Consider the following 112,885-nt stretch of genomic DNA (forward strand, 5'->3'; position numbering starts at 1 on the left):
GCTGTGTTGGCTGTTGGTTGTCCATTTTTTTCAGTCCGATTGGGGGTCCATCATGAGTTGCCGTTCGCCGATGTCCAAATATCCGGGTTCGTTTGAGACATGGGCTCAGAAGAGGGTCAGTGTCAGCTGCTCTCAGTGGGGAAAGAGCAACTGACGAAAATGCCGGGGCTGGGATCGAACCCATGACCATCTGCTTATGAAGCAAACGTGTAGCTACTACGCCACGGGCCCCGGTATTATAAGAAGTTATACTGGATAACGTGCCTCTGGAGCCGGCCTTCTGATATACTGTTTCTCACAAAGGTCTTATAATTTTCCAAATAAGTTTCTTGTAGAATTCATTTGGCATTGACATCAATAGAATAGTTCGTTACAAAGTAATAGCAGACAATTTTCATGTGTTATACAAAGTACAACAACGCGATTAACAGAAGGTTGAAGCGGGTTTGGTTATTAGAGGGGTAGCACTACACTAAGGCGAATCAGATGGCCAAGCATCGAAAACCGACTTTATTCAATTTGGAATTTAGGGTCAGTAGTTGATAGTCTTCTTTAGACCAGCAAATCCCTAGAGTATTAGTTTGTTAATCTTTGTGCTTATCGAGATACTGGTATAATTAATGACTTGTTCTACTTTAGAACTTTTAAAGAACTTTCTAACACCAATATGCACTACTAAACTTATAGCCTGATTGAAAAAATCTACGTGATCAACAATACATATTGGTTCTAGGGGTCTTAAAAGACTTAAAAGACAAAATGTGCTTTCTTGCGTTTATTCGTAGACCTTCACATACCTGACTTGACCTCGCATATATTTGAAGCCCTCAAAAGACCTTGAATAATCTTAAATGACCATTATAGAACTTTGTGGACCTCCACATTCCTTCGGCGGATCATAACAGATCTCTACAGACTTGCACGAGCACTGGTTAGGGAACGTTCAAAAATTACGTCCAACATGTGGGGGAGGGGGGGGGTGTCTAGAAAAGTGTGACAGTACGTGTATTAGGTATAGGAAAATAGCGTGACAGAGGGAGGAGGGGGGGGGTCTAGAAATCCCAAAAAATGATGGACGTAATATTTGAATCTTCGCTTGTAGATATAAAGACGCCATGGAATACATGAAGTTCTTAGAAGATCTGTACCATCCGTACAGCTCAATAGAATACTTCTTTTACTTGTTAGAATCGATCTGTGACCTATAGAGAAACCATTCATAGAACACTACCCAAGTAACCACAAGCATTATATCTTAACATTATTTCAATCGTATTATAGTTTAGCTAATGCAAGATAACTTTTTTTCTACATCTGTTAAGTAATGAAGCGTTTAATCTACATTATGAAAGCATTGAAACATTATGGGATTTTGACAGTTCGGTATAGTTCGATAGGGCCGTTGTTTAATGCTTCATTACATCACCATGTTAAAAGCTTTATGACAATCAATAATGCAAGCATTTATTACTTTATATATTGCGGCGCTCATATTAAATCCACATTGGGCGGCGGCGATATGCCCGCGAGGAGATTCCCGCGATACAGACGCAATGTCAAAACCGAACAGATACTGTCACCCACCCAGCAGCATCGCAGCAGCCTTCAGGCCGTTCATATCAAAACAAAAGTTAACACAATGGCAACTCAGGTGGTCAGAAATCGTAATAATATTTATCGCGACATTGATTCACTATACGCATACGCATCACCTCGTCGGCTTTGTGTTTAATAATCGGGATGTTATTTAGTGATACTGCAGGGGGATGCGGCTTCATCTTTTCCATTTCCACATTGCGTCTATATCGCGTGCATCTCCTCGCGGCTATATCGCCGCAGCCTCATGTGGATTTGATATAAGCGCCGCATGCAGAATTTCTGACCATCAGGTCGCTCATAGTGATGCGGTCATATTTTTGCAACTTGATGGAAAAGAAGAAGACAAACGCGTTTCGCGGATTTATCTTGCAAGGCACAATATTGCGTTTGTCTTGTTGAAGCAATCGACGAATCGTAGTATACCATGACTATTATGAAGTGACAGCTTAAATAAAATTTGTTCATTCGTTACTGAACCTCCAACTACAATGGACGTGTTTCATAAACTACAAGTTTATCAGGTTATGTGGCCCAGTCACTAACCAAACCGTAACTAAGAATTTTGAAGCTGATCGGAAGTTCTGGAAGCAGTCTGGAGAGAAGTTTTCATCTGAACGGAAATTCCAAGATGGACGGTGAAGATAAGAAGTGGCTGTTCAACGGAGCCAACATCGACAACTGGATGTTTCGGGTGAAGATTTTGCTGGAAGAGCGGAACTTGATAGACTGCGTGGAACAACCAATTGAGGAAGAAGCGTTTGCAAGAGTTTTGGCGACCGATACCGAAGAAGTCCGCAGAGAGAAGGCCGTTAAACGAGAAGAATGGCTCCAGAGGGATCGGAAGTGCAAGTCGGCCATCGTGCATCGAATCGCTGAGAGTCATTTGGAGTACGTGAAGGATAAGGCCACCGCACGCTATGTCTGAACCAGAAGATTATAACAAATGAATGTACATCGGGTTTCTCTCCACCAAACATCAGTATTCAAGCTATATTTTCATTTGCAGAAGGTTTCAAAATATTTTATCGGTGAGGGGTGAGGGTTCGATTCCCGCTCCGGTCGATGAAACTTTTCGTGAGAATAGTTTCTTCTCCGTATCCACTGGTGCATGCTCCGTGTGTCCTTTGTCTAGTGTTAAGTTTTATATTCAGTCTGTGCAGCCTTTGGCTGAAGACGGTGTCCGCGTCTTTTTTTTTTTTTTTTAAATTTTTCCATACATTTTCTATGGGAGAGAAATTGGCCGAAAATGTGAATTTCATGCAAATTTGTATGAAAAACAGCTAAAAAGATGAAAAAGTCAAAATTTCCCCGATGAAATATTTTAAAAGTTTCTGCATATGATAATATAGCACGTATTCTGATATTCTGTGGAAAGAAACCCGATGTACACTCATTTTTTATAATCTGCTAGTTCAGACATAGCGTGCACCGCTAAGGACATGTGGGACACGCTACGGGAGGTGTTTCAACGGAAAGGTTTCGGCAGCCAGATTTTCTTGCGACGGAAGCTGTTGATGATGAAGATGAGTGAAGGCGTTGGAATACAAAACCATTTCCTGGATTTTGACAAGCTGCTACGTGATCTGAAGGCCAGCGGAGCGAGGATAGATGAGCAAGACGCAATTTGTTACCTCCTGTTGACGTTACCTTCATCGTACGACGCGCTTGTTACGGCATTGGACACTGTGGAACCGGATCGATTGACGCTGGAATTTGTGCGAACACGACTGCTGGATGAGGAAACGAGGCGAGCGAACAAGAATGTGGATGAAGCATCCGGAAGCTCGGAATCGGCGTTTGTGAGCAAGAAATGGAATTTCAAGTGCTACAACTGCGGAAAGATAGGCCATAAACGATCGGAATGCAAGGAGAAACCAATGGACGAAAGGAAAAGCAATCAAGTAAGTAGACCAAACAATCGGTGACCCAAGTTCGAAACCAGAGGCAAGGCGAATATCGGTGTGGAAGCGGACATTGCGTTTTTGGCCACGTGTGGTGAAGAAGCACTGGCTGTTGGAAGCTCTGAAGACGGAATGCAGATCGACTGGTACGTAGACTCCGGTACGTCGAACCATATGCTGAACTCGGAAGCGTATTTTGAAGAGAAGCAGCATAAACTACCGGAAACCGTTCGAATTGCTGTAGCCAAAAGTGGAGAATCGATGGAAACGAATCTGGCCGGAACCGTGAGAGCTGAAATGCTGGTTGACGGAAAGCGATTGAGAGCTGTTATGGATAATGTGCTGTATGTTCCCAAGCTGAGCTGCAATCTATTTTCTGTGAGAAGAGTGGAGCAAGAAGGAATGAAAGTTACTTTCGTCAACGGAAAGGTCCTGATCGAGAGGAATGATCAAGTTGTTGCGACGGGCACGAGAGGAAGATCGTTGTACAAGCTGGACGTCCATTTGCGGAATCGTGAGCAGAATGCAATGGTGGCGAAAACTGATGACTTCGAACTCTGGCACAGGCGCTTTGGACACGTCGGTGAAGCAAATCTCCGTAAGCTGTGGATGCACGATATGGTAAAGACCAAGGTGAGTCAACTGAGTAGTACTGATAACAGAATTTGCGAAGTTTGTATCGCGGGAAAGCAGACAAAGAAAGCCTTTGAGGAGGTACAAGAGCCGAAATCCCGGAGGCCCCTCGAGCTAATTCATACGGATGTGTGTGGACCGTTCGTCCCGCATACGTGGAATCAGAAGCGGTACTTCGTAACGTTTACGGATGACTACTGTGGTCTATCTGTTGAATTCGAAGGACGAGGTGCTGGAACATTTCATCGACTATGAAGCCAAGGTTACTGCATATTTTGGAAGCAAGATTGCCAGACTGAGATGCGACAACGAAGGAGAATATAGCAGTGCCGAATTTCAAGAATTTTGCCGCAAGAGAGGAATTTTGTTGGAGTATACCGTTCCGTACAATCCACAACAAAATTGAGTTGCCGAAAGGATGAATAGGACGTTGTTGGACAAATCAAGATCTCTAATCCTGGATGCGGGCCTACCGAAGATGATGTGGGGAGAAGCAGTGCTTACGGCAGCGTACCTTGGAAATCGTCGCCCAACGGCTGCATTGCGAGAATCGAAGACGCCCTACGAGATGTGGTATCATCGGAAACCGGATGTCGACAATGTACGTGTTTTTGGTTCGGTTGCTTATACGTATATACCGAAACAACAGCGAGGAAAACTGGACGCAAGATCTCAAAAGAATGTGATGATTGGATACGCAAACAACGGTTATCGCATTTGGAATGTCGAAAAGAGGAAGCTGTTCATATCTCGGGACGTGATTTTTGATGAGAAGTCTGCATTGTCCAAACCGACGCGTTGCGTGGAGACAATTGAAGATGACAGTTGTGTGAATAATTATGAAGAACGTACACCTGATCAAGAAGCGAGAGACGATAGACTACCCGTAGCTGTACCGCAATTTGCAGCTGTACCAAAGTCCATTTGGACTTTGGCTGTACCGGATCCAGTACCGGTGGAAGAAGAGGAACTCGAAAGAACGTTAGTGGAAGAACAGGCTGATGATGTTGCTGAGCCGGAAGCTCGACCAAGGCGTGCCGTTTCGATTCCCTCTTGACATAAGGACTACCAGATGTCGATGCAAGCTGAAGAAGAAGTTGCTCTGAGCGCTGAAGCTTTCGTGGAAGACCTGCCGAGGAATGTTGATGATTTGAGCAATCGTGATGACAAACAGTTCTGGAAAGAGGCGATGGACGACGAGATGAAATCATTGAAGAAATCCGGAACATGGGAACTGGTTCCACGACCGACTGGTAAAAACATTGTGGACTGCAAATGGGTATTTCGGATTAAGCGTGATGAGAACGGAAACATCGATCGTTATAAGGCGCGTTTAGTAGCAAAAGGCTATTCACAGCGAAAAGATTTTGACTACAGCGAGACGTTCGCCCCGGTAGCGCGGATTACAACTACACGGATTCTCCTGGCTGTTGCGACCCAAAAGGACTACCACATCCACCAAATGGATGGCAAAACAGCTTTCCTGAATGGCCAGGAAGAAATTTTTATGAAACAACCCGAGGGATATGATGCCGATCGGAACCTTGTATGTCGCTTGAAGAAATCGCTGTATGGGTTAAAGCAAGCACCGAGGATCTGGAAGGAAGCCTTCAATTCCCATGTGATGAAGCTAGGATTCCACCGTTCAAACTATGACAGCTGCTTGTATTTGAAGAAGACAGGAGATGACGTATTCTACCTGTTACTATATGTGGATGATATGCTACTAGTATCAAGCAATCTCGGACTCATCCAACAAGTCAAGAAAAATATGTTCAATCGCTTTGAAATGACAGATATGGGTGTAGTGAAGCAATTCCTTGGACTAAAGATAGAACGAGATATGGGCGCTTGACAAATGAAAATCAGTCAACCCAAAAATGTGAAGAATATGCTGACGAGATTCGGAATGGCTTCGTGTAATCCTGTTTCAACTCCACTTGAAGCAAACTTGAAATTGGACAGGAACGAAACAGAAGAAGTGACAAAATCTCCGTTCAAGGAACTGTTAGGTTGCCTCACATACCTGGCAATTTCGTCAAGACCAGATATTTCCCAACAAACAGAACTAGCCGAATAGCAGTTTCTTAAGCCAAAGTTTGCTTAAGAGTGGTTTGTTACACTCTTTTACAGCAAAAATGTTTGTTGGGTTGTGCCGCCGTCAATTTCTTCAGTCGTTTTCAAGCGAAACCATTGGACATTCATTGGAACCATTTGAAGAGAATCCTGAGATACCTCAAAGGAACTCAAGATTTTGGATTACTCTACCGAAAGGATCATTCTACGTCACCCCTGACAGAATACGCTGATGCTGATTGGGGAAGCAGTGAAGATGACCGGCGTTCCATTTCTGGATATATCTTCCAAGTTCACGTTTCGACGGTCTACGAAGAAACAGAACTCTATCGCCCTGTCTTCGACAGAAGCTGAATATGTGTTTTTAGTGAAGCAGCCTGCGAAGCTATATGGTTACGGAACTTGCTGACGGAGTTTGACCTTGACATGACAGAACCAACCGTTTTGTATGAAGACAACCAATCTTGTATTCGTGTGGCAGAAGAACCTCGAAATCATAAACGATTGAAGCACATCGATATAAGGTACAACTTTATCCATGAATGCGTTCAAAAGGAAGTACTCCGCCCAGTTTATGTTTGTACCAAGGACCAAGTAGCTGGTATTTTCACCAAAGGTTTAACCAAGACCCCTTTCCAACATTTGCGTGAGAAGCTTGGATTATTCGATTGAGGGGGATGTTGAAACAATTGACGAATCGTAGTATACCATGATTATTATGAAGTGACAGCTTAAATAAAATTTGTTCATTCGTTACTGAACTTCCAACTACAAAGGACGTATTTCCATGCGTGTTTCATTTCAACTCCAAGTTTATCAATAATGAATGCCAGAAGGTTTACATATCGGAGAGTTTTGTTTACTCTTAAAATCAGGATTTATGGATATCTTCAAGTATACTAAAAAACATTTTATCAATGGTTTTCATACAAGTAGTCATAAAACTGTGAGTTTTAATTATTGCTGTAATAAAACCCTAATAAAAATCAAACAAAACCAATCAGCAATGGAATTGTTACTAGGGTGTGGTGGTGTGGTGCATAATTGATCGGACAAACGCCGATTTTCATACAAAATGGTCAAGTTTGAGATGCTGTAACTATGGTTTGACTTGATGGATTGAGCTCAATTTTTGACACGGAACTACCAATATGCTGAATTTTACGTATACGAAGCTTAGAATGTTTTCGTTCTCAGGTCTGGGCATGACAAGGCGTTTAAAATGTGCAAAAGTGATCGGACAGCGGCAAGCGTGTAAATCAGAGGAGTACCGCTATCCGATCACTTTTACACATTTTGAACGCCTTGTCATGCCCAGACCTGTGATCGAACTAAATCCATCAAAGCAAACCAAAGATTTGTAAGAAAATAAGCGTTTGTCCGATCAATTACACTAGTTTACAGCATTTTTGAACTCGGTAAGCGGTGCCCTGAGTTCGAAATCGCGAAGGAAAAAAAATACAGGAGAGCGGAAATTGTTTCGACTTTCCATACAAGGTTGATGATTTGAAATCGATTTTTGTTCTATTTTTAAGCAAAGTCGCTCACTTCACACATCTCATTCTCCGTAATCAATGCTCCGATTTAGCTGATTTTTTGACTGTAACTCGCCTACATATGATATGTCATATAAACAATGAGAAAGAATTTTTAAATTGTTATTTTCCTATTGAAAAAATACATTTCTTCATATATTTTTGGAAATTTTGCTAAAATTTAAGAAAATCGTCCCAAAACTCGCCAATATCTTCCGGTTCCGGCAGAAAATCTTCACAACAATCACTGTTAACATAAAGTTCACGCAATATGGTATCTGATTCAGATGAAAGAAGTGAACGATAACGGTCGTTTCGTTGTTAGGTAATGCACAATTTTGTTTCCCTGTGGTGCCGGGAATAAGGTCAAAAACCCTATTTTAGACAAACAGCCTACGAATAGGTGCAAAAGATTATTAACCCTGGTAGGATGTTGGGGTCAATATGAACCAGATAGGCACGATGACCGTGCAATACACCGTCGTAGTGCAAAAAACCTAACATCTTAGGATGTTAGGTTAAATTGAAGCGAAATTATTTTTGGCCACCTTCTTGTATTAAGCGCCCTCTTAATGCACTGATGTAGAAAACCGTTTCTTCTCAAAGATTTCAGTTTTAGTTCGATTTCATTGTATGTCAACACGTAGGAAACTGTCTGACTGCGTAAAGACTGCTAGTAAGATTATATTTTACTAACTTTCTACCCCAAATATAATCCACTGCCTTGATACTGGTTTGGGAGATCCCAACGACACGCTTCCATCGTTTTCACGTGATAGATGGTGCGGTGCAGATTTGGTGACGTCAATGCGTCTGGTAGCGACGAACCCTCAGTCGGATCTTTTCGGTTGCTCGACGAAACGTTCGTAGAAGGAATTTTAGAAGTCGGATTCCGCCAAAATAAAAGTATCTGCAGAGAATATGCAAAGTTTATCCCGTGCATGTGTTTTGCGTCATTTTCGAAACGGTTCAATATCCATTCATTCGGGTCGGGAGATAAAGAAACAAATTCTCCAGATCGGGAAATCGTCCGGAACCAGTTTGCGCATATACCGCGGCACGACAACAACGGCACTTATGATCGATTTTTATTTACACCACAAATCAACATGTTCCGGATTGTCGAATCATCGCTGTAAGTGGCGGTGGCGAGAGCAGAATTCCCCGAACTACACTAGAACCTGGAGGTGTAAATCATTCATTCCTCAATCGCTTTCATAGATAGGCAAATCGATGAAGCTCTCGGATAAGCAAGGTAAATAACTACCCTTTTCATCACGATACCAAATTGGTTTGTCCAGGCGATTAACCTTCTGCGACGACTCCGAGCGGAGACGAATATCAAATTCATAACAACAGAATCGCATAGCCTGTTTTTATATCATAATTTGTTATTATTAACTTTTCAAAGTATTCCTTTTTTATCATGTTTTGTTGGGCAATCTTATTTTGTTATGATCAAGTTATTGAGATTCATCTACTAAATAACATTTCAATAATATACTTTGTTGTAGACCAAGTTTTGTTATTATTCTACTATTGAAAATGTACAAATATGTGATGAACTATAACATAACAATAACAAGTTTCAAACACACAGCGAGATTAATTGTTATTAAAATATGTTATTTCATCTAACAAAACATGTTATTAAATTGGTCTTCCAGGAACATTTTTATGTAACGATATTTGTTATTTTGCCACTTATGACAGACAAATTTATAACAAAATAAGGTATGTTAATAACATAAAAACTACTGATTCCATTATACAGTTATTATGCCAAAATAACATATTTTCTCATGCTGTTGATATTTTCTTCTGCTCGGGCGACGTCGTCGTCGAATGGGGTGAATTCCCGTGGGGACCTTTTGCCACTGCGGTTGTTTTGAATTTGATTGACGAAGGAAGAGTGATTAGTGTATGACCACTGATTGAATGGGAGCAATTTGTCGTCCAGGTTCTACGACGCACATCGTCGCAGTCTCTCTGCGCTTCGAAACAATCGGAAGCCAAAGATCAACCTTCTTATGTGTAGGTTTATCGCGGGATGACGGAGTACCTCTATGCAATAATTATTGCACACGTTGTTGGTCTCTCGATCCCATTCAGATGCTTGGCTCCGTAAATATCTACACGTAACATTGGAACTAATTAGAAGCGGTTGGAACTGGTCGGAATAAAACTGGCTCGAGAAAGGTATGCTCCACATGGTGTGAAATTCACAATATCTATAGGTATGCTTCCGATAGCAGAGCTATCGAGCCAGTAGAAAAGATAAACTGAATGTAAATAGGGGAACGGTACCCATGTTTAGCACAATGTCCCCGTTTTCATTCAGCTTAAAACAAAGGTATTGAGCACTATTTATTTTGTTTCTCATCTTTGTGTTTTTCTGTTATTTGTTATATGTTGTTTCTTATTGTTTCATCTTTTGTAAAAAGTGATCACACTTTTTCTTCTTCTTTATGGCTCGACGTCCTCACTGGAACTTGGCCTGCCTCGCTTCAACTTAGTGTTCTTTGAGCACTTCCCCAGTTATTAATTGAAGGGCTTTCTTTGTCTGCCATTGCATGAATTTGTATATTGCGAGGCAAGTACAATGATACACAATGCCCAGGGAGTCGAGAAAATTTTCTCCACTGGAACGGGAATCGAACCCGCCGTCTCCGGATTGGCGATTCAGAACCTTAACCACTAGGCTAACTAGAGAAGTGATCACACATGATAATAAAATTAACGGAAACAAGCGGTGCCTCAATCGTCTTTTTCCGAATAGAATGAACAAAGGGGCATATGTAGGACTGAGAATGGTACTCTTACCTTACATAGTGGAGAAGAAAATGCTGGGATGTCAAAGCAACGCGCGTGCTTACGGTTTTTTTTTCATATACATATTCAGAATCACTTTGAGAAGATTCTCAGTGACGTTGAAGTTCAAAGTGAACGAAACGGGTTTGGCGAGAATGAGATCTGAGTTTGTTTTGTTTTTCTCTTGTGAATTTGGGTTTTGCGAATGAAAATATTATTTTCGGTGGATGCGTTTTTAGTTCAAGGACAAACAACAAATAAAACCATGGTTATGATTTAATTTTAGAGATGAACAGGGAAATCTTAGTAGATTATGCTTGTCACATACACGCAGAAAAATAACGCTTGTGGGGATTTTTTTAAATTATCGTACAAAATGCTGAGAAGGTTCTTAGAATTTGATGAAATTTTTCATAGTTAGGGTACATACATATATATATGAACAAAAACTAAATCGATGAAAAAATCAGGGTCGCCTAATTTTACGGAAAACTCCAGTAAAAAAACAAACTTTGTCTACAATTTGACTCTTTTAACGTTTATTTCCCTAAAACTACAATCAAACAGAAAAAAAAGAAATATGAAATGTTACGCCAAATTTAATGGATTTTCTGAAAAAAATATAAAATCACCCCGGGACCCCTTTGGTCCCGAGACCATGAAAACGTGAAAAAAAACTATAATAATTGCAATTTTTTCACCTGAACACAATTTGACCCCTTCAAATGTATTTTTCCCTAAAACTCAATAGCTTTCAAACAAAAAAAAAAGAATTTTAAAATCTGGATGCTCCCGTTAGCCTAGTGGTTAAGGCTATGGATCGCCAATCCGGAGACGATGGGATCGATTCCGACGGCCGGGAAAAAATTGTCGACTCCCTGGGCATAGTGTATCATTGTATTTGCCTCACAGTATACAAATTCATGCAATGGTAGACAAAGAAAGCCCTACAAATAATAATTGTGGAAATGCTCATAAGACACTAAGGGGTCGTACACAAATCACGTCACGCTTTTAGGGGGGAGGGGGGGTTTTGCAGAACGTGACGACCTTTACAAAAAAGATTGAGGTCCCATACAAAAAATGTGACATAGGGGGGAGGGGGGGTTTAAAAAGGTCGATTTTTGCGTGACATAATTTGTGTATCACCCCTAAGTTGAAGCGAGGCAGGCCAAGTTCCAGCGAGAATGTCGACCCATATAGAAGAAGAAGAAGAAGAAGAACTCCTTTGGTTCCGCTACTATGAAAACGTGAAAAAAATGAAACAATTGCAAATGTTTTGCGCCTCGACAAAAGTTGGATCCTTTAACTTATGTTTTCCAAAACTACAATTCAATAGCTTTCAAACAAAAAAATCGGTCAACTGATTCAAAAGTTATGATTTTTGAAAAAAAAAATGTTTTCAAAAATCTTGATTTCTTGATCCTATACCCTATCTGAAAATTGATCGATCTGCTCGTTACAAGTTTTTTTCGCGTTCGTTTCTTTTTGGCGATTTCACCAACGGTTCGATCGGCACTACGCCATCCGGATGGTTCTTCCGCGGGTGTTATGGGTAGTAACCCTTGGTAAAGTAGTTACCCTTGGTAAAGTGAGGATAAACTTTATTGTTGTTTTTCCAATACATGTAAAAGAATAATATCAATAATGAAATCTCACTACTTTGCCTCACTTTGCCTAGGGTATAACTTTTTTCACAGGCGTCGGATCACTTTGCGGTCTTCGACAAAGTTGTTTGGCATATAGTCACCTACAATAATACCAAAGGGTTTGATTATTGAACGCTTACAGCGCCACCTAGCGGCAAAATTAGAAAACTTAAAATTTCTACATACATTTGGCCAAGTTTTCCCATATAAACTTCAAGCGTTTTGAGCGCCCCCTTAGGCTCAACCGATTTTACTCAAATTTTGAACGTAGCTTCTGGGAGTCCAAAACAACTTATTTAGGAGGTAAGACTTAGCATTTTTCGAAATTTTTGTTTTTCATATAAGTGTGGGCCACCCTAATGTACAGATTACAATTTAACCAATAATTTACCCATCTGTACATATGTACGTTGAGTTATTTGAATTTCATAATTTGACCACACGGATTGGTATTACCGAAAATTTGCACTTCGAGCATCTACCTCTACGTAGTTACCCGTCGTATCAAATAGAATGCGAACGACGCGTTTGATCGCCTTCCAGGTAGCATTGTTCTTCCTCTACAAGTGGTTGAGGAAGCGTTGCCTGTACGATAGGCAAACAGTTTCAAACAATAAACAAATCGCTTTCGCTCTTCGTACATATGTACAACAGAGATGGTTATTAGTATGGGACAAATATCAAATTCTCGCTCCAGTCGACTTTTTTGATTCCATTTAGGTCCTATATGAACTGTGCAAAATTTCAGCGCAATCGGTGAAACTATAATTTAGCGCAAGCGGTTCAAAGTTTCCATAGGATTTACTATGGGAAAAGACCCACTTTCAGATAAAAAATCCCAGAGGTCGCCCCTTGTCTCCTTAATTCAAATCGATCAACGCTTCTTGTAGAAAAATCATTTATGAAACTTTCCTTCGAAGACCGCAAAACGATTGGATGCTTGTGGAAAAAGTTATGAATTTATTACACTAAGGTCTTTTTTTACACGGTTTTTTTACACGGTTTTTTTTACACGGCTTTTTTTACACGGTTTCGCGAATTAACACGGTTTTTTTTTTACACGGATTCGCGAATTAACACGGTTTTTTCAACTTTCTCGCGCTAAGTGTCTAGAAGGGAACTCTTACTAAAAGGAAGAAATGGGATTTATGGGAAAAGGTTGCAGAGTTGAAAAGTGGTATGAGGTGAAGGCGGATGATGATGTAAGAGGTCTGCAGGAAAGGGATGTGTGTGGGGGGGGGGGGGAGGTCTGTTTCTTGAAGGGGGTGGGGGGGGGGGGGGGTGCTGGGGGTTAATATATTCCGCGAATAAAGGCCTTAAGATTTACAAGCGTAATCGATGGATTGTAGTCACATTACTGAAACGGTGCAACATCATACAGGTCTTTTAGACCACAGTTCTGTAGAGACGTAGTTTTCAAAGATATTGTAGGACCTCCAAGAACTTCCGAGAGTACAGGCCTGAAAATCTATGAACGTAATCAATTAATTGTTGCTATATTATTGTTGCAGTGTACCATCCTACAGATCCATGGAGCATGGTTCTGTAAAAAACTACTTCCTAAATATGCTCTAGGTCATCCAAGAATGTCCGCGAATAAAGAATTCAACATCTACAAGCGTAGCAAATGGTTTTTTGTTACATTACTGATACGGTGTAACATCCTACAGGTCCATGGAGCATAGTTCTGAAGAGATGTTATTTTCAAGGATATTCTTGGGAATTCAAGAACTTCCGCGAGCAGTGGCCTTAAGATCTACAAGCGTAATCGATGGATTGTAGTTACATTACTGATACGGTGCAACATCCTACAGGTCCTTAGAGCATAGTTCTGTAGAGACTTACGTTTCCAAGATATTCTAGGACCACTAAGAACTTCCGCGAGTACAGGCCTGAAAATCTACGAGCGTCAATCAATTAATTGTTGCTATATTACTGATGCAGTGTAACATCGTGCAGGTCCATGAAGCATAGTTCTGAAGAGAAGTTATTTTAAGGATATTTTAAGACATCCAAGAACTTTCGCGAACAAAGGTCTTACGATCTACAAGCGTAATCGATGGATTGTAGTCACATTACTAATACGGTGCAACATCCTACAGGTCCTTACAGCATAGTTCTGTAAAGACGTAGTTTTCAAAGATATTCTAAGATCTCCAATAACTTCCGAGAGGACAGGCCTGAAAATCTACGAGCGTAATCAATTAATTGTTTCTATATTATTGATACGGTGTAACATCCTACAGGTCCATGGAGCATAGTTCTGAAGAGATGTTGTTTTCAAAGATATTCTTGGGCATCCAAGAACTTCCGCGAATAAAGGCCTTAAGATCTATAAGCGTAATGGATGAATTGTAGTCACATTACTGATACGGTGCAACATCCTAAAGGTCCTTAGAGCATAGTTCTGTAGAGACGTAGTTTTTAATGATATTCTAAGACCTCCTAGAACTTCCGAGAGTTCAGGCCTGAAAATCTACGAGCGTAATCAATTAATTGTTTCTATATTATTGATACGGTGTAACATCCTACAGGTCCATGGAGTATAGTTCTGAAAAGAAGTAATTTTCAAGAATAATCTAGGGCATCCAAGAACTTCCGCGAGTAGTGGCCTTAAAATCTACAAGTGTTATCGATGGATTGTAGTTACATTACTGATACGGTGTTACATCCTACATGTCCATGGAGCATAGTTTTGAAGAGACGTAGCTTTTAAAGATATTCTAGTTCATCCAAGAACTTCCGCGAATAAAGGCCTTAAGATCTATAAGCGAATGTATGGATTGTAGTCACATTACTGATACGGTGCAACATCCTAAAGGTCCTTAGAGCATAGATCTGTAGAGACGTAGTTTTTAAAGATATTCTAGGACCTCCTCGAACTTCCGGGAGTTCAGGCCTGAAAATCTACGAGCGTAATCAATGAATTCTTTCTACATTATTGATGCGGTGTAACACTCTACAGGTCCATGGAGCATAGTTCTGAAGATAAATTATTTTCAAGAATATTCTAGGGCATCCAAGAACTTCCGCGAGTAGTGGCCTTAAAATCTACAAGTGTAATCGATGGATTGTAGTTACATTACTGATACGGTGTTACATCCTACATGCTCATGGAGCATAGTTCTGAAGAGATGTTGTTTTTAAGGATGTTCTAGGGCATCCAAGAACTTACGCGAATAAAGGCCTTAAAATCTACAAGTGTAATGGATGGATTGTAGTTACATTACTGATACGGTGCAACATCATACAGGTCTTTAGAGCATAGTTCTGTAGAGACGTAGTTTTTAAAGATATTGTAGGACCTCCAAGAACTTCCGAGAGTTCAGGCCTGAAAATCTACGAGCGTAATCAATCAATTTTGGCTATATTATTGATGCGGTGTACCATCCTACAGATCAATGGAGCATAGTTCTGTAGAAAAGAAATTTCCCAAATATGCTCTAGGTCATCCAAGAATTTCCGCGAATAAAGAATTCAAGATCTACAAGCGTAATAAATGGATTTTTGTCACATTACTTATATGGTGTAACATCCTACAGGTTCATGAAGCATAGTTCTGAACAGAAGTTATTTTCAAGGATATTCTAGGAAAACCAAGAACTTCCGCGAGTAGTGGCCTTAAGATCTACAAGCGTAATCGATGGATTGTAGTTACATTACTGATATGATGTAACATCCTACAGGTCTTCCGAGCATAGTTCTGTAGAGACGTACTTTTCCAAGATATTCAGGACCTCCAAGAACTTCCGCGAGTATATGCCTGAAGATCGTCTAGCGTATTCAATCAATTGTTGTTACATTACTGATACGGTGTAAAGTCATACAGATTTATTGAACACGCAGATGTCATTTGCAAAGATGTTCTAGGTCATCCAAGAACTTCCGCGAGATAAGGTCTTAAGATCAGAATCAAGCATAATCAATAGATTATTGTAATTTTACTGATAAGGTACAACATCCCACAAGTTCATGGAGCATGGTTCTGTAGAGAACTTTTTTCCAAAGATATTCTAGGTCATCCAGAATTTCCACGAGTGCAGAATTTAATATCTACAAGCGTAATTGATGGATTTTTTTCTACATTTTAAATATGGTGTAACATTTTACAGGTCCATGGAGCATGGTTCTGCAGAGAAGTTATTTTCAAAGATGATCTAGTGCATCCAAGAACTTCTACGAGTCAAGGCCTCAAGATCTATAAACAAAATCGATCGGTAATTGTTGCATTACTGATGCCATGTAACATCCTATAGGTCTATGAAGCATGGTTCTATAGAGATCTACTATCCAAAAACAATCTAGATCATCCTAGAACTTCTGCAAGTAAAAGCCGTATGGTCTTCAAGTATTAAAATGAAATGTTGTTAAATAACTGATGCGGTGAAACATCCTAAAGGTCCTTGGCGCAAGATTCCGTTAACGTATTCTAGGTCATCCAGATCTTCCGCAAGTAAAGGCCTAAATCTACTAGGGGGCCGTCCATATACCACGTGGACAACTTAGAGAGGGGAGGGGGTTTGAGAAAAGTCCACGCTTGTCCACGGAGAGGGAGGTGGGGGTTTGTCAAATGTCCACGTGGACAATATTGATTTAGGAAAAAAAAGAGATTCATCAGTGTAACAAATTATGTTGTATTATTGATGTTTTTTTTTTTTTTTTTAATTTCTTTGTATTTGTGAATTTTAACTTATTGCTAATTCTTCACACTATTATTGATGTGATTCTACTACATGACAGTTATCTATTATATTATATTTTTTAATAACTTGTTTTTATTTCGCGACGGCTACTCAAAGGATAAAATCATAACTTTTAAAACCAATTTTGAAATTATAATGGCCACATTCTTGAAAAATTATCAGGATTTCGAACTGTCTAGTGTCTAAAATTTTCATTAAAATTCAATATAAAATATTTTATAGAACATTAAGTACAAAATCATATCACTATGAGTGAGTTTTGAAACTATATTGTGCAATTTCAAAGTGTTGCTGTAATAAATGTTTTTCGGCAATGATCAAAAAAATAAAATCTTTGATAGGTAGTATATAAAAGCATGAAAGTCATCTAAAAATATGAGAAAATCATGGGTTGAACATTCAGAGAGCCATGGTAGCCTATGTAGATAATTTGTAATACGAAAATATTCGTAATATATAAAATTAAGAAAAATATTTTATCCATTACACAGCGTAACAAAAATTAACTTTTTGTCTGTCTCAAGAGCAAACTTATGTGTCTCCGAAGGATTTTGGGCCGCTGAATCCGAATTCGGGCTCAGATTTGCTCTAACACGTCACAATTTTGAGCTATACCTCAATTTATAGGGCAAAATATACGATTTTGGGGTTTTTTGACTGCAAGCCATTAAGCAAGGAAATATTTTTTTTAAGCAATCAAAAGGTTAATTGGTCAAATAACATCTAAATTAACGACTCATGCAAAATATTTCGTTTTACCAAATCGAATTTGATAGTTTTAAGCGATTTATGTTAGGTACGATATTTCCCATATAAGTCACCCTCCAAAAGTTGCATGCAAGTTTTCGTGCTAACATAAAATACTTAAATCTATCAAATTTGATTAGGTAAAACGAAATATTTTGCATGAGTCGTTAATTTAGATGTTATTTGACCAATTAACCTTTTGATTGCTTAAAAAAAATATTTCCTTGCTTAATGGCTTGCAGTCAAAAAACCCCAAAATCGTATATTTTGCCCTATAAATTGAGGTATAGCTCAAAATTGTGACGTGTTAGAGCAAATCTGAGCCCGGATTCGGATTCAGCGGGCCAAAATCCTTCGGAGACACATAAGTTTGCTCTTGAGACAAAAAAATGTTGCGCTGTGTTATTGCATCATTTTCAAAAAATTACTTTTTTTTTCAAATAAAAAAAAATCGAAATATTTTTTTCTGAAGTCCACGTGGACATTAGGGGAGGGGGGTAGGGGTCAGTGAAAAGTCCACGCTTGTCCACGGGGAGGGGGAGGGGGTCAAAAATCACGATTTTTCTGTCCACGTGGTATATGGACGGCCCCTAGTGTAATTAATCAATTGCTTTTACATTACTTATACGGTGTAACATCATACAGATTTATGGAGCACGGTTCTATAGAGAAGTTATTTTCAAATATTTTCTAGGTAATCCAAGATCTTTCGCGAGTAAAGGCCTTAAGATCAATAAGCATAATCAATGGAGTTTTGTTGCATTACTGATCTTGTGTAACGTCCTACAGGTCCATGGAAGACAGTTCTGTAGAGTCTTGATTTCCAAGAAAGCTTTAGGTCTTCCAAGTACTCTTGCGTATATAGACCTTAACAAACAACTATCGACAGTAACATCACGCTTGTGATGTATGTAATAAACGTTATTTCATGTAATAAACGTCAAACATGGATTATCACTGCACGATATGCAGGCATTGGGATTAAAATTGCAAACATTTGCATTATGGTAAACAATTGGACCGCAATTCCAGATGTAGTATTGCAACAATGCATTTGAAAATTTATTATGCGGGAAACGTTATTTTCGGGCGAGTGATTTATTGGCCGAAAGAAATTCGAGCGTTTATTATTCAGGTATTTGGAATTCGGACGAATGATATTCGAGTTTTGTTTCCAAAGCATCTCTCTTTTGGAGAATAATGGGGTACTTATTGAGTATGTATAATCGATAAAACTAACTTATCAGTCAACAACATTTATGTTTCGTAGCGACCACACCCAAGCAGAAATTACCCAATATTCTCTCTTTTGAATTCTTTACCAATGCGCAAAAATAAGTCCGAAGTTGACCAAAGTTCATAACTACCGCAGTCGCAGTTGACAACCGGTAAACCTCAAGGATGTTGCATCGCATCAGTAATGAAACAACAATTCATTGATAACGCTTAGAGATCCTAAGAGTTTTTTTCACGGAAGTTCTTGGGAAACATAGAATATAATAAAAACCTACATATTACCCTTGTAGATTTTAAGGCCTCTACTCTACTAAGTTCTTGGAGGACTTGGAATATCTTTGGAGATTTGTTCTCTTCAGCTCTTTTATGATCTTGCACCGTATAAGTAGTGTAACAACAAGGCACCGAATACTCTAGCAAGATGCGATTCACCCCCGGATGAGCTGCAGTGAAATCTTTGGCCCAATCCTTACCCTGTCCATCCCTCAAAATGTGACCTTCTATCCTCGAGCTGCCACGAGTACCCTGGCTTCCACAGATATTAATAAAAAGTTATTACTCTGTATAATGTATACTATTAAGTACAAAGAAAGATCCTCGGCTCCGTAAAGCGTTATACGCGATTGAGCCCCAAATAAATGAACCAGATAAAAAAAAGTAGTGTAACAACAATCCATTGATTATGCTTGTAGATCTTCAGGCTGTTACTCATGGAAGTTCTTGGAGTACCTAGAAGATGTTCGGCAATTATTTCTCAACAGAGCTATGTTCTCTGGACCTTTAGGACGCTATACTGTATCAGTAATGTGATAACAAACCATTGATAACGCTTGTAGATCTTCAGGTCTATACTCACGGAAGTTCTTGAGAATTTCCATTGATTGCGCTTATAAATTTTAAGGCCTTTACTTGTTGAAGTTCTTGGAGGTCCTAGATCATCTTTGAAAATTATTTTTCTACAGAACTATGCTCCCTCGACCTGTAGGACACTACACTGTATCAGTAGTGTTGCAACAAACCATTGATAACGGTTGTCGGTCTTTACTCGTGGAAGTTCTTAGAGGACCTACAACATCTATGGAAATTATATCCTTACAAAAAAAAAATGTTCATGGACCTGTAGCATGTTACAACGTATTAGAAATGTAACAATAATCCATTGATTACGCTTGTAGATCTTAAGGCCTTTACTCGCGGAAGTTCTTGGAGGTCCTAGATCATCTTCGGAAATTATTTCTCTACAGAACTATGCTCCCTGGACCTGTAGGACGCTACACTATATCAGTAATGTGGCAAAACACCATTGATAACGTTTGTAGATCTTAAGGCCTTTACTCGCGGAAGTTCTTGGAGGTCCTAGATCATTTTTGGAAATTATTTCTCTAAAAACCTATGCTCCCTGGACCTGTAGGGCGCTACACTGTATTAGTAATGTGACAACAAACCATTGTTAACGCTGGTAGATGTTCAGGTCTTTACTCATGGAAGTTCTTGGAGGTACTAGATCATCTTTGGAAATTATTTCTCTACAGGACTATGCTCCCTGGACCTGTAGGACGCTACACTATATCAGTAATGTGGCAACACACCATTGATAACGTTTGTAGATCTTAAGGCCTTTACTCGCGGAAGTTCTTGGAGGTCCTAGATCATTTTTGGAAATTATTTCTCTAAAAACCTATGCTCCCTGGACCTGTAGGGCGCTACACTGTATTAGTAATGTGATAACAAACCATTGATAACGCTTGTTGATAATCAGGTCCTTACTCATGGAAGTTCTTGGAGGTCCTAGATCATCTTTGGAAATTATTTCTCTACAGAACTATGCTCCCTGGACCTGTAGGACGCTACACTGTATCAGTAATGTGACAACAAACCATTGATAACGCTCGTAGATCTTCAGGTCTTTACTCATGGAAGTTCTTGGAGGACCTAGAACATCTGTGGAAATAAGTTTCTTACAGAAAAATTGTTCATGAACCTGTAGCATGTTACAACATATTAGAAATGTAACAACAATCCATTGATTACGCTTGTAGATCTTAAGGCCTTAACTCGCGGAAGTTCATGGAAGACCAAGCATATCTTAAGAAATGAATACTCTTCAGTACAATGCTCAATGGACCTCTGTGATGTTACAACGTATCGGTAATGTAGCAAGAAACCGTTGGCTATGTTTGTAGTTCTTGTGGCCTTTACTCGCGGAAGTTCTTGGAGATCAAAATTGGAGGTCAAGTTTGAAAATTATTTATTCACAGAACAATGCTCCGTAGACCTGTAGGATGTTGAACAGTATCAATGATGTAACAACAATCAATCGATTACGCTCGTAGATATTAAAGCCTTTACTCGCGAAAGTTCCTGGGTGTCCTGGAACATCTTTCTCTACACCACCATGCTTCGTGGACCTGTAGGGTGTTGACAGTCTCCTTGATTCTTTATTTTGTCCGTCTAGACAGTCCTTAACACCCCAAAATATCCTTTGCGATCTTCCTTTGGAATAGTATGCACTCTGCCACCCATAACCCCTCCTCCCTTGTCCCCTTCCCCACTAACCCCTAGAAAAAAAAAACAATCATTTGAATGATTTTGAAAATGTGTAACTAGCACCGCCTAGTGACGAAATTTCAAAACAAGTGGACCATTAACTGTAAGCCCTTGACTAACTGAAAAACATTGAAGAAGACACCAACTTTCTAAGTGGTGAGAGTCCTGAGATATATGAAATTTAAAATTGGCTTGACCTCTGACGCCGGTTATTGGTGGAATTTCTAATCAAACGATCCATCACCATCCATCATGAAATCGTAAATAAAATTATTAGAAAGCAGATGTTTGAATCAGTTTAAGCAGATGAGCCACCTTAACATAACAATAATGGGGAATAGGGTCAACAATAAAAAACTTTCTCAAACACAATTTGTGTCTAAAAAGTTTAAGCTTAGACAGTTTTGTCTTCGTAAATACGACTCTGGGCCCATTGTGCAGTGTGGCGGCTGTATCATTTCCATCACCAAGCCACGTTTGTGTTGTTTATGATGGCTTTCAGCCTCTCGTCTATCCATGTGCAGTTGTAGACGTGCTGGTTAGGGCGCAGGGTACTGTGTATCGCCATGATAGTATCTCGGTCCGATTCTCGCCGCCGCCCGTATTTCTTTTTAAACATGTTTTGGTGATTGATGCCGCCGCTGCTGCTATGACCAGTCTAAAAATAAAAAAAAAGAGAAACCAGTGCGACAGAGCGCACGCACGCATGCGAAATTTTCCTTTTCCAGATTCTAGGAAGCCAATACAATTTTTGGTATACTGGCACCTACCGAATTTTGTATTTGCAAAGCCTTAATACAATATTTGTATATGTTTCAAACCGCATTGTATTAGAATCTGCCAATCTCTGGTTGCGTGTGCCGATATGCGGCTAACATCAAGATTTCGTACCGAGTCTCTGGAGCGAGAATTGTCAAAAGTGAGAAAAAGAAAAAAACATGTTGTTTATCTCCTGTTTTTTTTTCTAACTTCTTTTGCTTCCATTGAAGTTGTATTTTTGCTTCTTGATCCAGATTCTAGCTGTTGTCCTCCAGGTTCCTGATCGAAAACCCAAGTTGCATTTCCCATCTGCTCCAACGATGCACCATGGAATTAGTGTGAATAAACTAGTATTTATACCATACAAAGCAAAATAGTTAAAGCAACATCGAGAGCAACATGCTTCCATTGTGCAGAAACTGTCCCTTGGGGTATCTCGACGGATTGAAATGATATGGGAGGGTGATGACTTAGTGGTAACCTCAGTGGTGGCGATTGCAGGAAGAGATACAGGAGAAGCAATATTGATACAAATGGTCGGGAAACGTTGCAGAAGAGGAGGGAAATGAGCTGGAGTTTGTCTTAGAAATTTAATTCTTCCGGCAGGAATAGAAAGCCATACTTGTTTGCTACAAGTTCTCCTACCAACGTATGCCAATAAAATTTAAGAAAACATTTGTAATTATTACATTAGTAATCCGAAAAACTTTCAAAAGTTGAATTTTTGATATAATTTATTCTGGAACATCTTAATATACGTATTATAAGAACTTGTAGCAAACAAGTATATCTTTCAATTTGCGCTGAAAGAATTAATTTTTGATAAGTTTAAGTGCAGTTGTTATGATTTTTTGGAAGTTCGAAAATAGTCGAAAAATACAAAATTCATTTGATCCACCTCTTAATTTCAATGGGTTTGGCTGATGCCAATCAAAATATGGGGATTAGCCTGTGCATGCCGGCAGGATCGACATACGAATGACACTAATGAGTGGAGCTTTTTTGTCGACCATTTAAAGCTTTCAACAGTATTCGACATTCGATGAGACACTCTTATTGGAATCTTATTGGAATCGTATGTTGTTACGATTCCAATAAGATTCCAACAAGATTTTCCCATTGAACCCTCATTGACTGAAATTCAATTTAACCGTTATTTTGAAGTTAAAAATTTGATTTTTTGTCAGATCTGCTGTCCAGCGCATTACGTCCGACGTTATATTTCACATATTCATTTGAAGAAAAATGTATTGTTTCAACCGCGACGACAATAGATTTACTACTGAAGACGGGGAACCGGATGGCAAACAAAACACGCCGAATAAACTCAAATAAACTTTTATTGGTTGTCCTCGCGTTAACAATTTTTCTCGAACTGCTCGTCTCGCTGTTGGAGGGGTCCGCTCTCCAAGTCTCTACACCCAACTCTACCCAACTACAATTACACTCTAAAGCAAAACATCGCATTTCTTCATTAATTCAAGAAGTTTACACTACCTTCACGTAATACTTCAAAGGTTCATTCGTTAAATGAAAAAATAATTGAAGATCAAATTAGATTAGAACTAACCAAATTAATTAAAAACAGTTACTGCAAGTATAACAATAGCCGGAAATTCAATCCTTTTTTAATAATTTTTGTCGTTAAATGAATACAAAACTACAAAGTAGAAAGGTATTTTTTTCAACGTTTAAAAGTATAATTTAATTATTTATTTATTGTAACGAACTCCATCTAACAAAATATCTTTAATTAGTTAATTAATTAATTAGTTTTGTACTTTACATTTTAATTCCGCCCTCTAATGCTTATCCTTGTAATCTTCCTCAGTGTCTCCTCTAAGCAAAATAGGGTATTGGTTCCCTTCTTAAGCATGTGGCTTCCATTTTCATCCTACGAAAAACAAAGGATTGAAGCGCTGTATGTTTTGTTTCTTATTTTTGTATTTTTTGTTAGAAGTGAGCACCCATGAAAACAAAAAGAACGGAATCACCAAAATAAGCTCAAAAACGGATTTTTAATTACTGATTTTTTCTTTTTATTATTCGTGTAATACTGTTAGTTAGTTAGGTCACCACCTTACCCTCCAAAATTTGGGCAGTTAGTTATTGTGCGTTTAGCACTAAATTGATGTCCGAAAAAAATTCATTGACTTCCGCTGCCTTTCCTATGCGTTAAACATAACGTCGGAAGTAGTGCGCTGTATAGAAAACCAGATTTACTGTACAGCGCACTACTTCCGACGTTATGTTTAACGCATAGGAAAGGCAGCGGAAGTCAATGAATTTTTTTCGGAAATCAATTTAGTGCTAAACGCACAATAGTTAGTTAATTTGTTTTCGACACTTTACCCATTAGTGTGCATTCGTGTCGGTAAATTTTCGACAGCATGTTTGCCTACTGTTGATGTGTATTTGCTAAAAAAAATCAGGTTGCGATTTTTCGCGTTTTGTAAGATATATAATCTGAAAATTACGCCATTTTTTCGATATTTTTTATTTTTTTTTATTTATTTCTTCATTTCTTCTTCGTTTCTTGTAAAAACACCAAAATGAGCTCAAAAACTGATTTTTGGCCTCTGAATTTTTCTTTTTCCAATAACTCCACAACAAAACAGTATGCAGTGGAATTTTGAAGTCTAAGAAAGAGTTGTTTATTTTGTTAAAATGAACAATTTTGCCGAAGACGTCAAGTCTCCAGGACGTAAAACTAAAAAGTTAGATGGTGGCGCTACCTATGCGGATTAGTTTCGAACTACTAATTTCTTCACAATTAATGCTACTAATTATTACAAAAAAACTTTGTCGAATTCACCATGTGCCGGAAATACTTCTTTTCGGAGTAATTACTTTTGTCCCGCTAGATTGCTATCATGGCCCTCACACGGACAGAAATGTCTTCTGATTCATATAACCTTTTCCATAGTTATCTCAAGCTTCGATGATATTCTTGGAATAATTACTTCAAATGGTTGACTCACAATGATTTGATGTCTGCATCAAGCATATGTTTCGTTTAATTCAACATCATTGAACATCAACCATCAAATGCTTAAACTAAGCATATATGTCATTACTTTAACTCTTTGCTGACCGAGACGCCTGACGTCTGTCTACTCAGTCATTGTTCATCATGGCGGCGGCGCTATTCAAAGTGACGGAGCCGAAATTGTCTTCTTATCATGATTTAATATAATAAATCGTTTGTCCGCTATTGCGTGGATTTTTTCTACCTGTGGAATGAATCAATCTTCATGGAATTCACCACTTCAGCTTCAGGTAAGCTAGCCGCCTGTAATATAGTGTATGAATTCACAAACTTGTTTTCCATGTTTTCCAGGTGCAGCTTGTAACCGTGGAACCACCCGATTTGGGCAAGGGAACCCAGCCTCCGCTGTGCTAATGATGATCAACTCAAATCTTAACAAACTGGAGTGCAAATATAGATTCCTCCTGGACGGTTTTCCTTTGACGTTTGCGCAAGGTAATAAACTGGACGAGCTGCTGGAGAAACACAAGAACATTAGCAGTGTCTTCACAGTGGGACTGAATGATTCAGCGACGATCAAATTTCGGGTTGCAGGTCCATTTTTGTTGCGCGTTTGAGTTTGTAATCATTTGAATCACAAATAAATTATACTAACTGCTAACTATTTTTTTGCTAATTAATCGTTCTTGTAATGGTCGTATTTAATGCAATATGTTACAACAAGAACATATTGCATCAAATACGGACCATTATAGAAATGATCACGCTAAAATTAAAACTTTTCATTCTAGAAACGCAACATAACCTCATTTGAACGAATTTTTGTGTATGCTTACAACAATCATCCGATTCAGTTAGTTTAAGCCCTGAGTTTAGGGTTAAGAGCGGTTCAGCTAAGCAAAAACATGCTTAAAAATACCATGCTAATAAATGAGCTGTCAAACCATCAACAATAAATATTGTTGATGTATGCATAATATGATTGAGTCAACCATATGTCTTGCTCCAATCAATTCATCAATTTTGTCCATTTCAAGCTTCTGTTATGCTTCGTCCTATAATATTATGCATAATACAATCTCAAAAAGGGATTATATAAAAGTCAGTGCACAAATATGCTTGTTCGCGACCGTAATATGCTCGATATAACTTTACTTTTTTCTCCGTGCAGTGCATTGTGACAGCAGTCGAGTTATGTCAAACACACAAGGCTGCGGTGGCGCTATCTGTTCATTTTATAGCGACCTTTTAGTTATTTTAATGATTCATTAAAAGGTTCAAAATGGAATACACTCATTCGAAAAGGGTATTCTGCTTAGAGGAGACATTGAGGAAGATTACAAGTGGTAGTCGAAATACGCGTATCAGTCAAAGGATAAGCATTAGAGGGCGGAATTGAAATGGACAGTACAAAACTAGTTATTTAATTAATTAATTTAAGACATTTTGTTAGATGGAGGTCGATAAATAAATAAGGAGGTCAATAACTAAATAATTAAATTAAACTTCCGACCGTTGAAAAAATCACCTTTCTAGTTTGTAGTTTTGTATTATTTTAACGAAAAAATGTATTAATAAGGATTGAATTTCTAGCTATTGTTATACTTTCAGTAACTGTTTATAATAAATTTTGTTAGTTCTAATCTAATTTGATCTTCAACTATTTTTTCATTTAACGAATGATAATCTTTGAAGTATTACTTACCTTCACGTAAGTCTATTGTCGTCGCGGTTGAAACAATAATTTTTTCTTCAAATAAATATGTAAAACATAACGTCGGACGTAATGCGCTGGACAGCAGATCTGGCCCTCTATCCAGCGCAATATGTCCGAAGTACGTCCAACAAACGGTTTACGAAAAAATCGATTTTCGCGTGACAAAAAAAATCAAATTTTTAACTTCATAATAACGGTTGAATTGAATTTCAGTCAATGAGGGTTTAATGGGAAAATCTTATTGGAATCTTATTGGAACCGTGAACAACATATGATTCCAATAAGATTTTCTCATCGAATGTCGAACACTGTTGAAAGCTTTAAATGGTCAACAAAAAAGCTCCACTCATTAGTGTCATTCGTATGTCGATCCTGCCGGCATGCACAGGCTAATGGACTTGAGAATCAGAGAACATTTTCAAAAAGTGAACAGGCATACTATACAGGGAATTGTTTGTAAAAGCTACTACCATACCCTACACTGTTTTGCGAAAAATTTGTTCGAGAAAACGAGCGATTTTTTATGCTAACCTATCTGATTCGCGTTATTTGGCGGATTACCATAAAGGCCAGTAGTACACAGGGTCAAATATTTGACAAGAAAAAAACTCAAGAAACAACATCAGTTTGACACTAATGAAAATTCGATCGGATCAAACAAGATGTTCGAGCATTGGTTTCTTTTTGGACACATATTTGACCCTGTGTACTAACAGCTTAGGTTGCATGGTTTGCAATGAAATTGAAGCATAGCCTAGGAAATGCCGAAAAACTTTGCCGAAGACCGCAAAGGGATCCGACGCTTGTGAAAAAAGTTATAACATACAAGTTGCCCGCTGATGTTTAACATTCAACATGTAAAGTAACAACATCAATGATAACATCTCAGTTTTAGGCCTAGGTTACCAAGCGAATAACTTTTTTCACAAGCGTCGGATCACTTTGCGGTCTTTGGCAAAGTTTTTTGGCATTTCCTAGGCTATTCCTTAACGTCATTGATTACATGGTATTAGACAGAAGTATTCAACTTATGAGTAAAATGAAAAAAGTACGTTTTCCCATACCAACTTCCATACAAATTTCAATTGCAATGTGGAAAACGGGGACGGAACCAATCGCTTCCAAATTTTGCACAGTTGTTTTGGACACTAATATAGATTGAAAAAGCTTTGTTCCGGGTTGATGCGATCTAATATGAATTTCCTCCGTACAACGTTGATCTACTCTAATGGTTATCTTACTGTTATCTGATAGTAGGATAAGTGATAATTGGGTTCTTTAGGGGTATCCAGATTATTCCAAAATCGGAATCTCCGTCCAAAAATTAGTCAAAATCCAAAATTTCATCATTTTTGGTGCCCGGGAACTATTTTTAAAATGCATTTGAAGTTTGTAAGGAGAATTTTTTTTTTTTGTTCGGGGAGTGTGTGATAGGATTTCGTCCGGGTGCCGGTGTCGCGTGCTTTTGCTTCGGTCGTTCGATTTTTATTTTTCCCTATTCGGAAATGAGCATTTCGTTGTGTCGCGTTTTTTGTAGCAACACTGAATGATCACCTGACGTGGGTGATCAGTTGTTTGCTTCTCATATGAAGTGAACAATAGTGCATCAGCTTGCATGTTCGTTCGTGTCATTTGCAGTTAAATATTTGGCGACTAGCTTCCGCGGTTCGGTTCGAAATATTAGGTGACCACCTGACGTGGGTGATCGATTGTTTGCTTTCCGAGTGAAGCGAATAATAGTGTGTTAGATTGCATATTTTGTCGCGTCGTTTGCAGTAAATATTAAGCGACCACCTGATGCGGGTGGTCGATTGTTTGCTTTCCGCGTAAAGCAAACAATAGCGCGGCAACCAGCATGGCACGAAGGTCATATTACTTATCAAAGTGAATCCAGACCCAACGATACCTTTCCTACTAACAAACACTCCTTCCTGCAGCCTTTGGTGGAGTCGCAGCGGTAAACGCGGGCCTTCACTTAACAAAGGTTGTTACTAATATTCCTTCCCTCTTCCAACCTGACTGCAAGGACGTGGCCGGCGCCGTTATTGTACCATTAAAGAGAGTCTCTGAAGCGTGCACAGTGAGAATATTGACCACTCCCAGTCAATTATTCAGTTGATTCATTGTGCAACTGTCATTGGTTCGGGTCAATCACGGAATAGCAACCATAGATGTGTGCAGTCAGTCTAAGCTAAGCTAAGCTAAGCTAAGCTAAGATTTTTTTTTTTGTTCGGGATGAACTGTCATTTTATCGATTGCACTGTCAGAGGCCTTTTCATTTGACGTCTAAAATCAGCTGATTTTTCGGCCGTTGACAGTTCTCCTATGAGAATGACAGTTTAGCGTTTGCGCCTTTGTTCGGCGGTTGTAAACAGGGGCATACACGGACCTGTCAGCTGAAAAGGCCTATTCTATCCACAAAAATAAAAACTGTTTTGTTTATTTAACCATCAAAACAAAGTTATTGGAACGCAATAAAATCACGTTATACTCAGAAAAATGAGCTCTTTCTATACACGGAAAAAAATCCATTCCCAAGACCATGAATATGACTCATAGTTTCCCGATATTTTTATGATTTTATGTTATAAATATACACCATGATTAAATTTTATGATCTTATGATTGATTTCACCATAACGCTATGCACCCGTTATTGTTTTGGCTTTCGACGACCAAAAATGGAAAATATAATCATGAAGCTATGATTAAATAAGCTGGGATCATGAGTAGCATTCATGAAGCCAAGAATAATTTTCATAAACCTGGATGCAGATCCTGATGCTTTACCACCAGATTCATAAAATTATGGTTTTTTGAGGTAGAACCATGCATAGAATTCATGGAATCAAAAAATACTTTTATGATTCCGTCGTCGTCGGACCTATATGCTTCTCAGTCAAATTCATAAAATCATGGTTGAGGGAGATGGAACCATGCATAGAATTCATGGAATTAAGAATTACTTTTATGATTCCGTCGTCGTTGGACCTCAATGTTTCTCAGTCAAATTCATAAAATCATGGTTGAGTGAGATGGAACCATGCATAGAATTCATGGAATTAAGAATTACTTTTATGATTCCGTCGTCGTCGGTCCCAAATGCTTTTAATTAGATTAATAAAACGATGCAAGCTAAAACCTCAAGAAAATAAAATACGTGATATCAGAGCCCATTTCTATGATTTTGGGACCTATCCATCATCCTTTTTTTCTATGAGCAACCAGCACTTTTTAGTTGTCCTCTTGTTAGTGTAGATATGTAATGTTCAAATATAAAATTGAACAACAATGATCGAACTCACCGGATAATCATATTTAGCTGGTTTACTATTTTTGTCTTTGGCTACTACATCCAACAGGCTAAGGATGCCCTCCAAACCACATCAATTGTTCACTAGTTCACACCACTTGCTGAGTCTCCGAAGTCGTCGAACGATGGATAAGCCGGAAAAATAGAGAGAATTACCGAAAATTAACGCGCGATTCTCACTTTGCTTCACCCTCCCCGTACATAAACTCGGAACTACGACGGATGGCACAACGAAAACCCGAACTGGGCACTGTTTACTTTTTGCGCGTGTACTTTTTAGTCAATCAACTCCCAACAAACTGCCGAATCTTACGGGCACACTGTTTCGATATTCCATTTCCTCATATATGCACATTTATAACTCTAACCAAATAAAAACTTTGCAAAAATAGCAGGTTCAACTTTTTCCACATGTCTGTGCTGGACGACCGCCCGATTTATATAATTGCATATGGCAGATAAGTGTAACGCTAGGAAGCGACCATGAATATAATTTATGAAAATGCTTGTTTCTATTCATATTTCTGGTCAACTCATTCATGATATTATGAATTTTAATTATGATATTATGAGTTGGCAGACATCATAAGAACATGATTGTTTATTCATGATTAGGGGAATGGATTTTTTTCCGTGTATTAGGATATAGAAAATAGCAATATTTTGTTCACTAAACAACCCAATTGCCAATAGTCACCTACAGTATGGAAAACGTTACAGTTAGCGATTATGCGAGAACGCCGATAAAGGTTAAAATATGACGAAGCCACTGCTCGAATTTTCAAGAGCACAAATCTGAAGAACCCAATGTCGGTTTGCGCTGGATAGTTGACCGCTGGTGGTGACCTACCCCGTAACGTGGGTAGATCACCTTAGAATGGTGCGTTGCGGTGTAAGATCTACCAAATCAAATTTTGATCTTGATATTTACCGTATTTCCAAGATCAAAGTTTGATGCTCTTTTCCTTGTATTTTGTAGATTTGTGTTTCTATGTACTGCTAATTACCATTTTATTTCAGCAGGATTCAGGTAAATGTATCGTACGATATAAATAACAATTTAAAAATATGTAACTGTGGCGAGCGAATCACTAATAAGTAGCTTATTTGACGTACGATGTTAATATTATTTTATATTTCAGATTATCAACCGAAGAATCTAGTAATTCAACCAAATGCCAACAAGATGGCGAGGAAACCAGGATGAATTGGGCAGACAACTGATTCGAAGCAGTCTAACAATGGTGTGCCTGAACGTTAACCAAGCGTATCCTTTGGAGTTTACCCTTCCACTAACAACACCCAAATTCCCGTGACACCTAGGCCTGAGAGATCGTAGAGTTGTCTACATTTTTCATAGGTGTCCAAAACTAACCATCCTCAGCAGTCGCAAGGACGTGGCCAGGACAGTGCTCGACCATTGGAGGATTGCGTCAGTCTTGTCTAAGAGTCAGAGATTAGTCCCAAATATTTGTGCTTTGGTTCGGACGGGAAGGAGGCAACCTACGAATTTGTGCGACTCGCTTAATGCTAATGCTAATGTTAATGCTAATACACTGAAAAAATATTTTGTTGCATTGTACGAAATTGCTCGTCCGGTTTACGAATGACATTCGTTGTTTTCTGCAACGAAAAGATTCGTAGTGTGCCTGAGTTCGTTTCGTAAAAAATATCACTCCGACGCAATAACACAGATTTTTCTGTCTCTTTTTTGTCGGACCGACATAAATCATGTTGAAAAAAAAATAGCACTCGTATATCAGCTTGGTTTTCACAGGCTCCGAACACGTATCTTCTGGTTGATACCTACCAGTGCTAGACATCCATCTGTAGGCGCTTGTTGAAACCGTTCGGAAACAACCAGAACGCTTTCTACTCTGATTCAATTTATAAATAACTTTTACTTCCAACTGAGAGCATGCTTCCTTTCCTCTTCTCGCACACGCACCGTCATATGAAAACTAGAGTCCCTATAATTAGAGTCTGGCGGACTGTCACTTTCGACCGGAGCCAATCGAGCATGACGTCATAGTGTCCTCACTGATGAATGCTACACCGTGACGTCATGCTCGATTGGCTCCGATCGAAAGTGACAGTCCGCCAGACTCTAACTAGACTGACTCTAATGAAAACAGGTTGCTTTGTTGTCTCTGCGCTCCACTCAAACATCAGTGATGACTACAAAGCTTTGTTGCATTCTACGAAGCGAAATTTTCTTTTTACGCATGGTTAGTAAAAAACGATTGACATTTGTTTGTTTTGCTTCATTCTACAAAGCGAGAGCTAAAATCTACGAATGAGCAAGCTTAGCGTCTGTCGGATTCGTGATTTCGTACATGATACAACTCCATTTGTACTGTTTCAGCGTGGTGGCACGAATGGACCGTACATTTTACGCAAATTGCTTTCAATTTACGAAAATTGGTTTTACGAAGCATATTCGTTGAGCTTTTACGAAAGTATTTTATCAGTGTAGTTGACCGCTGGTGGTGACCAATCGATCAACTTTTCAATGCGAATCGACAATTGGTTTTTGCAATTCGAGCTGTGGCTTCGTCATATCTTCAAATTGAGGGAAGTTTCATATATTACGCCCATCGTTTTTCTGGACTTCTAGACCCACCTTTTTCTTCTGTTCTACTTTCCTGTACCTAATGCATGTACTGTCACATTTTTTTAGATATCCGCACCCCCGCCTACCCCAAATGTTCAACGTAATTAGTGAACGTTCCCTTTGAACGGAAACTTTGAACGATAACACTGTCAGCTGCAAATCTTGATTTTAATCAGTTTGATCGGTCTTTCTTTCGTATCACGGAGTTAGAAATCATGTGATAGCATCGCAAATACAGATACTCCACTCTTTCCCCTGCCGTACAAAACAACCACCGTATTAGCTGATGTGTGCAAACGGTGCAAACCATACCGGTGACTATCAATTTTCTGTGTCGACCACATCGTCACCACTACCATGCTTTCTAGGCAGAAGCAACTCGCGGTATTCACGTCGCGTCGACAGGTTACAACTTACATCCATGCACAGCAAGGCGCCCATCTCTCCTCCTTTGATCGTTGCTCTCTTTCCAATTCCGCGGGGTGCGATCCCGACCCGATCGGGAGGAGTCCGCGTGCGCTGTGACAGAAAACACCCGGACTGAACTGCACACTGACTGACTGGTTTGGTGAGGGGTGGCGGTAGGCGTTAGTAGGTAGGTGGTGAAAAGTATCATCGGGAGGAACTTATGATGCGCATCTTCTAATTCCGCGGGACTTGCGACGACAGTTGCTCGCGGGACCTCGTCGCGTTTGGGAGGATCTTCGTTTGGATCGGGTGGTGCGTGAAAATAGTACAACGGAAAATCGTGCCAAGTTCAAGTTGAAGTGTTGACAGTGTCGATCGTCGTGCGTTGGATAGTGGTGGGATAGGAATAGACGGAGTTTTTTAGCTGGGACAAGTGATTGATGCGAAAATTTGGAAATCGGAAGCAAACATGGGAAGAACTATGGATGTGAAAATAGTGCTAATTGTGCTGATTGGAGCGGCTCAAGTGAGCTGGGTTGCAGCCGGTGATTCGTTTATAGAATGTGAGTTCAACGATCTGGGAAAGGGAACAAGTTGTACAAGGCATTTATTCGAATCTCTGAATAATTTCATTCCATAGAGAAATGATATACTTTACCCGATATTTCGTATAAAGACGATTTCTTTGAGGGCATTTGTCATTTGGAACGTTAAGCATAATGAAAAATGTGTGCCTGTTTTGGAATTCTATCTTTTATGTTATGAAACTATGTGAAATGTACGTTACGATCTAATATTTAAAGTACAGAAAAAAAATATATAGTTTTTTTTTAAACAAATTCTATAATTTTTGAACGCAAATTCGAAAACTACACTTGTTTTGAGATTAATCAAGGATGCAATTACTTTACATGTAAAGACATGTTGACACAGTAGACATCTCATAGTTCAAACTCTACAGATCCTCCGTGTGCATTTTTGAAAAGCAGCAAGCGATTCTTGAAGCTATCATCCTCATCCATTATCGTGATGTGAGAAAACGATGCCCAGAGCTCGAGCAGCTTGCCAAATCCTGGAATTCCAAGCAGATTTATCCATGCACGCAAACTTAATCTTCCTCCGGGGACACTGCCTCATAACATAGTTAACAAAATCTGAGCCAATCACACATTTTTGGATATATAAACATTTTTTGCGACTGTCGTACTCATATTTCAACGCTAGAGGACTAGTTCATGATCTCAGACTGCTGTAAAAGAATGATGATTATGATCATTAAGAGCATCACAATTAACCTTGCGTCCGGATTCAAAACGCCATGTCTTAGTTCCTAAATCAGTTGTGTTTGACTCCCAGAAGCTACGTTCAAAATTTGAGCAAAATTGGTTGAGCCTAAGGGGGCGCTCAAAACGCTTGAAGTTTGTATGGGAAAACTTGGCCAAATGAATGCAGAAATTTTAAGTTTTCGAATTTTGCCGCTAGGTTAATAACTTGGTAGTCTAAACAGTTTTACCCATGATTTATCCCATTATCGGAACAAAGTTCCGAGTCAAACTATGACGGGTTGAAGGTGTTTATTCGACAAGTGAAAAACACATTGTACAGGTACATATATGCTTATCGATACATCAGCTTAATAAGATGCAGAAAAATGTTTTGTTAAACTCTTTCGTAAAGGAATCAATGCTTGTCGAATAAATTTCTTGTTAACCCTCTAATACCCAATCCCGCCTTTAGACGGGGTATAGTTTGAGCATTTTTGTAATTTTTGTTTCGTGGAAAATCATTTTTTTTATATTTTTTGCTGATATTTAGGACTGTTCTGTATATTTCAAAATGGTTTTTGGTGTATTTTAAAGCGTATTTACATTTTTTAAAAATCATTGAAATTGATGTTTTTGTCACCTTTTAAAAGTCATTGTATCCTTGTTTAATAGTTTAAGGGAATCGATTACACTCTAAAATTATTTTCCTTAAATTTACACGGAAAATAAAATTTTCTGTGAAAAAAAATTGAAATAATAATATTTCAACAATAATAATAAAATCTCAAAGTGTTTTCATCTCGAAAAATCCGTTCCCCAAATTGGCTTCCAGGAAAAATATAAAAGTGTGGGGATGTTCAAAAATAAAAATTAGAAAAATCAAAAACTGAAATTCATGAAATCGAGAATTAAAAAGAATCATCTTCCAAAACATGTTTGTTTCGATTTTAAATGACGAAAAATGATATTTAGATCAAAATCAAAAATTTGGGTATTAGAGGGTTAAACTTATTATATTATATTATTACATATCATTATTAATACCGATGAGGGAAATCGAACATTGACTACTTTCTCAATTGAAAAATCTTTTAAACAGTATTGTGTAGTGCACAATTTTAGTTCAGCTATCATTACCATTATCAAGCAATAATTCAGCAAGCTTGCTTGGTTGTGACTTGCAATTGTTAGTTGGGTATTTTTATTTAGCCTTTACCGGATGTGCTTTAAAGATTCCTCCACAATTTTTCTCTGGTGTTCTATAAGCAAATTAACCAAAGTTTATGCACAAAATATGTCTAAGTAATATGAATCGAAGCAATGATCATTGATCAAGTGACGGGTACTGAATTCTAGCTGAACTTGGAAAAGAGCTTTTCCGAAAACGTCCATTTTTGCGAGCGAAAATTTTAAATCGATGAAATTTAGACGTTCACTTTCACAGAACCACGCTGGAATAAATATCTCGTCTCGATAAAAGGCCCTGCCTAAACCGTTCCGGTCGTTGTTATATTTTTGCCTAGTCTGGAAAGCAATTTCCTCTAGGTGTCATCAATAGTCTACCCTAGTTTAATCTTGATATACACAACCATTCATTGAAAGAATCCGAGATCCAAAGAATTGATAAAACCGATTATTTCTTTTTTGTCATAATGAATGCTTGCAGCACATCGGAGATTTACCTATTACAAGCATTAAAGCGGGCGGGCAGAAACTATACTTGAGCGGTCGCCTTTCTATCTTTTCATACGATTCAAAGGAAAATGTTTTTTCAAACAAAAGTCACTAGAAATCTCCCCGAAGATTGCAGAACGAATCGAAGTCTATGGGAACAGTTATTAAGCCATACGTTCAATCAATAAAATGACGAAAGATTTTCTTGTTGATGGTATGTATATAGATTTATTCCTTACTAATTAAACAGCGTTGCCTGGCTACTCGGTTTTAAGTCAATAACTTTTTTCACAAGCGTACTTAGGATCCCTTTGGATAAAATAGGGCAAAACCCCATTTTCTCCTGGAGATTTGAAGTAAGCAGAGCTTTTTAGTGCCCTCTAAATCGATTCTATAGCTACAATCCTCAGGGCAGAAGCTAGAGATTCGTATGTATAGCTGGTTTATCCGAAGATATTTTGAACTTGAACAGATCAGAGTTCCATTCAGGAATACCTCTTGCGGTCCCCACAGACCGCAGAGGACAAGCTTCTTTCAAAGCAATAGTTATTGTATACCTCAATGGAGGGCGTTGTAGTAACAAAACCACAATGAAACTCTCTTGTAGTAGCAATGGAAGCGAGTTATCCATAAAATGTTGTCACTACCAATTAGTACAGGTTCCCTAGTTTGTTGATCAGGCACGCCTAAATACGCAAAGTTTGCGAATGAACACTCAAAAGTGCAAAGAAGGTCAAATGGAGATTCCTTATCTGACACATGCCAATCAGTCAACTCATGACAAATTCTGCTCATGCAGGGTTGGGCTAGGTGCAATTCTATGTTAAGTTATCCATGAACTGTACTTCCTAAGTATTCCATCAAACAGAAGCATCTCAAAATAATATTTGAGCTACTTCAGATGATATAATCATCGTAGCAAAACTGCCAAATATCAGCGAAAAGTTTCTGAAAATAATAACTTACTTGAAGGCGATGCTGGGTCATTAGGCCGAAGGCCATTAGGCCGAATGGTCATTAGGCCGAATGGTCATCAGGACGAATTGAAAGTTTGCCGTTGTTTTTACCTTTTCCAATAAGTTTTGCCAAAAACTAGTTTAACAATGCAACTAGAAAGAATAGCCTATATTTTAAAGAAGGAAAAATTTATGAATTGAATATCAGCAGTTTCAGCGCCAAAAACTATTTTAGCAATGATACTAGAAAGAACAGCCTATAATTAAAAGAAGGAAAAATTCATGGGTAAAATATCGGTAGATTCAGCATCAATAGAGTATCTTCGTGCCTGTCACACGATACACACATGCAAAATGGTCATTTGCAGAGGAAGCTCTCAGTTAATAACTGTGGAAGTGTTCATAGAACAATAAGCTGAGAAGCAGGCTTTGTCTCAGTGGGGACGTAACGGCAAGAAGAAGATCCAATGACCATTCGGCCTGATGACCATTCGGCCTAATGACCATTCGGCCTAATGACCATTCGGCCTAATGACCATTCGGCCGAATGGCCTTCGGTCTAATGACCTTCGGCCGAATGGCCTGACACCCTTGAAGGCATCCATAAGGAAATGTTGAAACATACTGTTAACGTTATTCTAAAATATAGCATGCTCTAGGCACGACACTTCATTTATAATGAAAGAAGCAAAACTGAGTTCTCAAGGTAACCTATACAAAAGTTACCCTACGAAAATGAACTTTTTGAAGAAGAGCCACTTGGGCTACATACGCTTTTTACGCTGAACGCCAATGGCGAAAACACATCAAGTGAAACCATATAGCTAGTAATGTAAGCTAATTTACAACATTTCAATAATCCCGCACTTATTTAGCCTCAAATTTTAGACTTAAGAAGAGCAACTAATTATCTCGGAGAAAGGCAACCCGAGCAAAGTCTGATAGAAAATTGAAAACTAATTTTGATGTTGTGATATTGCAAATTTTGATAACTCAGGTTGTTGTCATTTTGGTCGTTTTAACAATTAAAACATCAAAAATGAGAGCAGAAAAATGTGCCTGCGACAGCAAATTGAAAACAATTCCTGCCATCGATGATAGAAAATTGATAACTGTTTTAGTTATCAGTGCAAGAAAAATGAAAAACCGTTAAATGTAGAGTTTTTTGGTTGGTATCAAATCATAAATGCAATAATATAAAATCGATCAAATCATGTCAATGGTTGCTCCTCCGTGATTGATCTGAGCTGGTACCAATTGCACTGAGATCCAAATGAATAAGGGCTGGGCACTCCACTTGGGCTGCAAAACGGTGAGTCGATAAGGAGAGCGTCCAATATAGCTCTGGTCCTCACAAGTTCCTACCTCATGCTTCCACGGGTCAAACGATGACAAAGACCACCAGCTAAGAGTTGTGTGCTTAGCTGGTAGTGCAGCCTGGGCACTGTTGTCCTTCTGACTTCAGCTAGATTGAGGAGGTACGATCCGAGCGTCTGTTCACCAAGGAGGTGCGGCTCAAACAGCGTCTGTTCTGGCATCCAGCGGCTGAGTAAGAAACGCTGCACCACGCCCAGCTAGATCCAAGGTGGTAGCCCCATCAGCGTGGTCGTCCCAGTGTTGGTTGGGACGTTAAACAGAACTGGCACGATGGCCCTCCGGCGAGACAGGAGTGTTGGCGTAGGCCCAATAAGCCACCCGTAAAAATCCCCATTGCGAATAACATAGGAGAAAATACGACTCGATACAATCGGCAAAGACCCACGCGACGAAATAAGGACTACGATTGGAAACTTGGAACATGGAATTGCAAATCACTAGGTTTCGCAGGATGTGACAGGATAATCTACGACGAACTACATCCCCGCAACTTCGACATCGTGGCGTTGCAGGAACTTTGTTGGACTGGACAGAAAGTGTGGAAAAGCGGGCATCGAGCGGCTACCTTCTACCAAAGCTGTGGCACCACCAATGAACTGGGAACAGGATTTATAGTGTTGGGCAAGATGCGACAACGTGTGATCGGGTGGCAGCCGATCAACGCAAGGATGTGCATGTTGAGAGTTAAGGGCCGTTTCTTCAACTACAGCATCATCAACGTCCACTGCCCACACGAAGGGAGACCCGATGACGAGAAAGAAGCATTCTACGCGCAGTTAGAGCAAACATACGATGGTTGCTCGCCGCGTGACGTGAAAATCGTTGTCGGCGACATGAACGCGCAGGTAGGAAGGGAGGAAATGTACAGACCGGTAATCGGGCGAAACAGTCTGCACGCCGTATCGAATGATAACGGCCAGCGATGCGTAAACTTTGCAGCCTCCCGTGGTATGGTAGTCCGAAGCACCTTCTTCCCCCGCAAAGATATCCACAAAGCCACCTGGAGATCACCCGACCATCAAACAGAAAACCAAATCGACCACGTTCTAATCGACGGTAAATTCTTCTCAGATATAACCAACGTCCGCACATACCGCAGTGCGAATATAGATTCGGATCACTACTTAGTCGCTGTATGCATGCGCTCAAAACTTTCGACAGTTATCACCACGCGTCGAAGTCGAACGCCGCGGCTCAACATCGAGCAACTTCGTAACGTAGAAGTGGCTCAAGACTACGCGCAGCAGTTAGCAGTGGCCCTACCAACGGAAGAGCAGCTTGGCGCAGCTACACTTGAAGATGGCTGGAGGGACATCCGATCCGCCATAGGTAGTACCTCGGTTACAGCACTAGGCTTCGCGACTCCGAATCACAGAAACGACTGGTACGACGGCGAATGTGAACAGTTGAAAAACGAGAAGAATGCAGCATGGGCGAGAACGCTGCAACACCGTACGAGAGCGAATGAGGCACGTTACAAACAGGCGCGGAACAGGCAGAACTCAGTCTTCCGGATGAAGAAGCGCCAGCAGGAAGAACGAGATCGCGAAGCGATGGAAGAGCTGTACCGCGCTAAGGACACACGAAAGTTCTACGAGAAGCTGAACCGCTCGCGCAGAGGCTTTGTGCCACAAGCCGACATGTGCCGAGATAATCACGGGAATATTCTCACGAGCGAGCGTGAGGTGGTCGAGAGGTGGCGGCAGCATTACGATGAGCACCTCAATGGCGACGTTGCAAGTACCGAAGGTGGCGTGGTAACAGATCTTGGAGTATGTGCACAGGACGAAAGACTTCCGGCCCCTGACCTTCAAGAGATTGAGGAGGAGGTTGGCCGGTTGAAAAACAACAAAGCCGCTGGAGCAGATCAACTACCAAGCGAGCTTCTAAAATACGGTGGAGAAGCACTGGTGAGAGCACTACACTGGGTCATTACCAAGATTTGGGAGGAGGAAGTATTACCGGAGGAATGGATGGAAGGTATCGTGTGTCCCATCTACAAAAAGGGCGACAAGTTGGATTGCGGGAACTATCGCGCGATCACACTACTGAGCGCTGCCTACAAGATACTCTCTCAAATTTTATGCCGCCGTCTATCACCAATTGCAAGAGAGTTCGTGGGGCAATATCAGGCTGGATTTATGGGTGAACGCGCTACAACGGACCAGATGTTCGCCATCCGCCAGGTGTTGCAGAAATGCCGCGAATACAATGTGCCCACACATCACTTGTTCATCGATTTCAAATCGGCGTATGATACAATCGATCGAGAACAGCTATGGCAGATTATGCACGAATACGGATTCCCGGATAAACTGACACGAAATTGTAGTTCGAAAAGTGAAAATTCAAATTGTAGCAAAACCTGTGATTATGAAGAAAAATTGTGGAACCCGTTCAATGATGTCTGGTAGTGGAACCGAGCGAAAGAAGTTGTGGATTCCCCGGTATCGTTTTTCTGAAGACCTGGCCTGGCGAAAATGGAGAAAAGCATCGGTGGAGGTTATGCATAAAAGCAGCAGCGTCGACCGCTTCGACCCGTAGCCGAATTGGATTACCAACATTGAGAAGGCAGTAATCAGACGATTCCATGGATACATTTCCCGGGTGAGCGAATTCCAGTTGAAAGCTTAACTATTTTGGGTTTGGGTTGTGCTGCTTTTGTTTTATATTTGTAGTTCGGTGCGCGGAAATAGTTTAGGTGGAGCTACTTCGGATAGGAGTGCATTCTGGCGTGTTGTTTTTCTTCGTATAGCTCTTTGCGTGCGGACGGTATGGACTTATTCATTGATGAACGGAGATCACTCGGTCCTGGAGTTTTGGCACTGGAGTGGGGCCGTTTCCAATCGGAATCTTCCAATTCTGATAGGGGCCGTTCTAGTGTCGGAACTCTCGGGCCGGGTGAATTCTGTTCATCAAGGAATGTTGATGTGTTGTTGATGCTGTTGGCCATAGGGGAGCGCCCTTGGATGAACCAAGCGTCAAATCTGCTTTTTCTCCCCATAGCTTGTATGAAAAGAAAAAGTGGATTTGACGTTTTGTTCATCCTGGCCCTAGGTCAACCACTTCCCCTGGCCTATTTCGATCGGTATGCAACAAGAAAGGGTAGGGTGATGCATGGTTCATTGAAGAGTGGTGAATGTGTAATGAGTGGTACCGCTAATGTTTTGATTTACGAGTAATCGTCAGCGTCATAGACTCGCAGTTATGGTTCTAAGTAGTTTGTCGGTTAATACAGGGTATTTAATCCAGTCGGGGAAGGGATCGTTATATTTTCTTCTCGTTTCAGAGAGCGAGCAATGGCGCTTAAACCTAGGCTTCCGAGCCAGGACATGAGGGGTTAATACCATAAATACCTTTGTCCCATCCCAGGAAGAAGAGGAGCCCCAACGGAGTGACATTAACTTTCTTAGCAACGTCACTCCCAACGTTTTTGCTTTACATGTATTACACATACGATACGGAGCGGCTGACGAGATGTCGCCGTTCCATAGTTCTGTTCAATTGTATTCAATAACGCTGCACAGTAGGCCTGGCCGCTTCAATACTTGTAATACATCTCCGATGCCTTGCAAGTATTGATAATGACAAGAAAAATGGTAGAAGTAGTCGATTCTATCATTTTCCAGGATTCTTTCAATGAATGGCTGTGTATGTGTAGACTAGACTAGACTAGACTAGAATACGGATTCCCGGATAAACTGACACGGTTGATCAAGGCAACGATGGATCGAGTGATGTGCGTAGTTCGAGTATCAGGGACACTCTCGAGTCCCTTCGAATCTCGCAGAGGGTTACGGCAAGGTGATGGTCCTTCGTGCTTGCTTTCAACATTGCTTTGGAGGGTGTAATAAGAAGAGCGGGGATAAACACGAGTGGGACGATTTTCACGAAGTCCGTTCAGCTGCTTGGTTTCGCCGATGATATTGATATTATTGCTCGTAAATTTGAGACGATGGCGGAAACGTACATCCGACTAAAGAGTGAAGCCAAGCGAATCGGATTAGTCATTAATGTGTCGAAGACAAAGTACATGATGGCAGAGGGCTCCAGGGGGGAATCACCGCGCCCGCCACCCCGAACTCATATCGACGGTGATGAAATCGAGGCGGTTGAAGAATTCGTGTACTTGGGCTCACTGGTGACCGACGACAACGACACCAGCAGAGAAATTCAGAGGCGCATTGTGGCAGGAAATCGTGCCTACTTTGGACTCCGCAGAACTCTACGATCGAATAAAGTTCGCCGTAACACGAAGTTAACCATCTACAAAACGTTGATTAGACCGGTCGTCCTCTATGGGCACGAAACATGGACCCTACGTGCAGAGGACCAACGCGCCCTTGGAGTTTTCGAACGGAAGGTGTTGCGTACCATCTACGGCGGAGTGCAAATGGAAGACGGGACTTGGAGAAGGCGAATGAACCACGAGCTGCATCAGCTGCTGGGAGAACCAACCATCGTCCATACCGCGAAAATCGGGAGGCTACGGTGGGCGGGTCACGTCATCAGGATGTCGGATAGCAACCCGACTAAAATGGTTCTCGAGAGTCATCCGACCGGTACAAGACGACGTGGAGCGCAGCGAGCTAGGTGGGTCGACCAAGTGGAGGACGATCTGCGGACCCTACGCAGAGTGCGGAACTGGAGACAAACAGCCATGGACCGAGTGGAATGGAGGCGGCTACTATGTACAGCAGAGGCCACCCCGGCCTTAGCCTGACCGGTAAGTAAGGGCACTCCACTTATTCTCAAAGTGCAATTTAAGCAGCTCATACATTTAAGATCAATAACAGCGCCGGCCGCGTCCTTATACACTGGAACCTCTTTTTATGCACATGGCTGGGACTGCATAAATTAAAAATGTGCATAAATTAAAAAAGGCATAAAAAGAGGGAAATTAATGCATAAATTAAGTTTGGGCTTTAATTAGAACATCTAGTTTGTGAGAACAGATCTTGCTCCTGGGCAGATGAGGTGGGGCTAAGGGCGTTTCCAGAATGTCCCCAGAGAGCCCAAAAAGGGGGTTCAAAGGGGCTTCATGGGCGTTTTAAGGGGTTCTTTTGGGGGGTTTTAGGAGCCTTACAAGGGTGTTCTGTCAAGATTTTTTGGTGTTTGCATGGGATTACAGAGAATTCTGGGGTATTTCAATAGTATTAAGTGGGTTTCAGGGGCGTTCCAAGGGGCTATAGGGGCAATTCAAGGGATCTCAGGAGGCTTTAAAGGGCGTTGCATGAGGTTTGAGGACGATTTAAGGTACTTCAGAGTCTGTTCTGCAACTTCCTGAAATAGCATAGCATAGCATAGCATAGCATAGCCGACCGTACACATCCTGGGGTGGCTGTCGATAGAGACGTTCAATGCGCCAGAAAAGTTGCCTGGGACTTGACAAACCTTTCATTTAACGAACTCTCGACACCTGGCCAGGTCCTTACGATCAGCGGGGATGGGGAGGAAATGTTGATTAGATATCTACTCAGAATATGTCCAAGAACTTGGCCCACTTCATAGATATCTGGAGTTGGAAGTTGGATGGGGTTTTATGGGATGCTTTCCTTGGCGAAAAAGCGTATGACAAATAGGTATAAATTTAGTTTAATTTACCTGGTTACCGCTGAAAGAGTAAACATTAGTAGCAGATAAGATAATTCAACTTTTATAAAATAATAAGATAATTGAATTCAACTGAAAACTTTGAATACAGGTGATTATTGTGAGAACTCGGTCCGCAGCTTCTGATTGAGTGCTCCACAACAAATCGTTCGATCGCCAGCCACGTATGTTGCCCCCGGTGTCCAGCCAAAGAAAGAGCACCATGTGACCAGAACTGCATTTAGTACTGATAGTACGACCACTCAATACTACGGCGCAAAACTGAGATCGATCGCTATCCGACAATCGAGACAAAAAGCACTTATCACGGCCCGATACATACACACGCGAAACAACGACGACTGGCGCAATGCAACCGGGCAACCTCTTCTACCCGTTTGCGATCAGCATACTCGTGAAGACAATTAGACGAAACACTTGACATTACCACGGCTAACATCCTCCAAAACATTCAGCTTCATTTCAAATATCTGTAATCCGGGTGGCGTAGGGCCAGCCGAATCATCAGCCGAATAGCGAAAACTTTCACACGAAAAAATGCAGTCAAACGCGAAAACACTTCCACTCGCGGTCACTGTCTACTTCGATCAATCCTGTTCTGCAACTTCCTGAAATGCCTCAAAAATCCCCCTTGAACTCCCCGGGGACCCCATGTAACGCACCTGAGAGGCTTCGAAACCCCTGAGAACTTCTCCGTAACGCTACCGTAACGCCTCTGAATCCCCCAAAAATGGTCTGAAACGTCTTGAAATGCCTCCAAAATCCCTTTTAAATCCCCTCGAACCCCATGTAACGCACCTGAGAGGCCCCGAACCCCACGAAAACTCCTCGTAACGCTTAAGTAACGCCTCTGCATCCCGCCGAAAATGCTCTGAAACGTCTTGAGTGGAAGGCTCTGTGGGTAGTGGACGTATAGGTGGTTGTCTCCCTTCAGTGGGGATTTTTTTTTTCTGTGAAATGCTGGTGGTTTCATTTCATATTTGCATTCAATCGTTAATTTGAATGCCGTGCTTCGTGATTCGAGTGAAATCAGTTGTGAAGATCTCCGATTCTAGCCGGGAAAAATATTAATATTTTAAATATAATATTACACTGCAAATGGCGTTATTACGTAAAGTGTTGGCGAGTTGGTAGTATGCGTTCCTTTGCCACAGCTTGTGCAACAGTTTCAAAACAACCAACGATAAGTGATGTGATGTGCTGTGCATGTATGCCAATTGCTTTTAATTGGTTTTCTACCGTGAGTCTTGTCCTCATGAGGGTATTGGTACGTACATGGTGTCTGTTATGATCATTTTCAATGATCAATGTGAGCTAAGGTTTCCGCCGATGATCATCTAGTGCCGCTGCAAAGATTTTGCAGAGTCGATGGGATTACATTCCTGCTTGCCTCCTTACATGAGGTTTATTGAAGGCTTCTGCTTTACAGAAGAGCCTGAGTGTGTGTGGGAATTATTGATTCCTCGATGATGGGGGTTCTGGCAGAATAAATGTACGAGGAAGAATAATGATGTGCAATTTTGGTAACACTTTTGATGCGAAACCGAAGATGGTTCCTGTAGGATCGTTAATTCATAGTGCGAATCGACAACTGTAGGAATCATTCCGGTCATGCTTCGGGAGTGTTATCAAGAGTTTGAGATCGATGTCTTTCAGAGGTGCATTTTACTCTAGAGCACCCATATACCGCGAAGGCTTACGCTCACAATTGACTAATGTTCATTTGAAGTCGCAATCGTGTACACTTCATTGTGTATGTGATGTGCTCAACCGCACGCCTAAGAAATTATTCTTTTGAATGTACTTGTTCGACAAATTCATACTATCTAGTGTGGTATGGTAGAATACCATGAAAGTGGCGAAAACATTTGTATTATTGTACAGTATTCGTATGTGCTCACAATGATATTCTTTGTTTCGCTCATTTGTGATGGTTTCCTATCCGCATACAGTCCTTTTGTTCTTGCTGCAAGTCAGCTCTGGAAAGACAAACGAGTTATTCACTCGTTCTTTCTTCGTCGTGACTTCAACGAGTTAACATCGTAGTTCTTCAAGACGATCTCTGTGTCAGAAACAGCTGAAATTAGATTGGCTAAAATGGCAGCAATTGAAAGTAACAAGACAACTGCTGGTGAGATCGTGGATCCTGAGCCGCAAGCCGTAAGTACAGTGGATTCTTGTGAATTAGGAGCACACTCATCAGCATTGTCTTTCGCTACTACTGCTGGGTCTAGTGGTGATAAAGAGCCACGTTGTAAAGATGGTATCAACCATCCATTGGTCGCAGATACTCGCGGTTCTGAGGCTTTTGTTGCTGACATAAGTGATGGTGATGATAAGTGGCGTTTTCAACTTCGACTTGAAAATGGTCATTTCACTGATGCGTTGAAAGACGCCCTTTTCAGGGATTTGAATACCTGTTTGTACTCCTCTCCAAGCTCTACTTTCATACCAAGCTTTAGAGGTTCTGGGTTGAGATTCGGCATTGTTTGGTTTTCCCCAGACAATGAAGAAAGCTACAACTGGGTTGTTGATAAGCTAACAGCTATCAACGATAAGGCCGGGAAAAATAGGTTCATAATTGAACCTTATTCTGCGCACCAAAATAAGATTTGCATAAACCTTCCTTGGGATGCTCAAGAAGGATTACGTGGGGAAAATGTTCTGATTAGGTTAAAATTTCAGAACCCACGCATTCCAGTCGACCACTGGAGGGTAATCAAAATTCAGCCAACACATTCTGGAAATCAGTTGCTGATGTGTTGCATCGATGATGCATCTTTGAAGCTGTTGGAAAATCAAAAGTTTCGTTTGAACTACGGGTTCCAAAAAGTTCAGGTTGACGTTCTACCTCAGAAAAGAACAACAAAGAAAAATACGAAATAAATGATAACTTTTATTAATTATTTTCTGTTTTTCATTGTTTGATCTCTTCTTGAGGCCAGATCTTTCTTGTTTTGAACTTTAGGTTCTCTATTGCAGCGTGCCTGTCTTTTTCTTTCTGTTCGCGAAAGTGTGATCTTTGAGCTTTATGCTCCTTTGCGCTTCGGCGTTTATAAAATGAGTTGAACTTCGGGTTCCAATGGCAGCGTGTCTGTTTTTTTTTTTTGTCTACTTGTAGAACCTGTAGCCTAAATCATCTTATTTGAGCTTACACAAGCTTCTTTGCGCAATGCGTTGGTTTTTCTCCCTTTCCCTTCCTTTTCCCCTTTTTCCCATTCTTTCAAACGGGTAAATGATGACATAGGCTATAATTAGGCGAGGCACAAATCTCCCATCTGATGGAGAACGTGCCGCCTGAGCCGACGTTCTGATACCTGAAGGTACTTCAGAGTCTGTTCTGCAACTTCCTGAAATGCCTCAAAAATCCCCCTTGAACTCCCCGGGGACCCCATGTAACGCACCTGAGAGGCTTCGAAACCCCTGAGAACTTCTCCGTAACGCTACCGTAACGCCTCTGAATCCCCCAAAAATGGTCTGAAACGTCTTGAAATGCCTCCAAAATCCCTTTTAAATCCCCTCGAACCCCATGTAACGCACCTGAGAGGCCCCGAACCCCACGAAAACTCCTCGTAACGCTTAAGTAACGCCTCTGCATCCCGCCGAAAATGCTCTGAAACGTCTTGAAATGCCTCCAAAATCCCCCTTAAACCCCCTCGGACCCCATGTAACGCACCTGAGAGGCTCCAAACCGCACGAAAACTCCTCGTAACGCTTAAGTAACGCCTCTGCATCCCGCCGAAAATGCTCTGAAACGTCTTGAAATGTCTCCAAAATCCCCCTTAAACCCCCTCGGACCCCATGTAACGCACCTAAGATGCTCCGAACACCCCGAAAACTCCTCCGTAACGCTTCCGTAACGACTCTGAATCACGCCGATAATGCTCTGAAACATTTTGAAATGCCTCCGAAATCCCCCTTAAACCCCCTCGGACCCCATGTAAGGCACCTGAGAAGCTCCGAACACCCCAAAAACTCCTCCGTAACGCAGAAGTAACGCCTCTGCATCCCACCGAAAATGCTCTGAAACGTCTTGAAATGCCTCCAAAATCCCCCTTAAACCCCCTCGGACCCCATGTAACGCACCTGAGATGCTCCGAACACCCCGAAAACTCCTCCGTAACGCTTCCGTAACGACTCTGAATCACGCCGATAATGCTCTGAAACATTTTGAAATGCCTCCGAAATCCCCCTTAAACCCCCTCGGACCCCATGTAAGGCACCTGAGAAGCTCCGAACACCCCAAAAACTCCTCTGTAACGCAGAAGTAACGCCTCTGCATCCCACCGAAAATGCTCTGAAACGTCTTGAAATGCCTCCAAAATCCCCCTTAAACCCCCTCGGACCCCATGTAACGCACCTGAGATGCTCCGAACACCCCGAAAACTCCTCCGTAACGCTTCCGTAACGACTCTGAATCACGCCGATAATGCTCTGAAACATTTTGAAATGCCTCCGAAATCCCCCTTAAACCCCCTCGGACCCCATGTAACGCACCTGAGAGGCCCCGGACACCCCGAAAACTCCTCCATAACCTTTTCATAACGCCCCTTAGTTCCACAGAAAATGCTCTGAAACATCTTGAAATGCCTCCAAAATCCCCCTTAAACCCCCTCGGACTGCATGTAACGCACCTGAGAGGCTTCGAATACCACGAAAACTCCTCCGTAACGCTTCCGTTACGCCTCTGAATCACGCCGAAAATGATCTGAAACATTTAGAAATGCCTCCAATATCCCCCTTAAACCCCCTCGGACCCCATGTAAGGCACCTGAGAAGCTCCGAACACCCCAAAAACTCCTCCGTAACGCAGAAGTAACGCCTCTGCATCCCGCCGAAAATGCTCTGAAACGTCTTGAAATGCCTCCAAAATCCCCCTTAAACCCCCTCGGATCCCATGTAACGCACCTGAGAGGCTCCGAACACCCCGAAAACTCCTCCTTAACGCTTCCGTAACGCCTCTGAATCACGCCGAAAATGATCTGAAACATCTTGGAATGTCTAAAAAAAATCCTCCCTAACCAAAACTCCTAAAACGCCTCCGTAACGGCTTTGAAACCAGCCTAAAATGCTTTGAGACTTCTGAAATGACTCCGAAATCCCCTTAAGACCCACTCGGAGCCCATGTAACGCACATGAGACCTTCGGAAACACCCAAAAACGAACCTGTAACCTTCCTTTTGTGGAAGCTCGAATATTACTCGCAAGTGAGAACCACCCGGCGTCGCGGGTTGCTCGATGCGTCCGTGTCGTCCGATGGGCTATGATGCAAGAGGACGCAACACGATGCTGCTGCCTCACGACAACCGGCGCGCTGGATGGATGGATGAATGCCCGTTCATCCATCTGTCAGTTGGGGGGTAGAACTCGAGCACTTTACACACTTAAGGGGGAAATGGGATATAAGCCAACTAATACCACACATCCCACTTCTACTCAAATAAAAAAAATGAAAAAATCTTGTACATTACTCATTAAAATAACCATTCTCCTATTTAAACCTGAAATAGGAAGTAAGTAACATAAAACAGAGATACTATTTCATTTTTTATAAGTTGATGCCATTATTATCCGTGATAAAGGGGTATGGGCTCTGAGAAATTATGGATGCATGATACAATTTTAAGGGGAAGTAGTAAACTGCAAGCCTTATCCTCAAGACAGTGGTGCTCGCTGAATTCAGCGTATATTTAACTTTTTGTTCTTGTTTCAGCATCAGCCCACAACTAATTTGGGAATGGGTCTCACGAAAATGAGCTAGTCTCACACTGCATCCAACGTGATTTAAATTAAAACGGTGTATAAACTGAATCATACTGCGGTACATTCCCTATTCACTAACGCATTTTTTTTTGACAACTACGACTGCCGACATAACGCTCCTTTACCTAAAAAAAATGTCTGAAACGTGCACGTGCATGGTATCTTTTATATTTTAAAAATCTTCAAATATTTGAACCCATGACTATCCGCAAACGTGTTAGCCCTGCGGCATGGGTCCTGGAGATTTCCATGTCGTTGTGGCCTCCAATTCCTTTGAAATAAATTTTTTTTTTGCGTAAAATTATACTGTTTGAAGATTTATAAGTTGAATGAAAATAATACTTTATTAAAAAAAATACTTGTTGTTCATTTTCGTTCAATGTAAACATCACGTGTATGCGGGTAGAGCAATCTGGTCTGTATGTATGTAGTCTTCTCCAACAGCATTAAACCACCGACGAACCGACGTGACAGTGGTGATTCAAAACTGTCCCCCCCCAATTTAACGGTCGACCAGCGGAGCGAGCGAACGCTTCTGTCAAATCAGCGCAGACACGAACCTCTTCCTATATGAATACACGGGGGTTTGGAATCATGCTATCGAAACAACGCGAGCCGTTATAGAGGAGGCGGTAGCGTTCGGCTATTTTTCATCATGGCGTCGGGGACAACAAATTTGAATTTATTTGTTCTAGCTGTCACGTCGGTTCGTCGGTGATTAAACTCCCTCTCATGTGTGGAACATTCAATATGAAAATTCGGCAACATATAACATCCTTACATGCGTGTGTATTCAGAACTATACCCGAATAAATATTCATCTGAGGTAGAATTTCTAAAATGCATGGTCGTCCCGAATAACATGCAGCATCCCGTAAAGCTAGGTCGTCTTCCTTTGAAACAAAATTTCATAAATGCATTGTCGTCACGAACAACATGTAGCGCGCTTCCATGCGTAGTCCTCCCGAACAGCACACGAATTTGTTTTTCTCTGAAACAGAATTCCTTTAATGCATGGTCATCCCGAACAACATGCAACGTTTTTTTTTCATGCGTTGTTGTCCCGCTCAACACGCGAGTACATCTTCATCTGAGATATAATTTATAACATGCACGGTCGTCCCGAGCAACATGCAGCATCCTAGTGTAAAGCGTGGTCGTCCCGATCAGCACGCGAACTTGTCTTTCTATGAAACAAAATTTCTTCAATGCATATGGTCGTCCCGAACAACATGCAACGTCCTTTCGTGCGTGGTCGTCCCGAACAGCACGCGAACTTGTCTTTTTCTGAAACAATATTTCTTCAATGCATGGTCGTCCCGAACAACATGCAACGTCCTTTCTTGCGTGGTCGTCCCGAACAGCACGCGAATTCGTCTTCCTCTGAAACGAAATTTCTTCAATGCATGGTCGTCCCGAACAACATGCAACGTCCTTCCTTGCGTGGTCGTCCCGAACAGCACGCGAACTTGTCTTTTTCTGAAACAAAATGTCTTCAATGCATGGTCATCCCGAGCAACATGCAACGTACTTCTTTGCGTGGTCGTCCCGAACAGCACGCAAATTTGTCTTTTTCTGAGACAAATTTCAACGTCCAAAGAACATGCAATATGTATAATTCAAGAATATTTCAAGTTATTGCTTTTATTACTAAAAATTTGATTTTCGTCGCTGGATATAGTTACGTTTCTCTCCAGCGCATGCTTCGGTAACCTAGTTATTTGCCACTTTTCTCAAAAACACAACAAGAAATGACACTCGACACATGCATTTCCAGCGAAATGTTGTACACACATGGGGTGAGTGCATTACACAACCAATCGATGATAAAAAGTCACGATAGTTGAACATCAGGGCTACCAAGTGCCCCTGTGACTGTCGTCATTTTTCTTTGTCGCCGAGTCTGGCGCTGAGTCTCGGTACGGAAGCCGACAAGGTTGGAAAAAAAAGTTTTAGGTATGCGCGCAATATAAACGCTTCTAACTCGATTAATAAAGTCCTCAGAAGCAGTAATAATCAAAATACATTCTGAAAATAAGTGTAACAATCCGCATGCAATAAAACACTATCAAAATTCTGCACATATTTTAGTTTTTTTTGTAATAGTTGTCATACAACTAGCTGCTTATTTTGAGGTTCAGTTCCTTGAAGGAGAACTCTAAATTCAATTTCAAGTTTTTTCTGTATATTTTGCATTTCCGATCACGTTTCCCCTTGGCTTCACTTTCCCTCAGCAACACATCAGAGCCCTTCACGGATATAACAATTAAAATCCTAGCTAAATACACACACTATTATATTTTCTTTTATATAGATTCCGAATGGGTGGTTAAGCAAGTCTTATGGTTATCGTTTATGCGGATACCTTTTTTCTACGACTTTGAATGACTGTTCCTATGCGCATTTGCAAGAAAAAGTGCTTCGACAAAAATTATTACAAACCGACTTAATTGTTCGAAATCAAGTTGAAATTCAATAATTTCATACCGGTTGGTTCACCCTAGGAGTTTATCTAGGAACCTACATGGATTTCTTATAAGTACACATCTTAACAGGTTCTTAGTTTTTCAAAGACATTAAACCACAATTCCTCCAGCAAAAGAAAACAGCAATAAAGTTTTGCATGGAAAATTAATTTTGATTTGCTCACAGTGAGGAAAAAGTACGGCAACGAATGGGAATTAGAACAAATTACTGGAAACTATCAAAACCAGTGACATCTCGTAACCTCACTTTTTACCTGTTCTACGATCCAAGAATCAGTAACTCCGGCAAATTTATAAACAAAAACAGAGCGGAAACAACCATAATCATCATTTTATCTCATTATACACCGATTAGAAACTTAATAGTTTATAAACAATCGATATTTATACTTTTGGAATAGATAGATTTGTGGTAAGGGAATCGCCACTGATCAAATGTGGCAGGAAAGCCGAAGCTGCTCAAGTGGTAGCAGCAAATTAAACATTCAACGAAAATGTAATTTTCCTGCAGCACTTCATACCGTCACTCTTCTTTGACAATAAAAACGCCAACTTACCGAGCTTATCCATCACAACAAGGTGACTTGAATAGTACTGCAGAAACCCGATTCAGGTTGCACTCCAGTACTTTCACGCGATCAGAACAAATACAAACACCAGAACTTCTGTGCTGAATCACTAGAATCACTTGGAAAGAGAGCTGCACACAAATCACCATTGCCCAACACTGCCAGGCGTTATTTTCACTCCCGTCAGCACAACAGCGGTGCAACCGCATTTTTTTTCAATGCATACACACAATACTGGAACACACTGCTAGCTTTTTCTCCATTTTTCCAATCTCCTGCCGTACACCTTTTACTCACACTTTTCACAATTTAACCAAACTCTACCGGATGGTTCCCACTAGCCTTGTTGGTTCGTTTATTTGTTTTGCTGCTCCATCAAACAACAAAACCTGGCAGGATCGCCATTGTGGAAGCTCGAATATTACTCGCAAGTGAGAACCACCCGGCGTCGCGGGTTGCTCGATGCGTCCGTGTCGTCCGATGGGCTATGATGCAAGAGGACGCGACACGATGCTGCTGCCTCACGACAACCGGCGCGCTGGATGGATGGATGAATGCCCGTTCATCCATCTGTCAGTTGGGGGGTAGAACTCGAGCACTTTACACACTTAAGGGGGAAATGGGATATAAGCCAACTAATACCACACACCTTTGCTCTCATCTGTAAACACCCCTCGGTCGCCGTTGCAATAGTTCCTGTCATAATTAAATATTCTTATGCACAATATTGGTTCTGGGTAGCTTTCCCTCTTTTTATGCAGGGCATAAAAAAAGGTGCATAAATCAAATGTGCATAAAAAAAACATGCATAAAAAGAGGTTGTAGTCAGTTGGGAAGTGGCCCAGTGGTGAATTTTTCGTTTGACGAAAAGTTTCCACCGACTGGAGCGGGAATCGAACCCACACTCCCTGGTTTACGATACGCCTAGACGACTGCCGCCGCTAACCGCACGGCCACGAAGCCCACAGGGCTATATTTCCATGCTTAATGGCTTGCAGTCAAAAAAGCCCCAAATCGCATATTTTGCCCTATAAATTGAGGTATAGCTCAAAATTGTGACGTTCTGGAGCAAATCTGAGCCCGGATTCGGATTCAGTGGCCGGAAATCTGTCAGAGACACATAAGTTTGCTCTTGAGACAAAAAAATGTTGCGCTGTGTTACCCTACTCTTTTACAACTACATGTAACCAATAGACAAACAATTATAAATAAACTTTATGGGGTTTCGGTCACCGTTGAGTTTTATATTTCTTGTTTGTTGATTTTTTTCGGTAAGATCTCACCGAAAAAAATCAACAAATAAGAAATATAATTATAAATAAAGATTAGAAGTCTTCGTACCTCCGCCATGGCAGAACGGTTAGAAAACAACCATGTTTTATTTTACATAAAAATACCACAACGTAGCATCCTTTCCGCCGCGCGAACATACGCGGGCCGCGTAAAAAAATCGCGTGAAAAATAATTGCGTACACTTCAGTGTATATTGGAAAGCTGTTATCTTACCGAAACTGCAGTACACACTGAACGGCGGCTTGCGGTGAAAATTACTATTCTGAGGGTCAATTTAAATGCACAACGCCACTAAATTTGTGCAGACTGAGTTTCGTTTTAATTCAACAGAATTATGTTTTCAATTTTACCATGGACTCGATTTTCAATTAAAAAAACTTTCTGTTGGTAACCGGATTCGAACCAAGAACCTTGACATCACCAGGCTCGCACGCTACCACTCAGCTATCGAACCGGTTGATGTGAGAAGAAACAAAACGCACACAAGAAGCGTTAATGGGTCGATGATCATGTTTTGCCATGGTAAATTTAAAAACATTTTTATGCTTGTCATTACTGCAAGGCTCCTTTCAGTGCAGCGAGCACGATTCTCCCTCCAGGAAGGACTCGTAATCCAACCCGAATATGAAGAGACGCTGTCCTTCCCACGATTTCGCAGCCTTGAAGAGACGCCAACGGTTGATTGACAGAGCTGGGTTCAGACAGTCCAAGCGAGAAATCACTTGATGAGTCGAAGTTCGTTCGCTTTTGAGTCATGGAACAGACACAAGAAACCGATTGAGAGGTGGAACAGCTACCTAATCCGTGACGTCAAGAGTACCGCGATTCCAAGAATCGGTAATATTTATAACCCTCTAATACCCATTTTTTTTATTTTGATCTGAATATCATTTTTCGTCATCTAAAATCGATTTCAACATGTTTTGGAAGATGATTCTTTTTAATTCTCGATTTTGTAAATTTTGGTTTTTGATTTTTCTAATTTTTATTTTTGAACATCCCCACACTTTTATATTTTTCCTGCAAGCCTATTCGGAAGACGGATTTTTTGAGACGAAAACATTTTGGTATTTTATGGTTTTTGTTGAATTATTTTTATTTGAATTTTTTTCATTGGAAATTTTGTTTTTCGTGTAATTTTGAGAAAAATAATTTTAAAGTGTATTCGATTCCCCTAAACTACTTTACTATGATAGTATGATTTGGGAAAATTTAAAATATGTAAACAGAAGCGATTTAACACAAAATATACAATGACTTCTGAAAGGTGACTAAAACATCAATTTTTCAATGATTTTTAAAAAATGGTAATAAGCTTCAAAAGACACCAAAAACATTTTGAGATATACAGAATAGTCCTGAATATTGAGCATGAGCATGCATGAGCATAGATGACCGCACAATTCGTAGTTGCTACTCCGTGATTGACCAGAGCAATCGAAATTGCACAAGGAACCAATGAATAGGGCTTGGGACTAGCTTACTATTCTCAATGTACACAGTTCGAGAGCTCTCAACTTTAATAAGGTCAATAACGGCGCCGGCCACGTCCTTACGGTCATCGAGGATGGAAGGGAATGTTAGTAAGACAAACGTTGTTAAAAAGACCGCGAATCGCTGCATCTCCGCGTTTGTCTCAGGAAGGAATTTTTTGTTAGTAGGGTAAGGTACATTGTCAGTCCGGGAGTCACCTATGGTTGGTGATATGATTTGACAATGGATCAATATACACAAACCGCCGTTAACAACCGATCACTTTTCGACGCAAAAACTAGCCAAAAAGAAAATTCTATCGCGCGTCTCCACTCCACTAGGGAGCAGAAACCTTTAGTCTATTCCACACAGAAATACACTGAACGCGACTCACTTGTCGGCGCCCGGATTTTTTCCACGACCGGCGAGCCCGAACTAACATTTTTCACTCTTTTGTGTTAATGTAAAAAGAAAAATGTATATTATCAACTAAAAGTGTATTGGGAACTAGCACCGACGGGAAGCGAAAAATTCGGAACCGACTCGAGCCACGACGCGTCCACCGTACGCTTCGTCCCGCCGTCGGAGCCCCGCCGTGAGAAGAGAAAAAAAATCGCAAAAATCTAGCAAAACCTGCGCGCGAAGCTTTGCTGCTGCCGAACTACCGCACACTACTCTATACAGAATAGTCCTAAATATTAGCCAAAAATATAAAAAAATTGATTGTCCACGAAACAAAAATTACAAAAATGCTCAAACTGTATCCCGTCTAAAGGCGGGATTGGGTATTAGAGGGTTAACTTCCATTTACGACCTTCCACGTCGACATAGTCGAACCAAATTCTGCCTGTGATCGACAGCCGTTGAGGTAATTAAACCATTTTTTTAATTTGCTCAATGATTGTTGTGAACTGCAATTATTGTCTTCTAACATTTTTATCGCTTTAATATGAGGCCAGCACCAGAGCTACACGGTTAATTTGCAGATATGTATTACCAGACTCCAGGAGTCCTCATGAAAAAGTATTGGCGAAATTACCCCAGCTCCTAGGATGTAAAGAAAATAACGGAATGATCTCACCCAGTTCTATGTCGTCGGATGACCTTCAATTTTCTACAATACTGTTGGCTACCAAGTCTGCATCCATGTTTATCAATGGCAATGTGCACCTGCCCCAAACACGTGTCACTTTTCACTTTTTCCTTCGAACAATACAACGCGGCCGAGATCCCCATCGCAACTCCAAAATTTTGATTGGAGCTTTTGCAAAAAATAATAATAAATGGCTCTTTCGAACAAATTATTAAAAAATAACAATGTATGACAAAATTTTGATTGATAAAGAACCAATTTGTGGTACAAGTTTGTTTATTATGTACAACAGGTGCCGGAATGACCTTGCAGATTATCCAAATGGTAGCCGGAGTGACCTACGGCCTTGCCGTTTGATTTTGATAATTTCTTATTATTCATGCCAAAAGCACTCCTTTCGATTCTAGAATTGTATTCTTCCCATATATGAATTGGTATGTTTTTGTCATCATATGAAATTGGTGGCGTTGAAATTGAGTAAACAATTGCCATATGTAATTAAACCATATCACATAACTGTGCGTACAATATTTTCATAACACTTGGAGTCCAGGATTGCCCCCCCACCAAGCTGAGCGTCCAGCCGCGTAAGAATCACATTTCGTTTCAACAAATTATTTTTGCATGTCCTGAATCGGTAATTGTGTAGGAGCGTCTTTGGCTCTTTATCCGCGATTCGAATGCAAATCGAGCGAATGCTCGACTACCGTACTTCTGACTCGCAATCATGCCCGGCCGGGCGCCGTGCTGGCAGAGGAGGGGACCAGATCGACCAACTACTACTGTACGTTACAGTTCGCGCCTCCCCGCGGTATAAGCGGGGATGATTTTGAAATGGTAAATTCAGTCGGAAAGCTATTGGTATTCACCACTGGAGGAACCGCGTGGTGATTGATCAAGTCGTGATTGTGAGCACGCGGAGTTCGCCGCCTCTAATGGAGCTCGCCGTAACAATGTCAATGTCGCATTTGCTGAAATCTCATCAGTTGATAACAACGCCGAGAAACTAAACACACCGAGGTACCAGGTAGTGGAATTGGAGCACTGATTTGAAATTATGTGAACAGCTGTTACGCCATACACACAATCCACGCACGTTCATAAGGGGATAATTGAGGCTTGATATTCTACGTGAGAAGATGTGCCTGGACGTGCGCCATGCGTTTTCGCGTATGGGAATCTTGATAGGAATCGCAATCTATAATGAAATATGGCTAGTGAGTATTGACTAACAGTTTTGTGCACAGTACTGCATCCATTATTCGTTATATCGCCATCTTCAAGTAGTTTAAGATAATACAATTAGTGAGAAACGTATCATTAGTGTAGCACATTTCGTTCAAACATTTACGGCTGTCAATTCTAATCTCGTTTCCGATATCGGATATGTGCATAGCATTTGCATTGTGTTACGAGTTATCGGTAATGAAAGATTCCCACTTAGTTTAGACATAAAGACTAGCAGCACTCATGAATAGAAGTAATTGTATTTCAACTAGCATCTAAATATTTCTTTTTTTGCTAAATGAAAAACGACTCTAGCATTACGTTCCTACATGGTTTTGATTTGCACCCTTCAAGTAAATATTTTTCAAAGTATTACGTAATTGTTAGTTAGACTGATCAGAAGTGGATTGGGCTATCCATTTATTACACACCCTTACGTAATTAATGAACATTCCTGACCTGGGTAACTGGGTAAGCTGTCGTGAACTGGGTACATAGAATGTAAAACAGGGTAAAATACCAAAATCCAGTGCATATTGAGTTAATGTGTGGGTTTTCAGCATGACCATGCTGAGGGTGAAGGGTTGGATTCCTGGTGGGTCCAAGAACTTTTCGTAATGAAACATTCTTTGACCCCATTGGGTATACAGGGGATAGACAAAATGATCGGGACAGGCAAAATTTTCACTTTTCAAAATATGTTCAACTAGCTGTAACTTTTCAAAGAGTGCATCAAATGTTCTCAATTTTTTACTGTATGTTCATCAACTAGTTGTGTATCAGTGGTCTAATTTTGGAAAAGATCGGGCCTTTCTCCACGGAGTTATAAAGATTCTTGAAAAAGGTAAAATTATTCGATAGCCAACTTTGAGCTGTTATATCTCCGGATTCAATGAACCGAATGCAATGAAATTTTGACCATTAATGACTTGTATAATGAGCTATGAAAAGCCTTTGACTTAACTTAAAATTCTTAACACGGAAGAAAATTATAACGATTTGATTATTTTTCTAATAAAACACCAAATTTTCCAAAACTTCAACATCGTTTCAAAATTCAAGATGCAAATTATAGTTCATTTAATTTCCCTCTAATTGACTTATATATAAATGTGTTTTAAGCGAAAGTAACAGCATAGTCGCCAATAAATTGAAAAAGTAATGGAATGCATATTAAAAATAGACCAATTTTCTAAAAAAACGTGAAAAAAATAAAATGGCTATAACTTATTCTCTTGCTAAAAATTTCAAGTTAAGTCAAATGTTTTCCAGAGTTCATTATATAAGTCATGAATGATCAAAATTTCATTGTAATCGATTCATTGAATCCGGAGATATAACAGCTCAAAATTGGTCATCGGATAATCTCACCTTTTTTAAGAATCTTTATAACTTTGTGGAGAATGGCCCGATCTTTTCCAAATTTGAACCACTAATACACAACTAGTTGATGAACATACAGTAAAAATTTAAGAACATTTGATGCACTCTTCGAAAAGTTACAGCTAGTTGAACATTTTTTGAAAAGTGAAAATTTTGCCTGTCCCGATCATTTTGTCTATCCCCTGTAGAGTATCCTAGTGCCCGCCACGCCACACGATATACACATGCAAAATGGTCATTGGCAGAGAATGCTCTTAGTTAATAACTACGAAGTTGCTCATAGAACACAAACTGAGAAGCAGGTTTTTTTTTCAATTGGGACGTTACGACAAGAAAATATGGGACAATTATACGTAGAATGGCAGTGCAAGTGAGCACGGTAAAGACTGGGAATTTCGCGCGACTCAGATCGCATTGAGATTCATAGGCCTAGCCCAGCAACTCCTATCACTACCTCCGCGTGGCACGGCCGGGCTGCGAGCAATCCAGGGAGTAATATTAGGGAAAAGTGGATAACCAACCACGGTGGAAAGTTCGCTCGTAGGATGACAGGGAAGGAGGGATTGCTTCTGCGAACCTGAGCGTCTGTTCTCCAGGAGGCGTGGATCACAATAGCGTCTAATCACCATTTTAGAGGCGGCTGATCAACGTTCGAGTGCCAGGGTAGGTCTCTACACGGAGAAACTCAAGTACCTAAAATTGAGTATTTTTAAACTCACTTTTGTGTTCTTTTTTGTCTTCTCCCTCATCCACTCTCTTTTTTGTTGTCAGAAAGCGAAGAGCAAAACAACTCAACTTTTCTCGTCTCTGCTGGACTGCGTTGCGTTACAGCATGATATTGACATCTTCACCGAATGGTGTAACAATAACGGAATGCATGTGAACGTTAAAAAATGCAAAGTAATTAGTTTCAGTCGGGTACAATCGCCAATCTCTTTCGACTACGCATTGAATGGTTCTCCCCTTGAACAAGTGGAATGGATCAAAGACTTGGGTGTGATTTTAGACAAAAAATTGACGTTTGCTAAGCACATTTCGACGACGATAGCCAAAGCATTTGCCACATTAGGATTCATAAAACGCAACACGCAAGAGTTCAATAATATATATACCTTGAAGACCCTCTACTGTACGCTCGTCCGCAGTATTCTAGAGTACGCCGTTCAAGTTTGGTCACCATACCACGCAACGCACTCTGAACGCATCGAACGTGTTCAACGGTCGTTTCTAAGGTACGCCTTAAGGAAACTTCCTTGGAATGACCCTCTGAGGCTGCCTCCTTATGAAGACAGGTGCAAGCTCATTAATCTTCAACCATTGACAAGTCGCCGTGTAATGCTCCAAAGGTTGCTGATATACGACATTTTATCTGGTAAGACTGACTGCTCATCGTTGCTAGCCGACATTAACATCCATGCACCGTGTCGCCGGTTAAGAAACAGAGGTTTCATCGCTTTACCGTTTCGCAGAACACTATACGGGCAGAACAATCCTTTCAGCCGCTGCTGCCAACACTTCAATGAAGTTTTCGACGTGTATGACTTTGGGATGTCTAGGAATACATTTAAAATAGCTATTAAGGACCTGTGATAGTTTTTAAGAATCAGTCTGTGCAGCATTTGCTGGAGACGTAGTGAAATAAATAAATAAATAAATAAATAAATAAACTCAACTTTGACAGTTCGGTGCGGGAAGCCAAAATTGAGTAAACAGCATTGAACTCAAATTTGAGTATTTTGAACTAGCAGTTGGGTGAAGAAAACCTAGCCGGTAGGTACTTTGCCACACTGGATCAAACCCATTTCAACATCGCTTCCACGAACTCAAATATGGGTTCCCGCACGCAACCCCGAAGTTGGGTGAAATAAACTTATATTTGGTTACTTTGTTTTCTCCGTGTAAGCTCAACTGTGCACTATGCCATAGTATCAGGTGTCAGAAGGCCGGCTCCAGAGGCACGTTATCCTCCATTTAGGACATTTGTGGCATCGCCGCTTTTTTCATGGTGCGTGTATTCAGTACACGACGCGACCGCTCCTGGGTTAATACGGTTTGCAAAACCTCTTCGAAAGCGGTCCATTTAGCCGGGAGATGCTCTTAAAGAGGTGATCAAGAGGTTTTGATGTATGAATCAGTTTTATTGGAAGTTGGTTACGAAAATCTCTTATAGAGCACAATAAAGGTGTTCGTTGCTGATCCTTTTTGCCTTTCTCGTGCACCAAGGTGTACCGAAAGGCTATATGTTCACTCCAAAAACGAAAATTTGATAGTGCCTCCGGAGGGGTCAAGTCATATATACCAATCGACTCAGCTCGACGAATTGAGGTGATGTCTGTGTGTGTGTATGTATGTGTGTGTATGTATGTGTGTGTGTGCGTGTGTGTGCGTATGTGTGTATGTATACAAAAAAACTCACATCACTTTTTGGCAGTAAACCTCAACCGATTTTAATAACCGACGGTTCATTCGACGCGGAATCTGGTCCCATTGTTTCCTATTGAAAATGGTTCAGATCGGTCCAGCCGTTCCGGAGTTATGGCCATTTAGGTGTTCCGGACCGGTACCCCAGGAAGTGGCCAGATATGAAAACGCTACAAACCCATCCATGCGGCACATCAAACTACGGCATTTTCGATAACTTGATGAATGGTATGCAGAAAAATAGTCTCAGACTAGGTCTCAGACCACATCTGAACCGGTAGTGTCCCGGAACCGGTTCCAAATGTCCCGCCGGAGGTGGCCAAGTATAAAAGTTAACCAAACCCATACATGCAACATATCAAATAGTGACTTTTTTGATATCCTGATGTACAGTAAGCAGGATAATATTCTCAGACCATATCTGAACCGGTTGTGTTCCGAAACCGGTTCCGGGTGTCTCGTTGGAAGTGGCCAATATAAAATTGAACTAAAACCATGCATGCGACATATCAAACCGCAGCTTTTTCGGTAACCTGATGAACAGTAAGCAAGAAAGCATTCTCAGACCATATCGGAACCGGTTCCAGATGTCCCGCCGGAGGTTGAAAAGTATAAAAGTTAACCAAGCCCATGCGACATATCAATTAGTGGCTTTTTTTATCCTGATGAACAGTAAGGCATCGTACACAAATTACGTAACGCTGTAGGGGGAGAGGGGGGAGTCTAGCTTAGCGTTACGAGCCATACAAAATATTTTTGGTTTTCATACAAAAAGCGTTACATGGGGGAGGGGGGAGTCTGAAATCGCTGATTTTAGCGTTACGTAATTTGTGTACCATGCCTAAGCAGGGAAATATTTTCAGAACATATCTGAATCGGTAGTGATCCGGAACCGGTTCCGGGTTTCCCGTCGGAAATGGCCAAATATAAAAGTGAACGAAACCCATGCAAGCGACACATCAAATCGCGGATTTTAAGGTATTTTGATTTGGCAAAAAAAGTTTCCGGCCATATTGGGGACAACCGGTAGTATTCCACAACCGATTACGGTTGCCCCATTGCAAGTGGTCAAATGTAAAGGAGAACCAAACCCATAAATTCGACACATTAAATTACTTTTAGGTAACCTGATGAACGGTTAACAAGAAAAAAAAATCATAGGCCATACTTTGGGAAACCAATAGTGTGTTGAAACCGATTCCATGTGTCCCGACGGAAGTGGTCAAATGTAGAACGGAACCACACATTTAATAACGGCTTCTTCGATAACGCCGAGAACGATCAGCAAGAAAATAGTCTCAGGCCACATTTACCGGTAGTGTTCGGGAATCAGATTCGAGTGCCTCGCCGGAACTGGCGAAATGCACAAATGAATCAAACCCATACATGCATTACATCAATTTGCGACTTTTTAGGAAAACTGATCAACTATTTGCATGAAACTAGTCTAAGACCATATCAGGGACAATCAGTAAGTGGTAAAATGTGAACCGAAAGTGGTAAAATGTGAAATTCGACAATGATTGCTGTCAAATTACCTGCGTGAACTTTTAATTCGATAAACTAACTCTATTTTAGTTTTGTTTAGATTGTATGATTTGTTTTTGAACACAAATCTTACAGATACTGTGGTGGTACGAATTGATAGCTTGTTCATTTTACGATTGTTGGCTTCCGAGGTTCACTGCGGTTGATCACCAAACGGATCAGGTGTCGGAAAGCACCAAATTTGAACTTTCGGAAGTAGCAGCTGCACGAGGAGCCGATGCGGGTGTGAGTAACACCACAATATCGGAGCATTCGTATTTACAGTGTATGACACTGTGACATTTGATCATTTTTTTAATTCGACAAATGTCGAATGAGCGGCGTACAAATTAAAAAGTGTCGTATTAAAGAGTGACGAATACGCGGGGTTTGACAGTACATGAAACAGCAGCTTTTGTGATCATTTCTTCTTCTTTATGGCTCGACGTTCGCATTGGAACTTGGCCTGCTTCTCTTCAACCTAGTGTTCTTTAAAGCACTTCCACAGTTATTAATTGAAGGGTTTTCTTTGCCTGCCATTGCATGAATTTGTATATTGTGAAGCAAGTACAATGATACACTATGCCCAGGAAGTACAGAAAATTTTCCCGACCGGAACGGGAATCGAACCCGCCGTTTCCGGATTGGCGATCCATAACCTTAACCACTAGGCCAACTGGACTTGTTAGTATCGTGTTGATATTGATCAGCCCCCAGTATTAGTGAAGGTGCTTAAGCAGTCAACTGAGAAATCTGATATTATTCAGCTCTGCTTATACGTTGAACATAACGTCGGACTATGTGCCATAAATAGGTTTTAAGTCATTTCAATGATGGCTTTGATAAAATGTTTACTTTTCTTAAAAAATATCAGGATTCAGGAACACTTTGAATAACGTTGACGGAAAGGTCGTGAGAACATATACGACGAGAAAGGCATTATCACCACTAGGTGGATTAATTTGGGTTTTTTTTTTCAATCATAGTTATCTGTAGCATTGGGACAGAAAATTAGTTCGGCTGCGAACCATACTGTGCGTCGCTGCGGTCGGTAAAATGCGTTCGCCTGTTCAGAGCAAGAGTGGGATATATTCTAAATTTATTATAGAAGAAAATGATGGATGTGAAGGCGACAATTTTAAATATAATGCCAGTAAACTTGATGACTTCCCGAGCAAAGGCGGAAAACAAAATGATAACAAATGTTGTTACCTGATTATCATTCGTTTAAAGCTATGTTCACTTAGAATCCGGAATCATGTCACATTTTCTAGTGGCGCTCTCAATGAACATAATCATCATTCTTTTGTAGCACTCTGATCATACACTAATCCTCTTTAAATGGTGAAAATTTCATCGATTTTCTTGCAACGAGTGAAAAGTTATTTCAGATTCAAGACAAGAGGAGGAAAAAAATCTTGCACAAACACGTTGAAAATTTAGGGTGGTCAAGTACGACAGTCGCGAAAAATGTTAATATCGTCAAAACCATTATGTGTTATGTGCACAGATGTTGTTAACCATGGCATAAGGAAGTGTCCTCGGAAGAAAAAAGCTTGGGTTCATTGATAAATCTGCTTTGAATTTGAAGATTTGGCAAGAAGTTCGAACTCTGGGCATGGTTTTTTCGCAACAAGATGATGAGAACAAATTCATACAAGGATGACAGCCTCAAGAATCGCGTGCTGCTTTTCAAAAACGCACACAAGGGATGTGTAGAGGTTTTACCTATTTTGATGAGTTGTCATGACAGCCGGAGACGTTCAGTGGTATCGTCACAGATGGGTAGTGTTTATCAAAAAAAAGTTTGGCAATTTTTCTTCGGAATCCTAGTCAGACTAGTCAAGGCACTCAGGACACTGCATAGATGACCTGATTGTTGAACAAACGTGCGGAAGGGGTTGTTGCTAAAATTTACCACCGTTGTGCAGATTTTTAGAGAGGTCAACACTGAAAAAGTGAGAAAATGTGTGAAAAATAAAAATAAATAATTTCAATGATATTTTTCCATGAAAGTACAATAAATAACCTTTGTTTTGAGGGCTTCACCTTTGTTTGTTATTCCATCCCTAAGATATACGTGATTTTGTCATTCCGGATTCTAAATGAACATAGCTTTAGTAATCGAGATTGTTATTATTTAGGTTGAATTAAGAACCAACATAACAAAAATGATAGCTCAAATTTACTTCGCGAATACCAAAATAATAAGAAGGTAAGTTATCATTGTGTTCAAGTTGATAACTAATTGTGTTATACAATATTTTGTTCAACATTACAATTAGTTATCAACATGAAACAATACAGCTGATTGATAACTGGTTTTGTTATCAATTTGTAATCATTCAGAGCTATTTTATCGACTAAAATAGCAAAAAATCTACTTTACCGACATCGTTAGCAATTGAAAAAAGTTTCTTATAATTTTGCAGCCATGTTTTCAACTGTTGCGCTCAGCGGGTCTCGAACCCTGATCGAGTGACTGCCAGTCGCAGCCGGTAGAACCTATACCAATGGGACTCGGTGAGAGGGAGAGTCTTTGAGAGCTACGCTTTTGTACTACAGTCGCATTTAAGGTGGAAAGCGGAATCTATTTTTAGATTCGAGGTTCATCAGGATCTTAGTTTTGGGGAAGCTTTGAAATATGCGTTTGGAAACTGATAACATATTTTGTTATCATTTAGTATTTTTGTGTTATCGCGATAGACCAAAATTATCGATAACTAAATTTGTTATCATCTGGTTATCATCAATTGGAAAAGATGATAACAAAAATAACAGAATGATAACACCGATAGCACAGTTTATTATCAAAGTAATATCACTTTGTTATCCGCCTTTGCTCGGGAATTACTAGGTACTTGATACTTGATGGGTGAGTCTACGCCGAATGAAGCATTCGCCTCCACTGGTCTCGGTCCTGGGCCAATCGCTTCTAGTCATACTGAAAGTTTAGAGCCCTTAAGTCCTGGTTCTCTGCTGAATATGGTTTTAGCTTGTCGTTCCTCCGGCATACGATACTTGGTACAATTCGTGGTTCATGCGACGCCGCCAGATGCCGTCCTCCAGTTTACCGCCGAGTATTGTTCGCAGCACTTAACGTTCGAAGACTCCAAAGGCTCTCCGATCAGCTTCTCTCAACGTCCACGATTCATGGCCGTATAAAGCGACCGGAAGAATCAGAGTCTTGTACGACGCGAGTTTTGTGCGTTTGCAGCCTACGGGACTTCAGCTGGTTTCGCGGACCGAAAAAGGCCCGATTCACAGTTGCAATGCGTCTTTTCACCTCGCAGGTAACATCATTATCGCACGTTAGTAGAGTACCAAGATAAACAAATTCGACCACAACATCAAACTTTTCAGCACCTAGCACCACTTCGTCACCACTACCACGGACGGACCGACGTTGACCACCAGCAATCATGTACTTGGTCTTTGTGGTGTTAATCGTTAGTCCATTTCTCGCAGTCTCCCTTTTAAAAGGTATGAATGCCTCTTCCACGGCCCGACGATCGATCCCGAAGATGTCGATATCGTCCGCGAAGCCTAGGAGCATATGCGACCTCGTGACAATGGTTACGCTCCTTTGCACACCAGCTCGCTATATCGCTCCTTCCAGCGCGATGTTGAACAGTAAGTTCGAAAGAGCATCGCCCTGCCTCAGCCCGTCTAAGGTTACGAACGATGACAAAATTTTATCCGCAACCCGTACACTTGATTTCGAACCGTTGAAGCGTCGCACGAATCAGACTAATCAACTTCGCCGGAAAACCATGTTCGATCATAATCTGTCATAAGACGCTGTCCATAAACTACGTAGACTCATGTTTGGCCATCTCAGACACCACCCCCTCCCCCTCGTAGACTTTTGCCCATACAAAATTTTCAAAATTGATATGGAGCGTAGACTCTGGCCAGACCCCCCTTCTAAGAGTCTACGTATTTTTTGGACAGGCCCTAACTCGTTTCTCTTCACTGAATCGTACGCCGCCTTGAAATCAATAAAAGATGATTGATATGTAAGTTGTACTCCCGAAATTTATCGTGAATCTACCGCAGGGTGAACATCTGATCCGTCGTTGATCGGCCCTTACGAAAACCCGCCTGGTATTCGCCGACGAAGGACTTCTCAATCGACCTCAACCTGTTAAACAGTATTCCGGACAAAATTTTGTACGCTGAATTGAGAAGTGTTATTCCTCTGTAATTCGCGCACTCCAGTCGATGCCCTTTTTTGTTTAGAGGGCAAATGAGACCATCCAATCAACTAGCAGGCAGTTCTTCCTCTTCCCATATATTCAATATAATAAGGTGTAAGAGTTGAAGAGCTGCTTACTACCGTGCTTGAGAAGCTCGACCGGGAGTTCGTCCTTTGAAGCAGCCTAATTGTTCTTCAGCCCTCTGATGGCTGTCATGACCTCGTCTAGCGTTGGAGGATCCACAGCTTGTCCGTCGTCGTCGATTCGAATTCTGTCCGTCGCTCTTCCATTCCCACCGTTCAAAAACTCCTCAAAGTGCTCTTTCCACTGGCAGCAGCCACCATTGTTTTGTTTGTCAGCAAGTTTCCTTCACGGTCGTTGCACATGACGGGAGAAGGCGCTGTTTTTCTACCCACGCCATTGGCAGTTTCGTAAAACCTCCGCATATCATTCTGCTCCATACTTTCTTGTGTCAGAACAATCACATTTTCCTCATGGCACTTTTTCTTTCTGTGGTGGATTCGTTTTTCAGCTGCTCTGCCGGGTCCCAGACACCAGCATCCGGCTTCTGGTGACATTCTTTTCATCCGTTACCCTTTGACACTCCTCGTCAAATCACCCGTTCCAAGGTCGTCTTTGTGCAGTGTCTATCACCTCCCGCGTTGATAGACTTCCACTGAGTGTTGAGATTATCGCTTTCGCTGATTATCACTTATCCGCCCGTCTAGCTTCTGGTGATAGTCAGCTACCGTACCGTCTGCGGAAAAACGCTGGATGTTGAGCCGCATCGTCGGTTCTTAGAGTCCGACAGGGTTGATAACCTAGCTCAAATCTTATTAACTACGAGTAAGTGATCTGAGTCGATGTTGGGACACCTAAAAGCTGTAACATCAATGACGTCCGAGAAGTGTCGGCCATCTACCAGCACATGGTCGATTTGGTTGCAAACTTCGACATTTGGGTGTCTCCAGGTGTGCTTATGGATATTCTTGCGTGCAAAGTATGTGCCATCCTCCTGGCAGCAGCAAAGTAAACTAATCTCAGGCCGTTGACGTTTATGACGGAGTGAAGGCTCTCCGTATCGAATTGGATGGAAAAAGTCCCCTCTTCCACCGCGAGACAAATAAAGGTCTAACAACCCCTGATCTAGTAGACTCCAGGGTTTGCACCAAGAATTGTAATGAAGCTGGACTGCCTATCTAAGAATAATTATCCAATGATGGTCAATTTTATGAGACAGTTATGCGTAGATCGACCGTAGGGAACTTTACCTTCTTTCTGGCTCCACGTTTCTACTGAAGCGAGGACTGCTACTCTTCAACTTAGTGTTCTTTGAGCACCACTATAGTTGTTAATTGAAGGGCTTCCTAAATCAATAATTGTACTTTTCACTGCCCCTAAAAACACGCCATGTTTGTTTTTATAACTTTTGGCTAAATATACCTTCCATTCATCAAAATAGACGAGTCAGGTCCGGTATTTTAGTTAAATCAAGGAATTTACGTTTCAAATAGTTTTCAAGCATGCGCATATACCGTTGTACAGTGATTTCAGCTTAGATATCACTTTAGTCACAAACTGGTTCTTTGACGCAGCTCATCTCTCAATGATTAGCCAAACATATCGAGTTCTCCGTCTGGTCTGTGACGAGTGAGATGATTTTACCTACTATTAGAAATGGTAAACCACATTTGCGTTCTAGAATGGCTCTACCCAACAGTCTGATGTTACCGGTATATCACTAATCAAGCTATGAACATACGTCATAATTGGTAGGTTGCTCCCTCTACAGTAAAACTTATAGTTTGAATCATGTCTCTATTTATGTGAATCACAGTAGCTTCTTCATATGATCGTTTCCCTATGATTCATTTGAACATTTATTTCTATCAGAATCAATCAACTGGTCTTAAAACTCGTCATTAAAAAGCTATAAATTTACCTCATAAAACGTGGACGATTCCCTCTCGAACAAGTTCATGTTCGTTGATAAGCGGTCTGGTCAGTCATAACAGTTACAGCTTTTCGCGCGTGCCCCTACTAATGGCTGTCTGAAGAGCGTGAGAAAACCAGTTTATCTTCGAACGAAATTTGTGATTTTATTTTATCAGTTCATCGATCATCACATCATTACCGTGGGTCAAATCGTACGATGTTTAGCAAATTAGGCATTCAGAGACACCTAGTTATAGGAGCAAAATGCTGTTAACGATGGGTTTTAAAAAGGTTTCAATTTTTACAATCTTCCATCACGGGCTCTTTGGTTCAGTTCAGTTTTCTACAGTGTCCAAAGCATATCGTGAACAGGCTTCCGCCGGGTGCTTTATGTCCACTGTCCAGTTGGATCAAGTAGGTTTGTAATTGATCGTCGACCTGCTCACGATTCATTCATTCATAATTAGCAGATTGTTTTGTTTTGTACCCAGCGTATCGTGACTAACCATGTGCGAGAGCTTGATGGATGTCATCATATCTACAGAGTTGCTTGTACCTGTGAGAATTTCTAGGGCCTGGGGTGGCGGGGTTCCCCAAAACAGGCAGCTTGGAATGCCGTTGAAATGGGGATGATTGACGGAACGTGCATCTGTGCAATACCAGGATACAGACGGTTCGTACTGAACGGTGCAGTGCCCCCTTACCTACTGTTTTAATACGAACGTGCTCACAATTAAACAATTAATTTTGTCTACAATGCCTGTGGATGGATAATTGTCCCAAGTGCAAAAACAGACAATCGGGAAAATCGCGTCTAAGGTTGTGAAGCTCTTCGTCTGATCAATTATGGTTTGAACAACGCCATGACCGGACTTCATACCTTACCTTACCGGTCAGACTAAGGCCTTTCTTTTTTTCCTTCTAAACCATAGGGGGAAAATCTGCTCAACAAATACCCTAACATGAAGGTTAGGGTAGTGGGGGGTTAAGGCCGTCTTCTACAACAGTAGTAAAAGCCAGGACTACTCTCTTCTCGACCCACTAAAACACATTCCTATGGTCGCCAAACCTTTCGTCTTTCCGGAACCACCAAGAAGACATTGCTTCAGAGAGGGGCTAGTGCACATCGCACCCTCAAGGTTAGCTGCGTAGCCTGCAGCAACGAACATAGATGACTCGCTTTGGAGAGTCCATCCCGGCAGCATGCTGGCGCTTAGCCAGTTTCCCGAGTGGTCCTCACCACTCCCTTTGTCCTCGGAAGGCGGGCAGGGTCAACCCCGCCCGCGGCCAACTGCTTACCACACATCAAGAACTGATACCCACGTGCAACCCGATCTGACCTGCCCGCACTACCCTTCAGGCCCTATCAGATGCACCCGAAGATTGCAGACAGCAGGGTCTCCACCTGCCCCGACCCTTGCCGGGGACCCCTTTCCAACCGCGGGCTCGGATCCAACCCAGTAGACCGACGCCACGACAGCACCGCTACCGGGACTTCCTCTCCGCGGCCACTTAATCGCTTTAAGGGTCGATCTTGACCGCACGGCACCGGTATGGCCTACGAAGCCGACTCCGAACCCCTTGACCACCTCTTGCACTGCATCTGGACTAGCCATTCTCCGAGTCCACGCGCCACCTCCTCTGTAGCTACCAGACGATATGAGTGATAGCCGTTGAAACGGCGTTCCAGCCAAACTCATCCCTACACATCCTCTGGACCAAATTGTCCGGAGTTGTGTCCTCCCCGCATGTGGCAAGCATGCGGTCACGCATTGTGCGAAAACGCGGGCACACGAACGAAACGTGTTTCGTCGTTTCCTCTAAACCATTGCACACTGGGCATTCGGGAGAATCCGCATGCCCGAAACACTGTAGATACTGTCGGAAGCAACCATGGCCTGAAGGACCTGTGTCAGGTGGAATGTAACTTCTCCATGGCGTCTATTAATCCAACTATCTACCCTCGGTATCCACCTATGGGTCACCTTCCTTTGGTGGAACTGTCCCACGCGCGCTGCCATTTGACCATTTGGCCATCCTTGCAGTCCTGCGTATGCCTCTTGTGCCGCGCATTTCAAAGCACTCCGTGTCCTCACTGATAAGGATGCCGAAAGGCACCATACCAGTAATGACACAGAGAGCGTCGTGTGACACGGTACGGTACGCGCTCGCAACCCTCGGGCACATAAGCCTGTAAGTACTTTCCAGCTTCCGTCGGTAGCATTTAGTACTTAGCGCGGTGCCCCACGCCGGGCCGCCATACCTAAGTATGGACGTAGCAACACTAGCCAGAAGCTTGAGCTTACTGGCGTACACCGCAGAGCTATTGGACATCATCCGGGACAGTGCCGCAATAGCTGTGGAGGCTCTTTTACAGGCATACAGTATTTGACGGAGCGCTTTGACGGGATAGTGCACTCATCTACACTCTACACTGATCACCGCCTGCTTCTCCGACTTCCGGTTGTTAACAACCGTCACCTCAGTCTTGTGGTGAGCCAGCTCCAGTTTCAAATGTATGAGAGCCCTTACCTTAACTCCCACACCAAGGACCTCTTCTGCCAGCCTCTTATAGGCGGTGCCCTTGTGATCATTCTCGCGCTTCAGGTCCAGGATCATTTCGCCCGTTCGAGTACGTCTAATACTGCGTACGTCGGCTCCCAGACCATCAGGCTTGGCGTCGCTTCTCATCGCCTTCAAGACGTCCGAGTACTTGGACTGTTTCGTCTTGATGACGAGCGCGTCGCCTTTCTCGCGCTCGGCACGTACCCATGACGTCCTGTACTTCTACCGGCGGATTCGTCTTCCTCTTCTTCCGTTCAAGTTCAAGAAGGGTCCTCCCCTTGGTTCGCTCTACTCTGCGGCTACTGAGGGCCCACCAACGGTCGGAACTCCTTGTTCCCATCGTTCAGGGACGGGCCATCCTTTTAAGTCCCACCCTTCCCAGCTTTCCGGGAACCCTGGATGGGGCCCGACTTTCCGGCATTTTTGCCGACCTACGATCAAAAACGATCAACGATCAAATCTGACTATACATGTACATGTCAATAGTTGCTCCTCCGTGAGCTGGTACCAATTGCACTGAGATCCAAAAGGGCTAGGACACTCCACTTATTCTCAAAGTGCAATTTAAGCAGCTTATACATTTTTCATCAATAACGGCGCGGACCACGTCCTCATAGTCAGTTGGGAAAAGAAAGGAATGTTAGAGTGTACTGGTTGTTGCTACTAAAGACCAAGAGCACCTCGGCATCCCCACAACCAGCACGGACTGGGGTATTTGATAGACGGAAAGGATGGGAGATCTGGGAGTCGCCGTTGGGGCGGTGATGCGATTATGGATTGGGGATGTTCGTAAGGTGATAGATTGTGTGGTGATTACTATGAAGGATATGTGGCACAGTTCGCTTTGGTTGCATAACTTGTAGGCGTTATATACACTGTGCTGTAGAAGTTGGAAGAAAGGGAAACGAATTTTTGCAGTTCGTTTTTGGTTCTAGCGATGGCTATGGACATATGAATATACATGAGTTGTATATCTACTAGAGAGAGAGCGAGAGAAAGTGGATAAACAGTAGGATGAAAAGGACGGGCCAGGGAATAAACCCATGACCTTCTGCATACGAATCAGAAGCTGTAGCCACTAGACCACCCAGCCCGTCCTTCCGGCATTGTTACTGACCTTCGGGGTAACAATACGCCTGGCTTTGCGGGCGCCGCGGGACAGCTTCACGGGTCGCTTAACACCTTGAATTGGGGTTAGTAGTCTTATTCTTAGCCGGCGACTACGTGGCGGACTCGCAAGGGGGGGGGGGGGGTTCGTCAGGCCACGGTGCTAACCAGACCGTTATTATAAAATAAAAATCTTCATCAAATCGGTGCCCACCATTCGTTTTCTATGACCATCCTGCATGTCTGGGCAAAATTTGATAAAAATCGTAGGGCCCATTTTTTAGTTAGGCCCTTTTAAAGGCGTAAAGCCATATATTCAAGGTAAAAATGAAAATGTTTATGTGATCAGCCATTTTTTAACGATTTTGATGAAATATTTTCACGAAGAATCGTCTTGTATTGAGTACGAGTAGTGTCAAACATAGTTTTGACTGATTTCTACCAACATGTGAAAAGGGCGGAACAACCATTGCACGTCATAGTTTCTTCCGTCCCTTCTAAGCGTATTTCAATTTATTTATGACAACATATACCGTTATCAGATACAGGGGAGTCTGCTCTACCTGTTACTGGTCGAAGATTGCAGAAATTTGCAATGGTTGTTACGCCATTTTCAAATGATAGTCTAGATTTTCAGATGAAAATGTGATAATTTGAGTGTTGGAATATGGATAAGTGAGTACTATTACGTGGATATCACAATAAATACTGAACATCTAAGTTTGTTGCAACTAAGAATAAAACGCGGACAAAATTACAAGAAAAGGGAAATTTAAAGATATCCATGTACCTAGTACATGTTAAAAGTGATGAGAAAATTTAAATAGAATTTCAGAGGTTATAATAGAAATTGTAGAAAAAAAGTTAGATCCTGCCGAGGTGAACCAACCATTTGGTTGAAAGCCTCTTAAATAAAGACAAATAAATAAATAATAAATAAGTTAGAGCCTTGAAAGTTCGTATTCACACATGGATGAAACACAAAATAAATATCCAAGTATGAGGCAGAGCAGAGCTCAACAAAATATCTTATTCAAAGGATTGGGTTTAAAAATATTTAATACAAGTTATCAATCGTTTTTCCAGTATTTTATGTCTCTCGAGTCTAATAACATTTAATCCTTCTCAAGAGTTGATAAAGTGATATCCATCATAATGTTTGGACGAGATCTGGGGCCTGAGTCCTGAATGTAAAGGACAGGAAAGTAAGCCATTTCGACTAAAATCTAGTTAAAACAGATAAAAAGTTTCTTTCAATTCCGCCCTAATTAGGGCGGAATTAAAAGGTACGAAACTGATTACACTCATTCGAAGAGGGTATTCTGCTTAGAGGGTTCAAAAAGTCGGTACAAGAACAGATAAAAAGTTATTTTCAGAATAACATGTCAATACATCTGATACATTTATACAAAAAGTTTTTATATTTGTTAAAAAAAAATAGCATTTGAAGTTATTAATAATTCAATCATGTGAAGAAAAGAAGGTCAATATAAAGGTCCCTTAAATTTTGAAAATATTGTGTGGACAAAAGGGGAGGGGGGGTTAGGATGGCCACCGATTGATTCCTTTCTTGTTGTTATCATTTATTCTCGCTTCTTAAAAAAAAACAAACAAAAAACAAAAACAATACACAAAACAAACCAGAACAGATACCTTACGAAGATTATGAACAGCGCCAGTTGAAAGAGCTACGAAAATTATTGAAGAAAATATGCAGATGTTTCTGTAAAAAATAGATTATATACAGACTTGCTTCGGCTTTAGAGTCTTTTTATTTGCAATACATTTCCACATAGTGTCAGCAATTCTGCATTTATCATACTCATACGCTTAAAACCGCTTTCTATTCTGTGTAATTGAACCTACATAATACTCAACGCCATTGAATTTAAGGGGACTGCGTTTCGTTTCACCTCAATGAATTAATGTTCTCAATTTCATCATGGTATGGCATCTTTTCACAATTAAAATAAAGATTCTGCGGCCAATCAGTTTCGAACAAAGCACCTTGTGATTATCGAATTAGTTAATAAAAGAGAAGACAAATCGCTATCAGGAGGTGTGATGATCATGTTTTCTGTGGTCTTCACTGCAACGCGGCTTCCAGTGTAAGTATTATTATTTATAACACACTACATTCATATTCAAGATATTACTTTGTTAAATACAATATATACTTGATTAAATGTAATGAATGCCATTCGAAATTTAAAAATCATCACATATTGGTGTTCTTGATTTTATACAGAATTCATTCGATTTGTAATTCTTATGCAAATAAAGCTAGTATGTTAAGGACTTAAAACATTTCTCAAACTCTTCTTATATGTTAGCAAGATGCGATTCGTCCCCGGATGAGCTGCAGTGAAACCTTTGGTTCAATCCTTACCCTGTCCATCCCTCAAAATATGACCTTCTAACCACAAGCTGCCACGAGTACCGTGGCTTCCTCCCATTACTAACAGATATGATTAAAAAGTTATTATCGTGTGTATATTGTATATATTAAGTTCAAAAAAGATCTTCGGCTCCGTAAAGCGTTATACGCGATTGAGCCCCAAATAAATAAACTAGATAAAAAAAAACTCTTCTTCCTTTTATTCATACGCACATAATGTGTTTTCTCGTCATTTACTTTTTTGTTTATTTCCATTAACGTTTTTTTTTATCGTATTTGAACTTGAGTAGTTACAAACATTATTGAAATATTTTCATATAAATTCACATTTATTTATGTCAACTATCAAAAATGTTCATATTTGCTTCATAAAGTTCAACAAAAACTATGCTAAACATTAGCGTGGTTCAAAAAATCGTTTTTGCTCCACACCGCTTATTCGATTCCTAACCAGATTATATGCCTTCTCACAAAATTTGAGTTCATTTGGTTGAAAATTGAGACTGCACAAGCCCGTCAAAGTTTGTATGGGAATTACTATGGGAAAACGATGTTTTTCATTCAATCGACCGTAGCATTTCCACAAGTGCCCTATTGGGTTAGTCGACCCTTGGTAATACTAGGCTACTCCATCAGCTGCAACTTTGTCGAAGACCGCACTCAAATCGGACGCCTCATTAATTAGTTATCGATTTGTATCCAACTGGGCAAACTTTAGCTATGATCCTCCAGCTTCCCAGCAGGCAACATTGCTGCATATGGCGCCAAAGATAGCACACTGAAATCATGGCTACTATGTTCCACTGCAGAATGCAGTGATGCCCACCGAATAGTTTAACCATCATGAGTAAAGATTTCGATTCTGGATAAAAATTGGTAACTAATAAATGAGACGTCCGATTTGAATGCGGTCTTCGGCAAAGTTGTAGCTGATGGAGTAGCCTAGTATTACCAAGGGTCGACTAACCCAATAGGGCACTTGGGGGAAAGCTACGGTTGATTGAATGAAAAACATCGTTTTCCCATAGTAATTCCCATACAAACTTTGACGGGCTTGTGCAGTCTCAATTTTCAACCAAATGAACTCAAATTTTGTGAGAAGGCATATAATCTGGTTAGGAATCGAATAAGCGGTGTGGAGCAAAAACGATTTTTTGAACCACGCTACTAAACATATCTAATACTCAATGCAATACAATTCTTCTTGAAAATATTTCATCAAAATCATTTAAAAACTGTTGAGTTCATTAATATTTTGATTTTTTCTTTGAATATATGGCTTTACGCCCTTTAAAAGGGCCTTACTCAAATATGGGCCCTACGATTTTTATCAAATTTTGTCCAGACATGCAGGATAGTCATAGAAAACGAATGGTGCGCACCGATTTGATGGAGATTTTTATTTTATAATAGCGGTCTGTGGAGCACCGTGCAGGCCCCAGGACTATAGTCCCTGCTGCCCCTCATCACCAAATCAGTAACAAATTTTGAAAACGACGTATAATCAATGGTGTAGCATTGATTATACGTCGTTTTCAAAATTTGTTCCTGAAATGTCAGTTATCCGGAATGTATCACCATGCTTTTACCGAGATGCATCAATGAATTTATCTAAACTTTTTGGCTTCTTCATAATACCCACGCTGTTTCATAGCAGAAATGGTGAATTGATCATCTCACCATACAAAAATCCAGCTCACTACTTTCAATCTAGTACTCCACCGATTGCGTCCTATTCCCTACATATATGAATGAAAATTTGACAGAAGGTGGCGATCTAACCCGTGAAAATCAATATCATCATCAACAATGTTGTCACTTCGTAAAATGACTCATTTATATTTGTAGTAGTGAGATGGATGGATTGATTTCACTGTGGTGCAATACATGGTTCGATAAGCATAGGTTGTATCTCTTTTCTGCACATCTGATTATATTCTAACGATAATGTGACGTCAACAATATTGCTTGCGTATGAACCAGAAAGAACGAACAGGAAGAAAGATGTTGTGAGCGGTGCCTGTAAAAAATTTTCATGGTTGCGTTGTTTTCGTAGTTAAGTTAAGAAAGAATTTTAGTTTAATTAATTTATTCATAGTTTTGTTAAAGTTTGGCTCCGGAAGTTGAACCTGGAATAAAGTTTAGTGAACAAATAGTAATAGTGCTTCAGCAAATATGGTGGAAAATGAGAGAATAAGTGGTTTCAGAGCTCAAGAAGAAATTGGCCAACGTTGTATCCACTAATAGGCCAAGTTTTGTACCGTAGACCAACGTTGCATCCCATCGCATTGAATCTTTTTAAAGTAATTAGGTAAGTTCTTTAAGATGCTGGGTCATTAGGCCGAAGGTCATTAGGCCGAAGGCCATTAGGCCGAAGGTCATTAGGCCGAATGGTCATTAGGCCGAATGGTCACTAGGCCGAATGGTCATAAGGCCGAATGGTCATCAGGACGAATTGAAAATCAGCCGTTATGAGCCTGTAAAGAGATCTGTTGTTTTTACTTTTTCCAAAAATGTTTTGCCGAAAACTACTTTAACAATGAAACTAGAAAGAATAGCCTATGTTTTAAAGAAGGAAAAATTTATGAATTGAATATCAGCAGTTTCTGCGCCAAAAACTATTTTAGCAATGATACTAGAAAGAACAGCCTATGTTTAAAAGAAGGAAAAATTCATGGGTAAAATATCAGTAGATTCAGCATCAATAAAGTATCTTCGTGCCTGTCACACGATATACACATGCAAAATGGTCATTTGCCGAGGAAGCTCTCAGTTAATAACTGTGGAAGTGTTCATAGAACACTAAGCTGAGAAGCAGGCTTTGTCTCAGTGGGGACGTAACGGCAAGAAGAAGACCCAATGATCATTCGGCCTGATGACCGTTCGGCCTAATGACCATTCGGCCTAATGACCTTCGGCCTAATGACCTTCGGCCTAATGACCTTCGGCCGAATGGCCTGACACCGTTCTTTAATATATACTTAAACTTACTACCAATTGATGAAACATGCATTGCCTAGTACCGAAGACCACTTTATCAAGAAGACTTGCAGCACTGCTCAAAATCGGGAGTCACTGTTAGCAGCGCCACCACGGATTAAGGTGGATGCATTTATGGTAGTGTGTGTAAATCTTCATACTCGCACCAATACACTCTTATACTTTTATACAAAGGTACCACCTTAGCTCAACAGGCGGCGGTGCCGTCGGTGTCGCATGCCGTTAGTATGGGAAAACAACAGAGTTGCATGTCTTCTTGATAAAGTAGTCTTCGCTACTACGTGTGATAGGATCAAAATATCATTTCTAGTACTATCAATTCACGAGTTATGATCAAAATTGTAATAGACGCCTGGCATATTAGGCCAAGGAATGGTACACATACCCTACATAGATTTTAAATATTTTTCCTAATTATTCAATAAATTTTGCATTTCAATTATTGTTAGCAATTTAAAGTACAATTTAGAATTAGCACTACCACTATTAATGGGCTATCTATAAACCACGTGGCCATTGCACGTTGGGGGAGGGTTTGGCGAATGAAATTTTTGTATGGCGAATGAAAATTGTATAGGAAAAGGCCACGCGGGAAAATGGCTACGTGGTTTATGGACAGCCCCTAATGAAACACACCCTATATTTTGAGATTATAACCTCACTTTACACATCTGTTCGGATCCGGAACCAAATCTACACCTGGAAATCGTAAGAACAAGATACATGAAAACTCCTCAACTATTATGTTTTATTAGGAACCTTTATAGATTAAAAAACACATCTATTGTTGAAAAAGTATACCTGGAAAGTTTTAATTTCGCGGGGTTGGAATTCAATCACTTACCGTATTTTTTTCTTCTGCTGATGAAGCTGGCCAAAATTTTGTGCCGGAATTGTGCGTGAGCTTGATTGTTCTGCTGCTTGGAACTTATCATAAGCATAAGCTAGTATAAGCATCAAGTGAGTCGCACAAATTCGTAGGTATTACAGTCCTAGAATGCTGTTATAAGAGTTGCCTTCTTCCCGTCTGTTACCAAAGCACAAAGATTTAGGACTGATATCTGACTGTATGACAAGATCAAAGCAATCCGGAAGAGTTCTCCTACGAACTAAAAGTTTTCTTTTAAAAAAATTCCTAGATAAAAGTCCCGGAAAACAATCGAAAGATTTCCTGCAGAAAGTTCCATAAGAGTTCCAGCAAGAATTTTCGAAAAAAAAACTATTGAAGATTTTGAGGAGGATCTTCCAGAAAAATACGTGCAAAAAATTTAGACGAAACTTACGATGGTACTTTCGGAAACTTCCGGGAGAAACTCCTGACAGAATTCCCTGGGGAACTTCAGGAAGATTTTCCAGAAAAAAATACAGAAGAACTTCCGGGAAAGTTTCTGCCAGAATTTCCGGAAGAATTACCAGAATCTTCGGGGGTGCTTCTGAAAGAATACCCATAGAAATTTCGGGAAAACTCGCAGAGAAACTCCCAGAATTCCTTAATGAATTATTGAAAAAAAAAAAACAGTGAAACTTTGGAAAAAGGACTAACTTTGGCATAAATTTCCGCATGTAGAAATACCGCAGCATTTCTTGGTAGAATCCTCACGAAAACTTCCGATAGAATTCCTAATGGAGTTTCTGCAAGAATTCCACTCCTAGAGTAAATCTTAGTGGAAGTCGTAGAGGAACTTTCAGTAAAACTCCTAGAGAAATTCCAGGTAAAAATTCTGTAGTAGCACTCTTAGAAGAATACCTGGTGAACCCAATAGTACCTCTTAAAGGAATTCCCGGTGAAACTCTTAGAGGAATTCCCTACCAAACATCTGGATGAATTCCCACAGGAACTTATGACAAAGTTCCCGAAGCAACTCCCGGAAGATCTTTTGAAAGAATTCCCCGTAGTTGGAATTCTAGTGGGGTTTCAAGATAAATCACTAGTGGAACTTCTAAAGGAATTCCCGAAGGATCTCCTTCAGGAATTCACATTGGACTTCTGAAGGACTTATCAGTGGCACTCCTAGACGAATTTTCCGTGGTATTTGTCGAGGAATTCTAGGTGAGGAATCCCCATAAAAATTCACTATGAATTTCCAGTAAAACATCTAAAAGAATCTGCAGTGGAATTTCTGGAAGGTTCCACAATGGAAGACCTTTTGAAGAAATTTCTCAACAAATTATGACAATCTTGGATTGGAAAACATTCCGTTTAATTAAAAATGATGTTGTACATAATTCTTTTAGAAAGACTCACTCAAAAGGGGTTTCCCCTTGCAATTATTACGTTAAAAAACCAATATATTATAATTTTTACCTATTACGAGAACTTCGGAAAATTTATAATTCATTAAGCAATAAACTATATTTAAAACATTACTTACGAAAAAAAAAACATTTTCAAAAAAATTTCAAAATTGGAAAAGTTAAAAAAAATTTGTTATGTCCACGTGGACATAGGTGGAGGGGGGTAGGGGTCAACGTAAAATCCACGCTTGTCCACGGGGAGGGGGTCGAAAACCACGATTTTTCTGTCCACGTGGTATATGGACGGCCCCATACCATCTTAACGCCAAGAAGAAGAAAAAAGGAAAAGAAAGAAAAGAAAATGTAGAAATACAACCTAGTTCTACGTACCAGTAGGTGGCTCCAGAGGCACGTTCTCCTCCATTTGGGAAATTCGTGCCATTCTACGTAGTCGTTCACTTGTTGTAATGCAAGTTAGTCAATTGCAATGTTATCATTAGAAATTTTCAAGAAACATTGAAACAGTCTAACAAATTTTAATTGTCAGCATCATTTAGGGTAATAAAATAGATCAGTTAAGCCGCGAAAAACGTGACGTGGGATATTTATTGGAGAACACTCAGATTAATGAAAACTTTTGATCTGTACATCTGTTCAATACTTACTTAGAGTGCAACTACGTGATCATTGTAGGAACCTAATTGAATTGGCAGAGGCAGGTATGCAGATGAGAAACGATTCTAATTATATATTCCAGTTGGTTTTATTGATTGAACCGGAAAATGACTCCGACAGGCGTTGAAACTTCACTCACTTACAATTGATAGGGACAGCGCCCCTCGAGCATTTGCATTTTCAACCTGGCCGATGCGACTGCTTCACGTGCTTTGATTGGGCTGATGGTATCTAATTAACATAAAGCATCGTAAGATAATAAGAAATGAAGATGCCTTTTTTATGAATCACAGTCGTAACTATCACACATTTGTGGATTCTTATTACCAGCGATTATCTTGAGCAAGGCGCGACCTACCGCAATGCTATGGTCAACACTGCCCATCACACAATGATTTTTATTGCCTCGGACAAAGCCCACCTGTAGTTGTTACCCATTCCCATGAGGAAGTACTTCAACAACATGACGGTGCTCGCCGCCCAAAAGGCTGGAGAAAGAACCTAATGACACTTTGTCCCACTTGCAGAACTAGCTGGGCAAGTTCTGTCCCAGTCAGTGCAGTGTTTACGCTTCCAGCAACTTCCATGACCAAGTTAAACACAACATGCAAGCAGATGATTGCATTCCGTGCAGCAAACGGGTTCTATATCTTGGGCTTTCCCGTTGTGGTACCTCCAATGCATCTTCGCCTCACCTCCTCTCCTTTGAACGGAGGTGTCAGTTTTATCGTGCACATCCCTTTCTTCGTATGGGCGCTTTTTTCCGGGTCGTGTGCCAGCACCTAGGAACTCCCGAGCAGGTAGCAATGACCAATCGGGCACCAAAAACACGATATTTGCATAGATATTTTGATATGAAGGTCAAAAAGATAAAAAAAATAGTGATTTTGACTTGATTGATACAAGAGATAAAAATTCTTAACATGGTATCTGTTGGTAAAATATTTTTTCGGAGTGTAAGACTTGAAGTACACAGGGTCAACTATTTGACAAGAAAAGAACTCAAGAAATAACATCTGTTTGACACTAATAAAAATTCTATCGACTTAAACAAGATTCGCATAGGAGTTCCCCCAGTTCCACCCTGAATTTATGGATTAGTACCGTAGATTTCCGCAGGAGGTCCATCAAGGAATTCTCCAGTAGTTCCACCGAGGATTCCTCTAGAAGTTCCAACCAAGGTTCCAACGGAAATTCTTCTCGGAGTTCCACCAGAAATACCTCTAGAGGTTCCACCGGGAATTCTTCCGTCGGCAATTTCTTTGTAAGATCCACTAAGAATTGTACTCGAAGTTCCGGGAACGGGAACGCCTCTAGGAGTTACTCAAGGAAGTCTTTTAGCAGTTCCACCGGAAGTTGCTCAAGAAATTCCGTTAGGAATTCTCCAAAGATAATTTCACTAGGACTTCCACTGAATGTATTTTTTTACTGCGTTCCACGAATCATTTCTCTAGGAGATCCTTCGGGAATTCCGATCAGAGCTTTATTGGGAATTCTTCTCAAAGCTTGAACGGGAATTTTTCCAGTTACAGCAGAAGGTCCTCTCGAAGATCCTCTGTGAATACTTGCAGGACGTCCTCTGCTAATACACAGATATTGGCGTAGGAGATTCACCGTGAATCCCTCCAACAAATCCACCAATAATTACTCCAGAAATTCCTCTTAGAGTTCCAAAAAGAGTTTCTCTAAAAAGTTCTCAAATTATTTATGTATGTGTTCCTCAGGAAAATTCTTTAGGGATTCCATCGCGAATTTGTTCTAGAAGATCCACCGTTAATTCCTACAGAAGTTCCACCAGGAATTCCTATGAAAGCTTCACTGTGGATTCTTCTCGACTAAAATCATTTCGGAGTTTCACTGGCAATTCTTAACAGGAGTACCGCCGAGAGCACCTGTGGGAATTTTACTGGAAATTATTTTCATAGTAGCACCGGATATTCCTCTACAGTTCCACCAGAAATTCCTTCAGGAGTTCCAAATAGAATTTCTTCAACAGTTCCACAGATTATCCCTCTACAATTTGACCGGCAAATGTTGTATGAAATGCACAAAGATTGTTTTCAGAAGTTTCACTAGTTAATACTCTGAAAGTTCTATCGGGAATTTCACTATATGTTTCACCAAATACTGCTCTAAAATTTCCTCAGGAAATTCGGCAGTGAGTTTTATAGGAGTTCCAATGGTGTTGCAAATCTTATTCAGTATAATAATCTGTGCTCATATTTTGAAAGAAGGGGTTTTGGATAAGACTGAAAACTGTTAGTAAAAATTGAATTCAAATAAATAATTCCCTTGGAGATTTGTACCAGTTTTGGTGCGTTTAAAGATATCATTTTTTCAATAATGTATGATTTTATTTAATCCCGGAATTCAAGCAATCTTTTTTTTAAATTTTATGTTTGTTGTGTGACTTGTAGGCTGGATTTTTATCTAAAATAATATCCATCTCTTCAATATTCATGTTGCCTTTCTCGCCAGAAATTTTTCTGAATTTGAGATTATGAGCATCTTTTTGCCTTTCTCGTACACCAAGGTGTACCGAAAGGCTATATGTTCACTCCAAAAACGAAAATTTGATAGAGCCTCCGGAGGGGTGAAGTCTTATATACCAATCGACTCAGCTCGACGAATTGAGGTGATGTCTGTGTGTGTATGTGTGTGTGTGTGTGTGTGTATGTGTGTGTGTGTGTATGTGTGTGTACAAAAAAACTCACATCACTTTTTGGCAGTAAACCTCATCCGATTTCAATGACCGACGGTTCATTCGACGCGGAATCTGGTCCCATTGTTTCCTATTGAAAATGGTTCGGATCGGTTCAGCCGTTCCGGAGATATGGCCATTTAGGTGTTCCGGAACGGTACCCCAGGAAGGGACCAGATATGAAAATGCATCAAACCTATGCATGCGACACATCAAACCACGGCATTTTCGATAATCTGATGAGCGGTAAGCAGAAAAATAGTCTAAGACCATATCTGAACCGGTAGTGTTCCGGAACCGGTTCCGGGTGTGCCGCCGGAAGTGGCAAATATCAAAGTGAACCAAACCCATGCATGAGACACATCAAACCACGGCATTTTCGATAACCTGATGAGCGGTAAGCAGAAAAATAGTCTCAGACCATATCTGAACCGGTAGTGTTCCCGAACCGGTTCTGGGCGTCCCGCTGTAAGTGGCCAAATATACAATTGTACCAAACCCATGCAAGCGACACATCAAACCACGGCATTTTAGATGACCTGATGGACAATGAGCAAGAAAATCATCCCAGACCATATCTGAACCGGTAGTGTTCCGGAACCGGTTCTAGTCGTCCCGCTGGAAGTGGCCAAATATACAAGTGAACCAAACCCATGCATGCGACACATCAAACCACGGCATTTTCGATAACCTGATGAGCGGTAAGCAGAAAAATAGTCTCAGATCATATTTGAACCGGTAGTGTTCCGAAACCGGTTCTAGGCGTCCCGCTGGAAGTGGCCAAATATACAATTGAACCAAACCCATGCATGCGGCACATCAAACCACGGCATTATCGATGACCTGATGGATAATGAGCAGGAAAATCATCTCAGACCATACCTGAACCGGTAGTGTTCCGGAACCGGTTCTAGGCGTCCTGCTGGAAGTGGCCAAATATACAATTGAACCAAACCCATACATGCGACACATCAAACCACGGCATTTTCGATGACCTGATGGACAATGAGCACGAAAACCATCTCAGACCATATCTGAACCAGTAGTGTTCCGGAACCCGTTCCGGGGTTCCCGCCGAAGTGGTTAAATCTGAAAGAGAAACAAACCCGTATATGCGTCACATCAAATAGCGGCTTTTTAGATTACCTAATGAACGGTCAGCAAGTGTTTCGGAATCGGTTTTGAGTGGCCGGAAGAGGCCAAATGTAAAAGTGAACCAAATCCAGGCATGTGACACATCAAATCGTGGCTTTTGCGATAACCTGATGAACAGTTAGCTAGAAAATAGCCTTACGTCACTGGTAGTGGTCCGGAATTGGTTCCGAGAGTCCCGTCGAAATTGTCAAACCCTGCATGTGACACCTTCAATTTGCAGCGTTTTTGGTTAACCGATGAGCAGTTAACAAGACAATAATGTTAGACCATATTTGGTTCAGCCGGTAGTTACCCGGAATCAGATCCGGGTAGTAAAATGTAAAATTTAACCAAACCCATGGATGCGGTACATCAAATCACGACCAGTCTTGTAAACATTCGACACTTTTTACTACCTTCATTTCGTTGCCGCAGTCGGGTGTCAGTCGGCTTTGTTACATTCGTGCGCTATCGTTACCTCTTACCTACACACAACACGAGCAGTAGAACGAAGACTGATCACTGATCACGACTTATCGACAACCTGATGGAAAAATAGGGTCAGACCACATTAGATTCCCGGTAGTGTTGCGGGTTCAGCTGTGGCTTAGAAAGTGGTTAGAAGTAAAAGTGAAGCAAACCCATTCATGCGATATATCAAATCGCGGTGATTAGGTAAAGGTGAATAAATAGCAATAAAATATTCTCAGACCATAATTAGGACAACCGGTAGTGTCATGGTCCATGACTCATGGAATCAGATCCGGCTATCCCACCGGAAAGTACCAAGTATAAAAATGAACCAAACCCATACATACGACACATCAGATCGCAGATTTTTTGATAATCTAATGAACGGTTAACAAGAAAATAGCCTTAGATTACATTAGAGACTAGCTGTTGTGTAGCAGAACCAACGTTCATGTGAAAAATTAAATCGTTGCTTTGTTTAATGGCCTGATAAACATTAGGTATGAACAACAGTGACGAATAGGTCTAAGTTCTCATATATGAGAACAAAATATAGACAAAACTAAAGCGATCTCATCGAATCGTACCATTTCAGATTCCTAAGGTGTAAAGTTATAGCAGGATTGGTCAACGTTGAATGGAAAAATAAGAATTTGATCGCGTAAACAGAAGATGGTGGCTGTTTTAAGGAATTTTGAACTCTAAAACTATGTAAAATAAGTGTATTTGGTATGGGAAATTTGTTTGGAGTCCACTAGAGTATCCAAAATAGCGGTCCAAAGTCGAAGATAATGGCCCAGTATTCAAGTTAGTGCCTATTTTATAGGATTTTTAATTCTTGCATTATGGGCATATTTTGTATGAAAATATGTCCAGAATTCAAAATTTGTAATCAGAAAACCCAAGCTGTGCGCTGTTTCACAAGGTCTGCAATATGACTATAGTTTGAATGCGGAAGAATGCCGGTCTTCGTCCAAAACTGGTAACCAGAAAATCATAAACGACATGCCAAAATTCAATACGGCGAATATTTTATGTTTCGAGATTTGTTGATTTTTTTCGGTGAAAAAAGACTTTCCAAATCGTTTTGGCATAACGTTTCGGCCTACTTCATTCAGCCATCATCAGATACAAAACGTTTGTTCTCCACCACTGTGGCCTAGTTGATAGGCCACAGTGGTGGAGAACAAACGTTTTGTATCTGATGATGGCTGAATGAAGTAGGCCGAAACGTTATGCCAAAACGATTTGGAAACTCTTTTTTCACCGAAAAAAGTCAACAAATCTCGAAACATAAAATTCAACGGTGACGAAAAAACCCCACAAAAAGAATATTTTATGTAATTTTAGGTGCAGAGTCCAAAAATGAATACCAGAACATCCAAGATGGTGTCTCAATGTTCAAGATGGCGATTAGTTTAGTTGGGGTAGATATCCGGAGTCATAAAATGATGACCGGAAAATCTAAAATGACGTTTCAAAATTTTGCGGCTTCATGACACTTGTTTGGTTTGAGTTTTGGATCGTTGTCTTATATTTTCTGAATATTGGATGTTATGCTAATATAAAATGTATCCATATTGAGTAGATTTAGCAAGCAGTTTTCATTTTGTATTTATGTCAATGTCATCAACATGTCGCTCGAGTTTTGTTGAAAGGATATTTTAAAGCACGAGAAAGGCACCATCACCGCTAGGTGGATTAATTAGGGTTTTTAATAATTAGGTTTATTGAATAATTACATCCCTTGCATTTCCAACACATTTATAACGTAGTTGTCTTCTTTACAACTTCGCGTAGGTCAAGATTCTTGAATCCTGGTTATAGTAGAAGCTGTCGTCTAGCAGTCTGCGATAAGATTGCGCAAACTTTTTTCATAAACGTGTATTTTAACATCAGCTAATTCTATACTCAGTCACAACCTTTTAGTTACAAAGCATCAATCGTGTTCTAACCATCACACCAGGTCCGCTCCATATGAATATTTTGTTGGAAGCAGATTCTATGCACTTGAAGTAGACTGCGTATTTGTCAAAGTACATAATGAGCCCACTCTCCTTTTTGGCACTTCAAACAACAATTGTTGTATTTTAACATCCAACACCTTGCTTTTTCTATAACGAGGAACCTACAATATGGCAGTCCTGCACACCGCCTATTGTAATTGGTGAAACTTGGCAGCTCGACTACATTTCTTAAGATTTTTATCGGTATGATTTAGTTTTTACAAAAAGAAATAACTGTAGTGTTTCTATGATATCTGAGTTGAGTTATGACGTTTTCGTGTTTGACTCAGTTCCAACCTGGGTTGGAATTGGATCAGATCACAGTTGCAACATCAACCCGACACAGGTTCGCTTGTGCTGCAATTTGTTTGACGTTTGTTTGTTTACACTTTTTCCACCGATCCAGTTCCAACCCAGGTTCAAAAACGAACTCGACATTAGGTACAGTCAAAGCATCTTTGAAAAATCGTAACTACCCTTATCTAATCGGTAAAAGGTTATTTCGGCCATAATAATTACAAAATGCACCATAGGAAAATCAAAATGCACCATAAATAACTAAGCAATGTACCGACAAAATGCACAGCTTTCTCCATAAATAAATAGAAATGTTCCATAATAAATTAAAAATGTAGCGGTAAACCAAAAAATTTTCTAGTTAAAAATGAAACATAGTATCAATAAAAAAATAAATAAAACACCATAAACAAATAAGTTTGCTCAATAAAAAATAATAAAAATATCCATAAATAATGAACATTTGCTCCATAACTATACCATATTTGCTCCATAAAAAATTAAAATTGCACCATAAATATCATCAAAATGCACCATTAACAAACTATAAATTATACCTCAAAGAATGCAAAATCTACAAAAATTAATCAAATTCTGCATCATTAGCAGTATTTCAATGGCTAGTAGCACTGCAAATATGTAAATATATAGTAATATGTGAATTTAAAAGGCTATATTCTGCTCCTTCTGCCTTAATTAAAAAAAATCAAATCTGACTATACATGTCAATGGTTGCTCCTCCGTGATTGATCTGAGCTGGTACCAATTGCACTGGGATCCAAATGAATAAGGGCTGGGACACTCCACTTATTCTAAAAGTGCAATTTAAGCAGCTCATACATTCTTGATCAATAACGGCGCCGGCCACGTCCTTATAGTCAGTTAGGAAGGGAAAGGAATGTTCTAACATTCTAGTGTGCTGGTTGTTGCTACTAAAGACCGAGATCACCTCTGCATCCCCACAACCAGCACGGATGCGATCCATGGATAGGGGTTATTTGTATAGTGTTCGTGATAGATTGTGTGGTGAATAAGGTGAATAAGGTCAAGCGTCACAGCACGCTTTGGTTGCATAAATTGTAGGCGTTATATATACTGTGCTGTGAGAAGAAGTTGGAAGGGAGGGAAACGACTTTTTTTCCAATTCGTTTCTGGTTCTAGTGAAGACTATGAACATATGAATATACAATAGTTGTATATGTAGAGAAGAGAGAGCGAGAGAAAGTGGATAGAAAGATATAAAGTAGGATGAAAGGAACGGGCCAGGGATTGAACCCATGACCTTCTGCATACGAATCAGAAGCGGTAGCCACTAGACCACCAAGCCCGTTTTCTGCTCCTCCTGATAATCTAAAAAGAATCTAATAAAAAGAACGTCAGTTGTTATCAGGATACTTAGTTTATTTTATAATTATATAAAACATGGATTAATTTTTTGATAATTTTTTCGATCAAATTGAAATCATTAATAAATATAATATATTTACATTACATATTATGTAAACTCCAAGAATATGGTTAACCCTTCTTTCAAAATGCGGATTCTTTTAATACATGCGGCGTAGCCTGTGGATGCGTTGTAACTGTGTCGATTTGGTTCTAGGTAATCCACAAATTCAAGAATTTTCCCGGTATAATGCAAACAGAGATGTTATCCCGTGAGCGTTAGCGAGTTCGAACAGCAAGCGATTATCCGGTAAATTGCATTCATAGTGTTTCCATCTTTTAAGTCGTTCTTTCATAGATGCGTGTTTCGGTACATGGTTTCTGTTTATTTTCTTCTTACTTTTCATATTAACATTATCCCATCCACATCCTAAAACTATATGTCGTTGGACACTGCAGCAATGGTACAATAAGATTAAATTTATGTAGCTTTTACATTCTTTGTGGTAAAATTTACAATTTGTTTATGGTGCAATTTGATGATATTTATGGTGCAATTTTAATTTTTTATGGAGCAAATATGGTATAGTTATGGAGCAAATGTTCATTATTTATGGATATTTTTATTATTTTTTATGGAGCAAACTTATTTGTTTATGGTGTTTTATTTAATTTTTTATTGATACAATGTTTCATTTTTAACTAGAATTTTTTTTGGTTTACCGCTACATTTTTAATTTATTATGGAACATTTATAGTTATTTATGGAGAATGCTGTGCATTTCATCGGTACATTACTTAATTATTTATGGTGCATTTTTGTTTTTCTATGGTGCACTTTCGTTTATCTATGGGTGCATTAATAGGCTGCCTTATCTAATCTCATATATACGCGGAATCAACCTGGAAAGCAATCGTGTTACTTTTCTTGTCAATACTGATGCTTGCAGCATATCAGAGATATGACACATGCATCAAAGCGGCCTGGTCTACTGCGTTGTATTTACGCGCAAAGATGATTCTTCGAAATACTTGGAGTACAGAATATTTTATTTCGGCAAGGTACTTCTCGAATTTACAGGTGAGGAAGGATGCGTGGACGGTGAAGTTACCCATTTCGCACACTTTCTTCCTAATGTCTCGTTTATTTAATTTATGTTTTTAAATTTATATTTAACAAACCACCTACTGACGACCACCATTTTCAAAAACAGCAATCAAACCAAAACTATTTTGCCTTTTTGAAATATACACGACAAAACGAAACGCGAGGCACAGCTCTTTCAAAGCGGAGGATCTCAGCCCGGAAAGTGAAGAAAGAAAACCTTGTGGTCACTTATTACCGTCAAATAGTTTCTTTTCGGGTTAGAGAATACGCACATCTTCTCACCGGAATATGCGTCGGATTTTGAAACTTGTCGGAACGAACTTCACGAGTTATTTATTTGGGCATTTTTCTAAATGTGCGGAACTAAGCTTTACTTGCTGCGTAGAAAACCCGGCTCAAACATGTTCGTGTTAAAACAGCAAAACTCACTGAATCACTCTACATTTCTTCAAATATTAGTTTCGAAACGATCGTCCGAATCAAAAACTAAAGGTGCGATTATGAGCAATCGTAACAATTTTTAAGAGAAAATCAATACATTTTCGATATGCATGATCCTAAAATTGGCGAAGAAGCGAAAACTTTATTCATAACATACTTAAGCAAAGCTTGTCAATTTAAACCTATTATTTTTCTGCGTTTGTATTGTCACTCTATCACAATTCTATGTCAGACAATTTGTTGTGTTATTCGTGTAACGATCTATGATATTGATTGGTTGAAAATTTCAAATATTTGATGCAAACTAAAATAAATTCCTACCTATACAAACAACAACAAATCCATACTCATGTTCTTTCGTCTCCTCTTTACGCTACCCAGAGAGCTAAACGCGAGAGAGCGCACGAGCCTACGGATAGAGACCGTACTTTGCGTGTCTCTATATTCTAAGCCCTGCTACGAACCGTACGTAAACTTTTCGCTTTCGAGCCCTACTTAGCAGCGACCGGTGCGGTTCGCTTCTTTGTTCGGGGCTCTACTTAACGTTAAAACGCTTGATTGAGCCCATGAGTGGGCTTGGTCTTAGGCAGCATCCATTTCTACGAGAGTTTATGATTGGCACTTAATGCTGTGAACATTTGTGAAATAATAACTACACATAAATTTACCTAAATTCAGATTCGAACTCGAGACCCGTCGATTGCCAGCCGCATACCTTCCTATCTGCGCCATCCTAGAGATGATGAATTGCAGCGCTCAAATCAAAACATGAACTTCCTGTGGTTTAATAATGATCAGACTTCGACTTCTATTCAGCAGTGGTGAATTAGCACAACATAATGGTTAACGACTGAACAACAGATAAATTCAGCTGTTGTTCATTTTTTTTAGTTTTTATTAATGTGTATTTTATGTTCAGCTATAATTTTCTATTATAAAGCAACAATTCAGCAATTAGTTGGGATGGGTGCTTCAGGCTTACGTGGCGTTCCATGGTGTCTCAGTTTAAGAGGGTTATATCTGACATACTGAGTAACGTTTCATAATCAATCGCAGTGACTGGACCAATCTGAAGTTCACTATATATTATTACGGATCTTTGGGACATTGAGGGTCGTCCGAACTATCCTGAAGTTTAGCTCTTCATAGTAACAGTAGTTATTCTCACAATGAACTTTAAACTGTAATCTGTAATCCCCATGGCATATCATGAGTCATTTCAAGATAGTGTTGAGATATTGCAGATCAACAACACTATACTCCGAAGACCATAGCGTTAGGTCTACTTTTGTGATAATAGCTTTTGCCATTACGATAAGTTGTATTACATAATCCACTGTACTTGCCAAAGCAGTTAGAGGAACAATAAGCGTTGCTATACATTGTTGGGATATTATGGGCTTTTTTACTGTTATGAAGCATAAGGACTGTTCATTTTATAAAGAGGACACCTTATTTGTGTGATTTCTTTTTTATTTTTCAATAAAATCATTATCGGTTTTTTGCATAAATTTCCATAGCTATTCTACAGTGTAGGAAAAATATAACATTATACAAATTGTCCTTAGTTATGGAACTGAAGCGGTTTTCGTTAAAACTCAATAAAACCCCATTTCTCAAAATTCTACACAACTTTCCACATACATAAATTTAAAATTTTCATGAACTTTTCAATTTGTTGGGATCTAATACTATTCTTCTAAAGGTAGAGTGTAATAGTTGGTCAGTAATAATGCACCAAGCATTATACAGCTTGATATAGTGAGTTGCCTTGTTATCAATTAAATTGATAAAAAATACTTATTTAAGTCCAGTAATGCAATAACCCTACGGAATCAGTTCAAAATTTGTCCAGTATAGAAGACAATCGCATTCTAAATGATACCGAAGAAAAATATGCTTTAAAGTACATTCTTCATCATAAATTTAATACTTAATGATGGCCATAATGAAAAATTGCATACTTTTTGCTCCATAAATGCAAGTTTTTGATTCTAGAGAAGCTTATTATTATTTATTTTCAGCAAGGTCTGACCCTATGTAATTATATACCTTATTTGAAAATAACTACATGTTAATTTTTATTTTCGACCTCATCTTACGTTGTATTTGCAATAGAGTACATCGTTATTTAGAAGAACCTTCATAGAACGAAGCGGTTTTATCTCCGGTAACTGCCATGAAGCACAGTAACCAAGCCAACAATGCTATCAAGAAGCGGTTTTCTGCATTTGAATTTGCATCATTAGTACTTTCGACTAGATCCATTGAAAACATTCAAAATTTAATATTTTTATACATTTTTGTTTAACAAATAAATTTTATTCTGAAAATCGAGTCTAATTTGTAACTTTAATATCTCAACAATCATTATTCCGATTAGGTTTATATTTTGCCAGAATATGTATCACTCAAACTGCTGCAGCATGGCAAACACTTTTTTGCAATTAAAAACGATACACCGATGTTTTACAGAAATTTTGTGTTTATCTTTAGTTTTTGGGAATTGAAAAATTGATCTCTCGAAACACTTTGCCACATTTCTATGAATTTCAATAGTTTTAAACCAATTTATTTATGGTTATTATCTGCTAATATAATGTACTGAACAACTAACCAAGGCTGCTCAAATTTGAACTACGCGTTTTCTTTTTGTAGCCTTGCAAAGTTGTCCTCTTTATAAAATGAACAGTCCTTAGTTGGTGAAAACAACCACTGTAACTTTAAGAAGACTTACTGGACGTGATAGATTGAAAATCGTAGCTTTGTATAATAAAATAAGTTACCGTTACATTCATAAATTTTAGGATATAAACTGAAGAACAGTTTGGATGACCTAGGATATCCCGACTGATCTGATAATGTCTGTTGAACTTTCAGAAGACTTACTGGACATTATAGATTACAAATCGTGGCTTTTTATAATGAAAGAAGTTACCGTTGCACCCATAGACTAAAAGATCTAAATTCAAGAATAGTTTGGATGACCAAGGATATCCAGAAAAAATATTCTTCATAATATTCTGCCGTTTTTATGCTATTGACCACCAAAACTACAGAATAACGTAGAAAAAAAAACTCCAGAATAACGCTTGGAAAAATTCCGGCTTCAAAGGGTTAAGAAGAAAATAAATTTGATGAAATCCTCAAATGATTTCCAATATGACTTCAATAATTGGAGCTTGTATTTAGAAGTTATGTTGTAAACTCGGCAGAACTGCTGAAACAATTTGCCAGAACTTTTGAATTTATTCGTAGTGTTGCTGAAGAAACTCAGAATTTCTAAGAAGCATCTGGTAAATCTCGATAGCAGAAAGTCGAATTCTTAGTAGATTACCAAAATCTTCGCAGATATTTTTAGTAGAAATCCTGTTGATACAAGAATACAGATTTTCTTGATAAAGACTGGGTCAACTCCTTAGGGACCTACAGGTTTTTGTATTGTTGTTGGTAAAATGCCGATGAATCATAAAACAACTCTTTTCAATTTTTTGAAGAAATTTCTGGAAGAATTCTTGTTGAAACTTCTAATGCAACTGATAAATGAGCTCCTGGGGAAACCCCCTTAAACGGCATAGTGTGGCTAGAGGCGTTTCGTAAGGTTCGATTTCCGCGCCAGTCGGGGAAAACTTTTCGTCAAATGTAAAATTCTCCACTGGGCCGATGAGCGTAATGTGTGTTGTCCGTTGCCTAATGTTAGTGCTTGTTCGTCTTTGGTTGAAGAAGGTGTAGTGTCTTATTTAATTTGATTGACCGCCCGTAGATGCTTACTCCTGTATCACCGGACCAGCTACACTCACACAAGGAAACAATGTGAGATAGCTGCTTGAGTCGAGCAGGCATCTTCGGTGTGTAAGTTTGCAGGTCAATGTGGGATGTTGCCAACAGACCGCGTTGTTGGAAAGTTTATTTTTAGCATATGGATACACGCATTGGTGCGTGGATGCCAAGCGTAAAGTGATACGATTGTGTGAAGATTCCTGTGAAGCGACACAATCCGCTTCTTTCCATAAATTTTAGGCGTTATGTGATAGATTTACACTGTTTTTTATTCTTCAATCACTTAACCTAATTACAGCTCTCTAATTGTAAACTAGGGCACTGCGTGAGCGATTCCAATTGGAAGCTGTACATACACACACTTTGTGCAGCGCCTAAATGTATTCGATTTTAATTGTACTATATCGAGCTGGTTCCCGTTGCGCTGCTTTCACTTTCTACCCTATCATGGTAGAATGATGAGCACAAGGATGTTGATGTGTGGCTGTTCCTGTTTCCAGTCCGATTGGGGGTCCATTATGGGTTGCCGTTCGCCGATGTCCAAGTATCCGGGTTCATTTGAGCCATGGGGCTCAGAAGAGGGTCAGTGTCAGCTGACCTCAGGGGGAAAGAGCAACTGACGAAAGTGGTGGAGCTAGGTTCGAACCCATGACCATCTGCTTATGAAGCAAACGTGTAAGCGTAGTGGTTAGCGTAGTGTAAGCGTACGGGCCCCGGCTTTGATTTACACTGTTCCGTGGATTTTTTTCCAATCCGTTTCTATAGCTATGAACAATGAACATTCGTTTTATACATGATAAGTATGTATATGTAGAGAAGAGAGTATAGAGAAACATACAAAGTAGGAGGAAACGGACGAGTCAGGATTGAACCTAGGACCTTCTGCATATGAATCAGAAGCGGTAGCCACTAGACCACCAAGCTCGTCGCCAAGAGCTTCGGGTGAAGCCCCTGGTTGATTAACTAGATTTGAATTGCCTTCGGTATTGGAAACAAAAATAAGTATGATCAGAATTACATTCTTCTGCTCGGGATCGCAATTACAACTAGAAATGGGAAGATCAAGTAATTTCATGCGGTAATTAGCAGTAACAGACGCCTCGGCCATTATCACTTTGCATACGGTTGCTGTTGAGGCAGGTTCAGCAGATTGTTGTTCACGATTGATGCATCCGATAGTTAGCGATCGTAAACATTTATACCTAAAGTTTTATGCCATACTATAATACCGATGCTGAATGGACACTTTCGTTAACTGAGTGATTTTAATGTCTTTTCTTCTGTTTCCTCCTTCTTGTTTCATTTCAGTGGATCAGTACTACCGAATGCCTCGAATATATGCGTACGATGACTATGACGAGTGTTTCACCTCTTACGATTCGCCTGATCCGGCATACTGTGTGGCGCGATCGGTCATCAAACCGGACAACCGGTCCGAATTGTGGAGATTCATCCAGGTAGGTGCGATTTTTTCCCGGGGGTTGATGGCACGTGTTATTAATTAGGAATGGTGGGATAGACGAGTTACTAGTGATAATTAATCAGTCTCAAAATTTATCACATGATAATACTGAAGAAGTGTAACATTTTTTGGTAGCAACAGGGATTTTTATGCAAGTTGACATGTCAATATTATCTGTAGAGCCTTTTAACCACTGTGTCCATTATTTAGGAATATTGTGGTATGACCCATATTTAATTTGGTGCTAGTCAAGTATCCTGTCACAATTGAGCTGTGATGGACATGTCAATATTAACTCCTATCTACTTTCTTGCAGGATTTTTCCAACGATACTTATCGGCACTACCGACATGATCACCTTGATCGTGGGTTGTGTGTAGAACGATGTCGAAAACTCGTGGCCTCACTAGACAACGAAACCATCCATCAACTTTATGTGGGAAAATTTGACATCAACTTTCCGGTAAGTCGATTTGAGCACAAAGTTCTCTTGAACACCCCGAAAATAATTGAAATCTTCCCACCCGAAAAGTACATAATCGACTCGAAAGTGTTCGAAGACGTCCAAGTGCACCAAGATCGAGCGCTGTACGGCCGACTGATCAACATCTGTGAGAACTTCATTCTCCGGAAGGTGTACAACCTGACGGCCTACACCGAGATCGAGTACTGCACCCGTCCCACGCAGCAGATCGACGTCGATATGTTGGACCTGAGCTTCCTGGTTCTAACGATGGTTCTCATCTGTCTGGTGATCACGTCCACCTGGTTCGATAGCCGAATGAACAAATCCAAGAAAAACGATCACTACATGCTGGAAATTCCGTGCAAAAGTAAGTGAGATGATCTATCGAGTATCGAGAATCATGACCAATGCTGATCTCCATTTCAGAAACGATGATCTTCACGTCCTTCTCGCTGAAACGTAACTGGTACCGGCTGATCAGTCGATCCAAGGATCAGCTCAACGAAGACCTGCGCTTCTTCCAGACGTTCCGTTTCCTAACGTTTCTGCTGGTGATCGCGGGTCACTGTTCGGACATGTTCGCCGTAACTCCCATCGGGAACACCTTCGATCGCGAGCGGGAATACTACAACCCGGAAGCGCTGGCCCTTATCAACGGATCGCAGATCGTACAGACCTTCTTCCAGATGAGTGGCTTTCTGCTGAGCATACATTTCTTCACGACCCGAGCCCGGCTAAGGGAGGTTCGCTGGTCTGTGGTGTTGGCGGTGATAGTTTATCGATTTATTAGGTAGGTACAATTAGCGTGTGGTGATTGCCCTTGAATACACCTCTCATCTCGTAGATTGACCCCGGCTTACGCTTACGTACTGATGCTGCATGCCACTTGGCTTCCCAAGCTGCAGGATGGACCGCTGTGGATCCGAGGAACGCAAACCGAGAAGTATTTCTGCCGTAAGAATTGGTGGACCAATTTGCTGTACGTGAACAACTACGTCAACGCTAATGAACCGGTGAGTGTTTCACGCCCGCCCGCCCGTATAATCGAATGACATCTAATTAACATACTGACTCGATTCGCTCCAGTGCCTCCAACAAGCATGGTACCTCGCGTGTGATTATCAACTCTTCACCCTGGGGATGATACTGGTGGTTGCCGTTACCAAGTAAGTCCTGCTGTTAGATTACCATTATGATCATATTACTACGAGTTATGAATCGAAAGCTGTACCACATTCGTAAAATTTCACTCCAATCCAAACCGTCTATGGCTAAAAGGGAATGAGAACTTTGTAAATGGTTTTGCGACCTGAACTTGGATTTGTCGTCATTATCATCGTCTGTCGAGTGTCATCTACGCATGCTTTCCAGCACGTGCCTTCCCATTTCTCCTCCGGCTGTATCAAAAGTTTTGTGATGAAATCGAAATGAATCACTGGACGATGACTTTGGATTTTATTTTCGATCTCATATTCAAATTGGCACAGGATTTGTGGAAAGATTTTTGGCTGTTTTATAGAGAAATGCCGAGTCATTGTTGTTGGCGGGGCATCAGGTGCAGTCAGAAGAATTTGTAAGACAGAAAGTATCCTCAGATCACGATCGTTCGAAAAGATCTTCAAATAGAATTGATTAAGTTAGTTAATCAAAATGTTTTTTTTTTTTCAGTTTTGCTGAGGGTTACCAAGCCGGCCAAATTTTGTTAGCATACACTGAATTTTTTTTGGCCTTAGTGTTCCTGAATCCTGAGAATACTTTATTTCAAAAAGTAACAATTTTAGCAAAGCCATCATCGAAATGGGAAACTTATTGATGACGCATGTTCCGACGTTATGTTCATCGACAAGAAAGAACTGAAATATATCACTGACTGCTTGGGTTTATTTAACTTTTATTTTTGAGCACTTCCTTCGGGATACCCAGAACCGGTTCTGGAACACTATCGGTAGTCTTAAATGTAGTCTGAGGCAATTTTCTTTTGCTAATCGTTTAATGTTCATTAGGTTATCAGCCACTATTGATGGGACACCCGGAATCGATTCCATGACACTACCGGTTGTCCCAAATATGGTCTGAGATTATTTTCTTGTTAATGGGGCACGTTTGGTGTAGTACTAGATTTGTAGTAATGAGCTGAATTTTAGTATGGTGAGAAGGTCAGTTCTCTATTTCTGTAATGAAATGGTGCAAAAAGCGTGGGTATTATGTTTTCTTGCCTAATTTGATGCTGATTGAGCAAAACTTTGAATAACTATGTTGTTTATATTGCAAGAAATGGAGAAAACAACAACACTGTTGCCCAAAGTTTTGCTCAAACAGCATTAAATTAGGCAAGGAATCATAATACCCACGCTTTTTGCGCCATTTCACTGCAGAAACGGAGAATTGACCTTCTCACCATACTAAAATTCAGCTCATTACTACAAATCTAGTACTTCACCGATCTGTCCTATTGTTCAGCAGGTTATTTACCTAGCAAGACCCGACGTTATGTGTCGCATGCATAGGTTGACATTTATAGATGGGTTTGGTGATGGGTTATATTCGACCACTTCCATCAGGATAATCGGAACCAGTTCCCGAAGACAGGTTTGAGCCTATTTTCTTGATAACTGGTCATCAGGTTGTCAAAAAGCCTGGATTTAATGTGTCGCATGCATGGGTTTTGTTCAGATGTTATGTTTCCTCTTCCGTCAGGACACCTAGAACTGGTTCCGGAAATCTACCAGTAATTTCAAATGAAGTCTGATCCAATTTTCTTGCTAATATATTTAGTCACTTCCTAATTTCCTGATTTAGCTAATATTTTAGTCACATTTATATTTAGTCACTTCCGGCGGGACACCTGGAATCGGTTCCGGAACACTACCGGTTCAGATATAGACTGAGAGTATTTTCTTGCTGACCGTTCATCAGGTTATCGAAAATGCCGCGGTTTGGTGTATCGCATGCATGGGTTTGTAGCATTTCCATATCTGGCTCTTTCCTGGGGTTCCGGTCCGGAACACCTAAATGGCGATAACTCCGGAACGGCTGGACCGATCCGAACCATTTTCAATGAGAAATAATGGGACCAGATTCCGCGTCGAATGAACCGTCGGTCATAAAAATCGGTTGAGGTTTACTACCAAAAATGAATGTGAGTTTTTTTTTTGTACACACGCACACACACATACACACATGCAGACATCACCTCAATTCGTCGAGCTGAGTCGATTGGTATATATGTCTCGACCCTCCGAGGCTTCTATCAAAAAGTCATTTTGAACATACAGCCTTCCAGTACACTTAGTGTACGAGAAAGGCAAAACGCCGTAAAAACCGCGTAGAAAAAGTCAAGCCATGGTAGATGTAGAAAAAAAATAGGTTTCAGGAGATTACAGGACATTTTAAGGACAGACTTGTTAGAATCCCAATATGGCCACCACAATGGCCGACGATTTCGAGGGCACAAATCTCTTCGTAAGCAAAACCAGCGCACCTGATCTTCTTATTTTAAGCTAATTACAAGTGAGCAAGAACAGAATAATATAATGCACTGTTTTTTGAAGCTTGCTTCTTGAGATTTGTGCGTGAGAGGTTGTGATGCACTGTTGAAGCGGGATTTCAAGACGTTTGTCCTTAATGAAGTTTCCTAGGCGTTTTAGGGGGTTTCGTTTTAGGGACGTTTGAGGAGATTTCAGGGGGTTTCAGGATGTTTGAAGGGGCTTTTAGAAGCGTTTCTACAAAGGGTCACAGGGCATCCCAAGTAACAGAACTAGCTGAATAACAGTTTCTTAAGCTAAAGTTTGCTTAAGAGTTGTTTGTTCCACTCTTGTACAGCAAAAATGTTTGTTGGGATTTCAGGGAGGGTTCAAAGGCCCCTAAGGAGGTTATCTTGGGGTTCCACGATGTTATAGGGGCGTGTCAGGGCAATTCAAGGGGTTACAGGACGTTTTAAGAATGTTTCCGAGGCGTTTTAGTGGGTCTCATGGGGTTTTAGGATGTTTCCGGTGGTCTTTTCAATGCGTTTCGGAGCGTTTTGAGGGGTTACAGGACGTCTCAGGGTGGTTTCAGGTTAGTTTCAGTGAGTTTCAGGGGGTTCCAGTGGATGTTTTCGATGGTTTTTAGGGGCGTTCCAGGGCGTTTCAAGGGGTTACAGGACGTTTCAGGTAGGTTTCAGGTGCGTTTCAGGGGGTTTAAGGGGGCTTCGGGGATTTTAAGATGTTTCAGAAGGGCTATTAAGTGCGTTTCAGTGTGTTTGAAGGAGTTACAGATAGTTTAAGGGAGGTTTTGTAATGTTTCTGAAACCCGCTGAAAAAAGTAATCCAGTCGGACTCCCTGTACCACCGTACTTGCCCAAGTACACTGGAACCTCTTTTTATGCACATGGCTGGGACTGCATAAATTAAAAATGTACATAAATTAAAAAAGGCATAAAAAGAGGGAAATTTATGCATGAATTAAGTTTGGGCTTTAATTAGAAAATCTAGTTTGCGAGAACCGATCTTGCTCCTGGGCAGATGAGGTGGGGCTAAAGGGGGTTTCCAGAATGTTCCCAGAGAGCCCAAAAAGGGGGTTCCAAGGGGCTTCAGGGGCGTTTTAAGGGGTTGTTTCGGGGGGTTTGATGAGCCTTACAAGGGTGTTATCCCGAGCAGAGGTCAAGTAATGACGATCAAAATGTGATATTGGTTTGTTTAAGAAAAGAGGTAAAAGTACCGTAAACCGGGGTCAAATTGATCAGCGGGGTGAAATTGATCATTTGGGTACTACATTGGGTACTACATTCCATACTAGGAATTCTTAAGCGTCGTAATGATCTTAAACTTTTCACGTCATCTGGTTCGTAGATGTCTAGAGATGAGTTTAGACTTTCAATTTTTTGGAAAAAAGTTAGATTTGCCTTATTTTTTTAGGAATTTGCAATGTATTTCTCATTTAGGTGAAATCATTGCTACTAAACAATCGATTGCTAATAGGACTTCCCGTAAATTCTCTGTTTTAACATTTTTGTGGAGCCTTGGTTGGGAAGCTATGTTGCTAATCAGAACATGAAATAGCTAAAAAAAAAGTTCATTTTATGATGAAATAGTCATTTTTTGTGATAGAAATCACTTATTTCAAATGAAATTGCCTACCTTAAGGCGTTTAATGGGAAATTTCAAATTTTAATTTTTCATTTAAAGTATTAAATTCACTAGTTGTAAGATTTTATACGCGTTATTCGGTTTCAGAAGAGCAAAATTAAATGGAGAAGGAAATTTTTCTTCCCAACCGTTGCTTAATTGTATACTGGTCAATTTCGCCCCAAAGTGGCATTTCCATTTTTTTGTTATTTGGAGTAACTTAACTCAAAGTTTAAATTTGTTGAACAAAATTCTGTCACATGGTTCCATGGAGATCAACTGGGTACTGGTTTTACAGAAATTCTTTTGGCAATATTTGAATTAGCACTGATGTTATCCGCAAATGTTGTTTTAAAGTGATCAATTTGACCCCGGATTACGGTACTGAAAATAATAGTAAAAATTTATTCTTGAACTATCTAACCAATAGCAAAATATGATATTTGAAGACCAATCAAATAGCTCACTGCTATTGGTTAGATCTTACCAAGAGCTAAATGTGCTATGATGATGATGTTCCAGGAGTAAAATTGAGATATTATTTTTAGTACTTTTACCTCTTATCTCAAACAAACAAATATCACTTTTTGTTCTTCATATCCAAATATGCTATTATTGAGCTTTTTTCCTCTGCTCGGGTTGTTAGGATTATGTTATATTTTGTTACAATTTACTAGTCGGGTTTGTAAGACACAGAGTGCTCTCAGATTGCAGTCGATCAGAAGGATCTTTAAGTCGAATTGATCGAATAGTCAATCAAAATGTTTCTTCAGTTCTCCTGAGAGTTACCAGGTCTGGTAAATTTGATTAGAATATATTTAAGTTTTTTTTACGACATCAATGTGGGGGGCAGCAGGGACGAAAGTCCTGGGGCCTGACGCACATCAATGGTACCGCATTATTTCAGAAAAAAATGTCGTAAAAAACTGCTTAATTATAGAAGCGTAGAAAAAAATCAAGTAATGTTAGATGTAAAAAGAGATTATAGGTTCCATGGGGTTCCAGGATGTTTCAAAGGGGATTTGGAGGGGCGTTTCAAAGGGGCGTTTTGGAGGCATTTCAAGGGGTTGAGGGAGGTTTCAGAGGCGTTTGAGGGAATTTCAGGAGGATGTTTCAGGTTTTTTTCAGTTTCTATTTATTCGTGAATTTTAACTAATACTAATTCTTCACACTTGCAGGGGGGTGGTGCTTTTAGGAGCGTTCCAAGGGGTTACAGGAAGTTTTAGGGGAGGTTTCCTAAAAAAGACGCGGACACCGTCTTCAGCCAGAGGCTGCACAGACTGAATGAAACTTAAACACTAGACAAGGGACACACGGAGCATGCACCAGTGGATACGGAGAAGAAACTATTCTCACGAAAAGTTTCATCGCCCGGAGCGGGAATCGAACCCTCACCCCATAGCATGGTGCGATTAGAAGCTTGGTGACCCTAACCGCACGGCTACGAGGCTCCACCAGAGGAATTTTAGGGAGTTTAACAGGGTTTCAGAGGGTTCCATGTATCAAGGTAGCTTCAAATGGTTTCAAATGGTTACAGGGCGTTTAAGGGATGTTTCAGAGGGGCTTCTGAAGGTTTAAGGGGGTTCAATGATGTTTCAGGGGGGCTTTTAGAGGCATTTTAATGCGTTTCAGGGCGTTTCAAGAGTTACAGGATGTTTCAGGGATGTTTCAGATGCGTTTCAGGATGTTTCAGGTAGGTTTTTAGGGGCGTTTTAATGCCTTTCAGGGCGTTTCAAGGGGTTACAGGATGTTTCATGGGGGTTCAAGATTTAGGGGGCGTCAGAGGGTTTTCTGATGTTTCTGGTCTGTTTCTAGGGTCGTTTCAAGGCGTTTCAGGGCGTTTCAGAGAGTTTTAAGGTGCGTCTCAGGGGGTTCAAGGAGCCTCATGGAGTTTTATGATGTTTCAGGTCGGCTTCCAGGGTCGCTTCGGTGCGTTTCAGAGCGTTTCAAGGATTTACAGAACGGTATTGTAATGCTTCTGAAACCCGCTGAAAACCGTCCAGAACTCTCTGTAATCCCGTCGGACCCCATGTAACGTACCTGAAAACCTCCGAAATCCATGAAAACGCCTATGTAACGCCTCTGTACCATCTCGAACATCCGCCGAAAATCCTCTGAAACTTCCTGAAATGCCTCTAAAACCCCATCGGACCCCATGTAACGCACCCGAATACGCCTATGCAACGCCTCGTCTCGGAAGCAAGGATGGGAACACTCACTTGCAAAGAGTTACACTCACTTGCAGTTTTCTCAGCTCAGAAGCGTGCAATCAAGAATCGATGTATGGACGACTTTTGCCTTGTGGTTTTGATTCCTCTTAAAATTTTGCCATACAGAGTAGAGGTCGCACTCGAATCCCAAAGTCGTGATAGAGCTGTGTAAGTGACTCTCCACGAGGTGAGTGTAATTTACATTCACCTCGTGGAGAGTTGCTTTCGCAGCTCCCGCACGACATCGGTATGCGTGTGCGACCTTTATTCGGCAAACTTTTAGACAAAACCACAAGGCAAAAGTCGTCCATAGATCGTTTCTTGATTGCGCCGTTCTGAGCTGAGAAAACTGTAAGTGAGTGTAATTCTATGCAAGTGAGTGTTCCCATCCTTGCTCGGAAGGCGAGGAAATTCCTCCTGAAAATCCTCCTGGAATTCCATTTAAAATATCTCTACGCACTCCTCCACAAATTCCTCCACGGATTTTTCCAGGAATTCTTCCAAAGATTCCTTCAGGAACGCCTCCAAGGATTCCTCCAGAAATTCCTTCGGGAATTACTCCTGAAATTCTTCCAGGGGTTGCGCCAGATTCTTCCAGGAATTTCTTTAGGAATTCTTCCAGTAATTTCTCCAGGAAATCCTCTAGAAATTCCTTCAAGAGTTTCTCTATAAAATCATCCAGGGATGCCTCCAGAGATTCTTCCAGAAATTCCTCTATGGGTTACGCTAGGAATTCTTCCACGGATTCCTCCAAGAATACATCCAAGAAATCCTCCAAAAATTCCTGCAAAACTTCCTCCAGGAATTCCTCCAAGGATTCCCCCAGGAATTTCTATACGGGTTCCTCCAGAAAATCCCCCTGAAATTTCTCCCGGAATGCCTCGTGAAAATCTTCCAGGGATTCGTTCAAGGATTCCTTCAGGTTTTTTTAAATTTCTTTAGGAATTGTTCGAAGAATTCATCCAAAAATTTCTCAAAAAAATCCTTCAGGAATGCCTCCGAGAGTTCTTCCAGATATTCTTCCAGACATTCTTCCAAGAATTTCTCCTGGAAAGCCTCAAAAATTTCTCCAGAAATCCCTCCAGGAATTCCTCCAGAACTTCCAATATATATTACTCCATGTTTTTTTCAACAATTCCTCGAGAAATTATATCGGAAACACCTCCAGAATAGCATGCAGCAGGAATACTTACAGAAATTCCTCCAGCAATACCACCACGGATTCCTCCAGAAACTCCTCCAAGAATTTCTCCAGGAATTCTTCAAAGGATTCCTCTGGAATGCTTCCAGAGATGGCTCTAGAAATTCCCCAAGGATTTCTCCAGGAATTCCTCCAAGGATTCTTGGAATCCTCCAGGAATTCTTCCAGGAATGCCTCCTGGAATGCCTCCACGGATTCCTCAAGAAATTATTTCAGGAATTCCTCGTGGAATATCTGGGCGGATTCTTCCAGAAATTCATCCAAGACTTGTTTCCAGAATTCCATCGGGAATGTCTCCAGGGATTCATCCATAATGTTTTTTCACGGATTCTTTCTGAAATTCTTGCAAGGATTCCGAAAGGGATTTCTTTAGGGATTTCCACAGAGATTCCAGTGAATTCTTCCAGGAATTCCTCCAAAAGCTCCACCAGGTATCCCTCAATAAATTCATTCAGGAGTTCCTCCAGAGATTCTATCAAGGATTCCTCCCGGGATTGAATTCATCCATGAATTCCTGCAGAAACTTTTCCAAGAATCTTTCAATGAATTCATTCAGGAGTTCCTCCACGGATTCCTCCAGAAATTCTATCACGGATTCCTCCAGGAATTCCTCCAGGGATTCATCCTGGAATTCTTTCATAGATTTCTTAAGGAATTCCTCCAGTGTTTCCACCAGATTTCTCCATTAATTTTCCGGAGCTTCCTCCAGAAATTCTTCCAAGGATTTCTTTAGGAAGATCTCCAGGGATTCCTCCAAGGATTCCTCCAGAAATTCCTCCACGGATTTCTCCAGGTATTCTTCCAAGGATGATCAAACCCTTTGGTATTATTGTTGGTGACTGTGTGTCAAACAACTTTGTCGAAGACCGAAAAGTGATCCGACGTCTATGTAAAAAGTTATACCCTAGGTAAAGTGAGGCAAGACATCATTGTTGTTTTTCCAGTACATATAAAGGAATAATATCAATAATGAAATCTCAATACTTCGCCTCACTTTGCCTAGGGTATAACTTTTTTCACAGCCGTCGGATCACTTCGCGGTCTTCGTCAAAGTTCTTTGGCATATAGTCACCTACAATAATACCAAAGGCTAAACCAAAGGGTTTATTTATTGAACACTTACAGCGCCAACTATCGGCAAAATTCGAAAACTTAAAATTTCTGCATACATTTGGCCAAGTTTTCCCATACAAACTTCAAGCGTTTCGAGCGCCCCTTAGGCTTAATTGATTTTGCTCAAAGTTTGAACGTAGATTCTTGGAGTCCACAACAACTGATTCAGGAGGTAAGACTTAGAATTTTTCGAATTTTTTGTTTTTCATATAAGTGTGGGCCACCCTAACGAACATGCTTCCATTTAACCGCGTGTTAAGTGTACGCATATCGCCTCCGCTTTAGCATGTTATTCAACATCATATGCGATCGTGTGTTGACTGGGTCATCAATTAATTCCTCCAAGAATTGGTCTAGGAATTCCTACAAATATTCTTCCGGGGATTCGTCATTGAACTCCTCCAGAAATACCTCCAAATATTCGTCCTGAAAATTCTCTAGGAATCCTTTCAAGGATTCTTCCAGGAAATCCTCGAAGGATTCCTATAAAAAGGCCTCCAGGGATTTTTCCTGAAATACTTTCCAGGGATTTAACCTGGAATTTTTCCACGATTCCTCAATGAATTCCTTCAAGAATTTCTCTTACAACTTCTTCAAAAGTTCTCCCAGGAGATTCCATAGGAATTCCACTAGAAACTCCCTAGCATTTCTTAGGTATGCCTCCAGGGATTCCTTTTGAAATTCCTCCAGGAACTTTTCTTTGATTTCCTCCAAGAATTTCTCTAGGATTTTTTCCAAAAATTCTCCAGGACTTCTTCCAGGTGGCTAAATGATTCCCAAATTGGTGCATGGAATACTGATATAGAGCATGGCATTTAAAGATGGTGCATGATGTCATGATGTCACTAAGATGCATTAGAATCGTCATGATTGTGTTTGAAAGCTTTGGTAGTGCATGAAATGTGACGATGGGGCATGATTTCACATAAGACACATAATTTGATACAAAGATGGTGCCTAGATGATTCTGTGAATATTGTGGTGGTGCACGGAATGCAAAGAAGTTACTTGATGTCAGAACGGTGCATTAGTTTCACCATGATTCTGTTATGCTCAACATGTTTCCAGGGGCACGAATCGCAAAAGTGGTGCAGGAAACTCAATGAGGCGCGGAAGTCAACATGGTCCAGGTACATGGAATGCTATTTTGTACTCGAAATGCCAAAATCGTGCACTGAATTCAAATGTGAACCACATTATTATGGTGCATAAGAATCTACAAATGGTGCATGGAAAGCTCTGAAGAAGGTGCATGATGTGAGTGGGCTGTATTAGTTGTCATCGTTATTCAGTGATTATCAATGTGTTGCATGTTTGGGTGCACGAGTTGCAAAAATGGTGCATGGAATTATATGTGGTGCAGAAGTAAACATGGTCCAGATACATGGGCCGTTATTTTGGTGCACTAATTGCTAGAATGGTGCATAGAATACAAACAAAAGTGTTTAATGTGATACTCACACCATAATGATGCATTCAATGTCTAGATGGCCTAGGGGATAGGGGATGGCCAAAATGTTTGGGATAGGCAACTTTTTTTCTCCCACAAAAAAATTCAACATGCTGTAGCTTTTCATAGAGTGCATCAAAAAATCTCAAATTTTGACGGTTTGTCAACCTATTATGTGTGCATCATTGGTACAAATTTGGGCTCGATTGATTAATTTTTCGCGAAGTTAGAACCGTTCGCGTAAAACACAATTTTTAAGACAACTATTTTTTGAACTGTCATATCTCGGAAACCAGTGAACCGAATTGAATGATTTTTTTAGCGTTTATCAACAATATATTGATACTTAATACGACGTTATAAAATGTAATATTTTCTCACGGCGAATTAAGTTATATCGGGTTAAAATTTTTACCCATATAGAGGAAAATAAGTAAAATTTACAATACCACACAAAAATCATTAAATGTGTTCTTCCTTCAATCTAAATAGGCTCTAATATATCTGATTAGACATAATTTGAGAACAGAAGTGGAAAATCTTTGGATATCAACACTAACATTTATTGACACTGATGTAAAAAAAATACATTTTTTCGAGAAAAGTTCAAAAAGTGTCAATTATTGATAACTTTTTTCAATGTTTAAAAAGTACCTATGTTTTAAAAGTTTGTGAAGCATTTACATATTGTTAGTGTACGTTCAAAATTTCATTCAATTCGGTTTACTGGTTTCCGAGATATGACAGCTCAAAAATGACTTGTCTAAAAAAAGGTGTTTTACCAGAACGGTTCTAACTTTGCGAAATATTAATTAATCGAGCCCAAATTTGTACAAATGATGCACTTATAATAGGTTGACAAACAGTCAAAATTTGAGATTTTTAGATTCGCTCTATGAAAAGTTATAACATGTTGAACTTTAACTTTTTTGTGAGAGAAAAAAAAGTTGCCTATCCCAAACATTTTGGCCATCCCCTGTAGGTCTGAACGATATAAAAAAAACGATGAAATGGTGCCAAGAAACCTAATGATGGTGCATGGTATCAGAATGGTGCATTAGATACCTAATCGATTTAAAAACAGTGCAAGAGATCAGCATAATGCGTGGAAGTCTAAATGATGATGGCCACAGAATCATGGTGGTGCATGGCAGCTTTGAACAAGGTGCATGATGTAAGTAGGCTGTATTTGCCGTCACCGTTATTCAGTGGTTCTCAGTGTTTTGTATGGCTAGGTGCACGAATTGCAAAAATGATACTTGGAATTCAATGTGGTGCCAAAGTCAACATGGTTCACATACATGCAATATAGTTTCGGAATACGAAATGCCAAAATGGAGCATGGTATTAAAATTGGGTGCTGACATCACTAATTGGTTCAAAGATGGTGCGTGAGATCAGTTTGAAATTATGGATGTTGAGATGATTCTGTGAACATCATGGTTATGCATGGAATACTAAACTTCATGTGTCAATATGGTGCATCAATTGTTACCATGCTTCAGTGATTTTCAACATTGTATGGTTAGACGCAAGGTGTAAGAGCTGCATAAATGGTACACAGAACTTAATGTGATGCGAAATTCAACACGGATCAGGTATAAGGAATGAAAATTGGTGAATGATATACCAAAATGGAGTATATAAAATTCAAATGTGAAATAAATGCATAGAAATTATATGAGATGAGATGTTCAGATGGTGCATGGAATTTGAAGATGTTGCATGATGTCAGTATGCTGCATTTAATGGACACTGGCGTAGTTTTGTGCCACGTACCTTTTGGCAGTTGCGTGAACCTCTGCATACCGTTCCGATCCATGATGTCGTTTCTTTCTGTGGTGGATTCGTTTTTCTTCTACACATGTCACCCTGGAATGCTCTCTGTAGAACTGGGTATTGGCCACTAGCATTCGACTCCTGCACTCATTTCGTTGGAACTTCTTGTATGACTAGAAATTAACCGTCATCTTAAATGTGGTCGCATAAATTACTATTATCATGTTTTACAAGTTCTATGTTTAAAACATTAAACAAATATGATGTAACATTCACTCATTAATATTTTTTTTCAGATACCCAAAACTACGAACGCATATCTTTTCGGCAGCCATGTTCTTAGCCTACCTTATCCCAGGTCTAATAGTATACTTTGCAGCATTTGACGGTGCCTTTATCAATCGGTTACAGTGAGTAAAACATCATTAAATGTCCCTTTATAGAAAATGAATCCCTTCATTCGCAATTTATCTCCCTAATTTCATTTCTAAAATAGGGACGAGCGATTCATCTACTGGTTCGATCGGATGTACCAACTTATTTACGTTCCGTTCCACACCAATATGGGTTGCTACTTGGGGGGAATCATCCTGGGGATGATCTACTACAAGCAGCGTACCAATCATCACACAGGCAACCGGGCTTGGGTATTTCTAAAAACTTTTTCCAGGTAACCAACTAGCAAGCTGATTATTGTGTTATAATTCTAGTACCTTCAAACGCTCTGGTACCTGGTAGTCCCCGTCGGGTTTCTCTGCCTGATGAGCAACTCCATCTTCTACCAGTACAACTTCGAAAAGCCCGCCATCTGGATGGCCGTGTTCTACCCGGTGATGAAACACATGTGGATCTTCCTGGGCGCGATCATGCTCTACGGTATCATCTACGAGTACAGCAAACCGATCAAGGCGTTCCTGAACTTTTCCGTTTTTGTCCCGCTGGGGCGGCTGACGTACTGTGCCTACGTTTGCCACGTGTTCATGCTGAAGAATGCCTTCTTCGGAATGCGGGAGATGGGGTACTTCAGCAAGATGTCGTTGGTAGGTTGAGCTGGTTGCATTTGGAAGACTATTGAATCGATAACTGATTCTCGATTATTTATTGTTCACAGCTGTCCAAAGTACTCACAGTGCTTGTATCATCGTATCTGATGGGACTGATACTGGCGTTGGTACTAGAATTCCCAGCCACAGCCATTCAGAAGCATCTGTTTGCCAAAAAGCTAGGTAATCAATCCATCCCAAGCCTAATGACCAGCGTATACTGATTTCATCCATTTTCTCGAAATTTCAGAAGACGCAACCGTAGAACCAAAGCCAACGCAGGCCGAAAACAACAATGTGATCACGTCGAATGGAACCGTGCAGGCATGAAAGGTTTCCATCGTCGCCGCCGGCGCCCTCATTCTTCATCGGGGAGTGAGGCACTTGACTCCACAGACTGTACTTACATTTTAAGATAGTAGAAGTTATTGCATTAGTTAATAAAATTATTTGTCAAAGTGAACGAAGTCCATCACAGCTTCTTCGAAAGAAATACCAAACGAGCAATACGTTATTCAGAAAAGATAAATAGAACACTATTTTTTTAGCCAAATTTAATACGGAGGCACAACATCAGTAGTGGAAGTCGTGACGTGCCTACTGCAGGCTCTACACTCTACAGAAAACTGCGGTCAAAAAAGATTCACTCCGCACCAAATGTATGTACCATTAAGGGAAGGTTCATTTATTACGTCCATCGTTTTTCGGGATTTCTAGACCCCCCTCCCCCCTCTGTCACGCTGTTTTTCTATACCTAATACACGTACTGTCACACTTTTCTAGACCCCCGCCCCTCCCCTAAATCTTGGACGTAATTTTTGAACGTTCCCTAACAAAACGCTAATAAGACCGGTGGTGATCCTCTACGGACACGACACATACGCATAGTTCGAGAACGACCTGCAAGTACTCGGAGTTTTCGAGCGTCGCGTGCTAAGGACGATCCTCGGCGGTGTAGAGGATGAACCACGAGCTCGATGCACTCTGCGGTGAACCCAACATCCTGAAAGTGGCCAAAGCTGGACGGATACGGTGGGCAGGGTATGTTGTAAGAATGCCGGATAACAACCCTGCAAAGTTGGTGTTTGCTAATCATCCTGTTGGCTGCGTGAAGCGCAAAGAGCACGATGGGTGGACAAGGTGGAACGTGATCTGGCGAGCGTTGGGCGTGAGCGACGTTGGAGAGCTTTTTTCTTACATTTGTCGTACGGCTCCCGCCAGGCAGCAGCACTGCGGCGCCGTCAAGGACTATTGTAATCGCTCACGTAGTGCAACAGGTAAAAACAAAATGAATTTTGAATTTGAATAATATTATTTAGTATTCGAATATTTGAGCTGGAAGATGAATCAGATTGACAAAAATTGATTTAAAAAACTTTGGGAACCTCTGCTGAAGTACGACCAAGCGCTGCGGCTCATACAATATTTTTAGAATTTTCATACAAAAAATACCTTAAGAAATGGAGAAGGAGTGTCTATTTCAGCATTACGTAATAAATGGATACCCTATCTGCAATGCTCGATTCCTCTTCATCTACACTGAAAAAATAGTTTGTTGCATTGTACGAAATTGCTCGTCCGGTTTACGAATGACATTCGTTGTTTTCTGCAACGAAAAGATTCGTAGTGTGCCTGAGTTCGTTTCGTAAAAAATATCACTCCGACGCAATAACACAGATTTTTCTGTCTCTTTTTTGTCGGACCGACATAAATCATGTTGAAAAAAAATAGCACTCGTATATCAGCTTGGTTTTCACAGGCTCCGAACACGTATCTTCTGGTTGATACCTACCAGTGCTAGACATCCATCTGTAGGCGCTTGTTGAAACCGTTCGGAAACAACCAGAACGCTTTCTACTCTGATTCAATTTATAAATAACTTTTACTTCCAACTGAGAGCATGCTTCCTTTCCTCTTCTCGCACACGCACCGTCATATGCACATGAAAACTAGAGTCCTTATAATTAGAGTCTGGCGGACTGTCACTTTCGACCGGAGCCAATCGAGCATGACGTCATAGTGTCCTCACTGATGAATGCTACACCGTGACGTCATGCTCGATTGGCTCCGATCGAAAGTGACAGTCCGCCAGACTCTAACTAGACTGACTCTAATGAAAACAGGTTGCTTTGTTGTCTCTGCGCTCCACTCAAACATCAGTGATGACTACAAAGCTTTGTTGCATTCTACGAAGCGAAATTTTCTTTTTACGCATGGTTAGTAAAAAACGATTGACATTTGTTTGTTTTGCTTCATTCTAC

General features: G+C 40.5%; 1 protein-coding gene across 1 annotated transcript; it reads left to right on the forward strand.

Moving 5' to 3' along the window:
* The first annotated feature begins 33,481 nt into the window (after positions 1-33,481).
* LOC109409388 (nose resistant to fluoxetine protein 6) lies at positions 33,482-111,087 on the forward strand. The gene is made up of 12 exons (XM_019682862.3): positions 33,482-33,800; positions 96,104-96,252; positions 96,574-96,720; positions 96,790-97,090; positions 97,150-97,513; positions 97,568-97,736; positions 97,810-97,889; positions 109,878-109,991; positions 110,078-110,228; positions 110,292-110,621; positions 110,693-110,807; positions 110,875-111,087. The coding sequence occupies exons 1-12, from the start codon at positions 33,707-33,709 to the stop codon at positions 110,952-110,954; spliced, it is 2,094 nt and encodes a 697-aa protein (XP_019538407.2). The 5' UTR covers positions 33,482-33,706; the 3' UTR covers positions 110,955-111,087.
* The last annotated feature ends 1,798 nt before the right edge of the window (positions 111,088-112,885 follow it).

Source organism: Aedes albopictus, chromosome 2, assembly GCF_035046485.1.
Source record: "Aedes albopictus strain Foshan chromosome 2, AalbF5, whole genome shotgun sequence".
NCBI lineage: Eukaryota > Metazoa > Arthropoda > Insecta > Diptera > Culicidae > Aedes > Aedes albopictus.

Excerpts from the sequence above, each read along its gene's own strand:
- LOC109409388 (XM_019682862.3), top strand. The coding sequence starts at position 33,707 with ATGGGAAGAACTATGGATGTGAAAATAGTGCTAATTGTGCTGATTGGA. Across the intron at positions 33,801-96,103 it reads CGGTGATTCGTTTATAGAAT|TGGATCAGTACTACCGAATG; the intron begins GTGAGTTCAACG and ends GTTTCATTTCAG. Across the intron at positions 96,253-96,573 it reads AATTGTGGAGATTCATCCAG|GATTTTTCCAACGATACTTA; the intron begins GTAGGTGCGATT and ends ACTTTCTTGCAG.